General features: G+C 42.4%; 4 protein-coding genes and 2 long non-coding RNA genes across 13 annotated transcripts; 4 read left to right on the top strand and 2 right to left on the bottom strand.

The window, feature by feature from the left end:
* Nucleotides 1-33,850: 33,850 nt before the first annotated feature.
* On the top strand, nt 33,851-71,254 carry slc16a1a (solute carrier family 16 member 1a). Of its 3 annotated transcripts, none has more exons than XM_006628361.3 (5): nt 33,851-34,008; nt 55,854-56,112; nt 63,974-64,117; nt 65,070-65,918; nt 66,757-71,254. In XM_006628361.3, the coding sequence occupies exons 2-5, from the start codon at nt 55,896-55,898 to the stop codon at nt 67,026-67,028; spliced, it is 1,482 nt and encodes a 493-aa protein (XP_006628424.2). In that variant the 5' UTR covers nt 33,851-34,008; nt 55,854-55,895; the 3' UTR covers nt 67,029-71,254. The 3 variants fall into 3 exon arrangements, with proteins under 3 accessions (XP_006628424.2, XP_015197755.2, XP_015197754.2); XM_015342269.2 differs by lacking the exon at nt 33,851-34,008 and adding an exon at nt 48,949-49,036; XM_015342268.2 differs by lacking the exon at nt 33,851-34,008 and adding an exon at nt 49,090-49,351.
* A 3,707-nt stretch (nt 71,255-74,961) lies between these two features.
* Nucleotides 74,962-87,946, top strand: ap4b1 (adaptor related protein complex 4 subunit beta 1). Of its 2 annotated transcripts, none has more exons than XM_069190279.1 (11): nt 74,962-75,059; nt 76,397-76,514; nt 77,112-77,336; nt 78,889-79,019; nt 80,183-80,330; nt 80,606-81,102; nt 81,387-81,470; nt 83,595-83,698; nt 84,211-84,418; nt 85,857-86,132; nt 86,708-87,946. In XM_069190279.1, the coding sequence occupies exons 2-11, from the start codon at nt 76,402-76,404 to the stop codon at nt 87,142-87,144; spliced, it is 2,223 nt and encodes a 740-aa protein (XP_069046380.1). In that variant the 5' UTR covers nt 74,962-75,059; nt 76,397-76,401; the 3' UTR covers nt 87,145-87,946. The 2 variants fall into 2 exon arrangements, with proteins under 2 accessions (XP_069046380.1, XP_069046379.1); XM_069190278.1 differs by having other exon boundaries at nt 76,367-76,514.
* Nucleotides 87,947-88,564: 618 nt separating this feature from the next.
* LOC107076800 (uncharacterized) lies at nt 88,565-102,212 on the bottom strand. 3 transcript variants are annotated; one of them, XR_001477935.2, is made up of 7 exons: nt 101,992-102,212; nt 100,216-100,312; nt 96,630-96,705; nt 93,224-94,269; nt 92,729-92,811; nt 90,976-91,852; nt 88,565-89,179 (listed from the first exon to the last, which is right to left on the bottom strand). It is a non-coding gene; the product is annotated as an uncharacterized lncRNA (long non-coding RNA). The 3 variants fall into 3 exon arrangements; XR_001477936.2 differs by having other exon boundaries at nt 88,565-91,133; nt 91,795-91,852; XR_001477934.2 differs by having other exon boundaries at nt 88,565-91,852.
* Nucleotides 102,213-102,277: 65 nt separating this feature from the next.
* On the top strand, nt 102,278-120,862 carry LOC102684591 (protein FAM107B-like). Of its 3 annotated transcripts, XM_015342382.2 has the most exons (6): nt 102,278-102,378; nt 102,895-103,018; nt 112,193-112,220; nt 113,624-113,768; nt 117,039-117,183; nt 118,538-120,862. In XM_015342382.2, exons 2-6 carry the CDS (start codon nt 102,995-102,997, stop codon nt 118,637-118,639), a joined length of 444 nt encoding a protein of 147 aa, XP_015197868.1. In that variant the 5' UTR covers nt 102,278-102,378; nt 102,895-102,994; the 3' UTR covers nt 118,640-120,862. The 3 variants fall into 3 exon arrangements, with proteins under 3 accessions (XP_015197868.1, XP_015197867.1, XP_069046378.1); XM_015342381.2 differs by lacking the exon at nt 102,278-102,378 and having other exon boundaries at nt 102,818-103,018; XM_069190277.1 differs by lacking the exon at nt 102,278-102,378 and having other exon boundaries at nt 102,822-103,019; nt 112,179-112,220.
* Nucleotides 120,863-121,579: 717 nt separating this feature from the next.
* LOC138239201 (uncharacterized) lies at nt 121,580-131,887 on the bottom strand. The gene is made up of 4 exons (XR_011189652.1): nt 130,923-131,887; nt 127,036-127,403; nt 126,476-126,556; nt 121,580-125,953 (listed from the first exon to the last, which is right to left on the bottom strand). It is a non-coding gene; the product is annotated as an uncharacterized lncRNA (long non-coding RNA).
* A 417-nt stretch (nt 131,888-132,304) lies between these two features.
* Nucleotides 132,305-134,431, top strand: gpr25 (G protein-coupled receptor 25). Its single transcript, XM_015342099.2, has one exon. The coding sequence runs from the start codon at nt 132,332-132,334 to the stop codon at nt 133,460-133,462; it is 1,131 nt and encodes a 376-aa protein (XP_015197585.1). The 5' UTR covers nt 132,305-132,331; the 3' UTR covers nt 133,463-134,431.
* The last annotated feature ends 9,357 nt before the right edge of the window (nt 134,432-143,788 follow it).

Below are 143,788 nucleotides of genomic sequence, written 5' to 3'. Positions count from 1 at the left end.
CAGTTGCTTTCAGGATTTTGAATCGCTAAATCAAATCCCTATGTCGTCTCCTATTTTCAAGACAAAAGAGACTTGGTTCCTTTCATCTGTGTGTGTTATTTGAAATGAAATTAAATCCATTCAGTTTCAGATAGTCCTGCACTCTTCTTTTTTACAGAAATGCTAGGAAGGGAAGGATTAAACTAAATCTGTATTGATGTTTTTTTTCTCATTTTGTGAAAAAGTGAAAAGGTATTTTACCATCAAGGCACACAGCAATATTTATATCCTCTTCAAATGGGGCTTGATTGAAATGAACTTCTTTATTCAAGCAATTCCCGTAGATATTTCTTCTCAGTTGCCTGGTAGCTGCTGGGAAATGGTTTCTGTTCACAGAAGACAAAACCATGATTTTTTTTTTTAAAGAAAGAAATTGGGAGTCAGGTCGCATTAGAGTGTCAGCTGGAAACATTTTCAAGGGATTATCCATTCAAAACGAGCGAAGCAATGCATCAAACGGAAAAAAAATCCAGCCTTCTTTCAATCTGCTTGGCGTACACACCTAGCAGAACTAGGACAGAGTTGCCTAGCTCAACCAGAGATAAAAAGGAAGTAAAGAGAGGATGCCTCCAGAGTAAAAAATCAGACGTTTTCTTCCAAGTCATTGCAGTGCTAAATAAGCAACGAAGCAACAAGTCGGGTTACACGTGTTATATTGGGGTAACTGCTCAAATGCATCTACTAAGCACACTGCATTAGTGAACAAGAAAGAAATGTAAAGACACTTTTAATCAGAGCCTTCTCTTCTTCAGCCTTCTACTCTTGCATTTTTGTAAATGATTTTTGGTAGGACAGGACTGAGAAGTTTTTTTGACAAATTCACACCTCCATCATCCCGCACTGTCTTGACTCTCAGATTTTACTAGCTTTGCTGACAGCTTTTTAGGTCTTGCACTATTTGTTATAGAGTTTATTTTAGTGAAATTAATATTTTGTTGTGCTCGTTTTTGTGTCATCTCTCTCTTTCTCCTTATGTTTTACACCTTTTTGGAAACATTGGGGAGGGATGTGGGAATAGGATTGGAAATTCATTATGTTTTCCTAAGAAACTATTTTCAGATGACACACTGTCCCGGCAATTTACATGTTCTGTCAATACTTTAATATGTTACTTATGCATCATGTATTATGCATAATGTATTTTGTTGGTTTAAACAACAATAAACATACTTGTAAAAAAAACTATGGATCACTTTTGATTTTGAAAGCAGACGTCTGCAGCCAGATGCCTTGAAACAAGGCAGATTTTTAAGAACCAGTGGGCTCTTAAAACTGGTTGTCTTTTAAGAACCAGTTTTTAGAAGAGAAATTATTTGACTAATTTAATTTCTCCATTGGATCATTCACAACAAGTATGAAATTAAAAAAGTTGTCTTTTCTAAAGGAACCAAAAGTACCAATTTAGTCTTTTTGACTATTTTCTAGTCAGAGGCCACAGCAAGCTAATGAATTCGGAGACCGTGTGTATTTCTGTGAATGGTGGACTGTGTTGCCAATTACGATTCCAAGAATCCTGGAGCACAAATCCAAACTGATGTTTTGAGATTTTCAGCCAGACTTCTGGGCAGATTCTGCTCAGAGATCACTGGGCAGTGCAGACTGACGATCTCTGTCAATATGTGCCAGCACAAGTCACATTTAAGATGGTGTAAAATAAAAATACTTATTTTACAGAGAAAAAAAATCTGTATCCTGTTTGTATCATAATTCATTATTATGCATATTATGCAATGGTGTTCACCATTGAATTAGATTGCGGTACTGGCTTTCCTTATTTCTGTAGACATTCTGATATTTTGTTCAGTGTAGTACTGTCTCTATTTATTATTTATATACTGCATTACTGCTAGGGCAGTAAAATGCTGCACAGTGCAATAGCAATAAACAGTGTAGGCAATAAACGCACTCGCACTGAAAGATGGTGCAATAGTTAAGCTTATTGCTTTGTGATAGCTCTGGCTTATTCCACTGAGTATAGTTTTAGTTTATTATGAAGTGCAAGCTCTATTGTGCTTTAAAGTGTCTGATTTTTGGGGAGTGGAACATCCTCCACATGCAGTCCTAAAACACTTTATTCAGGCCTGCGATCAGAATCTAATAATGACAAAACAAGCCGGCAATAATCAAGAGGCAGCGTACTTAACATTTCTGCGTTAAGTTGCCCTGGCTGAGGAAATGACAGTGCTGGCCAAAGATCAATTCTGCCATATCCCCTTTTCACTGGAATGAGCCAGAAGCTTCAGAAAAGTTAACTTTGGAGGGATGAATCTAAAACGATGAGATGGTAAGTATTTATATCAGTAAGAGTGTGAATTAGAATTTGACCTCCAGAATTTCTGTTAAATAACACTGTTACGTCCCAGTGTGTGTTCTGTGTGTGTTTTTTCTGTTATGTCCACACTGCTGACCCTTGATTGTTCTCCCTTCCCCATTGGCCCACCATTACACCACACTTTCAGTATGACATCATCATCAATTAGCTCTCAAACAATCAGAACACATTTTATTCACTATATAACATGGAGGTTTTCAGCAAGGAGAGGCCTTTCATTTGACTTCGGTCCCGTTTGGTTTTGGTTTTCGCTTTGCTTCTGGTTATTGCTTCGGCTTCGTTTGTTGGTTTGTTTTATTTTGTGTGTGTATTTCCGTATAGCTTCGGCTTTGTTGTTTTATTGTTTTTTTGTTAGTTTCTTTGTACTTTCGTTTGTTTGTGTGTTCATCCTTGTTTGCCATTACCTTGCCCTAACTTGCTACATGTTCAACCTTTGTGTTCTTTGTACCCTGCTCCTGTTGATTACTCTTGTTCTCCCTTATTTGTATTCCTGTTTCACTTGTGTTTTTGTGTGAACTTTTGTATATAAAGTTAGTTTAAGTTGTTGGGTACACTTTACACAGTTGACTTTGTATTAGTAACACTAGTTTAGTACGGATGAGTGCCTTCTTGTATGGTTTTGGGTAGTCAGTCCAGGTTAGCCAGGGTGTTGAAGACGCCGAAGACCCTGTGTTTCGGTTTTCTTTTGTAGTCAGATTAGCTTTCCCTCACTGTCCTAGCGAGCTCCATTTTGTTTGTTATTTTCTTTTCTTTGGCACCACTCTAGTTCCTCACCCTTATCACGCTTCCTAGTCCCTCACCAAATCCCCCTGCTTCCAAAAGAATTATCCTAAACGTTACACCCCTTTACCCCTAGACACCTGGGGACGTAACAAACACCATTAATAAGGTTATAAAAATCAACACATTGTTATATTCAATAAATCCCAAACACATAGTATATTAACTGTTAACTGACTCGTTAGAAATTGGTATAAACATTAGTCTTATCATTATCAAGAAAAGTGTGCGTATACAAAAAACATCACACAGCAAAGCTTGAAATCAGGATCATTTTCACATTTGCTCATTCCAGGGTGTGATTTTGTTTACAACTCTTTTATTCTGAGAACTATTTACTCAGAGGATGTTGTGTAATGACACTTCCTAGTGAAAATAAATTGGTTTTGACAAACTTGACAGGCCTGTAAAGGCCTATCGTTCATGGAGAGCTGTGGCCCTGTGAAAACTGTGGAGACTATTCTTGTGGACCGGAGCCTGAGGTGGGCATTATGCCATAGGCTCAATAAGGTGGATTCTGGAATGGATTGGCTTCTCTGTGCCAGAAGCTGTCCCACTGTAATTACTGTTTCTTTTTCTCTAGCTTGTAATTATGCATTTTGCATCTGAGAAAAAAAAAACAGACATGCCTTGCTTAGCCAGCCATGTGGTCTACGGTTCAGCGTACAAGCTCCTGGGACTCCCCCTGTGATCAATTCAGGTTAGATCAAACCAGCTGTGCACTTGAAGAGTCCCTGAGCCGACATCGACTGTCTGTCAAGACTGCTCTTCTGAAAAGTTCTCTGCAATCAGCAGTCAGGTTTTACGCAGATATGTTCTGGGTCCTGATCCAAAAGAGGACTATGAGCCTCTCTGACCAAAGGCGGGCTCTGTGTCCTCCTGATTGGGGTATACAGTAATGTAACATGTACAGTAATATACAGTAATGTAGATCCAGCACATCAGGTGGATGATGTGGGACCCACCCTCTATGTGAAGGGGATCCTTTTCAATGGAACACACTTTATAACTGTCAAGAAATATTATCAGGACTACATGCTAAATGATTTAGGTCATCTGTGTCAAGTCAGGGCCCGATGGGTTCTGTTTTATTTTGCTCACCTGACATCCATCATTTTCGAACTGCTTTTTCCAGTTCCGGGTCACAGCAGATTCAGAGCCTATCTCGGAAAGCAAGGGGAGCAGAGTAGGACACACCCAGGAGAGGACACCAGCCCATTGCAGGGCAGATACCCAAACATGCTCACCAGTTTTCCCAGAAGCCAATTAAGCTTAACTCTTTGGACTGTGGGAGGAATCCAGAACAGAGGGAGGAATCCCATCCAAACACAGAGAGAACATACAAACCCCACACAGATAGAACTCCAGCTCCAGAATTGAACCCAGGGCCGTGAGGCTGCAATGCTAACCACTCTGCCACTGTGCCGCCCTTCACTCTATACAGTGAGTGTAATTATTCCATTAACTACATCGTTTAAATTTCTAACCAGGCTCCAAACTGGTTTTGAGGCAACTGTATTTCTAATGAAGTGAAAGCTTTGAATTATTAACTTTTAAAGCCCTTAGAAAACATCCTATATGTTTCTAAGTAAGAAAATAGTTTAATTGCATCATTAACCACTCAAGTTGAAACAAAAATCAAAGGTGGAATGAACTCTTGGGTTTGACAGTCCCGACCTAGTTGGTAAACCTACAGTTTTGCAGTAACTGTGGTAAGCTATATACCACATACTACCGTATTTCACTATGTGGATAGTTACAGGCCTTCTCCAACAGCGCAGCCCCTGTAAGTAAACCACAAGGAAGAGCCGAATCAAGGAGAAAAGCACTGAACTCAGCTGAGGCCTGCCTTGAGCGGCAGATTTTTCTTTTCTTTCATGAGGGGTCAAAGAGGGCTCCCCTCCGCCCACCCCCCACCCCCCCCATACAAAAAAGAGGTTGTGAATAAATCCATGAGGGAGATGACAGCTGGAGAGGAAAAGAACTGGTGTGAGGAACCGGTCCCCTCGCCAGTGACCCCGGCTCTTCATTACCGAGCTACCGAGCTGGAAGAATTGATTTAATTTCCACACAATTCACTCCAGTTCAAAAGCTGCAGCGGCTGGAGTGCTTTCGCCCGGGCCCTCTTTAGCGAGACATCAAAGCAGGAAAGGGGCATTGAAACAGGGTCAGCAATACTGGGCAAGAAGCACATTAGGGAGGGGAGGCTGCTGCGCTCCAGTCATTTGACCTTTTCCGATGAAGGGCTCCGCAAAGCGGCTTCAGGAAAGTAAAAGCCAGGGAGCTTGCGAGCCAGCTTTCTTTTTTTTTTCAAACACGAAAGGATTTTGGGGGGGATGTTGGAGGGAGGGGGGGAAGGGGGGGAGAAAGCTTATTTGTTGTTTGTGGTGGTGTTTTTTCTTTATTTTCCTCCAATCCCGAGGCTTTTAGCAGCAGGACACATAAGTCTTGTGTGATGAATATTGCATGGGCTCGTATTTGACTGGCCGCCCAGCCCTGGTGGTGTGATGAAATCACTGCGGAACACGGGGTAAATTACCCAAAACAGCACTGGCACCTATTAATAATTCATTAGTGACTTCTTTGGCTTCGACTACATAAATACCTCCACTGACAAACCTGCTCTAGGCTAGCTGGAATTACCATTTAAAGAAAGGGCCTACAGGCAAGGAGAGACATAAATTACAGGCAGCGCTGCTTTGAAATAGATGTACTACATGCAAATTACACTTTCTTTATTCTTCCTTTCTCTTCCCGGGATTGGCAGATATAATCATTTCATACGGCCGCTTGCAAGACTTCTATAACTATATATATGAAAAATCATCCAAACCACCTAAAAATGGGAGGGAGCAGGGGCGTTGTGATATATGGATAGTTCTTTCCCAATCTATTTTAATGGACTGGCTGTTTAGTGTACTTTACTGCCTTCTCCCGATAGTACGCCGTAGTGCAGCGAACAAGTCTATTTTAAACTCAAGGGAGAATGATAAGGATCCCGGCACTTTGTTGTGATGATCCAGAATTGATACATTCGGCAGATTTGCTAAATGAGGATTTCTCATCTGAGCTGTGCCGAGAAGAATACCACTTCACAACCTGCTCACTTCCCTGCTTTGTAGCTAGTCTTTATTTCCAGATGGCCGTCTTTTAACAGTGGCTACAAATTTGGAATGTTTTCGACCTTCCGAATAAACAACCAGAGCTTTTCTGTGGGTGAACGGTGTTAATAAAAATATATATCGCCTTATTCAATATAATTATAGAATTCAATATAAATATAAAATTAACAGTAATTGCTTCAACTTATATAGCCCTCTTCTGGACACTCCACTCAAAGCACTTTACAGGTAATGCGGACTCCCCTCCTTTAGCACCAATGTGGATGATGCAACAACAGCCAATATCAATAAAACAATACAATAATAGTAATATTAACAATGTTTTCGTTCCACTGTTCATGAGTGGAGCACAGTGCTGCAGTAGTTCATTGACGTCTTGCAGTATGGGGGCCCTGGGTTCAATTTCAGACCTGGGGTACTATCTGCATGGAATTGGTATTGTTCTGGATATTGTAAGCGACTACTGAAGTGTCTTTAAGAATCTAGGCACAAAGGTTAAAGGGGAACTGCTGTCACAATATCTGGGTTATTAAATCTTGATAGCAAAATAAATCCATTGATGTTATAGAAAAATAAAATTCCGAATTAAGCACAAAATTGGGAACTTTGTGAAAGTACTGTAAGTCACTGAATTGCCACGACTGGAGATATGAAGCAGCCTACCTGCTCTCTAGTCGCTGTAATGACTAGCGTAATGCGATGTATAAGCAAATAAGTACAGGTTGTGCAGCAGACATTTCACCGCAGAAATGTTGTCTCCTTCTCTGTCCTTCCGGTGTTTTTCTCTCTCTGGGGCTATATATTTCCAGGTCTTTCATTCTGCCTTTGCTCAGCATTGGCGTTCGGATGTCCTGAAACCCGCCTAGCACCAGGTCGCCCCACGTCCGCTACCTGAGGGCATAGGTTTCTATACGGCATTTCCTGAACAGCTGAGCCCGGGCTAACCCCCATCTCGCCGCTACGCAGAGGGTCTTTTAAGCTCTCCTGCCTCTTCGTCCTTTCCAATATCTGTGACAAATGTTCCAGTGTCATCTGCATGTTTACAGGTAGTATTTGTCAGCAAAATGGTCTCAAAATCACATCAGCAGATGTTTTGTTGCCTCCCAGAACATGGCGTTGCACACTTTTTTCTATTTTGTGATGTAAATTGGAGGCTTCACAAGTTACTTTTTACATTTTACTATTACTGTGATTTGAAATCATCATCAGTGATGATTCTTTTCTGCCCCAAAATATAAAAATAGCCTTGCAGTTCCCCTTTAACACCTGGCTACTGTCAACATCTAAAGAGTTGTCAGAGCAGTAAAGCAGGAAAGAACTATGCTGTTTACATAGTTACACTGGGTGTGAGAGGCATTGATCAAAGAAATCGTCTGGTTTACCTTGGTTAATTAAGTTCTGTGAGAACGATTAAATGTCAATCGAGAGTCCTGGAAAACAGCATAAAACATGCAGATACAGAGGGAGCAAACTGAGGATAAGGGGAGAAGACAAGAGAACACAGACAGGAAAAGCAGAAAATAAAGTGTGTGCCAGGCAAGACGTTCTTGTCCACATCACCCTTAAAGACTAGATTCGAGTTAAGTATTTGAACCTTGTTAAGAGAATTTGCCATTCTGTTGTTTTTAGGAAACTCTGATTTCCTGTCTACATAATTGGCTATGTATATAACCTGCCTGTCCTGGTTATTGGATACATCTTTTGAATAGTTTCCCATTTACTTTGTAGCATGCAGATTTATAGCGGAAGAGATTTAACCATAGATTCTTCTGCCGGTTTAGAAGGCAGATTTACCTTAGTTTGTCCTTTGTAGGCATTATGTAAAAGTTGAATACTTGGTAGCAGCATGGTGTTTTTCTGGTTGGCCAGGATATAGGCCTCTGGGATCTCTTGTTTGCAAGATTGTAAATAGTTTACCTTGAAATCTGTTTGTTTAAGTGATGTATTGTTTAGTATTTATTCTTAATTTTAAATTATTAATAAATCTTTGTTTATGCAATATGTCTGATTTACTTAATGTGCCAGAGAATCTTTACTTATTGGGGGTTATGGTTATTTAATTGACTTATTGATACACCTGCTCGGGTATTTCTGATGGTATATATTCTGGTATCCTGTCTTGTCTGTCACTTGCTGAGATAATAGGTGAATGGATGGAATTAGTGGAACAGTCATCACCCTCACCATACCCTAAAGGAAATCAGCTACATTTTGTTTATGCCCACCAAATGCATAGTTCTCAGGCATCCTGCAATCACTGCACAACTGTGCTGCCCCTACACTAATTCCACCTCTTTTTAATTGAGATCTGGCACTTGTTCCAGCCAGGAAAGGTGATGGAAATCTTTGATCACCATGCGTCTGTGTATGTATCTGTGATACTCTGGAAACTTTCTTTGGTGTGGAGGGGAGCAGAGCAGGAAGAGAACTTCAGCACTTCTGTGTTGATCACACCGCAAAATAAAATTCCAACCTCAGAGTCTCTTTCAAGTATTTCTCTTCCTTTGAAGACAGTAAGCGCGGGGGAGGGGAGTGGGCGAGAGGGTAACTTAAGCAGAAAAAGAGACAACACAATATGATGGAAAGAGCTTTTAACAGGATTTTAAACAGGTAATAAATTAAGCATCGTGAGCACTAAGATCCTATAGAGGAGCCCTTCAGAGATGAGTCTGTGTCAGTGATGCCCACAGGAAAGTGCTTCCTTAATTGAAATTGAAGTTGTTTACCTGGCTACTGGCTTGCAGCTTTTATCGCATTAGAGAGTGGTGTGGGCCAGCTTTCAGCGCTGTGAGTGAAATGCTCATTCAGGCAGCCTCTCTTTCCAAAGTGTTGGCCAGAGGAAATTGTCAGTAGCGCTGTGTGTGGTGCAGCAACAGAGCACTCCTGGCCCTCTAATCCACATCAAATACAGACGTTTAGACCCCAAAAGCCAGGTGTGTACTCCTCAAAATTCATGCAATTACTTGGTGCAATAAACTGAGTACACCATGGACAGGATGGCAGTCCACTGCAAGGCAGACACACACAGATGTACACACATAGATAGACCACTTTATTAGCCATATACAATGTCTTGCATTAGGAATTTGTCTTTTCACATACCCCAACTTGCTCTCCATGAGACACACAGACAGGGAGAGAAGCTTGGGGTCAGAGCACAGTGTCAGCCATTTATACAGCGCCCCTGGAGCAGTTGGGGTTAAAGGCCTTGCTCAGAGGCCCAACAGAGTAGGATTCCTCTGCCAGCCGCAGGATATGAACTGGCAACCTCCCATCACAGTTGCAGATCCTTAGCCACAGAGCCACTGCACCAACCCATACTCACACAGGGGGCAAATTTACCCAGAAGCTACTTAAACTACCAGTATGTTTTTGGACCGTGGGTGAATATCTGATCACCTGGAGGAAATCTACGTGAACACATCACCCCAGGCTCAGAATTGAACCCAGGGCCCCACACTGCGAGACAGCAATGCTACGCTCTGCATCACCATGCTGCCCACCATGACATTATTGATTTTCCAGATCGGGTTACACAGGCACAATTGAACATTTCAATGGCGCAACATGAGTGCCTTGCTGACGGATGGCTTGGTAGAGTTTCACCTGACATTTGATCATCACACCCTTCCAGTTATGAGTTCACAGACCTAACATGTGCTCCACAGTGCTGCTCAGACTGGGACATATTGCAGTAAATGATGTCAAGGGATTGCACTTAAAATTCTATATTGTGCTGAATTTCAGATCTGCTGCAGTGACATTTCTTCATCCATTGATCCATTTTCTAACGGGTTTATTCGGTACAGGATTGCGGGGGAGCCAGAGCCTCACCTGTTAAGCAGTGTGGACAAGGCAGGATACACCCTGGACAGGATGCCAGTCTGTCCCAGGGCACAGACAGCCAAGCACACACACTCCCTGCAGGGCCATGCCACCCTAGAGGAATTTATTTAAAGGGCTAATTGTTCCAATTAAGCACTTCCCACAGGCCCTAAGCTGTTGGTGATTCAAAAGGGATTTTGCCCTCGGCACATGCTTTGGGCTTGTGCTGTGCGAGAGAGTTGTCTGTGAGGGTCTCAGCTGCTTCTCATCGTTAGAGCTTATCACAAGACGTTCTGTCTAACTGTAAGTGTCTCGCTGGTTTCAAAGCAGTGTCATATGCAGTCAGGTTAAGGAATCTGTCGTGCCTTGAACAGAGGAAAGAGTGAGGGAGCTCGATTCAAATATTCTAAAGTGTTCTAAACAACTCTCAACAAGGCCGACCCAAGGGACTGCTTGCAGCTCAATAATAATAATAATAATAATTGCTTACACTTAAATAGCGCTTTTCTGGACACTCCACTCAAAGCGCTTTACAGGTAATGGGGACTCCCCTCCACCACCACCAATGTGCAGCCCCACCTGGATGATGCGACGGCAGCCATAGTGCGCCAGAACGCTCACTCAGTTGGCTGCCAGTTGTGAGTTGCAGGGTGATCTGGCTGCTGGCTCAACAACAGACCCAAGTCCCAGGGTCACAAGAGGAATGTTGACCAGTTGCCCTTAGAACTGAGGAGAAATGTCACTTCTTTACGCAAAGAGTAGTGGATGTGACATACAGTACAAACATTTGTAAGCTCTCTCTCACACACAAATCGTATATCTGTGTGTGCCTGCTTGCCCAGCACAGTGTCATCTTTCATTAGCTTATCTGAGATTGAAAATAAATAAGTGCTTATAAATCTGATTCAAAACCACACTGGTTGCTTACGTATTAGCCACGTCTGTGCGCCCTTGCTCAGTATATAACATGGCACCATAAAGAGCTGATGCCTCTTTAAATACAGCTGCTTGTGATTCAGAGTAGTGGGCGGAACTATTGCTATGGTCTCTGCATCGGCGATAAAGGTTTTTAATAGGCATCGTGAGGTAGCAGCCTGCATGTCGCTAAACCTGGCTCTGCGTCCGAGCTTCAACGCCCTTCCCTTTGGGGACAGATTTCTGTAATGTGGAAAACGGAGAAAAAAATGAAAAGGAATTCAGCCTCACGTAACGAAGACTCAATTTTCTTTTCTTTAGTCATCCGGAAAATGAATAATTTACAGATAGGAGAAGAATGCGGAGGTTGGATTCTGCCTTCTTCACGTTGCCGTGTCACAATGAGGGATACCTGTATTATCTGTGTGTAGCGAGTGTCTACATCACATTAAAGGGGTGATTTACCGTCTCTCACTCTAATGCTTTATGGTAGAGTTTTGCCATTATTCATCATCAGAGATGAAATAAGGGAAGCGGCGGGGTGAGGGGCTTATCGCAACAGAAGTTACTATAATTCCATGTCAGACATTGCAGCGGTCTCCGAAAGAATAACTTCGGTGGAAACAAATTATCCGCGATAAAAGGATTGCGAAGAAGGTGCTGCAACCCACACGAGCAGGCAGGATAGAGTGGGGGAGGAGAAATTTGCTAGCTAACCAAGTGCCCCCGGGGTGTAAATAAACTGAGAACCGTCTGAATTTGCATCCTCGGGGCACCAGCCCGTGAGTTCTGAAAACTTACCGAGCTGTCGAGGTGTTTAGGCGGGCAAGTAATTGCCGGAGGCTTGGTTTGTGCAGATTAGAAGGACTCAAGGAATCACGTAGTTTTGAGACAAAAATGCAAAACAATTTTTAGGTTTAGAACAATATACTACTGTAGAATTGCAGGTTTCCTTTGCGGCCCACTTAGTCAGTCGAAGTCCTCAACAGTCTTACGCTACACCCTGTCCATGCCTTCCAGCACAACGTCATTCATAATACTTGCTACAACTGAAGCTAGCCATCAAAGTTTTCATCTTGAAAAGGGTAACCTGTGCAGATTTTTTTTCTCCTGAGAATAAAATTAAATGAAGGGTTTATGTCTCAGGGTTTGACTTTGTGTGTCTGGGGGTCGACTAACATGGCCAGTTCGACACGCTGCTGCTCGGAAAGAGTCAGTGCAGGGAGGGCAAGGTCAAATTCGAGCCTTGAGCCATGAGTTTTGGATTTTTATATTTTGACCCCACTGACCATTTAACAAAAATAGACAGACAGATACGTCACAGGACGAATTTTGAATCTCGACCAGAACCGTGTGCGGGAGATGTACTAGTTTTCTGGTCCTTGAGCTATTTACTAAACATTTGATGGCTTCAGTTCGTGGCGATTAATAAGAATGTGCTTATTCGTTTCTAAAATTAATGTACCTTTTTGAAACTCTAGTAGATCTGTCAAGACTGAAATAAATTGATTCCTTAAATAACCCCCTTTTTTGCTTTCTTTGCAAAATTTGAGTTCTGTGTTTTAATGGGTTTTGAGGGAACTCTGCTGAAATGGCACCCCCCTCTTCCTAGAGCTACAATGTTCCCCCAGTGGCCCAATGCGGCAGGCATTTCTCCAAAACTTTTTCCTGGAAGGGTTTCGTGTGAGCTGTAAAAAACATGCGTCTCCACAGCGATCTGAGTAGGGATCAAGAACCGCAACGACCGGGAATCGTTCCGGTCTTTACGTTACTTCGTAACCTTTTCTGGTCTTATAATAAAATATAGCAGTACTTAGTTGCGTCGACATGATTTCCCCCCTAGGCAATCACAAAGTTTTTTAGATTTGGGGTGACCCACCTAGGAGATAGCTTCCCTACTACATAGTAGATCGGGCACAGAAGTGAGAAATTCCTTCACGACTTGAAATCAAGGGGATTTTAGGTTATTTCGTAACCAGCAAATTCGTAACGACCAATCAGGACCTTGATTTAAAGTCTTATCTGAAAGACGGCTGTAATGACTCGGCGTCTGAAAAGTGCCGCGTCTGATTGAGAGCTCTGTGGGGAACACCGCAAAGAAAAGGGGGGGGGAGCCCAAGAGAACAACAGACACAAAGTAACCCAACACTAAGGGCTGCAGAGCGGTAATTGCAAAGAACAAAGAAACATAATAGAATATAATTAAGCGCGACACCGTAGAGAAAAAGAAAACTGGCGTAAGCAATCTACGAAATAGCAATTCGCGCAATGGCTTAGCTAATGACACAGCCCTGAGCAAAGGGCAAGGGACGTTTTTAAAGAAAATTGGAACTAATAATTAAATAATAAATTAATTAGCCGCCCGCTGGGGAAGTCTACCCGGCGCCGGGAGGTGTGTGTGCGGGACCGATCACCGGCGCTTGCTTGCTCGCTTGACAACGGCAGTTCTACAGCAATGTGTCTTCGATAGCTATTGGCATTGGTTTAGGACTTCCCAGTTCAAGGCAAGAGCGCCACCTACAGGTCCAACACTGCCACACAGCAGCAACCTGGTTCTGGTTGCAGGTAGTCTGACCAGTTTTGCATAGCATCTGGGGTCTGCCAAAATCAGGCTAGATGGAGGTAATGATGTTGTGAAAAAAGCATCGCAGAGCTGGTTTCAGGAGAACCTGATACACTCAGATTTCTTCCTGTGTAAACGAACACATTATAGGTATCAGTCTTCACTCTCTCAGAAGATCAAAACAATGGAGATGAAGCACAGACTATTATTAACAATTGTGATGGTCAGCCACTATGCATAGTGCTGGTGTATCAAATCAAAGTGTATTTATCAAATGCACAACAATACAACGTGCAGCAGTAGTTAATGGCAATGAAATGTCTTTTCTGCGAGCTCACAAAAATCACAAGAATCACAAAACTCACAAAAACACGAAAATCGCAAAATTAAGGTTACGAAAATAACGTTACATAATAATAGATGTAATAGAAATTGAATAAAACTCAATATGAATAGAGCTGCTGTGTCCATAGTGTATGCAATATATACAAGTAGTGCAGTATGCCGAATACAGTGAAAACGGTGTGTCCATGTAGCCATTACAGGTGATTTGCTAAAGGAGCTGCAGGTTGGCTATTTAGCAGTCTTATTGCCTGGAGGAAGAAGCTGTTCCGTAGTCTGTTGGACTTTGACCGAATGCTTCGGTACCGTTTACCGGACGGTAGGAGGGAAAACAGTGTGTGACTGGGATGACTGGGGTCCTTGACAATGGACCTGGCCTTCTTAAAACATCTAGCTGAGTAGATATAATAAAAATGTAATTAACAGCACATCAGTGTTAAAAAGTTGCTACATTTAACTTTGCCTCTATAGAGCTCCAGAATGCTGCCCAAAAATCCACATATCCACCTGACACAAGTCTCTCAGAGTGGCCAGTCTCAGCAAAGAAATATATCTACATAAATGGGAGACGGGCTGCTGTCTATGGGTGTCTATAGTTTTTCTCATAGCTCGTGTTGTTTATCTAGGTTCGCCGCAAGAAACGTCTGGCCCGTCTTCGCTGACGATTTCTATTCCTGCATTTCATATTATGTCCACTGGGTGTCACCCTTTAATCAGAAATGTTAAAGTTGACATCGCTGTTCTGGAGTCGGTGTGTTGCTTACCCAGAAGTACATTTTTACGTTTTTGTAATAGGGGCAAAGCTAAAACTGTTAGTTACCAGTAATATCATATTTAGATATGTATCTTTAAAAGTATTATTTTTTCTATTAACATATGTCATTTCTAGCTTTCAATGTTTCAGCTCTCTTTATCATTACCTGCATTTAGTGCTCCCCTCTCAAACTGATTTAGTACTTGTCTTCTTATTCTGCTGGCAGTCGATTGTTGCATTTTTAATATATTGTTTTAGAAAAAAATACTTTTGTAAAGAGATCAATATTAGGCGTGTTGGGAGGGGACTGAGAGACTAAAATCTGTAAGACTTTGGATTAATGTCCCTCAGAAACACATGTAAGGTTTCAAAAACTACAACTGAATAACACGCCCTCATATGCAATAGAAATACTGACTTTTTTGCTAGGTTTATTGGTTCACCAATCACATTCAGCTGACATTTGCATACAGACACCCACATCTCTCCAAATAAAGTATTGCCTTCCATTTTCAGTCTTACTTTCAGTCCTTAATTCATTTAATCTAATTTCATTTGGGTCTCTGGAGATCATCTTTCCTTACTGAGGGTAATGTAGTCTGCTGGAATGACCTTTCAAGATTTGAATACTAGACTGTGACCCCCTCCATACTGTGGAGTTATTCACAGTTGAGACACTTCAGATATAATTGCAAATCTCCCAGGACAGTCTTGTAACTGAGTTGAGATGGATTTTAACTTTTGACCCCCTGATCTCTACAAAAAGCCCTTTTATCTACAGGGTTGCACCTCTTTCATCTCAAGGACAGATAAAACTGATGGTTTGATTTTTTAAAAGAGCTGTATTGATTTCTGATCACCTGCCTGTGATTTCTAGACACTTCCTCCCGCTTGTAACGAGACATTTTACACAGTTCTCTATTGTGCCTGACACTGTAAATTTAAATAATCCACCTTCTATTTTCTAACCACTTCATCCAATTCAGGGTTGTGGGGAAGGCACAGAACATATCCTAGCAAGCAATTGACTTAAGGCAGGGCACACCCTGGACAGGACACCAGACCATCACAGGGCACACACACTTATACTCATACCAGGGCCTGTTTTCCCAGAAGCCAATTAACCTACCAGCATTTCTTTGGACTGTGGGAGGAAAACTAAGCACCCCAAAACACAGAAAGAACATAAAAACTCCATACAGATTGCACACCAGATCCCGAATTGAACCCAGAGCCCTAGGGCTGTAAGTGCGCCTACTAACCACTGCACCTGTGGTTAAACTGTTTCCATGTTTAAATAATGGACAAAAAATATATATTTCCACATATTGTAAAAAGAAAGGATCTCCAAGCTACTCTGTTTCTTTCCTGCTGCGATTTATTTAAAAATCAAAAGGAAAAGAATAAGTATTTATCTTTTTTCATATATGTGTAATTTTAGATTCTGGGATTTTAAAACCATGGTTTTAGGCATAATGGGAAATCAACTGCTAATATTGTTTTTATAAATAGGTAGAACATAGTGTTGTGAACAAAATATCGAGATCTCTCCTATGGTGTCCCATTTTGTGAAATTGCAAAATTATGCATATACTATATTATTTAAATAATGTTTTATTCAAAACCTGAATGCTAAACTGAAGACTTCAAAGGATAAAAATAATTACAGTAAATGTCAGCAAAAACTAAAGGGAAAAACTGGAATATGTTGTTTGCAAAAGTATTAAAACCTGTGAACTCAATACTTGGTCTAAACACCTTTGGCAGCAATTACAATGTTTAGTCACTGCCAAGATTGCACACTGTCTTGGTACATTCTTTGCCCATTCTTCTTGGCAGATTTGGTCAAGCTCTCTCAAATTGCTAAAGGATTATTTATGGACCGCTGTTTTCAGGTCTTTCTTGACTCCCAATATGATTCCAGGCAGGACTTTGACTGGGCTACCCAAAGACACTCACCATCATATTCTTAAGTCACAGTCCAGTGTAGCTCTGACCTTATGCTTGGGTCATTGTCCAGGTGAAAGGTGAAATTGTGTCCCAGTTTTAGGTCAGAAGCAGGTTTTCCTCTGAGATTTGTCAGTGCTTTGCTCCAACTGTGTTCCCATAAGCCTTGACAAGCCTCCCAGACCCTTCTTATGAGAAGCAGCACTATAACATGATGCCACCACCATGCTTGACAGGAGTGATGGTGTTGACGCATCTAACTGCAAATCTTTCTGCCACATGTTCGCAGTATCATTTCAGCACCAACTCAGTGCGGAATTTGGAGATTTTTTTTTTCAGTTCTATTTAGCCCTGTGACTTGGATTTTGTTGACCTGTGGACATTTTCTCCCATGCCCAGGTACTGGACCCTGTAACTCTTATATAAAAATCCTGACCGAAGCAGCCCTAACCAGTTTCCTCCTTGCCTGGCTGCTCAGTTTGGTGGGACAGCTTGATCTTGGCATTGCCTGGGTGTCTTCCACCCCTCGCCGATCCACTTGTGGATTACACTGAATGCTCAGTGGCTCCCTGCGAGTCACATAAGGGTTACTACGAGGCAGCTGATTTCAAACCCAAATCCTAGTGGCGCAGGGCCAGGTGTGCAATGCACCACATTCCTAGTCACAGTCAACTGATGACATAGGCAGCATCTGATGAGGTGATATCTGTACTGCTGCACTTAGAAAGGTGGCCAATACTACTTGAGTCAATCGGGAACCTCCTTCCAAACAGTGCTTGTTCCAACAAGTGTTTTGTTTCAGGAATTACACCTTGTGGTTGAGCAGGTCAAAGTGGGTGGAGAAAGTTCACCACCTAGTGAAAATAATATGTTCCCTTACTGTTGAGGAGAAGGATTGCAGAGGCTTGAAATGCGAGGGTTGGTACAGTCAGACACTGATCCCGCAGATGCAATGAGAGCTCGCCACCAGCACTGTGAGAGCTCTGCTATCCCCTGACGTGACGACCTCAGCCACTGCGCTCTGGGCCCCTGCCAAGAAACTCAGTTAGGTAACGGCATGTGTCAGGCTCCGTCATTAAAGTCTTTTGCCATCTGGCAGCAATGCCCACACAGAAGTGGATATTGCGCTTTACATGAGAATCAAGGTCAGGCCCAGATCATACAGGCCTGAAAACAGGAAGAGCAAGGCAACACTAAATCATGACATTGACATAAACCTGGTACTGTAAAGGAGGATATTCAGATTCCATTTCCGGTGTTCTTTCATATCTTTTCCCTTTTTAAACCAAATAAATAGGGAATTTAACAATATCCCTAGTTGAGTGATGCTTCCGGATCTGCAGTCTAACGTCTAATGTTGAAAATAATTTTGTTGAAATCACGGCGTGGTGGTCAATCTCTCTGTCAAATCTGCCTTCAAAATGCACACACTCCTGGACATATGACAAGCTTGTGGCACAGGCATGAGGAAACGTGTGAGTATCTGAAACAAGATCTTCAGCAATGGCTTAGATCCGTGGAGCAACTAATTAATTTTAATTAATTAACAACACACTACTAAATGAGGTGGGGAATCTGAATGACCTCTGCAGGATTGTACCTGATTGTTTTTTTCTTATTTCTTATAACAACAAAACAGCTAACACAGCGATGTGACGATGTCACTGGCCACTCTTGTTTCCGAGTGTTTCAAGGCTACAGAAGATTTAGATGACACATCAGGTTTATTTAATTTATTTAAACACAAGAAAACAAAGCTGAGTTCAGAAAAGACAGCCAGCAAGGAACAGCACACTCTTGACAGCATTACATTTCTTGTTCAAGATAGATGCGATACAGATTAACATGAAAGAAAAATGTCTTTGTGGTTTGCGTTTCCCCCCGACTTACCTGACACACGGAGGCAGCTGCCATTCTCTCGGAGTACGTTGTGACGTACAGCCTCGTATTCATATTGAGCGTTTTGCAAGGATCGTTGATATGTAGAAAGCATTGTTTACACAAATAAGCTCAAATCTGACCCCAAATCTCTGCCTGATGGCATTAAATGACTCTTCCCAGCTCACTCTGCTGTTTCATTTGGTATCGCTTCAAAGTTTAAAGGTTACGTACAGGCAGAATGGGCTTGTCTTAATATTAACCTACAGACCACAGGTTAGTGAGGGGCTACACTTCCCAGCCCGTCCTTGGAGAGCCTCACGAATTGCCCTCCTATTCTAACACTTTGCATTGCATCGGTCTATATCTGTGAGTCTTGCAGGATTCCATGCAAGCTTCCAGCACCCTCGCCCCTCCATGAGTAAAGTTTTAATGTTTTGTCAGCTCTAGCTTCTTTTCCCTGCATTTGACTCCCATTACTTTTGTAGACGTCTCTGCACTTTCAGTTCCCATGGTCAGACAGGGCACAGGGATAAAGCAACAGGACCCTTTCAATATACAGAGTCAAATTCAAAAAGCTTTGTTGGCATGAATTATAAATTACAGTGTTACCAAACCTGAAACAATTCACAGTACATTTACAGCACAGTACATATTTGACATTTACAGACATCCCACAAAACCTGATTGTGAAACAGGCTCACATACTGGGCTGCAGATCTAATCAGCTTCCTCCCCCAGTATGACTGGAAGCTGTTCTGATTCCAGCAGGTGTGGGAATTCTAGGGTTTTGATTTGTTATTTCAGGGAAGAATAATTGTCTAATCCCTAAGGCTATCTAACTGCTGCTATGCGGCAGAAAGTGCATCTCTGTCTCTGCTTCTCCCTGCTGGCAGTGGGAGTAGAGCCTGTTCTCTCTCGACAGCCAGGCCTGCCTGTGTCGCCCAGATTCTATGACCAGGCTGTAGTCACTGACCGTATAATCTGTTGCCTTAACCTCTCTTAGCCTGGTCAGATACTCAGCTGGTGTGTATTTTCTGTCGCAATACCTCTCTTGACACCCAGCTCTGTGATGACACACAGATCCACACACACCCCTGTACCCCACCAGACAATGACGAAGGTCCCTTCCACACACACTCCTCCCATAAAATGGGGACAATATGTGATTATTTTCCACGTCTTTTCCAAGTAACATATGTGCGGTTTATAAATATTGCCCTGGAGACAACTGGTGACTTCTCTCACATGGTATATTTTCGGGCTGGCTCAGACCTTTCCTTTTCCAGGAGCATAGCCAATGTCACATGCCAGCGTGCTCTCCCTCTCACACAGTGCAGCCACACTTGAAAACGGTACAGCAAGCACTCATACTTCACATTGTGTGAAAGGGCCAATGTGCTTTATAGTAGATGTTACACGAGACACTGTATCCTTTAATTATCTCGAGGGCTACACATATTCAGTATAGTGGGCGATCCTAACCAATGTACCCCAGCAAAATCTGGCCTATCCCTAGTTTAACTGGCTTGGTGTTTGTTCTCTTCTCCATCTGGTGTATTCTGCAATTCTTATGCAATTTCCCTCATGGGATCAATAAAGTATCTATCTATTCTGTGGCAAAATAGCACAAAATAAGCTGCTTGCTACCCCAAGGGAAATTGAACTCTAGTGGGGAATGAAGGAAGTCTCTTCCTAACTGTAAGGCATCTTGGGGTATTTTAAAATGAGTATCAAACACTACAAAACATACTTAGTATAATTATGTATTGTTCTGAAGGTCCTGCTGTGTAAGTGAATTGACATACTCTGGTTTTCATTTGTGTATTTTCTAGTACCTTTTGTGTGTCTGGATCAAAAGACCATTGGAAACAAGTCAGGTGGTTCCCTTGGAGAAAATGCCGATTAAGTGAAAGACAATAAAGTGAAATTTCAAAAGACATAGTGCTACACATTCCCACATCTTGCTAATCCTGCACTCTTCTGTATTTGTGCTGTTGATTATTTCCATCTAGTTAAGCTTTTAAACTTTGTCAGACTGAAAGTTTTTCGTCCGTCTCTGTCAAGATATCAGTGATTTTACGATCTATCTGACGTCCCTCAGGTTAAAACACAAGGGTGTTACTTTAGCAGCTGTTGGTCATGTACGATAGGCAGCATGCCAAGCAACACAACCCTGCACTGAGTACACCACTGCAATATACACACCCCTGCACTGAGTACACCACTGCACTGAATACACACCTGTGCTGAGCACATCACTGTACTCTACTCTGCACACCACTGCACTGAGCACACCACTGTGCCAAGAACACCATTGCACTCACACAGCACTGTACTGTACTCTGCACACCACTGTGCTGAACACACCTCTGTCCCGAGCACACCACTGTACTCTACTCTGCACATCACTGCACTGAACACACCTCTGTGCCAAGCACACCACTGCACTGAATACGTGCTCTGAGCACACCACTGTGCTCTGCATATCACTGCACTGTACACACCTCTGTGCCGAGCACACCATTGCGCTGAGCACACCACTGTACTCTACTCTGCACACCACTGCGCTGAACACATCATTGTACTCTACTCTGCGCACCACTATGGTGAACACACCACTGCGCTTAACGCAACCCTGTACTGAGTACACCACTGTACTCCACACACCACTGCGCTGAACACACACCTGCTCTGAGCACACCACTGTGGTCTGCACACTACTGTGCTGAACACACCTTTGTATTGATCACACCCCTGTACTGATCCCACTCCTGCACTGAGCAGACCAGCTGAGCACACCACTTCACTGATCACACCCCTGAATTTATCATATCTCTATAATAAGCACTGATCAGATGGTGTTCACACCTGTTGTCTTGCCCATCCTACAGCATGTTGCCAAAATAGGAGTACTATTTGTGCTTTGATGAACTCACACCTCAGGTATTTAAAGAAATGGGCACGTTTGTTTGTTTCCTTTTCCTGTATCTCAGCTGGGGTGACTGCATTTTCGTGTTCCTGATTGGTCTGGTTTGCACTCACAAGTGACTGGAGGTGGTAGGACTTTAGGGATTCAGTCTGAATTACCTTGAATGGGGCCCTAATTTACACAGTTTAAGGTGATACCCTCAACCTACTGACTATTCAGAATGAGGAATGATTCACGAACCAGGGGCTCAAGAGCAAGTAGGTTTAAAACTGAAATCATGAGGCACAGCTTTACAAAAAGGGTTGTGGGAGTACGGAACAAGCCCTGTTGTTGAAACTAATAACCCTGGCTTTTTTCATGAAATGGCAGGATGGGATCCTTGGATCAATCAACTACTAACTACCAAACGGGCTACATGGTGCCAGATGGACTCCTATCATTTGTAATCTTTATGTTCTTACTTACTCCTTTATTGTCCCAGATGGGGAATTTGCTTTGTGGGTAGGTAAACACATAACACAATGTATAATACATTAAACACAACATGAACCCATTAACAAATGAGACACGTACAAGCATACGATGAGAAAAACAAGTTAGCAGCTTTAAGTACTCCTCACAATTAAAAATAAATTGGCTCATCAGCGTGTGAGATACTTAAGAAGCATGCATGATGACAAAATAAAGTAATAAGTAAAGTAATTGGTAAAATATGACGATGAATTGTCCAAGTTGAGATGGTAAATAACTGTGGGAATAGAAGATAACTTGCACACCCTGATGGAAGGAGCTCAGGTTCACCATGAAGGGGTGGTCATGACAGACCATGATTATACTGGCCTTCTGCAGGATTTGTTTGGTCCAATGTCTGTCAGCTGTTGCCATTATGCACTGATAACTTTGGAGTCTACCTGCTCAGTCTATTTTTATTGTGTGTATCAGGTTACCAGACCAGTTTTAATAGGTTTGCTATTCAGGAAACACTCTGGGATTTTTAATGATCACAGAGAGTCGGGACCTTGGTCTTACATCTCATCTGAAGGACAACACCTCTCTATAGTACAGTGTCCCCATCGCTATGCTGGGGCATTAGGATTCACACAGACCACAGGGTGAGCGCCCCCTGCTGGCCCAGCTTACACCTCTTCCAGCAGCAACCTTAGTTTTTCCCAGGAGGTCTCCCATCCAGATACTGACCAAGCTCACACCTGCTGAGCTTCAGTGGGGCTGCCAGTTGTGAGTTATATGGCTGCTGGCTGAAAGCACAGAGAGGTTAACTACAAAAAACGTGTACATCTTGATTCTGTGCTGTTTTTCTCTCACGTAGATTAGCTGAGGGATGGGGAACCAGCACTGCAGGACTTCTGAAAGCTCTCGCTTGAGTTCTTTCAATTAACTGCTGTTGCTGGTGCTGTATGTTTAGCCCCTTTGCCTGCAGACCAGGCTCAGTATGATAACATGTGATTATCTTGCAGTTTAATAAGAATGGCATTATGGTGGTGCCGTGGTTTGAATTGCTGCCCTGAAGCACTGCGGCCCTGGATCCAATTCCAGACCTGGGGTGCTGTCTGTGTGGAGTTTGCATGTTCTCACTTTGCTTATGTGGGTTTCCTCCAGGCTGTTCGAAATTATACTGGTAGGTTAATCGTTTTCTGGGGAAAATTGGCCCTGGTGTGGGTGTGCCTTTCTGCCCTGTGATGGACTGGCATCCCATCCAGGGTGTACCCTGCCTTGTGCTCCTTGCTTCCCCGGATAGGCTGCGGCTACCACGTGACCCTGAATTGGCTTGACGGACTTAAAAATCACTTTAGACCGGTGTACTTTAATAATAATGACACATTGAGGAAGTTAAACACGTTGTTCCGACGAAATAAAAAAAACATACTGTTACACGTATGTAGTAAAACTGTTCAATCAAAACAAGAGAAAAACCAAAAGGCTTTAAAAGCAAGAACGCGCTTTGGTAAAAGGAAAACACTGCAGTGGGCTCTAAATTCCATAGTTCTATTTTTTTTTCCAAAAAGGAGTTACACGCTTGACTAGAGTAGTTCAAGTAAGCACAAAATTCCCAGATTCGAGGAGTCTCTATTACCTGTAAAGCGCTTTGAGTGGAGTGTCCAGAATAGGGTTATATAAATGTAAGAAATTATTATTATTGTTATTATTCTTCAATATTTAAGCGAAGAGCAACAATGTTAACCACTGTGCCTGCCCCCGTGATTAGAAGATACCCCCGGTAAGTACGGCGGTTACATTAGTTTTGATTAAAGGCGTGTATCGTTTTTTTTCATCAGCAGACAGAACAAAGACTTTAATAATATGACGTAGATGCAAAAAATATTTATTAAATTTTGTCTATGACCTTAAAATCGTTTTATTAATCCAACAATAAACTGACGTACTGCCAGTCCGTAACCTGCTGCCCGTCTGTTCTCTTGCAGCGGATAGGAAGTAGGTTTGCATGATTACACAATACAATAATTTAGTTATTTGCTTCCCCTCCCGGCGCACCTTTTGACTCCCTGTTGACTTTTTGATTTGCATTTTATCCTTTGTACCTTGGTAACACTTCTAGTACTCCGAAACATCCCTGAAAGACAAAGGCCTCCGATAGACTCTTTACTGGAGAGTGAGACGCTAAGATGCCAAGCTGCGCACAATAGGACTTCAAAGCTTTGCTCATTGCATTCTTAGCGGTGTGAAGACATCGGCTACCTCCCCAGGCAGTGTCAACCAAAGCTCTTGGAAACACATGACGGATGAATCACCCGCGTTTTAAAATATGCCCATCGTAAATCGTAACCTCACCATCAGATCAGCGATACCAGCGAATTCGGGGCCTGGCTATTTGAAGCTCAAAATGGGTCTTTCTTGGCGCTTGTTCCACTACTGTTCTTTTCCGCTGATTCAGCAAAGTGAACAGCTACGTGCCTCCTGTCAGTACCGCATTCATCTCGTCCATTTCGCCAAGCCGCCCAGCCAAAAGCCCTCTTTCTCCTGCCGGCAGACTGGGGTGTATGCTCGTTGACATGTGAGCTTTATAATTGTGCTAATGAGGGATAGGGAGGACAGAGCGGGAAGAGAGGTTTCCGATGGAGCTCGGAGGACGGGTTTGTGAGCGGCACTGCCCGGCAGCTTACCGGTCAGCAAAAAACAAAAATGACCAATTCTAGTAATATTAATAATAATTATAATAATAATAATTGCTCACACTTATATAGCACTTTTCTGGACACTCCACTAATTTCTGGACACTCCCCATTACCTGTAAAGTGCTTTACCTGTAAAGACTCCCCTCCACCACCAATGTGCAGCATCCACCTAGATAATGTGACAGCAGCCATAGTGCGCCAGAACACTCACCACACATCAGCTATTAGTGGAAAGGAGAGCAGAGTAATGAAACCAATTCAGAGATGGGGATTATTAGGAGGCAATTATTGGTAAGGGTGAATTGGAAATTTGGCCAGGATGCTGGGGTTACACTCCTACTCTTTTTGGGAAATACCCTGGGATTTCTAATGACCAGAGAGAGTCTGGACCCCAGTTTTACAGCTCATCCAACAGATGGTGCCTGTTTACAGTAGTGTCCCCCTCACTATATTGGGGCATTAGAACCCACATGGACTGCAGGTTGAGTGCCCCCTGCTGGCCCCACTAACATCCCTTCCAGCAGCAACCTTAGTTTTTCCCAGGAGGTCTCCCATCCAGGTGCTGACCAGGCTCACACCTGCTGAGCTTCAGTGGGCTGCCAGTTGTGAGTTGCAGAGTGATATGGCTGCTGGCTAGAATAATATTACTATATTATTACAGGTGGATGCCGCACATTGGTGGTGGTGGAGTAGAGTCCCCATTACCTATAAAGCGCTTTGAGTGGAGCGTCCAGAAAAGCGCAAAATAAGTGTAAGCAATTATTATTATTATTATTATTATTATTAATGATAATAATAATAATAATAATAATAATAATTATAATAATAAACACTGAACCCACAAAAGTTAAGTACCACTGGCCTTTTTAAAAAAAAAATTGTAAAGGACATTTTTGGAATGCGTTTTTTTCTGAAAACTAAGCCTCGTTAACATAAGAGTGAGGAACACTGGTCAGAACTTGCAGTTGAGCTATCAACATCAGGGCGGCCATATCACCCAGCAACTCACAACTGACACCCCACTGAAGCTCAGGAGGCGGGAGCCTGGTCAGTACCTGGATGGGAGACGTCCTGGGAAAAACTGAGGTTGCTGCTGGAAGTGGTATTAGAGGGGCCAGTAAGGAGTGCTCACCCTGCGGTCTGTGTGGGTCCTAATGCCCCAGTATAGTGACAGGGACACTGTACTGTAAAAAGTTGTCATCCTTCGGATGAGATGTAAACCCATGTTCCTGACACTCTGTGGTCATTAAAAATCTTAAGGTGTCTCTTGAAAAGAATAGGGGTGTTACCCCAGCATCCTGACCAAATTTCCCCATTGGTCTTTACCAATCATGGCTTTCTAATACTCCCCATCTCTGAACTGGTGTCATCACTCTGTTCTCCTCCCCACTGATAGCTGGTGTGTGGTGAGTGTACTGGTGCATTATGGCTGCTGTCACATCATCCAGGTGGGGCTGCACATTGGTGGTGGTGGAGGGGAGTCCCCATTATCTGTAAAGTGCTTTGAGTGGAGTGTCCAGAAATGCGCCATTTAAATGTAAGGAATTATTATTACACTTATTTGACACTCAGAATTATCGTTCATTGAAAAGTTATTCATAAGAGCAAGTGGTTGTTCCGATTCCTAGTAAATTATCTTAAGGCACGTCGAGTGAATAATTATTGTACAGCTTGTAAATCTTGTAAATCAACATGTACTATTGTTGTGGGCTGCCAATACTTTGTCTGCAGCTGAAAACTATGATTAATTTTCTGAATTTGAGCAAATCTATTTGAAATAAATTATCTGCCTTCTCCTTGGCTCTAATATCCGTTGTTAAATCAATGCTGAGATATTATGTGCCAAAATTTACTATGAAGCAAAACAGCTTTGAAAAAGTCAGTTTATAGACCCTTCTGCTTGTAAAACTTGCATTCAAAAGATTGCAGACTCATCTGTGCGGGCAATATAAGTCAAACCTGTGCCAGACCTCGAAAGTTGTGTCACTCTAAAATCATACTTACGTGAGCTACTATGTCACTTTTATTATACATAATAAACAATAAACATTAAACCGGGTGTATAAAATCCTTATTGGGGCATGTATAAATTTAGCTCATTTAGTTTTAGAAGGTGCAAATTAAATTTCTTGAACATTGTCATGATGCAATCCTGTTAACATGCAATATTGTAACACATGTTTAATGTTTAGCTTATTCCTTCTTTCCGTTTATGGCTACTTGTCCTGTGTAATATGTAAATAAATAATCCTTATACTTCTACAGCACATTTCTGGACACTCCACTCAAAGCACTTTACAGGTAATGGGGAATCCCCTCCGCCACCACCAGTGTGCAGGCCCATCTAGAAAATGCGACAGCAGCCATGGTGCGCCAGTACCCTCACCACACACCAGCTATCAGTGGGGAGGAGAACAGAGTAATGAAGCCAGTTCATAGATGGGGATTATTAGGAGGACATGATTGGTAAAGGTCAAAATTTGGTCAGGACAGTGGGGTAACACTCCTACTCTTTCAAGAAACCCCCTGGGATTTTTAATGATCACAGAGAGTTGGGACTTTGTTTTTATATCTAATCCAGCAGCAACCTCAGCTTTCCCAGGAGGTCTCCCATCCAGGTCATATACTGGCCAGGTTTGCATTACCCACTGCTTAAGTTCAGTAGGTTGCAGTTTATGCAGGGTGATATAGCTGTTGGCCTGTGTAGGGTACACAGTTTAGGGGCCCGGAGACAGCACTGGAACAGGCCCTGCTAGTTTAAGTGTTTCATTCACTGCAGTCTAGTCGGCTGCATAGCTGACATTTCATGGATTCTTAACAAATGAATAAAATACTTCCCCCCGCCCGACTTCTCTCTACCCCTACACTCCACAGAATGCAGGTATATGCCCCAGTTGCCAATCTCACATATTGGATTCAATGTGGCCTCCACTCAGGCCTACTCATATTGTGTTGTCCACTTTCCTTACATTGGTCAGTCTAAAATCATTCAGGATGATGAGAGACCTGTCACTGCTCTCTTCAATCAGGTGCTGTAGGAAGCTGGTCCATGGGGGAGCCGTAGCCTATCCTCGCAAGTAACGTGTGCAGGATATTACCTGGATGGGACCCCAGTCAGAAAGACTCAGGGATTGAACTCAGGCCCCAGTGCTGCAAGGCAGCAATGCTAGCCACTGAACCGCTGTGGCATTGTGACCTCATCGCAAATAACCCCTTTGAACCCCTCCAATCTGGTTTCCGACAACTCACAGAAAAGAAACTGCCCTGATCAAAGTCACTAACAGTCTTCTAATAGCTTCTGATTGGTTCTCTTTCTATCCTCATTCTTCTTGATCTCAGTGCTGCTTTTGACATTGTCAACCATGATATCTTTCTTTCTCAGTTGAGACTGTGCTTGGAGTTCTGACACTGCTCTTAGATGGTTCAAATCATACCTTACTTTGCCACTTTGTCTTTTTGGGGGGTTTTAGCTCTGAAATTAGACACATTAAGTCTGGTGTTCCTAAGGGTTCGACACTGGGCCCCCTACTTTTCAGCATTGACTGTACATGTACATATGGCAAGAAACTACGCTACTATCAAATTTTGTACATATGTAAACAATGAAAAACAACTCTGTCACACCTTATAAAGGGAGTGTCTCAACAGCAGTCGAATGGAAGTTTTTTTCGAAGAAACTCAAATACAAATAAGCCAGAGTCTAACCCCATGAAGAATGTCATCAGGCACATCTTCCCCAGCAAAGTTACTCTATTTGCTCTGTTGTGTGGCCTGTGTGAAGCGAAAAACCTCTTTACACAGGTTCACTGGAGAGTGGCCTTATAAGAAGATACAACTGTGGGAGGGATCCATGACAATTGAAATAATTGCAAGTTACTTATGTAACACTAGTTTGTAATGTGACCGGAAAAACTGACAATTATTTTTTAAGTGCAATAAAAATAATCAGTTTTCTGCTGCTTTGATTTTCTTTAATGCTTCCCTGATGTGTGTGTATTCTTATCTTGAAACCTGTGGTCATCCAGAACTTCTCAAAGTGTTTCAGTTGGAATTGAACATTTTGCTCTTCCTCTCTCAATTCAATTCAATTTTTCAATTCAAGCTGCTTTATTAGCATGACCGATGGGTACAATCAGTGTTGCCAAAGCAAATAAAAATAATAAAATTAACATGGTACAAAACATAAAATAAAAGTAAAATAAAATCTACAGACACATTACAGACATTTACAACAGAGACATGTCATAAAATATTTATATATACTGTAAACATATTGAGCATAAATGGGAGACAGGCTCACTGTTCCTCAGGCTGTAACAGGAGATCACATACTGGGCTGCCAGTTCAACTGAGTTCCCTCCTCCCTCTCCCAGTAGGATTGGGACCCAATGTGATTCTGGCAGGTGTGGGAACTCTGGAACTAGATTTCTGAATTTAGGGGAAGAATGTTTCGCTAATCCCAGAGTATCTGTCACAGTGCAGTAGGAAGTGCACCTCTGTCTCTATTTCTCCCCTCTGGAAGTTGGGGCACAGCCTGTCCTCTCTGGGCAGCCAGGTCTGCCTGTTGCCCAGTTTCTATGGCCAGGCTGTGGTTACTTAGCCTGTACTTCTCAGGGTCTGTTTCTTTTTGTTGTTTCTTATCTTGGTCAAATATTCGGCTAGTGGGTATTGTCTGTTTAGGGTTCTAGCATTCCAGTTTTTGTTGTGTTTGTGTGTGTTTGTCCCAGTATGTGAGATATTGCTGTTTGATCTTTGCTGTGATGTGGTTGAGTCTGAGCTGTGGTGCTCTAGCAGTGCTGTGCTGAGGCTGGTTGGTGTCGGTGTGGCTTGTGTCAGTGAGCCCCAGGACCAGCTGGTTCAGGGGGCTCTGTTTTGGGCTCAGCTCTTGGCTCAGCAGAGCTTTGTGGTGGTATGAATTTTGGTCGCTGTTTTCTAGGTTTAGCCAATACTTTAATACTCTTTTCTGTGGGTACTGGCCTAATTCGGCCCTGCACCTGTTCTGTAGGCGACAGCAGGACCAGGTCATTTCCATAGAGCAGGAACTTGATTTCTGTGTCATGTAGTCTATCTCTCCTGTGTTTTCTCTACCCCACTGGTGGGTGACTTCATTGTGCAGCACATACTATTTCTCAGGGAGGGATGTCTCTTCACTAGCAGAAGGCCAAAATCTGCATTTTCAGGAACAACATACGTGCATGTGAGCAGAGGGAAAAGGCCCAGTTCTGACTGACATCTCTGATCCAGGAGAACACCAAACAGAAGCAAACTCATCTCTCTTCTAGAGGTTCTACAGGTTCATGGCTCAGCTCTGTGTTTTGCATTCAGTTGCTTGTTAACAGTACTTCAATAAGCATAATAATTAAGGACTGTCAGATTTCTAAAGGCACAGGGATTTCACATCCTTTTAACTGGAAGCAAGGGGGCCAAAGGAGCAGAATAATTGCTATAGTATGAAATTTCTTTTTTACAGTAATTGGAAATGGGTGCACTTAAAAGACTTAAGCTGGTTAAATTCCTTGGCTGTTTTCCATGCACTTATTAGTGTTCATTTTCTCCAACATGACTGTCTATTCCTGGTGACGGGATTTATCGCTGTGTCTAATCTCTGCGTTCACAATCTATCAATTCTTACTCAAAAGCGGTCTGGTTTAAGTTTTTGTTTCTAATTTTGTTCCAGCTTGAGCAATCGTTTACATTCTCTCTCCCTCCCCACCAAAAAAAAAGACTTTAAAAAACGGTTTATGTACCAAAGAAACATAAAAGAATGAGCTTTTGTTACTTCCCACAAACTAGCAAGGTGTAATTATACGGTAAAGGGCAGTGCTCAGATTTAAAAGTCCTGAATGCCCTCAAACGTTTGATACAAATGAAACAATCTACTACTGTATTTAGTTGACTGTTGGAACCATGGTGTAAATTCTCAATGATAAAGCATTTGTTCACAATTCACCCTACCTTATCAAGATTAATGAGCACCTCATTTTCAGTCACATCACCAATACAAAGTTTTGCCAGCAAGACTTATCTTTGGAATAACACACATGCAAATGTCCTTAACTTTTAAGTACATATTTCTACTGTTGGCTAGCTTACAATTCCCGGGAAGCTCTTTTAAAAAAAAGAGAGCCCGAAATAACTAGGTGATCTCCATGTGTTTCTTCCATTCTTTCCATTTGTCTACGAAGCTCTATCTGCAATTTATAACGAAGTTTGAGATAAACAGTCAGGAAGAGAATGGGGTGGGAAAAAGTCATTTGGGAGCTTCTCTGACCATTCAAACAATCTGCAATCTGCATTGTATTCAAGCTTAACAGCTCACACAAAGAGGGGCAGATTCAGAGTCATTCATTTCTTTAGGAAAGCTAAGAAACATTGATAATACAGCCTCACACCCCTATCCATTCTGATTTCCCTGAAATAAAGGCCACATCAGTGTCTGCGTTTTTTGTCAAACACAATCGATTGTTCACAGGGATAACAGAAGACCTCCTACTGTGCCCATCCTCCTTCACACACCATAACTACATACCTGCGGAGCCGGACTTTGGCACTGGCACAGGGCAGAAGGTGATGGAAGCAAATGAATGGTACTTGAGTGGCAGACTGATAGAATTTGATCTGCAAATACAGCAACTCCTTCCTTTGACACTTCATTCAGGCTAAAATTATATGCTGGCAGGGACTGTGCTAAAAGTCCCAGCCCTGGCATGGTCTCAGTTTCACGGCTGGAAAGTGTGGTTTGAGCTGAAGGAACTGGAGCCACATGGGGGTCAGAGCCTTACAGCGTCAGACAGGAGGGGGCTAAGTGGTCCAGCAGTTTCAGAAAAGGTCTTGCCACCAGGAGGTTGCTGTGTCAAATCCAGGGTTTATCACTGACTTACTGTGTGCTGCTCTGAGCATGTTACTTTCCCTTTTCTTGGTCTCTTGGTCCAAAATGTAAAAAATAAATCTAGATCAAACAAGACAGGCTCAGGGGTGTCATTTCATGAATCCGTTGGGGGGGGGGGGGGGGGTCAAAGGTCATGTTGACCCCTGCCCTTCTCTACACCTTACACAACAGTGAGCTTTGAGTTCTTCAGTTCAGTTTATTGCCATATGCACAAGTGCAATTAAATGCTTATTTTCATGTATGCTCCAATACAAAGACAACAAGGAAACACCAAAAAACTTGATGTTCTGTGTGATAAACTCTATGACAATACATGTCACCCTTCAATAAATTCTTGGGAGAGGGGCTCCTGCATTAATACGTCTCCATTGTAAGGCCATTGTAGTGTAAATCTGTTCTTATTTAATTTATTATCTTACATAAGAGATTAGATGAACTATTAAAATTCCATTAAACTGGACTGTACCATATTCCATGCAACTCAGTCGTATCCTGTCGGTTTTAACTATTTTGACGTTCTAACTACAAACTCTATAAACCTTGTCGGATAAAAGTGTTATATACTATATTTAGATTGGATACATCAGATACACAAAACCACCATAAGCACAATAACGGCACCCTAAACTCTTTGTAACTGTCGCAAAGAAAAGGCAAATCAGACTTTGCTCTGGCATTGGAACGCGTCTCGAAAAAACAGATTACTTTAGTTTGTGCTATGTGGTAATATAGAGAAGTTGGGAAATCGCCCGCCAGTGCGCGGTTCCGCCTTTATCTGATTATGTGAATTTTAACAAGCTGCACATTTTCCAAAAAAAAAAAAGATTAGCTTGTGAATGCTTCTATATTTTAACTGTTGAGTGTTTCAAAACGCAGTGACAGACTCATCTAATAGGGGCCAGTAGTCACAAAAGTGTCCGACTGCGCTCGTGCGAACCAAATAATAAAAACAACTTTCATACTTATTTATTTTTACTTCTTCTAATATATTTTAATGCAAACGTGAAAATTACCGCTGTTGATCAGAAGCGTTACATCACACAGCACACAGTCAGGGATTACATTGATAAGAGCATCAGTTATTTCCGCTTTCATAACCACGTAAATTGTAGGTGAGACGAAATCAGCGTTATCAGGATATAGAGCTCTTTAGTTTTCAATTTAGCAATCTTTGAAAACGTGATCAGAGCAGCTCAACGTAAATTATATATATATATGAGCAACCCAACATGAAGTACTATAGTAGCTAATCCACATTTACCAAATGTGATTAACTCTTTGTCAGGTTTACCTAATTATTAATATCGTGTGTTCTTTTCTACACATCCAGAAAGCTAAAGGCTACTTTTTGTGCTACAGAAAGCAGACCTACCAGGATTAACCTAGAATAAACAATAATGGCTACTATTTCAGCAAAAGATCACCAAAGTATCGTCTTTCTGCTTAGGAAAAATCCTGCGTCAAAACAGCAGTACAACGCAAAATGGCTTAGACCTTCACCCAGCATTTTTTTAATTAAAAAGAAAAGTGTGTTTTTTACATACAATTTGCCTAGAAATCGTCCCTATTAAAACACAAATTTACAACCTTGTAAGAGAACGGGGAAAACGTCGACTCACCCAAAATTTGCAAACAAATTAGTTTTTAAAAAGTTCTTTTGGATATAAAAACCTAATAGTCAACATAAAATCTAACAAAATCCCTAAAGATTTATCCATTTGAAGAGACCAAAGGTCACAAGCCAATCTATTTGTAGCCAAAGATCTTACCGCAAAGCATGTATATATCTGCCAATTTGTAAAGCGTGTTGCTCTGTCCCAGATAACACAATGCATTGCTAAATCACAATGCCAGTTTAAACGTTAAACTATAGTACTCGCGCAGTTCAGCTTGTTTTACGTTACAAATGATACATTTCACTTAAAACCAGCCTCTTCGTTTCACGTGCGAGCACTGACGGTACAAAGAGTTTATCGGAAGTACTCTTGACACAAAAACATCACTCTGGAATTATAACATACATAAAGTGCCAGAGTATTAACATTAACAACTAGTTTTCGTTAACATGTACGCGTAATCAAAGATTCATTGAAAAGATGAATAAGGCCGTTCCAATTGCGGGTCTATTCATGTATCTGAAGCAGTGGGCTACTTCCTGAACTTTTACGTAGTCGGCGTGCTAAAACCTAGTGGGTTAAATTAAATTATTAAACAATTCGCCTGTTTGTTTTTAACTAAACCTTTAAGCGTTTTAACCTAAAGCATGGACTGACATCACCCCAGACACACACAGATGCCCTTTCATATTTCGCTCTACAGACCCAAAGGCGAGTGTGAGCGGAGGAATCACGCATGCGTCGCGAATTAGGTGGGGGGCGGGGTGTTAATAGGCCATGCCGGGATAGCTAAGAGTGCCTGAAGAAGTTATAAGCAGTCCGATACTCTTGCACGCCCGCAACTCCTAGGTGAGCTCATTTGCCTTGGACCTAGGGAATAAAAAGGAGCAGAAATTCAGGACGTGCTTGATTCAGTTCGAAGGTAAGTCAAATATCTAAGAAAGGTGTGGTGGGAGATGGTGGATGGAGAAATATACTTATTTCAAATTTAGAATTGGTAACCTTGGTGAACATCTTTTTGGATTAAAACAGGACTTCTACTGCTTTAATTCCTTTTAAATAGAAGCCCCGAGTTTTTTAAATACCTACTGATATTTCGCTTTGTGGGGGGAGTTTCTTCTTGTTACATAATGTCTTTGAGCGAGTCAGTGAAAAAGCTGAGCAGCGAACTCGAGCTGATACTCTTGCTACGGACCGGCGCTTTTAAGTCAAAACTGCCTTTGATGTGGACCACGTGGTCAGTTTAAAAAGTTCCTTCAGCTTTCGCCTTTGACTCTGAGCCGCCAACTTTAGGCTTTAATAAAAGACACATGTTATTCGATTTGACAACGTAACACTACATTACACGCCTAGAACACCATCTGATACGTTGGTTACGCTACTATTAAAAAAAAAAATGCCGGAATATAACCCGGTGAATTATATAGGAAAGTTGAGTTTGTAATTTAAAGTTTGTGACCTAATGACTTTTTTAAAGCTTGTTAAAATTAGTGTACTAGCTACGTCGTAACTTCAGGTTCACCGTGTTGCCATTTTAGCCTCTAGTTTTTCGGAAGTGCATGTGACTTAAACTTATTCCATGCCGACAAAAAAAGAAGTTTTTAACACTCAATCAGTTCTGAAGTACTGTCGTTCCTAATTAAACATTTTTGTTCGTTCTTGTCGACTGTCGGCGACATGTTCTGCTGAAGTATTGAGGGGGAAGCCTGAACCGTAAATTACTACACTTAAATTCGCCCTTCTCTTCCAAGCTACGTGCAGTGATGCTTCAGTGTTTCCACGTGTCTTGAAGTGACGCAGTTTTCGTGTGCCTGGCGTGAAACATCCCTTATGTTTAAATAATTTAACATTGGGAAGTGGAAATAACTTTTCTGTTGTTGAGGTGAAGTGCTTTTCATGTCTTTGAAGCCGGTTCGAGCCGAAGCGTTTTTCTTCTCTACTTTTCTACATGTAATTGACCTCTATTTGTTCCTTGCTACCCACTCATCCTTTAACGTAGTGCATTTTGAAAACCTGGTCATTTTAAAACGAGGCGTCTGTCGCGGGGTATTGCTTTTTGTGCCGTACAGTAAGAGTAATGTCGAGTTAAATTTTGCGTTTCAACGTTCTCATTCTTTAAGGTTTTAGTTAACGGTCATCAATCGGCGGTGTTTGGCGCACTTTTCAACCTTCGTTGGTTACCACTGTGTTCTCAACCTGGGGGGAAAAGTGAACTATAACCGAATTTATGCATATGAGCACCGCTTGAATAGACCCCCTCAGTAATGGCGTACACGGAAGATGCTTTGGTATTGAAATGTCTGCGGATGGAAGTAGGCCCTTTGTGCACATTTCTTAATGTGGACCAGGACCGGTACTGTGGTCCTGGGAGACAACCCGTTTTTTTCCCCCGCATGGGTTGAGTCACCAGAGCAAATTAATAAACTTCTTGCTTGTTCAGACTCGGTTTAACAAAAGCGGTTAATCTTTTTATTTTCCTCCAACGGCTTCGGTACACGGGGCATTACTTTGTAGTTCTTACTTATTTCTAACACCCGATCGGTTTTCTGTGAGCGTACCCGGGTGCAGCGGAAACCCCTATAAATGGCTGTCTCTTTCCTTCTTTTTCCAAGGGGGATGCTTATTAACGTAGAGTGGCGTTTTGGAAGTCCCCTAGCTAGTATACTGAATAAGCTTATTCCAACAGTGAGGAGCTCATGTACAGTATTTCTGTAGGTTGTAAAACTTGTTTTCCTCATTTCATCCCCCTGCAGGTTAAGTTCCTTGTCATGTTAGCTTTCCACAGATAGTAGGTCTGTGTATTTGCTTGATTGAGCTTGGCGCATTGTAGCGAAGAAGAAATCTGCCCGTTCCTACTTTTCTGCTTCTTTGAGCCCTCCTTTGCATTAATAGGATAAGTTTCAGTTAACTGCTTTTGGGCAAAAAAGTGAACTGATGCCTTCAAATCAAAGTGATTTGAGTAACTGACCAAACAGTAAGAATTTGCTGTAGGGGCACAAAAATCTATTACTCTTCTACTATGGCCTACTATGGGTAGCTCTGAGACTTTTATCAGAGGTTTTTGACCCAAAACTTAGCTTCAGACAATTTGCTTTATTGTCACCCTTTGCTCTTAAAAATATAAGTGTTGAAACTAAAATCATCCTGGAACAATGCTAATGGGGCAGTGTGGTGACTCTGGCTAAGGATCTGCGCCTGTGGCTAGAAGGTTGCCGGTTTGTATCCTTTGGCTGGCAGAGGAATCCTACTCTGTTGGGGCCCCTGAGCAAGGCCCTTAACCCCAGCTGCTCCAGGGGCGCCATATAAATGGCTGACCCTGCGCTCTGACCCCAAGCTCCTCTCCTTGTCTGTGTGTCTCATGGAGAGCAAGTTGGGGTATGCAAAAAGACAAATTCCTAATACAAGAATTTGTATATGGCCAATAGTGATCTTTTAAGGGGTTTCTCACAGCTTCCAGTGCTGAGCGTGACTCCTTGCAGCCTGTGTGGCCATTGCATTGCTTAGAGCTGTTAATGCCGAGACAATGGGGTGCATCCCAGTGCATGTCCAGCAACCTGGGCGACCACCACCTCAGAGAAAGTCTTTGTCCTTGTGTGACGACACCTAGTGCAGTCTTACTACAAACCATTTTTTTAAAGATGTACAAAAATCCTCTTTGTAGTACTTGCAAATGTCTGTGGGGAGGAGTAGCAGTCTATTGGGTTAACAGTGTTGAAGATTTTGAATAGGTTGAAGTGGGTTTTGCTTTAGTTTTGTGTAAGACTTAGTCTCGCCTTTCTTATATGCTCTTTGATAACCTAATCGAAATAAATTAAAAGCAATTGGTTTATTGCTTCAATTCAGTATATTTGGAAGAAAGTGAGAACTCTCCTTGCTCTACTTGATTTCTTACTAGCACTGTAAGTTTATCTGGGCTGCTCATAGCCTCTCTGTTGCAGTACGTCTGTGGAGCCAGCACTGCAGTTATGATGATCCTCCTGTTCCACAGATTGACTTTAATATGGGCAATTTAATCTGTAAAAGAAAGGAGGCATGAGCAGTTATACTGATCATTTTACTGAAAAATCCGGGCTCCTTCATGTTGACTTGACTGTACCTGCTGCTGCTGCCGTTTTCCATTTTGGCTTTCCCACTTGAACCGAGATGGTGGGAGGTTTTTGGTAGTGTTCTGTGTTAAGCAACCCCCCCCCCCCCCCCCATCAGCATATGAACAGACGAAGGAATTTGTCGTGACCTTGGCAATTTTAATCAATCAAGACCCCCTACAACAGCAATTTATAAGTTTGGCAAAGGGAAATGACTCCCTTCTATTCCTTAATTTCAACCTGCTAGTATAATAGGGCCTTTGTCATTTTAAGTACTAAAAATATTGCTTATCTTGAAACATTCAAAAGCTTGCTTCTTAGGCACATTAAACACTTTTTACTAAAACCATTGCACTGCATCAAGAAGTGATACAATAAAGGAGACCAAACCTCATTCAATAAACTTCTTGTGCATTTTTATTATCCACTTATTATAGGTTATGGCTAGTTACATTGGTAAGATGGCTATTGTCATTGTTGGCTTGAAACCTAAAATAAAATGAAGGTCTTACTGCAAATGCAATGGTTAGTACAACACTGCTTTGGTGTTGAAGAAAGTATAAAAATCATAAATGGAGCCATTTGTTGACCTCGTGTCTCAATTTAAATGTTTACTTTTGAGTATGGATGAAATATAAATATGCCAGCCTGCATTAAGGACAATTCTACTGATCAGGTTTGAGCACTTTTTCTAATATAAAAGAAAATGGATGGCGGAATGAATGCCATTGATCTGTACATCAGTCAAGCATGTGAAACTGCACCAATAGAAATGGTTAGTAGCATTTCATGGCTCCTGACTTTTTTTTTAAAATTAAGATAAAGATCTAGCAGTTTTAAGCAAAAATCAAATGATGCATGTTTAGGTCCTTCAGCATTATCCCCTAAGAAGGACAGGACCTAACCTCTATCTCACCTTAACCCAGCTCAGACTGCAGTACTCGGCTTCATGTGACCAATGCAATTGCACTGTTTAGAACACATCACTTGGTAGGTAGTTTCTGATTGGCTGGCTCTTGACAAGCCTTAGCATGTTGCAAAACAGAATGACATTCAGACATGCTGAAATTCTGAAGGACTTTTTTTCCTGATAGTTATTTAGACCTACGGCTCGGTGGAACTCACAACTTGGCTTTATCAGCATTGTATTTGGTCAGCTCTTGTTTCATAAGGCTGGTTGTTTAGCATTGCTGGTCTGTGTCCTAGTCACATCGGAGCCTTTATCTGCGGAATCTCCGTGTACTGGTCTCATTTGCATAACAAAGGTGTGTCTTTCTTTGCGTGGGTTAACATTAACCTGTTTGTAGGAGTGCATGTAATAAGTCATTGTAAGACTGTTTGAGGAAAGTTTGCCTGCAGCAATCCCTAATGAGATTAATTCTCAAGCTTTCAGGGGCAATGCTCATGCATGGCTAAACAGATGCCTTATTAATGTTAAAATAAGCTGCATCACAAATCTTTGAACATTGAATGAATGCCACTGGGTGATCCAGTCATACCTTGGTAATCTGGCATCTATTCACAAGATTCACTGCTCAAGAAAAATGGCAGAGGCGAGTGGTGTGAACACTTTTAGCAGTACAAATTGTAGTTTAAGGAATTCATTGGTGCCAGCATTCCAAATTTATTTTGTTTTTGCAAGCCCACTTTTATTTAATTTGCTTAGACAATCTGCTCCCCCTGCTACTGGGAGTGCTGGTGTTGTGTGTTAAATGTTTGTGGCTGCTCTAAATGTGCACTGTTTTAATTACTTCCCCCGTTTGGAATTTAAAAGTTTAAAAAGTTCACGTGCCCTAATGTAATTGATCAGACTCTGCTTTCCTGGTTAAACAAGTAGGAGTGCCGTTACACTTGTAGGATTAACATGTCTGTGCGTGGTGCTTTGTGTTTAAATAGTACTGTGTGCAAGTATTACTATTATGAGGACCAAGTGTGGAGTGTTTTTTCAAAGGCAGAAACTCCTAGGCATCGTAAGGGGGCTCTCATGAGGCATGTCTTTTTCTGAAACCAAGAGGGAAAAGTTTTTTAGGTCTTTTTTTTTCAGCAGAGGGCAGAATAAGTCGGTGGGAGGTTCTTATAAGTACAGAAGCATGTCCTGTGTTTCTTTCTCTTCAGGTTCTCTTCCTAATCTCCCTAGGCTTCCTAATCTTTGAAACAGAGGTTCAAGGTGATCTAAAAAAGGAAAGCGTATTGAGGGTCACCAGGGCAAGGGTTGCAAGCCCCATCACACTTACATCGGCATTTGTCCTTACTGCTCTTCCAGGCAGTGCCGTGTAACTATTTGAAGGGCCCTGTGGTGTCAGGCAGCCTGCAGGCTCCGCAGTAGTGATACACCCTGGGCTGGGAAGACACTGATAATGCCCTGCTAATGATAGTGGATACTTTCCTCAGAAACTTTGTCATTTGCGTTTCAGGTTTCCTATTTCTCAGTCGTGAATGTGAAGAATGGTGGCCCTGAAATTTGATTAACAGACTCTTTAACCATACAATGAACTAAATTCTTTAGGCAAACTAATGGACATGCTTTTGTAGTAGTGAAGCAATGCTGCACTGCTAGAGATGGAGGTTGGTGTAAGGTATTCTAGGTTCAGAAAGCAACCCTCGTTAAAATTATCCATAAACTCCTACTGACATTTGCATTTGAAAGTGAAAGCATTTAGATATGCATAGTCGAGCCCTGTATCTTGAAAAGGTTGCAGAGAATCGGCTGGTTCCTTGAGTGCGTGGGAGCTCTTCGACGCATGGCCAGACGTTTCTCTGAAGATGCGATAGTCAAGACGATTCCATTTAAGATTAGGGAGTGTGGAGAATCCTGTAAAACGTGCTGGAATGTTCCTTTCCAGGAACAGGGTAAGTATCCTCTGCTCTCGAGTTTGAAGGTTACGCAGAAGCTGTAAGCGCAGAGTGTGGCAGGGTCCTGCACTTGAGGACCTAGGCGGTCAATGTCCTGTCTGACCAGCTGCGCTACACAAGACGTCCAGCCCCAGCAATCTTGCTTTCCGCTGCTTGTGGAGCGGCAGCTGGGATCTCGGGGGGACTGGAGACTTTTGGAAAGGTCTCAAGATGAACGTCCGCCCTGAGCCGGAGACGTGATCTCCCTGGAATTGTGCTGGCTAGCCTTCAAAGAAGGCTTGGCGTGGGCTCTGGAGTTGTTCGGTGTGACTTTGTGTTTTTTTTGTGGCCCCCCCAGTTGTCTGCGTGCTCCCCTCGTTTTTGAAGTCCACAGCGCCTGCTGTTTCCCTGCCACGCCCGAGAGCAGGACGGGCTTTGTTTTAGGAGTCTTCTGCATTAAGTACAATGGGTAAGGAAACTGGAGTGTAGAGTAAAGGATCTTTAAAAAGGGAAACCTGAAAGTCTTCCTCTGCTTTATTTTTGTCTGTTGTATGTTACATGCAAGGTTGTTTAAGCAGTGTCTCATTTCTCTGGTCCCCTTGTGTTTCCGGTGCATGAGCTGTAACGACTGTGCATATGGTGTCCAGGCACGTATCCTATACCCATGGAAAGTTCTGAACTGGGTTCATGTTAAAATTCGTCTGTTCCAAACTGGATATTTCCTATGGATGAAAAAAGCAATCAAGCCGGATGGTATTTAAGAAAATACTGATTTGTTCCCAAGTGTATAATTATCAAGTGTCTTCTGTCCACATGTTAGGTTTATTGGTCCTAGGCAACAACTTGTAATGGTGCAAGAATTTGAATGTACAATTGTCTGACTGAAGATCAAGAATTAATGTTTTTAAGCAATTCCATTTTTACAATCCATGCGATATCTCCAACAAGCAGTCTGTGGGCTTTAGACAGGATATTTTTCCCCTAAGGTTTGATACACTACAATTCCAGTAGTTATTCACTCTAAAACGGGTAAATGCAGCCTAACTAATGCTACCATCTTTGGAACTATATGAGTATCCTTTCTTCTAAGAGAGGTATTGCAGATTCTGGAACAACTCAGGGCTTAAAGCACTGCTTGTGTTAAGAGTTTTGACCCGTCAGAGGAACAGTGGTGCTTAACTCGGAAGGAGCAATAGGAATAAATGTGGGAGATGTATGCTAAGTACTGGATAATGCTTAGCTTTAACTCCTAAGGAGGACTCTGGGATAGATATTCAGAGCTGTCATTACTAGCAGGAAATAAGGGAGGGAGTTGTAGTATCCTTGTCTAGACATGATTGCAGAGCTGTGGGAGTCAATTTAGCCTCTAACCAGCATTAGAGTTCAGCCTCTCCTAAAATGCAGCAGAACATTCAAAAGTCATGGGGTGCAAGCTTCCCTGCTTGTTTAGAATGAGGAGCACTTTAATGAATGCTGTGCCTATTAAAATCAGGATCATGTTGAAACCCTAGTGGCAAATCTCTGAGCCTGCCAACTATGGCCCAGAGGAAGAAACCGGAGGCATTTTGTATCGGTCCAGCTTTCCCGGAGCCTGGGATAATCAGACATAATCCTGTGGTTAAAACGGGTGCGTTACTGCCACAACCTCTCAGCGTGATTTTGATTGCATCTTTAGTGCCAAAATCTCTAGCCAATTACTGGGGGATAAGCATGTTCTTAAATGTTTTAAACCCTGCTAAAGTAAGATGGGTACTTAGGAACAGAATAGAGTCCACTATGATTTGCTGAACAAATTAGTGCAGAGACCTAAAATGGCAGCAAGGCAGTGCTTGGCAAGCAAGTTGAAAATTCAGCCTGCTCTTTTAGAAAGGAATGACCATATTTGATTCAAATAGCAGCTACAAGAAATTAAATGTTTTTGATCCTTTTCTGCACATTTCCTGATCAAGTTGTATAGTTCTGGAATATGTTAGATGTTCAGCAGCATATCTGTATATCCATATCTAAGCAAGGAACCCTCATTTGCTTTAAAGGGGTGATGTTTAAAAAGCACAGTGGAATGAAAGTGTCACGGTTGATCAGTAACCTGTGCATCCATGCTTAACAGCAGCAGTTGCTTTGGCTCAAACCTTTTTTTTCTATGCTTAAAATTGAGCAAGGATCTACCCGTATGAGATAATAAGTCTGGGTTAATTCACTCAGAAATATGAAATTTTTCCTTTTTTTTGTTCAGTTTTTGGGAATTCTCCAGCACATTTGAACTCTTCCAGCAGCTGCACATATGTAGTCACTACATTGTTGGTAACAAATTTATGCTTTTTCCAAATGACTATATATAAACAGTGCTCAATTCTGTTCATCTTGACTTTTAATGTAATTGTTAGTCAGGCCCTAACCCTTATCGGCTTGTTATAAAGATAATTCTATTTTTCATTTAGTACTGACACATTATGGTTTCCTGTTTGTGTTCATGTACAAACTAATTGTAGGTCCATCAAATGTGGTTTTCCACGGTTTTTCTTAATTAAGATATTGCCGTAATCCTCTGAACAAAACTCATTCTGTTTTTCACTTTTTCCACTTGCACCGTGATGCATTAATAGTAAATTCTGCTGCAACATTCCTAGTTAATGCTGAATGCAGTGTCTGAATAATTAGCCAGTGCAATGAAGAATAAGGGATATGGTGTTGCAGTACTGTTCACCTGGAGTCGCAAGCCCAGGCTTGAATAACAGGACTACATCCTGTAAGAAGCTCACCTTGGGAAAACCTTTCACCTTGGAGAAATGAACATGGTAATCTCGGCTTTTATGAAGACAGAAATGAGGTGTGGCTGTAAGTTCAAAAGTGCCTGGAGCTTTTTAAACTTCAGTACTCATGTGAATAAGAATTGGAAGTAGTTGAGTGGATTGTTTTTGGGCCATCCCTCGTATTAGCCTTCACTCAATCGCAGGTGAAGGTTTATTCAATGCTGAAAAGACATTTCAGCTCTGGAACCAGACGCCCGAAGAAGGCTGCACAGCTGAAATCTCTTTTCGGCATGGAATAAACTTTTACCTGTTCCCTTGTAGCCGAGACAGCTCCCTACTTGTACGTCCCTTAAAATGGCCTCCTGCCTGGTTTGTTGGGTGCGATGCCTATCCGTACAACTGCTTCTTTTTCTTAGGATGTTCATGCCTACAAAGCGGTGTTTTAAGCTGCTTGTGCCAAGCCAGACGGCGTTATCACTCAGGCCAGGGTGCTGCTCTGGCTCTGAAATAGTTATGGTGTTCTGGCTCAGTGAAATATCAGGAGAGGTTTTGTGAATTTGTCTGCTTACTGCCAGTCCAAGAGAATGGCTTAAAGGATTATAAGTTGTTCTGTCCTTGCTTCAGGCTATTCCAACTTTTTAGAAAAACAGATAAACAGTTTGAGGCCTTCAGGCCTAATTTCAGGCTACCAGGATGCCCTGGCTACCCTGTCTTGTCTACATTTCCTCAAGACACGTGTTGGTGTAGTGCTGTGTTTTTTTTTTTAGGTGAACCTATTAACCTAGTTTAGTAATGAGGAGTCCACTTGGCCTCATTCAGCAATTACTCCCACATCCCTTTGTGTAAAGTGCCTTTTGTTCTCAGTTACCCACTCCATTTGGAATCTCTAATGGTTTTAAGAATGGGCTGGCAGTGACCCCTGTCCTGAATGTGACCAACTTGCAAATGTCAAATGGATCACTATTTTCCCAGAGTATCCTGGAAAATGAGTCCTGGTAACCTAATACTGAATCTTCCCCTTATTGGCAGTGTTGTCACTTGGTGAATCCCTTTTCATTTGGCAAGTGTGCCCAAGCCTTCAGGGTCATTGACTTTAGCCTGTGCTCCCTGCCAGCTATCTTTGCTGGGTGAATTACTTGGAAACCTGAATATATGATATTTCTTTTGAATTTAAGTTGACTGAGTCCGATACTGGTTTTGGGAGAATTTGCTTGTGGAAAGCAAATGTGGCTTACGTCGGAGAACAAGTTATAAAGAAACGTCTGTTTAATGCTGTGAATTCCATCGTGTAGGATCTACTGTTTTGTGTTTTGTCTGGCAGGCAGCTCTGCTTCTGTAGTGTTGCCATCTACCCTTGCGAATTTTCCCTTGTACTTGAAATAGCCCCCAGCAAAAGCAATAGAATGTGGTTTATAGACTGTGGTTTTGAGAATCCAACCTAACAGTTTTGATATTTTGCCCACATCCTAAAGGGGAAACCCATGGCATCTAGTCAAACTTTTTTTAGACAGTTTTAGACTTGGGTGCTTTGGAATTTGAGTGGTGCATGGGTTGGCTACCTAGATATAGCAGTATGACGCATGCACACAGTCATTACTTGTGCATCATTTCCTCATTTCTTTACATAATCCAGTTTTCTCCTGTGTTTGTCTTGTGAAGCAGCAGTTTCGCACTAATGCACTTCAAAAGCCTCAGGGTGCCTCATATAGTAGATTAGAGGGAAGTGTGACTTAAATAGTTTTAAGCTGCTCTTCAATTACAAAAGGTTTCAGCCTAATCTATAAAAAAACTCCTGCCAAGTGCATCCAGGCCAGCTTCATACTGGTGGGAATAGTATTGTGGTTGATACTGTATGTCTCCTTGCTGGCACGTTATGCACCTATAACTGTGATCAGACTATTTGCATACAAGAAATCTACCCCCCCCAAGCTCTTTTTTTTTCCCCACTCGGCAGTAATTTCTTTTGAAATGGTCATCCAGAATTTTTGAATCTTTCAATTTGGCAAGGGTGTCTTACTCTTCAGGTGCTTCTGCTTTGCAGTAATGCCTTCAGTCGTTAACTGAGTTAGTCCCACATTTATGGGACTAATTTGTGAGGAGAAAAAGCTATATACAGCAAGACCCCACTTTTTTTTTTGATGTGCCATGTAATTTCTCTACTGCATTGTCCTGCTGGAAGATCTCTTGCATTGCTTCTAAGAACAGGGAAATCTGTTGCCTTAAGGACTTTAACAATATATTCTAGGAGTGGACACAGTCTGGACCAGAATTATTCTGCTGAAGATTTTGCCCCTTATCACAGGGCCTCCCCGTTTGTTTTGCTTGTGCTCATAATGATGGCCCCCAAATCGCCAATTTCTTGACTCCTAAAAGAAACTCCACCTTGGTCTCATGTTCTCCAGCCTATAGAAGCTAGCAGGCAGCCAAAGTGAATGTTTTCTTCCTAGAACTCCTTTGACATCTAGGAGGTGACCTGTCCCCCTCAGAGCAGTGATCTCTGGCTAGTCTGCCGATTGCTCAAGCAGAACATCCTGTTCCCTGGACTGCTTCTCATGCGCTGCTTTTATAATCCATTAGTTTTTGTTAAAAGTAGGGCATGATTGTCTTTTGCTGCTTGCTTATTGTTTTTTTTTAGCAGCAACTTAGGTTTAATGAAACAAGAATGAAATCTTGGATCAGAACTATGGTTTCCCAAAATCTAACTTTTTGTAGTCTATGGCTTTCGTAGCTGAACTTTCTCCTGGGTTACTGACTGAAATGTTTACTCCTAAATTATGGCCCATGTGCTCTTCCAATGGAGAAAAATGATAGACTATTCCAAATCACCCAAGGGGTGTTTGCTATTTAATCATGTGCAGCTGTCTAAATAGTCACACGGTTTCCTGGTGAAGGTTCCTAGCATTAAGACGATCGGTGTGATCAAGCAGAGTAAGTTGTGCTTGTGTGAGAGGGAACATGCTTATTGGTACAGGTTTCAATGAATTGTGTACCCTTGTACTGCTGGTCATGGTGCTGTGGCAGCAGAGCATCAGAAAGGAATTGCCAGATAAGTGAGGTTCTGCTGCAGTGTAGTTTTAGTTTGGTGTGACCTATGGGTGAAGTATTGTGGTCATGGCCAGCCTCTCCTCTAGCCAGTGGGCTTATGCCCAGCAGTGAGCTGCTCTTGACAAGAACATGAAGTAGTCAAGCTGTAGATCCACAAGATAGTGCTTTTCTCTAGTGCCTTGACATGAGTACTAATAACCTCATCTTAGTTGGCAGTATGTGACCAATTAAGAGGTTTGGTTCCCATTCAGCTCAACAAGAGTGGTGGGTACCTGGTAGGTAACAAGCTGTGCTGTGAGGGGTCGTGTTAGGTGTGGTGGACAATGACCCTTCATTTGAATTTCAGAACACTACTAGACATTACTAGGTGACATCCCACCTCTTGTTGCATCGCTTAAATTTTTTTTAATAAACTGCAGCTTGACTTCAGTTCCTGAAAAACAAATCTATAACCTTTAACACTTCAGCTTGTGTTCCGCGTAGGAATTCATTGCAGTTTTAATAGTACTGCATTATATGGCATTTAAAATGTCACGAGCAGGATAGTGGAGTGCTCTTCCTTTGCAAGGACATTTACCTCCCCATGATAGGAGCATAGTTGTAAAAGTTCATATCAAAAGTACCTAGGTGCATTTTTTCTGCATTTATTGCCTACTAAGCTTGGTTTTTATGTTTGAAGATGATTGGTTTAATGTTGCTATTAACATGTTCTGCTTGCGAAACCTTTGGAGGTACTGTTGTACATGTGATTCTGGATAAGCGCAATTAACTTGAAGGCCAAACCAGAAAGCAGTTTGAAGACTTCCAATAAAGTCCCTACCCACAACTGTTAGAGAAGTAAGAAACTGGAGCGATGCCACATTTTAGAGTTCATTGACTAAACATTTTTTGCAGAGCAGTTTGTGGTACATGGCAGTTGTCCAAGCAGGTGAAGTTGATGACCTGTTGAGGGAATGAAAAGGGGATATCAAGTTTGGAGTTGATTGGCCAGATAGCTTCTGAGCTGGAGCATATCACTTTTCCCAAAGTATATGGTCTCACCTGGAGTACAAAAGCAATGTTAAAGATTTTATAAATATTTAGTTGTTGGTAATCTTCCCAGTATCAGTTCAACAGTTTGGTGGTTTTCATGTTCCGTCTTGGATGCTGTTTTGTTCCAGTGCACCTACCCAAGGGTGAGGTTGCTGGGATGCTTGGCCTTTGAACTTAAGCCCTTACAAACACTCATTTTCCATTAAATCTTGAGACTTATCAACTTGACATAACATCTCAGGATATGGACCTAGTCCATTAAGAAAAGACCGTGTTGTGTGCTCTGGGAATTTGTTCACCTGCAAAGTATAAAATGTATAGTTTTTAGGCGTTTAGGGATTGCCTCTGGTGGTTAAATATGCTCTACTGCTAGGCTAAAGGCTTCCTTAAATGGTTCAAGGTATTGATCTTGATTTAACAATTGGAGGTAGAATTTAAAAATCTGTTAAAACTGTTCATGGAAGTTTTTCCTTCTTTATGCAGTGTTTTTTGTTGGAGAAATGTTAAGTGACCTGGTCATTGAAGAGGTGACCTTTTCCCTTTCGTGTTTGTGTTTTTTTTAATAAGTGTACGCGTGTGCAGTTGAAGAGGGGGGCGAGAAAGTGAAAACAGTTCAGAGTACAAAGGGGGTGAAAAAAGGGAAGTTAATAAGCGACTTTCCACGTTCCTGCTACATCGATCAGTTCCAAGTTACAAACGTAAATGGAAGGGGTGGGGGGTGCTTGTTAATCTGGGTTGCAGTGCGTCACAGGGCTGCCCTGCTCACCTAAAAACCTACTGCAAATAAAGTTGACCCAGCTGCCGATATCACTAGGCTGCCAAGTCTGAGCTTTTTTTACATTACCCTTTTCTTTGGGGTTAGGGTGCCCCTTCTGCAAGGGTCACCTACTGTGAGGCGATTGTGTCCCCAAAAGAGATTTTTATTCCCATCAACCAGTTCCCGTAGAAGTGTTATTTCTTCCGTCCTTGATGGTTTTCCAGTGTTCAAGGCTTCCAAACAACATGGTGAGCTAGCTTATCCTCTGGTACTTATGAGGCCATGGTGTCATGTGAAGGGAGAATTGAGTGAAATTGGGGGATGAAAACATTCTGCTGAGCTAGGTCTTTTTCCAGACCTTTTTATCAAAGCCTGGAAGATGCAGCTTCAGGGGCACAATTCTGTACTTTTGACAGACAGTCAGAGGTGCAGAGAGCCCTTCTGACACTTTTACCAATTTGACCCACTCTGCAGGATGTCACACCTGATGAAAATGTTCGTGATCTTGAACCTGAGTTGCTCTAGTCAAGTTACAAACAGAAGTGCACTTCAGGCAACATTTTTTGGTACTCTATCATGATTTATGGTTCTATGATCACTTATTTTTACAAATGGTATGTAGACATATGCTTGCTATGCTAGGGATTTTGTGGTAATGAAAGGAAGAGAAAAGACCTTATACAAAGACCTTTTCCTAAATAATTCTTATAAGCTTTTTTACTTTACATTTATGCTGTCTACTTTTATGATAAACAATGCAGTGGGTGTTTATTGATGAAGCTTATGTTAAGTGTCACTTAATACCTGACATTTTGAATTCTCATTTCTTGTTTTCATTGCCTGGGGTGCGCTTTTCCTGGGCTGCTCTGTGGAGCGTTACAGACAGTAGAAAGTAACTGATTATAATTCAGATTAGATTGGAAGACAAAGGTTTGTTTATTAGCTTGAGAATGTTCCTGGACTTGTGCGTTGCCTCTGTTTATATTCAGAACTCTGAAGTCTCTCCAGTTTCCCCTCTTTAATAGCTTTAGAAACAAACATACATAACTAGTGGCTTTTCTTTCTCAGGGACTGGAAAAAAAGTTAGAATTACAATCGTGAGTTTAAAAGACCTTTGAATGGTGCTCACCACTATTGTAAAGCCTGGTATTAGCTCAGGTCCCGGTGGACAGCAATTCTCAAAGCATGATTCTTTGTTCTGCAGTTGTACAATCTAGGACTCTATCCTGTAATATTCCTGTATGAAGGTAATGGGGGATATCAATAACAAACACAGCCTGTTATCTCTGAACCACAGAAGTCTTCTGTCTCCTTCCAGTCAAAACATCACTAACCTCAGTACATCTGACAGTCACACAGAAAAATAGGCGTATCTTCAGGCTGTACGTGACCAATAAGTACCAGGCAGACTTTTAGTGCTGTACAAGTCTCTGCCGGCTGTTTAAAAAGGTAAGCCGACCCTACTGAACCTTTTGTGTGAATGTGCGTATTTAGTCTCCACAACTGTGTTTGTTTCGAGGTTAGCGTTTGTTTTGGTCTGAGCAAATCTGTTGGACTTTGGTTCGAGAACTTCCTGTACTCTGACCAGTGCTCTTGTGTTGCTCAATAAAGGTGCAGTAACAGGGCACCTGTGCACATCTGCCTGTGGTTTGAATGAATGCTAACATTTTCCCTGTGCCTGACTGACTGACACTTCGGCAAAGACAACTGCCTGCGCTAAGAAATTAGACCTTGTAGGCTCTTCACTTCTGAAATCTTAAGCTGGTAAGTTCAGATCCAAAAATCAGCCTAATTGTGGGGAAAATTGTTAGTGTCCTATGTAGTGTGTTTTATATTTTGTGATGGGCATGATGTATTCTACCAAAACTAGCTTCTGGGATTAATGCTCCCAGATTAATGTGAAATTTTATCTACAAAAGTTTCCACTTCTTAGATGTGCTCTGTGTCACTCTCAAAACAATGTTCACATTTGTACTGCAAAATGGTTATTCTCCACCACTACACAGTCTTAACATTCATTTGCTAGTTAATCTGAAATACTTTGGGCTATAATATGACTGTTTCCTACCACCTGTTTATTAGATGAAAAGGGCTCACAGCTCACTTAACATTACATCTTAACTCGAGAAAATGTAGGAATTGGGAGCCAACTGAAAATAAAACGGCTGTTAGGACAAGCATGCTGCTTATTTGTGGGGGGAAAAGGCTGACTATCAGGTTTAACGTTGGTTCCTTGAGCAACCAAAATATTCCTTTGGTCACAAAGGATATTTTGTGTATGGATTTCTACACCAGACAGCCTGAATGCCCATTCTTGGGCTCAGCTGTGCTCTCGTGACTCGTTTAAGTTCTGTGTCACTAGTCCTCTTATTACAGGTCTACATGAGGATCCATTTCTGGACAAACGTCCCAATCACTTAAGGCACAGGAACAATGCAGGCTCCCAGGGAGCTCTGGAACATGTTGCAAGCCTTTCTAAAACAGGCTCACGTGTGCTAAGGGGAATGGATGTCCTGGATAGCAGGTTAGCTGGTGTTTGCAGGAAAACACTGTGAAGCCTGCAACTAAGAGACGGGGGTTATTTTTCAGCGTGTAAGATCTGCTACGTTAGGCACTGCAGACCGCACATCTCCTTATCTCTGGAAAACGGCCTTTTAGAGAACTTGAGGTTATAAGGTGCATGTTGGGGATAAATGTTTGCATGCTTCACTTAACTAAAGCAAGGCAGCCATTCAGCTGCAACACTGCATTGGATTCCCAAGAAAAGAAGTGACTGTTATAGAGCAGGGTATAGTAGGCAATCCCACTGTTCATGTATATTTATATGGTGATGTAATAATACTGCAACCTTGCGTATAATAGTCATCTTTTGGAGACTTGCCTCTATTGCTTGTCAGGTTTAACCTGTTTTGGGGATTTGTTTTCAGCAGCAACAAATGAATGCCTTTAAAATCACTTATTTACTAAAGTTTTATATTGGTATTTTTATAATTCATCTTTTTGATGGACTACCTCTAAAGACTATTTAGAAATATTTCACATGATGTAGAAAAAGTCATCCATGTATGTGAGCCACGGCACTGTCCCTTGTCCTGTAAAGGCTACATCTTTAAAATGTTGTTCTTGAAGTTGAGGGCCGTGTTTAATTCACTTTAAGAACCTGTCCAGAATATTTGTTGTGACGTCTGTTGTATTCCGCTGTTTGTGCCACGTGTTTCTCTTGTAGAGCTGTGTGCTGGACAAGACTACATGTACAGACTCTTCCGGTAACCCTCATGACCTTGCATACAGTCATTCCTCATTTTGAGGACAGGAGTGCTAAAGATCAGGTGTGGCTACATGCCCTGGTGCAATAGGACATGACCAGGTTTCAGCTGGACTCCTATCACTGTCACTTGGAACAACATTGTCCTGTCCTGTGCCTTTTTGATCGCTATGTATTGAATTTGATGAAAAGTTCACATTGTAACTTGGCTTGCACTAGACCGAACAGGCCAGAAGGATCAAAAACATTGCTGTTCAGGCGTTTTCCTGCCTGGTGCCAGATCATTCGTATAGCACAACATGTGGTCGGGTGAAATGGCAACATCCCCTATATACATCGTTATACTTTTTCATTCTCCTGAAGGGCGAGGCTATATCCGAGCTGAGTTTAAAGAGTAACAACAAGGCATTGTTTGAATTTGTGTGGTGTTAATAAAACATTCTGAATGAAGTGCCACTCCTCTAAAGCCCACAGACTTGGCTTTTGCTTCAAGTGCTCACTTTTCACTGCATAATGTACAGGAGGTTTGCTGATGTTAGTTCAGTAAAGCACAAGGTTTTAGAATCAAAGATTAGATGGCATTCTCTATACAGGCCAAACACCAATTTCTTAAAGTATAATTGGTTACACCTATAGTGCTTTTCTGGACACTCCACTCAGTGCTTTACAGGCAATGGGGATTCCCTCCCCCGCCAATGTGCAGCATCCCCTTGGATCCCAGGGTATTGACTTCAACAGCACAGGTGGGTGGCCTGTTACACACACCCACAACCTGTGTAAAGTAGCGCCTGCTGTTCTTAACTGCAAATGCAACCCTCCATAATTTTTTTTGTTCGGGCACTGCATTGACATGAGTTGGTACTGCTTTTCTTGCCGCAATGTTAAGATAACCTTGGTTGTCTAATGTCCACCCGATCCAGTACCAACAGATGCACAACTACGACCCAGGAAATTGCACAGATTGGTTTAGTCTAAACTTCCAAAAATAAAAGCAGTTAAAATGCACAGTCAGATTTGTCACTCATTATAATGCTCCGTGTTAAGAACAGGGACCAGCCAGTGCTCACTGTGCTCTGTTGAGCCTGTGCTCAGTTGTGTGATGTGATTAATTGCCCTCTTTTAACCCTCCCACCAGGGCCTTCACCTTTGCCAAGACGCTAATCTCTCCATGTTGGCGATTTCTTGCACAACCTTCTCAGCATTTTTAAAGGAGATGAAGCTTAAGCTTGAGGAGAACATTTTGATCTAGCAGTGCGAGATCTTAACACCTCTTTTCATTTGGCAGCTTGCATGTTTTTTGAAAACTGATTGGCACCCTCGGACAAAAGCAAATTGAAACAATCACTTCTAGATTAAATTTCCCTTTTCTGCTTGCTACCGATTTCTAATTTGTGTCCATTTCTATGTCTGGGTCTGAAACAGATGTCCTCCACTGTTGTAGAATTACTGATTCACACAGTAAAACTGGCATGTAACTGTAGTAGCAGTGCTCCACCAAGTGTAGGAAAAAAGTGTAACCTGGTGAGTATTGTTTGTCTTGTATGGAATATTCAGTTTAAGTACCACTGAGCAGTGTTACCAGGGAGTAATACTGTAGTCACTTCATTTGTCCTTGAGGGCAAGATCACCTTGGGAAGGACAGGCTTGCCCTGTGGCTTTGTAGGTCATTGGTATGTGTCCTGTACATGTGCTATTTATGGAGACAGCAGTTCACAATCCATTATTGTGCTCCTCAAAGGATAGAAACCGATCTGTTGCAAAACTTGCACTTTGCATGAGGCATTATAAAGTTATGGGTTGTAAAGATCAATAAACTTTTTATTCATCTAAATTATTCTTTGCCAGTTCTTATTTTATTGCACATTATTCAATGTGAAACAGTTCTGGCCTGCTTCCAAGTTATTCAGCTGTGTAAATGGGCTTCCTTTAGTAAGGTTGGATGATTAATCGTTGTGGAATTAGTCACGGTAAGTCTATTAAGTCTTCCAGTGTAGGTTTGGAGATCAACCCAATTTCCCTTTCTAGGATGAATGAGGGGATACTCAGTTTGCCTATATAATGCACATTTTTCAGAGGTCAAGGTTTCTGAGTTATAGCTGTGTATTGTTGGGGAGAAGTTTCTGAATTGTATTGAGGTATGCATGATCCTTGGACACGGTCTACCCACAGGGCCAGTTCAAATACTATATTTTTGCTTGAGGCAAAGTGGCAATTGATTATTGTTGATACCCCTTATGTTTTTCACTGCTTATGTGTTATTGGTTCTGTAGCCTCAAAGGCACTGACATGCATTTCCGTTAGTGTGCAAACATAACCACATGAGGGCAATTGCATATACTATAGTTTTGTCTGCAATTCACCCCCTAAAGCTTGGATCCAAGTGACACCAGTTCAGATCGGTAACATCACCATACACACAGTAACTTGCAGTACAAAGGCATGTCAGACATTGGAGCCAGGCAATATTGATTTCCTGTGGATCATGCTGGTGCTAAAGCAGGGCAGTTGCTTTTTCCCCCCCGAAAAAGCATGTTTAGTGCAATAGGCATTCATCTGCCTCTTTTGGTCGGCATACTTATCAGATTTAGCTAACCCTTGGTATTCCAGTCCCTACTCTGGAATCAATGTGGTATGGTTACGTTTAGTGGATTTTGCATTTCCAGTTTCTGGTCCAAATGGCAAGTCCTGCAACAAACCAGCATCCTACCAGCATAATGTATTTGATGCACAGTTGCCAAAGACATTGGAGAGAACTGCTTTCTGATGCTGGCTAGACAGTCATGTTGTAAGACCATTGGCCCTTGTGTGCTCTGAGAGGGCTTGTTGGAAGTTCTCACCCTTTCACTTGCAGATAAGACTGCTGCTACTGCTTAGTTTAATTAACCCTGACTTCAGGCGCATGTTTAAATGGTTTATTGTTCCTTGACGCTGTCCTGTTTAAAACTGGCTTTTCTCTTGTCGGGATTCCACAATCCAGATGTGAAGAAGAATTTGGAAATGGTTAAGATGAACACAGCAGATTGCTGCCTGGAAACAAGTTAAACCTGGCAGCAAGGCATAAAATAAACATCTGATGTATTTATAAACCTGTAATGAGCATTAGGTATGAGCAACTGAAAGTCATTACATTCAGAACATCTTGATGGTTTCGCAAGTTTCCCTATGTCATTACTGGTAATTAAAGCATAGCTTCATAGCTTTGCTGAGCAGTAAGGAATTGGGGAAATTAGTGAATTATTTACCAGATTACACCAAGAAGAATGTCGTGTAAATGAGGAGATAGAAAACTCCCACAGGCAAGGAATGCTTCTTTCCTGGAAACTCAGACGGACTGATATCCGCAGTTTGGGAGAATAGTCTCACAAGGGATCAAGCACTGATGCGACAGATCAGAACTTTTAAGGCTAACTGTTCAAGTTGTTTTTAAGCTCGGAGCACGTGCATTACCCACAAATAAGAGGACGGAGGAAGCAGTTCAAAGCTCCCTCTGTGAGGCAGAGTAGTTAAACACTGACTGGAATCATCTGGAGTAATGAACCAGCTCCAAGTGTTTACAGTGCCGCTCTGTGCCAGTTCCTTGCTTCACGGTGGTGCGCTTATCTGAACAAGGGTGGTGTACAAGTGAGGGAGTAGTCAAGAGTTTAGCATTCAGACCCTCAGCTGTTTACACGGCGTCTGTGAAAGCATCAAGCCTTGATGTCCAGCGACTCCAGTGCACACCCTGGTTGTTCATTCCGTGTCGGGAAGAGTAAAAATGACTTCTGCAAAAATCAACTTCTAGCAGGTTTTCTGTTGTCTGTATTCTGCTCGCCTGACTAAACCTTACTTTGGACCAACCTTATTGATTCTCTGAACTATTATGGGAGCATAAATATGTAGGTGAAGGTGTGATTTGTCCAGAGTAGTTTGATCAGTTTCAGCGTGCAGGTTAACTTTCAATTTTTGGGATCAATTTGGATAATACCATGTGATCCCATCTTGGAATCTACATTTTCAAGCATTTTTCCTCAGTTCTATAGTACATCTGAACTTGAAGATGTGAAGTGGTTGCAGCTCCAAGTTTTCTGCCTGTGTAAAGAAAAGATGAGGGACCAGAAGTTATAAAAAGTAAGCGTAAGTTAAGGCATTCTGATTAAGTGATCCAAGATGTAGGGAGCCAGGTTCTACCCGTAGATGAGGGGGAGTTGGAAGTGCTGGTAGAATAGACTTGAACCACTGCAAGAAAGACTTTCACGGTACTTTACATTTAGCGTGCTAATGAGTATCTTGAACTATGGCATGGTAGTGGGGCTTAGACATGTTTTCAAGCACAATTGCAGCATGCCTAGCTCCTCAGATAGTCTGCACCTGGAAGATCACGGTACACCACCACCAACAGGCATGCTGTCGTTCATGCAGGTTGAATTGCACGGCTCCACACTATTTAAAACCAGGTTGTTTGGACTGTCCCAGTAAATTTTAAATGAATGTTTTTTCTAATGCTTGAAAGGCCAGTCCGTTTAGGGGAAACATTCTAGTTATGGAAAAGACTAGGGCTCCACTAAAATTCCATTCCTAGTTTTGTAAAATCATTCCATTTGTAGGACCATAGTCTGACCTAAACAACAATGAAAGATTTAAGCTTGTCCAAGTTTAAACAGGAGTTGTTTACATACTTGAGTTTTGCAGCTGTATTTGATAACAGCTGTTTCTCTTCTGCTTTTGGTGTTCACACCCAGCCTTGCCTATGCTGAAATACAAGAGAAGGCTTCTGAGGAAGATCAGAAGAGGTTTAGTGACTAGTATGCTTGAGGAAAGGAACCAGTTAATGAAAGGCAAGATGCATTGCTGCTGCAGTGGTGTCCCTTCTCTGGGGCTCAACACCCTTGAGTTTCTCGTACACCACAGCACTTCAGAAGCTCTTAGAATGAAGCAGTAGAGGAACTTGCAGGAGACAGGAGTAAAACATCTTGAATAAATTGAATTGTTAAAGGAATTATTTTCCTTTCATCTCCCTCACAGACATCACTTGACGTTCCGTTCTGAAGCCTCTGCCAAGCTGAAATGCCACCTGCAATCGGAGGACCCGTGGGGTACACCCCTCCTGAGGGAGGCTGGGGGTGGGCCGTGGTGGCTGGTGCCTTCATCTCCATCGGCTTCTCCTATGCCTTCCCCAAGTCCATCACTGTCTTCTTCAAAGAGATTGAGGTCATCTTCAATGCCACCAGCAGCCAGGTCTCCTGGATCTCTTCCATCATGCTGGCTGTAATGTACGCTGGAGGTAAGATCCCCAAAAACCCTGTTTAGAGACAAGGAAAGCTCTAAACAAAATACCTGGAGCTGTGTGGTAGTGTGTAGGGTGGTGGTTCTTGAATTTTTCTGCAGCCTGCACCCATTGGGTTCTTGATGTGTTCACACCCCTTGTCAAAGAGGGCAGTCATAACTGGCTCATAACATAACTACAGAACGAAAATTATACTATCAATTTACCTAGTTCTGATAAATCAAGTGATTTGTCCTTGCATGGTTGTGCTTAATTTACCTGCTAAAATCTGGCATGTATCACACCTAGGAGATGTGCGCCCCGGGTTACAAAACACTGGTGTGGAGTACATTGCCAAGTTACATTTGTTTAGCCCTTGTTACATCATAAGGGAAGAAAAGTCTTTTTTTTTTTTCTTAGTGGGACATTGCTAGCACTGGGTTGGGCATCTCCTGTCAACAATCTGATGCCCTTTGATGCTGCTAGAGGGATGTCCTCAACTTCTCTCTAGCCATGGCAAGAGCTTTTGAGACCCCAGCACAATAGCACATCACCTACTTTGCTTTCAAAACGAGGCACCACAAACCTATCCATTTAATTTAATTACATTGGAAGTAAGCCTGTTCTCATGGTTGAAGGCCGAACTCATTCTGTATTCCCTCCTTCTCCTGGGTGTTTTTATTGCCTCTAATTCTTAAAAGGCCCATGAAGCTGGACTCCAGCGAATGTCCACAGTTCCAACTGCAGAGCCCAAGTTCTTATCCACAAGATTCCCTGCTGCATGAGACAGCCCCATCTTGTTCAACTGGAAGCTCAACTCATTTCTTGCTAAATGTAGACTTCCTTATGACATCGCAATTGTTTTTCCTTGTTTCTTTATTTAGAAAAGCTGTAACTGTAGGGGTTTGCTTTCCTGGGTGGTGACGGCATCACAATTCACAAGAATCTGGGCTTTGATTCTGGTTTTCAGTTTTTGGCATGTCATACTGTACTAGAGATCAGGAAATGTTTTGACATTAAATCGTGTGTGTGTGTGGGGTAACAATTAATGAACTGCATCAACAAGTGTTTGCTAGGTTTCCTGGCTGAATTCCATTCTACGCTTTGTCCTCCCTAAAGGTCCCTGTTAATTCAATCTGTGAAGGAATTTCTCCTTTGGGCATGAGTAGTAGTATCCGAATGCAAAATATCCTTTAATGCTCAAGATCTGCCACTAAGAGCTTGGTTTTATGTCCAATCAGTAGTCAAAGGATGGTTGTGCGTTGGTGACGGAGCTGGAGTTTAGAACTGAAACGCCTGCCAGCAAAACTTTTCTCTAGCTAACCACTACCTCACTCCACCTCTTAAAAAAGGAGGACTCAAATACTAGCTACTATGCACAGGAGATTTTAACTGCAGTTATCCAGCATCCTGAACACAGGCTTGGACTGACACCCCTGATTGATCAGCCTGGCAAATAACCAGTTTCCTGATATCATCCTACAACTGCAGCAGATCACATTCCTTGATTTTGATCCTCCCATATGATCCAATCTTTTCTGCAGAATAGCATTACAACATGGATTCGGGGGCAGGTGGGGTGTGTTTATGACCAATTGGCCTCAAAATATGCATGAAGTTAGCAAAGCGGATTGGATTAAATTCCCTGGCAAAGCTGCATTTTCCGGCTAAAGCAATACTAGATTAATCAGCAAATAAAGAAAAGAGCTTGGGGAAAAAATATGCTTACTGTGGTTAGGGTTTGAGTCCCAGGTGAGGCTATTGTGCCCTGAGCAGGGTAATTCACCTGAATAATTGCTCAAGTAAAACTCACAGCAGATGTGAGTTTTTACATGAAAATATCAGCCTAATCAAGTGTATTTCTCTGGAAGCATACTGCTTTAGAGTATTAGTTCCATGTTTTGTGCAGTACTACGCTGATATACTTAAAACTTAAAGAACAATTTCTCTACTGTATGACCAGGCATTTTAGAGGTATACAGAACTTCAGTTATACTCATTAAATGTACTTTTCATTCTGTCTTTCTAGTGGCACCTAACAGGCTTATACACAGGAGTAAGTGTTTCCAGGAATGAATTTACTTCTTTGTTCAAGATCTGCTCACTGAATTCTGTTGGAAGAAGCTCAGACATGAAGTTCCACCAGTCTATTTTAACAGTGGTTAGGAAAGCAGAGGTATGTTTAGGGACTGTGCTTTAACTGTCCTGCTAGAATAAACATCTTATTTCCTAAAAGCCCCTATTGTGGATTTGTAATCCAGTGAAGATGCCTCCATATAAATGCCTTTTCCCTACTCATGCAAGCTGAAAAAGATGACTCATGGTTTCTTGTAAAACATGCTTTCTGTTCTAATGAAGCACTGAGATGGGCGAGGTTAACATTTTGCCAGGGTCACGTGACCAACACGGAAGATTTGGACCGCAAACCTCGCGGGCGTCACATGCCCACACACGCATTCTTTTCTCAACGGCGACAGGGAACTGCGCACGTAGTGAAGAGCCCAGCCTGAGAGAGGACAGCACAATCGACAATGGGACTGCTCTTCCCTGCCTGGGTTTAATCAGGGTTGCTGCACAATCAGAGCACTGCCCTGGATCAAATGCCTCACTAGAGAAAGAACAAAGAGCTTTCAGATGAATGGTCTGAGAAAAGGTTTGGGTCCCAGAGGGCTCTTTTGCACACAGTAACAAATTGTGATGCCACAGGCCTAAACGGTTCTCACCCTGCCCAATCACTCCATTCAGAGCTCAACATGTAGGCACCAGTGTAATACAGCTTGGCCAGGTAATGTTCATAGGTTTTGGATCTTAGAAGGAGTTTGATGGAAAGAGGGATTGCAGTTGGCATTTTTAAGTTTTTAAAAAGTAAAAACTACTGAAAATTGTTGGTTTGCTCTTATTCTGATTTATTTTGTTTAGAGCACAAGCTAGACTTGTTCTTATGTACCCATCACCCAGGTATCCCATCTAAGATGGACCATAGAATAGGTCTTAGAGTAGTTGTACATATTTTCTTAGCTGTATAAGAGTGAAAGTTGAGTGTATAGGGATATGGGCACTCGGGCAAGAGAACCCTCCAGTGATTCCTGCCCCCTGTGATGATTGAATTATTCAATACTCATCGTGCTGCCTGTGGTCTTCTGTAATTGGTATAATTAGTCCATCTGACAGATGCTGACCTATCTCGCATTTCTCACAACAAAGCAGACTGTAATTTGAAAATATCTTCCAAATTTTGGTGAGTGGTTGCTGGCAAGCACCATATTCAAAAGGTTGTACATGGTTTATTGGTGCATAACATTTCATTTTTGTGCCAGCTCTGAAGCAACCAAGTAAACCAACACAAGGTGCTCAGTCTGTCCTTCCTGGCCTTTCCACTGAGTAAAGCCCTTTCAATCTTTATTCCCGTCTGTCCTGCCCTGGAATTCCATGGAGTGCCAGGTCAAGTAAAGATCGCAAAGATGGGGAAAACTGTTCTTGAACAGGTATGTGATGTTCAGAACTGTGTAAGCAGACTAGCTGTTTTTCAGCTCCGCTTCCCCCTGAAGACCACTCTGGGTCTTCTGTCATCTGAGATTAGTGAATTGTTCCCCTTAGCTGGCTTTGCTTTAAACAGTGTAAGATGTTGAAAAGTGCAAATTAGGTTTTGGATGGACTGAACTGTGGTCTAGACTGTGTGCAGAAGTGAGGTTGTTTAAAACAGGATGTGAATTGACTGGTAGCAATTGTTCACTTGCCTCTTTCATGTTTTGGCTGTGCACCCAAGGCCGTGCAGCCTACTTCATTGTGGAAGACTGTCTTCCTCTGACCTGGCCTGCTTGTTAGCTTCTTCCTTTTTTCACAGGCAAGGGAAACTGCTCATTTTATCTCTTGTACATATCCGTTTGTTTCTCTTAATAAACAACTTTTGATTCCTTCAGGCCTGTCAAGGAAGGTTGTGTAACTTCAGTTCAGTAGAAGGTCAGTCATGTTTGCTGGTTTCGTGCTGTTCTGAATGTGACAGGGACAGTTCTATGGCACATGGCTCTCTGTACAATCTCAGGGTGGCCTTGCTGTTGAAAGCAGAGGCCGTGAACCGGCCTGTTTGGCCACTGACTGGATTACTGCTGTGGTGCCAAGGTCTGACCTGAATGGCCCGGTGTTTTGAGACTCAAAGCCCTTTACAGGTAATGGGGACTCCCCTCCCACCACCACCAGTGTGCAGCCCTACCTGGATGGCAGCCATAGTACACCTGTACACTGATCACACAGACTACACCAGCTATCAGGAGGAGAACCATAATGAAGCCAACTCGTAGAGGGGGATTATTAGGAGGCCATGATTGGTAAAGGTTATACCCCTACTTTTTTTGAGAAATGCCTTAGGATTTTTAATGACCACAGAGACATGAAACTGAGGTCCTGACCCATCTGAAGGATGGCACCTTTTTATGGTAGTTGTCCCTGCCGCTACTGGGGCATTAGAAAGAACACAGACTGCAGTGTGAGCGCCCCCTGCTGGCCCTACTTACCTTCAGCAGCAACCTTGGTTTTCCCAGGAGGTCTCCCATCCAGGGACTGACCAGGCTCTCACCTGCTGAGCTTCAGTGGACTGCCAGTTGTGAGCTGCAGGGTGATATGGCTGCTGGATTTATGGTGCAAACTTAAATAGCTCTTGAAGGTCTGGTTACCAAAGTAATGATTAGTTAGAGCTTCACCAAAATTAACAAAACTGTAATGCAAGGTTACTGCATGGCTTTCCAAGGACAAGACTTTCGGTTTTCTAGCTTGTTTGGTTTATAGGCTCTAACTGGTCAGTCTCTTCCAGCTCTTCTCCTACAACAAGACCATTGAGTTGGCTGTCACTGTAGGCCTTTTGTGGATTAAGAATTCAGTATCCTTATTTTTCATAGAGCAACATTGGCGGTCAAGCACACACTGAATAGAAATGACTAAAGGGAACCCCAATTAAACATTCCTTGGAGCCTAACAGCGCTTACATGGGTAATTTCTTTTGTGGGCAAAAGGTTTAAGTTTATCAATGTGACTTAGGGTTGCAATACTGCAAGGGAGGGGCCGACATGTTTCAGAATGAGTGTGGTGTTTGTTGCTGCAGCACTGGAACAGACTAGGAACTACAGGTGTGGTTTATGAAGAGGTGGTAGTGAGAGATGGCACTACATACTGACGAGCTCACCAGCTGAAGGGTTGTGGTGTTTCACTGGAGCTGGAGGAGCTCTCCATTCTGCCAGTATGAGCTTCCCTACCCCCTTTCCTGTGCAGATAAGAGAATTAAACCTGCCTCCACTCTTCCTAAATTAAGGAAGATGTATTATCAGAAACTGGACAGGCTTCCTGTTTGCTCTGTCTCTAGCAGTGCAAGTAGAGAGAGGAGCCACAGAACAGCTGAGAGAAGGCCTTCGTGTGTAGTCTACAGAGCCTGAGACACTAGGTCACTATGAGCTTCTCTGTCCATTCTCTAGCTCTTTGCCTTCACAGCAGGCGGGTGGCTAGGGCCTCTCGGAGCCCCCAGGCCCTTCGTTTTAATGGTTGAACAGCGATCTCCAAAACCTCTACTTGGGCATCGCCTAATTAAGCTAAAATACCCTGAAAACGCTCAGGGGAGAGGTAGCACAAGTAGCCTTGCATTAAGCTCATTAACATCAATTAGGCTCTACAGTTCCTCATTAGCTTTGTGTTGGCTTGTGCCCAGGCATTTTTTCCACCTCCTTTTCTCTAGCTGCATGATAGAAGCGAACAGTTTGCTCAGTGTAGTAATGCTGGGACGTGCCGACACACACGGCCTCCTTGTCACCCTGCTCAAATCTAGCTGAACTTGTTTAACCATTGGGATTCTGGAAGAGCAGAGGGCGGACCTGTGTTGGGAAACTTGAATGTCAGTTGCCATTTCCAATGGAGAATAATTTTTGGGAGACCTGCAAGCTTGCAGGCAGCTGGTGCACTGTAGTGGACACTAAGATATAGATATCCATGAGAATGGCAGCTCTGAGCTGGTTATGCAAAACCCCTTGGGTAGTCTGAGTGATGACAGGACCTCTGCACAGATGTCTTTGGCTCTTGAGCCACTTAATGACTCTCCTCAGTTTTGTTATTGCAGTGAAATATTTGTATCTTACCCATGGTACTAGTTAAAGCTTTTTGAGGTTAGTGTCTGTATTGAAAGCCCCAGTTTTGTGGAGGTAAAGTAGTATTCCAGGCTGTATTCTGATACTAGATGAAGTTTCCCTGTACTCTCGGCTTTCACCTGATTGCTTGACCAGGTTTGTGGAAGGTCTAAAAGGAAGCAGTCATTCAGATTACTGCTTTGGTGTTTTGTATATTTTCTGCCTACCTGTAGAAAACCAAATGAGCGTCGGGTGGGAAAACCCAGGCTCTGAGGTGCTTCTGCCGTGGTTTTGTAGTCTTATAACGCTCATCATGGCATAAGGGGGGAGCAGCCGAGTGGCTGGACGTGTAGGTCCACTTGTCCCAGGGGTGGATCGTGGCTTTTACAGGGATGCAGCTCCTGCCTTTTACTTTGCCTGGTTGCTCTTTCTGGTGACCTTTCCCACTGAACAGACCAGTTTTTCCTCAGTCCCTCTATAAAAGTGCTATTTCACTTTAAAACCTACACCCCCTCCCAGCTAAATAAATTATCCCACTTTAGTGAATCTGCTTAGACTACAGGACCATAATTATGAGAAATGGAGGACCAGACAGAAGTATTCAACCCCTTTAGTGGAATAAGCAACCAGTAAATTAATGAACACCATAAACTACATTTCTCTCTTATTTACACTCTTCAGCAGAAGGAAAGATTATAGTAGTATTGACAAATTTCAAGCAGGTACAGTAATACTTTGTAAAATGTAAACTCAGCTGAAACAGATCTTTTGTCTCCAGTGCCGTCATATTGCACACTGGGCTGTGAAGATCTGAAATGCTTGCAGCAGGGAAGGGGAGGAGGTTCTTGTATAAAAGAGGTTCTAAGCACTAAACATTTTTATATTAGAAGCATACTTTTTCTGTACTCGTGCCTTACTGGCCTTACTTTGGGGGGGGAGAGATCTGTTACGCTACTTGAACATTTGAACTGTGCTGTGAAGTGCTATTTGAGGCACTCACAATAAGACGGTAGTGTATTTTCTCCATCTTTTAATGCCCTAAAATTTGCTAATTAACACTTGTTCTGCCATTCTCTTTTCTAATAACAACGGGCTGTTAGATTTTCCATGCTTGGTTGCTTACTTGATGGATGGGAGATATGAGCTGATCACCATGTGTATAACTGCGGAGACCCAAGAAGTCTAAACAGCTCTGCTGCCCCCTAGCTGTGGTCTGAATTATGCAGACTTTTGCATTTCTGATCCTTTGCTGCCGAGTTCTCTAAACTTTGATTGCCAACTGTCAGTTAAACTGACGGGCCACACCTAATAGGTGTATTGACAATAAGATGATAATAAGGTAGGAGAGGTACCCTAAGGTGGACATTGTGAAATATTTTCTGCTGTAATGCTCAAAAGCACTACTTACCTCCTTCTACACTATCAAGTTGTACATTCACAAGGGGAAATGGTGTTAATCTGCTAGCTTTGATGTTTTCTCTAAGCAGTCCTGTAAGGTAAGCCCCCAGGAATGGCATCTATAACATCATGAGGAGCAGCAGGTATGTTCAGCTATATGTTCAGGTGAAAAGGTAGAAAGACAAAGTGAATCTGAAGTTTAATTTCCATAATAAAATGGAAGCCAGTAGAACTTCGTTAAAAGACAAGTTTCCGATCTTTGCCTGGAAACGTAACCAAGTTCACAGGGCCAAGACGTGAGCCCTGTTGGAGTCGGAAGTGAAGCGTGCCCGTGTCTCCTGTCAGCTGGCTCAGTTTCTCTGTCCCCCTGCCCCCAGGTCCCATCAGCAGTATCCTGGTGAACAAGTATGGCAGCCGTCCCATCATGATCGCTGGTGGCTGCCTGTCGGGCTGTGGGCTGGTGGCGGCCTCCTTCTGCAACACCGTGGGGCAGCTCTATTTCTGCGTGGGAGTGGTGGGAGGTAAGCACCTGCAGTGACCGCCCCTGGGGGTTTTAGCTGAGGAGTGCTAGACCTCTGGAGCATGACTTGAGCACCAGGACCAAGGCAATCAGGCAGGGTTGGGGAGGGTCAGTACCCGAATCAGTTTCCTGTTTTGCTTCATGAAATTGACCTTGGGATTTGTTTTTGAATCACATTGGGTTTTTTTCTTTTGTCAACTTTCAAGAGCAGCTGAGCCCTGTTGGGAAAATTTAAGCAGATGCACGTTTTCTTATAAATAGTGTTATGATGTACTGGCACAAGAATGAGGTTTTCCTGGAGCTCATCCATGCTGTTAATTAGGCTTGTCCATATTTAATGCATCTCTGCACTTCCTGTCTTCTAAAAAGGAAGTTTTCACATTTCTAAGTGAATGACGGCCTATAGTCTGAATAAATCAGAAAAGGACAAGTAGAGCAAAAATCGGCTGTGACCTGATCCATGAACAGCTGGATATGATCCTTTTGTCAGTTAGATACTTGCAATCAAGCAAGCCTAGGTAAGCTTAAATTCTTATTCTGGTGTCAGATTTCGTCTAAAGCGACATCCTCCATTACAGATGTCGCTTACAGAGAAGTTATTGACCTAGCCCATGCCCTTGTACTTTTTCACCCTCCGCTCAGTCCCATTTTGCATTAATTCTTACTCTTGGCTAGAACATAACTTTGCTGGCGATTCAAAATGCATGATTTTTCACAATGTCAGTTTTCTAATTTAGGACAGATTTAAGTTAGGATCATAAGTCCATTGTTAGACTTTTGAAATGTTGCCAATAAGTTCAAATCTGTGACTGGAAAAGAGAGGTCAATACAGGGCCACTAGAATCAATTATTTTTTCCTTTAAAAACAGCAGCTGTTTTATCCAAATGCAAGGTTTAAAAAACATATTTCAAAGGCTGCAAAAGTTCCTAATCTTTTTTTGTTCTACTTCTAGGTTTGGGATTGGCCTTCAACCTCAACCCTGCCCTGACCATGATTGGCAAATATTTCTACAAGAAACGCCCTATTGCCAACGGCATTGCTATGGCTGGCAGCCCGGTCTTCCTGTCCACTCTGGCCCCTCTCAACAGCTGGTTCTTTGACCATTTTGGCTGGAGAGGCAGCTTCCTGATCCTGGGCGGCTTGCTGCTCAACTGCTGTGTGGCTGGGTCCCTCATGAGGCCAATCGGGCCCAAGCCACAGGTCGCCAAGAAGGTGCCCAGCGATGCCCTGCAGGAAACTGGGAAGGCAGGCGATGCAGGAGTCGCCACTGACCTCCTGGCGGGCAAGCCCAAGGAGAAGAAAACGGTCTGGCAGAAGGTCAACACCTTCATTGACCTCAGCCTGTTCACACACCGGGGCTTCCTGCTGTACCTGCTGGGCAATGTTGTCATGTTTTTCGGCCTCTTCTCTCCTCTGGTCTTCCTCAGCAACTACGCCAAGAGCAAGGACATTGCCAAGGAGAAGGCCGCCTTCCTGCTCTCCATCCTGGCCTTTGTGGACATGGTGGCCCGGCCCTCCATGGGTTTCGTGGCCAGCACCAAGTGGGTGAGGCCCAGGATCCAGTACTTCTTTGCAGCTTCCATCCTGTACAACGGGGTGTGCCATATGCTGGCCCCCCAGTCTGAAGGCTACACTGGCTTTGTCATCTACTCCATCTTCTTTGGGTTCGCCTTCGGCTGGCTGAGCTCCGTCCTGTTCGAGACGCTGATGGACCTGGTCGGGGCGCAGCGGTTCTCCAGCGCTGTGGGCCTGGTGACAATTGTGGAGTGCGGCCCTGTGTTGCTGGGGCCTCCTCTGCTGGGTGAGTGGGGGTTTTGTAACTGCAGTGATTAGGAATTCAGATTCACCCAGGTCTCGGGTATCAAACCTTAAAGACTTAGTAGCAATTTTGTTTTTGCTTAAGCTATTAGTAGTTAATTAGTAGCTTAAGCTATTGTTTCTCAGGTGAAGGTTAGATATCTGGGGGAGGGTTCAAATCTCTTACAGTTGATTATTCAAATGTACTTCATAAAAGCAGTGTTTTCTGGATAATAGTGTTTGGGAATGCAGTGATAAACAGTACAGCAGATGTTATGGTAAAAGTCAGTATTTGGAGTTGAAGACTTGATATTTTTAATGTGGGGGCAAGTGTTGTACAAATTCTTTACCTTCCAGTAATCTGAATTTAAATGACTGAAGTCAGCAGTGACCCAGTACCCCGGGACATTAAGCTCGTTGGACCCAGCCTCTCAACTTTCAAATTTGCAAACATTAAATGTCTTCAGAATTGCAAGGAGCAGCAGTCTGGCTCTTGCTTTGTTCTGCTGCCGCTGTCAGATGAAGTGGATTTGGCCTTCTTGGCAGTCTGTTCAGTGTGCAGCATGCTGAGAAGTGGTAGATTACTGCAAGTGATTTCAGATGCCTTTTTTTAGTCATCTTAATTCCAAGCCACATTGTCACAGCAAACCTCAAGATTTGTTAATTTCTAGATCAGAACATTTAATCTGAGTAACTGTAAACTTCAGCTAAGGAAGAGACTTTGCTTCTGTTACTTTCCGATGGTTTGTTTCCCTTTCATTGTTTTGAGACTGGTTAGGCAGATTAATAAGATGTGATTAATTATTGACCTTCTAAACCCCCTCCCCCCTTGATCTCAACAGGCAGTTTGAACGACATTTACCACGACTACAAGTACACCTACTATGGCTGTGGCATCATCATGATCATCGGTAGCATCTTCCTCTCTGTGGGGATGGGCATTAACTACAGGCTCCTGGAGAAGGAGCAGAAGGCCGAGGAGCGCAGGGAAAAACAGGAGGCCAGGGAGGAGGACACGAACATTGACGGAGCCATCAAGGAGAAGGAGGCCAGCAATGACGCGACCCCGCAGAAAGTGGATGAGGAGTTGAAAGCAGCAGAGGAGAAGGTGTAATGCCCTGTTTTGGGGACTGGGGTGTGGGGAACCAGCCCCTTAGTCTTCCATTGGTATCCGTCCTGAGCTGAAAACGTGCATCTAGTGCCTTTTTTAAAAAACAAAGTATTCCACTTGGTCCAGGTGCCAGCAGTATTTATAAAGCAAATATTCTAGTTCCTGTCAACCCTGGAAGTACTGTAAATGATTCCCCTCTGCTCCTGTTTCATCAGTTTGGAAAAATCCTTCTGGAGAAGGTTTTTATAAATACTGCTGCAAGCTTAGACTGAGTTGTTGCAAACCATATGGGTATGTTGATAGTTGTGCTTTAAAAATCTCAATGGCTGCATTCCACATGTATCAGGTCTATTGAGATGGAGAGCAAAAAAAATAGCGATCACTGTGATATTGGGTAGCACAGGTTGTAGATGGTCCCTTCTTTGACAGGAACACTTCCATGTTGACGCCATTTTGGTATGCTGGTGACTTTAGTGCAATGCTAGTTTTTAAGAATCTTGTCCGGATTGAACTTCGCACATTTTGTATTGTGCCTCTTTTGAGCTGTCCTGCATTTCCGTACAAATGAGCACATGTCAAAGGGTTTGAACACCGCAAGTCAGAAGACTGACCTTTCCATGGTAAATTCCAGCCTTGATGCTTTAATGCTGGGCAAAAGCAAGGAATGTGCCATCAGAGTGCTGGGATTGAAATTTGCATGTCACAGATTTGATTAAGTTTGGGTCAGTGTTCCTGTTCTTGCGTGTATGTAGGTTTGGAGATTGTGTATGGTGACTTCAGGTTGAAACCCACCTTCTCGGGAGATGAAACATTTCTGTGGAGCTCTTGGATTCCTGAGATAACCACAAAGTGTGTGTGTGTGTATATATATATAAGGTGATCCTATTAAGATGCCTATTGCTCCACTGTTTGCCTTACCAAGACCTCTTTAGCCTTCCTAAGGTTTTTTTAATTGCAATCACAAATTCGGTAATAGTACACCCCTGGCTATTTTGGTCTACAGTCTTCCACAGTGCCTCTTGGGTGGAAGTTGGTATCCATCAGCCTCAAAAGTCCTTTGTTAATTTCCTTCACCACCTCTTCCACTCACCAGTGTAATTCTGAATCCGGGATCATTCCTCAGATATGGCTCTGGCCCTCTGTTTCTATGCATCTATCAGGAAGGGACTAAACCTAAACGTCTGTGCAGTATGAAGACTTTTTAATGTTTTTATTCATTGATGTACAATAAATTGCTTTTTATGTAGATTTTTTTGAACTGATAAGGTTGATACCAGCTATGATACCTGTTAAGCACCAGCATAGTGATTGACATTTGTCTTGTCATACAGTTTATGCAACAGAAGCCAATTGCTGACCCCTCCTTTGTCAGGAAATATCTGGCTTAGTGGTACACTAATGGCATTCCGTAGACGGACAGTGTGAAACTTTTTGATTTTATTTGAACACTGTGCCTTGATGCCTGGAAGCAGGGAGTTTAGTGAATACTAAAACATGAAAGTGTTAACCATGTGTTCTTAGCAGTGCTATAGGTTAGACATCTTGAAAACTAATTTACGTGAATTCTAAGCTTTTGTGTGTAGACTGATCATCTAAGGGTCAGTCTCCTGGGTTTGTACATCTGCCTCTAGTTCCCGGACAAGCTTCGTGGACAACAAAAGGGGGGAGTGTAGTGGGAGGGCAAGATGTCAAAACCCCGGGAGTGGTTTACTGGTCTGTCCCTCATTCCAAATTGTGTGAAGCACAAGGAATCGGATATGGAAAGGCTTCTGTTCAAAGTCTGGGCCTACCTAGATTTAGTCTGAATCCTAATGTAGTGCTTCAGGCTGGGCAGTGTGCAGTTAGCCAAGAGATGCCAGTATTGTCATTGTCAGATGTTTTTGTCCCTCTGCCTGTGCTCCATTTACACTCCAAGCTGGGGGCAAATTGTGCTAATATAAGGGGTGTAATGGTAATCCAAGCTGACTAATGACAAGCAATTCCATCTTGGACTCTAAAGCTAGAATTGGAAATGCATTAAATTGAATAAGTCAATGTAAAAGTATTTAGGTAGCAGATAGTCAAATTGTGTACTCACGCTTGGGGGGGTTGCTAAAGGGAATTTAAATCACCTCCTGGATCCAATCAAAGACTGGATTTAGTCTTTTTGGTGTGTCAAGCAGCCATTTAGTGTGGGAATAGTAACTGGCCAGAAATGCCATGCACTAATGTTTTCAATGTAGACTGCAAGTTACGTTTCACAGCATATCAGACTTGGCAGGATAATTGAACTGTCTGGCAGATTCAGTATATAAATTTTGACAGGAACTATAAATTTAGCACATGTCCTCTGTGTGTAGTAACATTTCTTAAAATCCATCCAGCTAAGTCTACAACTGAAAAATTCACTTCATAGTATTGCAATCTTTACAGTTTTTACAAAGATGCTTGGTATTGTTAGCATAATATCAGGCTTTGTAGTATGTGCACGATTAATTCAAAAGTAAGGTACCTCTTTTGGATTAGACAAGATTCTTCAGGAGCATTTTATAGGACCATGGATTATCCTATAATCCCGTTTCACAGGCTGAGAGACCTTTAGGGTTTTGTTCATCACTTGCTGTCCATTTATGCCGTCAGATTAATTGATTTTTGCTTAATTTTTCTACAGGCCAATAGTCCTCTTAAATACCCAAGAGGGACCATAAAAGAGCATCAGGCTTCTCATTCCCTGTTATGAAATGATCCGTTCTTAGAATCTGTAGAAAGACATCTTGTTGTTGAGGAATGATTGTGATTGCTGGAAAGCCCTGCATGTTTAGATTATAAGTTTCCCGGGGAGGTTTGGAAACAGATGGCCTCATCCCTGTCCTACAGACAATGTCCCCATTGTCCCAGTTTGCACTGTGCCTGTACATTTGCTGATCTTTTCCATTGTGCACTGTTGAAGTAGTTTGTTGTGCCTACATTCATATCCTCTAATAACTGACAGCACAGGTCTGTGGGTTCGTGCTTCCTCTGGCCATGTTGGCAAAACATTGAACTTGGACTTCAGCCTGCTCACTTCAGCCTTTGACTAAATCATTGGCATCACGGGTCTAATGAGGACACCAGCAGAGATGAATTTATAAAACCTTCATTGCTGCATGTGTCCACATTCATCGCCTGAGCAGGCAGCCACCAGAGCCTGCATCTTTCTTGATCTTCAGTGACTGGTGATGGGGTTTGGGTTAAAATGAGCTGTGAATAGAACTGACCTTATTTGAATGAGTGGTGTTGAACCACATCCTAAAACTTGCCTTTACCATAGGTGAAATGGCTGAAATGAGAGGGTGGACACAAAGAAGGCTGGTCAATGCCGAGTTGGCACCTTCTGTATATTCAGGAATTTCTCTTGTCTTCCACCTTTGATAGTAGTTGAAGAGAAATGCATTGAGTGGCTAGGAAGGAATATTTAATCTCCATATTAAAACCGCTGAGCTTGTGGAAATATTAGGTTTTGGAATGGTGACCGAATTTTTTTTTTGTGAAAGATGGGTGCCATGTATGATGTTACACATGCTGGGTGATAATTGTCAAGGCAAAGGATCATTTTTGACAAAAGCTACCATTTACTCCAGGAATAGGTCTCGTCATTCCCAATGGGCCAAAGTTCCAGTTTTTTAGTGTTTTTATCTGCAAGAAAATCATAGCAACGAACCTTTTTATATTGTACATTTGAGATCGAAGTTTTTATGTAATGGAAATTGGTCGTCTTAGTTTTTGTATAGAACCTTTAGAATTCGAAATATGCAGTGTTACTTTTTCACTTTTCTGTTTCCTGAATTTTAGTCAGGAAATGGTTCATTCATGGCAATTAGTGTCCTGGCCATCAAAACAATATGCTGCAATTAAATATTCTAGGGATCAAATGTGGAGGGAAAGCAGGTATTTTACTTTTTTAGGATTACATCTCATCTCTACATTCTTGTTCTTTCATTTGAAATCGGGGTATTAAATTATAATAGCAGCATTCCTTTGTGGTCACAAAGCCCTAGTGTTTGGAACGGAACGCCAGAGATGTGCCACTTCCTCTGGGGTGTGGAGGTTTTCTGAATGGCAGCGGTCTCTCCCTGCAGAGCAGCTGTCAGATCTGTAGCGCCCAGCTAAACGAATGACAATGATCTGTGGATGTTTGTATGTTATTGTATCTGAGGTATTATGGTATCAAGAAGTTCTTTTTTGAATGAATAAAAAGTTTAAAAAACTGATTTTGTCCTTTTTTTGCTTTTATGAAAATTCCCAACCTTTCCTTTTCCGTCTATGAAAAGTCTCTTCTGCAGATGAGCAAATTGCAAGACTTTTTAGCAGCAGTTAGCTTTGAAAAGTGCTTTTTTACCAGGGTAAGGTTTATAAACACAGCTCACCCATTTGTTCTGGCTGTTTTTTTTTACCTTAAGCACAGCTCAGTGGCTCATTTCAGTTATCACCTTTGGTGCCTTGAAGGGACCTAAGGTTGTAGCCATATGGCTCTTTCCAGGCAATGCAGCAGGTTATTTCCTGAACTAACGAGTCCTTTATAGAACATTTTAAAGGCCCTGACCCTCTGTGCTTTACAGTATTAATGCCCTCAACCCACAAGATCAACACTTGCTGACCAAGGAGCAGAAGTGGAAATATAAGACTGGGGCAACTTGAGACTGAAATTGAAAGGCTCCAGTAGAGATGTTCGTGTATATGTATGATCAAAACTCTCCAGCCATGTTTTCTGTTATGGGCTGGAAAGCACCTTTGAAAGCGGTTAGCTGTTGAATGGAGCATGATGGGGGTTGCAGCACCAGCAGGTGTGAAAAGGAAGAATCCAGAGGTAAGAGGCCACTGGCTTTTAAACTGCCTGGAAAGTTGAAAACCAGCCTCTATTCCACATGAAGGGAATGAGTGTGTAACCCCCACCCAGAGACTCGAGAGCTTTCCAGTATCCTCAGATAGGAAAACATTTAATACATTTGCTGTTTGGCATGGTCTCCACAGGAAGAGCCACACCATAGTGGTGGAACAAACTTGAAAATGGCAGTAAAACGGTAACATTGAAGTCAAACATTCCCGATTTTTGGTTAGTAGAAACCCAGTTTTAGAACTTCTATGGATCACATTAGTACTACATTTCTCCTGTTTGTTTTGATTTTCAGTACCATGAAAAGTACAGTTTACTGCAACAGGTTACTGCTGTGTCATCGCATCTACTTGGCTTTGTGTTTGGGGTATTTTAAGGATGAGGAGCCATCTTTTGGTGCTAAATCTTAATAACCCTGATAGTTTAAACAAGCCATACTTGGCATGGTGTGGTAAAACCATCAGTTTAAGGTGATTTGTACAAGTCACCCTAATCAGGTTGTCCACGAGCGTTTCCTAGGCACTCCTTTTTATAGGGAGGTGAAAAGATCATGTGGGGAGTGTTTGAGTAGTAGCTGGATGTCAGAAGTCTCACTGACAGAAAATGGAAATCACTGTCAATGTAATGCACTCAGATGCAGGGCTCTAGGCTGGTGCCCATGACCGCTGCATATTTTGAAAATGAAACACCTCTAATTATGTTTTGTACTAATGCATGTCATGTTAAATGCTAATTTCTACATCTTATCTCAAGTATCCAAATACATTTCACATGAAGTTAAGTTGAGTCTCCACTTATAAGCACTGAAGTGCACCCACCTGTCAGAGACAGAAAAGCTCTGGTTTAATTTTACTCTCACCTATGTCTGTTCCTGGTGAATTAATCAGCTATTAATAAATAGCTGCTCAGTCTGGAAGAAGAGTAAACGCTCAGGAGAGACGTCTTACAGTTCTGCATGCTACAGGTGTCAGAAGAATTTTGAAGAGTATTTCTGAAAGTCTAAGCAAGTAAGTGAGCAGCATGGTGGTGCTGTGTTTAGCGTAGTGCTGGAACCCTAGGTTTCAGTTGGTTTAATAGCCCTGGGAAGTTTTTATGTTCTCCCTACGTTTGGGTGGGTTTCCTCAAGGTGCTCCTGTTTCCTCCCACAATCTAAAGACCCACTAGTAGGTAATCAGCCCTCGTGTTAATGTGTGTAACTGTGCTTGTCTGCCTTACCATAGAGTGGCATCCTATCCAGGTTTTACCCTGCCTTGCACCCCTACCTTGCCAAGATAGTCTTCTGCTCCCCCACAACCCTGAATTGGAAGCGGTTAGAAAATGACTGTATGGATAAACAATTGATCAATTTAAACTCTAGTTGTTATTAAACTTCTTAGCAACCCTGCAACTGTTTAAAAATGTTTACTAAGAAGTTTGTCTGTCTGTCTTCCATAATGGCAAACAAGGAAAAAAACTAAAATATAGCCTATAAACTTTAACATCTGAGGAAAAAATGAAGACATCATAACTTAGAAGTCCTCGTTGGTTGCAAAAATGATCAATTTTAACGAAACATTTTGAAATATAATGAAACAAGATGTTATTTCTCATGTCCATAAAAACGGCCACACACACACACACAAAACGTCCGCTATGTGTAAGTTCAAAACATCTACGGGTAATGCATGGAACGAACGAAAATATGTAGGCCTATGTTTGTTTATACAGTCTGAGTAACGAGACAAACAAAATCCCAAACAATTTTTGGAATTTTATAAATCCCTGTGGGACCGATATTGCAGCACGGCACTGCGAGTGTCGTCAACAAGGGTCTCAAGGAAAGGGAATTGGCTGAAAAGGTGACGTTCTACAACACAAGAACTGATTTCATTTAGAGGGAAATCAAAAATATCTGCATGCTACAAAGTAAAGGTAGACAGTTAAATGTGTATTTTGTCCTGCAGATTTTGTGAAAGTGTAGTGTCACACACATCCCCATCGAGGACCAGGCATCATTTTGGTTACATGTCTGGAATAGGCAGAGCCCTACAGAGGACATACTTATCAGTATTTTATGCACATTTTCAAGTTTTTGCTCCACATTTCGGTAAGGGTTCTGCAACCCAGCCCTTATTGGAGATGCTCGGAAAAGAATATCAAAATGATCATATTAATGATCATCACACCTCTGACTCAAATAGACAACTTGTGCCTCCCGTGCAACACCCTCCCTGCCATTTCTAGATTATGAGAAGGTAAACCGCAACATGGTCATCAACCTACAGTCGGCACAAATTCACTAACAGGCGACCAGTTCTGACTGACTACCAGCCCTACACAATGCTGGTTGCTTTGGATCTACTGGGGAAAGTATGACATTGCTCAGTAAAAGCAGCTGACGAAGTCTTCAGCACAGCACTGCCACTGGGATCCCATGGACCTGCCTGCTGGGCTGAGATTGATGAATCTTCTTTTAGATTTCAGCGTCACAGTAGAGTCCTTCTGGCCCCAGCATCTGTGCGGTGTCACAGCATTTGTATATATCTGTACATACCTTCCTGTGGCCTTGTATTTATGAATGTGGTCTCAAAAGGAGGACGTCTGGTCACCCTCATTAAAACCATCAGTTACTACTGGTGATTTGGAGGTCTAGTGCAACGAATATCAGCAGACACAAGGACTCCCAATACATAGTGCGCTGTGTCCACCCCCCGATACTGGGGTATTGGTTTGCAAATTTTGTTCCAGGGGGAAGAGCACCGTCTGTGTGTGCAACAACAACAATTACCGGGCAATATTTAGAAATCTCTCTTTTTATTAGTCAAGGTCGGACAACAAGGTAGGAATTCGTGCACAAACAACTATTAGAAACCTATTGCTTGTGCACACTTTTTTCTTCATACTTTTGTTCCTAGAGTGCAAGTGTATAAACTGAACATAAAAGATAAGACGTGAAAACATGAAACATATATGGGAAAAGCAGTAGTGTGTACAGTATTGAATTAAAATAAAGAAGCGTGAAATTCGCGGAACTATTGTTTCGGACAGGGGAATTCGGCTGGGAACATTGTTTGTGCCGCACCGCTTTCCACCAATAGGTGAGCACGCCAGATCTAACAGGAGGAAGTCATCGGCGTTTGTATTAAAGTTATGGATCTGTGTGTTTTTGGACACGGGCAGCGTTACCTCTTTCTGTGAAGAAGGTAAGTTCGTTTTACTGAATGACAACTTTGTAATTAAAATGAAATACAAATAATTTCAGTCCGCACACTGTTTTTTTTTAATTTTCATTATTGAAGTATCTTTAGAAATTGAGTGATTATGCGGATTTTTTGGCTTTATATGTATTTTTATGTTTTTACAAAGGTGAAATATGAGCGTCCAAATCGTACTCATAAGATCAGTAGGGCTCAGTTAATGGAAGAATTTCGTGGGAAGGTCCCTATAAAGTCGCTTTAAAACATAAAAATTGGACAGTAGGTTAGACTGACATTAGACAGTTAATGACTGATCCGACAGCGGAATATCAAACACAAAAGTCTTTCTCGTCTTTAAAAAACCCTAGATGTGTATGTTTTAATCTAGACCAGCTTTTAGATTCTGGTCTTTTGGTATCCCTTTATTAGGGCTATTGGTTTGAGTTCGCTCTTAATCATTGAGGCTGATTAACCTTTAATAATTATTATTATAAAATGGTTGTCATTGGAATCAGCCTTCAGTCAATTTCTGTTTTACATCTCCAGTCATGCTGGTGTGTGGAATGTCAGTTACAAAATTCCACCTTTTGTGGGGATGTGGAATATACAGATTCTTTCCTTCCTGTGTCTGGACATTTTGAATTAGTTGAGCTGTTTAGACAAAAATAAGGCTGTGATCACTTAATAGAAAAGCTCAGGAAAGAATGGGTGCTATGCTACCTGCAGTTGACTGTTTTTGAAGCCAAAGACTATGTGCAAAAAAGAGTAATCAAGTGAGGAATACAAGAGTAATCAAGTGAGTAATTCAATTGTAGATAATCAAACTCAGAGGTTAAAGTGCTCAAATGCAGTGAAATCCAAAAGATTCGTGGACCCCCAATAACAGGCTTGAGAACTGAAATTTAGACTGAATCAGGGGTCTCACTCCTGGAGGGCTTATTGTTCTATTTTTTTAGGCATTTTTGTTCTAACCAAGATCTCAATTACACAGCTGGTGTAAGTATTTATTTAGCTGTGTAACTGTAAGTCTTCTAACCAAGATCTGAGGTTATTAATAGATTACTATACCTGAAGTGAATGTCTTGTTTAACTGTAAAACACTTTAAGAAAAATCCTATACATGTCTAATTTAGAAAAATAATTAGGCTAAATGTTTAAATGACTACTGCATAAGGAGGAAAAGACAAAAAGAGAACCAGAAAATATGAGGTCCTCCAGGAACTGAGTTTAAAACTACTGCACTAAGTACTTATTTAATAGGACTTTCTTAGAACATCTGTCAGCCAGAGAAAGAAAGTGTTGTTTCCCTAAAGTAACAGCTCTTCCTGAATGGTGTTGCCCAGTGAGGATGCCATACCTGGGCTCAGAAGACACCGTGAAGGAGCTGAAGAGAGCTCTCTCCAACCCCAACATCCAGACAGACCGCCTCCGCTACAGGAATGTCATCTTCAGAGTCATCCGGTGAGTCCCGCCGGTACAATACACGTCTCGATAGGCAGAGGGGTTTCCCTAGAGCCAGCAGTGACTGCTCCTGCTTCCAAGGAGGGCTCACACTGTGGCAGGCCTTTTCCGTTGGAAAAACGTTCCAATGAGAAAATCCTTTATTGTCTGGTTTCCCGAAATTTTGCTGGACTCGCACTGAGGCATACCAAAAGCATAAAACCATCCATTTACACATCATGTAAAGAATAAATATGACATAAAAGAGCAGGGCAACACAGTGGCACAGTGGTTAGCACTCCATGTCCAGAATTAAACCCAGGGCACCTGTTCTGTGCCAACCACTGCTCCACTGTGCCACCCAGGGTGATTTGTGTGTAGTGCTAATGTTGCCTGGACATATAAATGTGAAGGAGCAGTATGTGTTTAAGAGGCTTAAGGGAAAGTAACAGGTAAGGTGGAGCTTCCAAATAAAAGGCAGTTTTATCGCTCGGATTGGCTGGGGACTTCTCTGTCAAGACTCAGGAGAGGAGGATGCTCTGGATCCTGAGCCTGTTTATGGTTCTTACTCTGTTCCGGCTGAAGGAGATCTGCGGCTGAAACGTCTTGCTCCCGCAGGCACATGACGCAGGGCCTGGACGTGTCTTCTCTGTTCACGGACATGGTGAAGGCCAGCGCCACGGTGGACGTCGTCCAGAAGAAGCTGGTCTACCTGTACATGTGCACCTACGCTGCCCTGAAACCCGACCTGGCGCTGCTGGCCATTAACACCCTGCGCAAGGACTGTGCCGACCCCAACCCCATGGTGCGAGGCCTGGCGCTGCGCAACATGTGCAACCTGAGGTCAGCCCCCTTCAGAAAGATTCACACTGACAGGCCTAGAGCTCCGATACAGAGCTCGCCTTCTGTATGGCTTTATTGGAGTACAAGTGCAGACATAAGTATCAGATCCCATCTGAAACATGATTGTTCAGGGGTCTGGTAATTGATTGCATGGCACAGTGGCACAGTACTGGTGCACTGGGGTCATTTCCAGGGGGTACTATCTGTGTGGAGTTTGTATGATCTCCCCGATTTTGCTTTGAGTGCTTTGGTTTTACTCCACGGTCCAAAGACGTACTGGTAGGTTAATTGGCTTCTGGGAGAACTGACTCTGATGTGTGTTAGTGTCTGAGAGTTCCCCGCAAAGGACTGGCATTCCATCTAGGGTGTACCCCACCTTATGCCCATTGCTTGCAGGGGACAAGCTCCAGCTCTCTGCAACCTTGAATAGGATGAAGCGGTAAGAAAATGGATTGATTTTTGCAGATATACTGGTAAGTTAATTGGCTTCTGGGAACATTTGCCCTGGTGTGAGTGTGTGTCTCTGTGTGTCCTGCCTTGGCCCTGTCCCTTGACAGGATAGGCTCCAGCTCTCCATGACCCTGAATTGGATGAGGTAGTTAGAAAACGGATGGGTGGATGATTGAGTATTAAATAGAATTAGATGACTGTCACTGATATGTCATTGATATTGAGATATATATATATAGATGATTTCTCTTAGAACGTGGTGGGTGCAGTGGTTGGAGATGCAGTTAATTGTTTACCTCAGCAGTTGTATGGGGAACAAGCTAGTCTAGCATGTAGAGAAGGGATTTTTCTTCTCCACTTAAGACCAGTTTTGCAAAACAAATGACATGGGAGGTTACAAAACCTAAGAGCAAAAAAAAAGACTTTCAAAGTCATTCTTTGCATCCAGAGCAGGAAAATATTGCTGATTTCATCTTTATCTAGCATACAGTGCCAGCGTTTGTGAGACGGTTGTTTGCTGTGTTCATCCATCTCTGGTCTTCAGGTGATTTGAATTCAGTTATCTTTTGAAAGTATTAAATGACAAGGTTGGTATATGTGAGACTAGGGTTTTCTAAGTCTTATTTTCAAAAGGCAGTGTATTAAATAACTACCCTCAGTTAGGTCCAGAACACACAAAGGATGATACCAGCCAGTTATATTGGGCTCCCTAAGCACAAAAGCAAAAGAAGAAGCAAAGTGTTCTTAGTCTTATTGTACTGTTCTACTGACATTCCTGAGTTGTTAAAAACAATTAAACCAGCTAGACAGACACTCACTCTACTTAAATGCTGTCAACATTCCAGCTTCATCAGGACACATTGTCCTCATCTTTTTTTTTCCTTGTTTTTGACAGAAATCTAGCTCCTCAACAATTCGTGCGTTCTTTTTCCTTTTTTGAAACATTTCAGAATTTTTCTGAATTTCCTTTGTTTTCTGTATTTTCTGTATTTTCCATATTTGTTCCTTCCTTTTTTATAGGACAGTGTTTTTAAAGCACACTGATCCCCCGGGGGTGTTGCTTGGTTGTTCTTATATCTGTGACTCTCCGTCTTTTTCCCAGAATGCCTGGCATCTGCGAGTATGTCCAGCAGCCCCTTCTCCTCGGACTGAGGGACAAAGCTTCCTACGTGAGGCGGGTGGCAGTGCTGGGCTATGCCAAGATGCGGAAGATGACACCGGACACTGAGATCGGTGAAACAGGTTTTCTTGATTCTTGCTGTGCCCCGGAGGCAGTATCGATTTCAAGTCCGCCCTCAACACAAAACATCTTGAGCACTTCTCTGTGCTGTAGGAATTAATTTGGCAGCAAAAAACAGGGCCAAGGCTGCATTCTCAGACTGTACTCTGCAGGGCAGTATATATCCAGCAGCCCCACACTGGACTTTTTTGAACGTTACTCGTAATATGTGGATTTATGTTGGATTAAACAGGAAATCAAACAGATTTTTAGCTATTGGAATCAAATTCATTATAGATTTTTTTAGATATTTGATATAAATAATGCAGCTTTTTTATAAATTCATCCAATTACTTTTGCGTTTCCTACCTCCATTAACATTTTCAGGCAGTATGTTGGCACAGTGATTAGCACTGCTGCCATGCAGCGTTGGGTTCAATTCTTGGGCTGCTATATGCATGGAGTTTGTATGTTCTTCTCATGTTCATGTGGGTTTGCTCCGGGTTTTCCAGTTTTTTTCCCCACAATTGAAGAAGATACTGGTACTGTAGGTTAACTGGCTTGTGGGAAACTTAGCCCCGGTATGTGTGTGCCTGTGTATGTACCCAGAGATCGACTGGCATCCTTCCCAATGTGTATCCTGCCTTGTGCCTGTGGCTTGCCAGGATAGGCTCCGGGTCCCCTGCGACCCTGAATTGAATAAAGTGCTTGGAAAATGAATGGATTAAAAATGGGAGGTCTTTAGCACAGACATATCACTACACCTGTTTCAGTTTCTTGCATGACAGGACAGAAGAGTACTCTAAGTAAATTAGTTTACACAGAATATAGCAATCCTCCAGGGTTGACAACTCTAACCAACTGTCATCAAATCAGAGCTGACACCTCATATCTACTGCGATGATGATCACTACAAAAGTGCTAATGGAAAAAAGTGAATGATTATTAAGGACAAAATGGTGGGTGTCTGGTAAACAGCATTGCACCACAGCAGGAGAGTTTACATTGTTAAATCCTAAATAAGGCAACAAGTCTAGAGCTTATTTTTTCCAGATTTTTTATTAAGAGATTGTCAGTTTTATTATTTGTGTATTAAAAGGCAGATCACCAGGTTCCCAAAAGCCGAGCGTAGCACAGCACTACTGATGGAGATGCAGTAACATGTCTTTTCCTGCAGATGGCGCTGTGGTGAATGAGCTGTACGGGCTGCTCCGGGACCCTGACCCAGTGGTCATGGTGAACTGCCTGAGGGCCCTAGAGGAGATATTGAAAGAGGAGGGAGGTGTCGTCATCAACAAACCCATCGCTCACCACCTTCTGAACAGGTGCACCTAACAGGCCACGTCCCAGTGTGGAAGAGTTGTTCTAGAGCAGCAATTAGCAGTTACTTGTAGGTAGAAGACAAACGACAACTGTACTTCTGCAGTGGCTGTTTAAGCATGTGTTTGACCTGTCCAACTGGACCACAGGACAGTGACAGTTGAAAAGCTATCCAGATGGACACAGGACAGTGGCCAGTTGAAACTGCCCGCCATGAACATCTTTACTGATCTGTTGACATCTGTTTGAATCACGGCCGGATGTCTGTTCTTCTCTTCAGGATGAAGGACCTGGACACGTGGGGTCAGAGCGATGTGCTGACCTTCCTGTTGCGGTACGAGCCCCGCAGCGAGGAGGAGCTCTTTGACATCCTCAACCTGCTGGACGACCTCCTGCGCAGCAGCCACAGCGGCGTGATGGCCGCCGCCGCCCGCCTCTTCCTGCGCCTGGCCGCCAGGCACCCGGGCGTGCAGGCCGACACCCTGGAGCGCGCCCGCGGCCCGCTGCTGGCCGCCTGCGCCTCCCAGTGCCGCGAGCTGCGCTTCGCCGCCCTGTGCCACGTGCGGCAGGTCCTGCGCAGCCTGCCCGGCCACTTCAGCGCCCACTTCAAGAAGTTCTTCTGCAGCTACTCGGAGCCAAGCTACATCAAGTTCCGCAAGATGGAGATCCTGACCGAGCTCGCCAACGACGAGAACGTGGACATGATCCTGGAGGAGCTGCGGGCGTACTGCACGGACGTGTCCCCTGAGCTGGCGCAGGCTGCCATCTTTGCCTTGGGTAAGCAGCTCCCCACCCCAGCTGATGTTCAGGGACGGGGGTTTGAAATCGCTGCTCTGTACGACAGCGGGAGGAAACGGTTGAACAAGGCTGTGCTCCTGGCTTTTCTTCTGGTGATGAGACACAGCTCGATTGTCACAGACCCTCTTGCTACCGTCTGTCACTTGTCACTCATGGGAGCTGCGGAAACACCAAAGCGCTTTGTGATTATTTTTCCGCATTCTGCTTTGTTCGTCTTTCAATTATTATTCTGCTCTTTAAAAACTCAATTTCTTTCCTTTCAGGGCGCATTGGTCGAACTTACAGCGAGAAATGCCTCAACGTTTTAACCGGCCTGCAGGGACTCCGACAGGAGCACATTACTTCTGGTGAGGAAGGTTAAAACTAATCTGAAGGCTCCTTTTGGTCTGATATCTTGAATTGCGTGTGTTATTACTACAGACTCTGAGTTATTGCTAGGTGGGGAAGTACAGTGCCTTGCGAAAGTATTCGGCCCCCTTGAACTTTTCAACCTTTTGCCACATTTCAGGCTTCAAACATAAAGATATAAATTTTTTATTTTATGTGAAGAATCACCAACAAGTGGGACACAATTGTGAAGTGGAACGAAATCTATTGGATTTTTGAAACTTTTTTAACTAATAAAAAAATGAAAAGTGGGGCGTGCAAAATTATTCGGCCCCTTTACTTTCAGTGCAGCAAACTCACTCCAGAAGTTCAGCGAGGATCTCTGAATGATCCAATGTTGTCCTAAATGACTGATGGTGATAAATAGAATCCACCTGTGTGTAATCAAGTCTCTGTATAAATGCACCTGCTCTGTGATAGTCTCAAGGTTCTGTTGAAAGCGCAGAGAGCATCATGAAGACCAAGGAACACACCAGGCAGGTCCGTAATACTGTTGTGGAGAAGTTTAAAGCCGGATTTGGATACAAAAAGATTTCCCAAGCTTCAAACATCCCAAGGAGCACTGTGCAAGCGATCATCTTGAAATGGAAGGAGTATCAGACCACTGCAAATCTACCAAGACCTGGCCGTCCCTCTAAACTTTCAGCTCAGACAAGGAGAAGACTGATCAGAGATGCAGCCAAGAGGCCCATGATCACTCTGGATGAACTGCAGAGAACTACAGCTGAGGTGGGAGAGTCTGTCCATAGGACAACAATCAGTCTTACACTGCACAAATCTGGCCTTTATGGAAGAGTGGCAAGAAGAAAGCCATTTCTCAAAGATATCCATAAAAAGTCTCGTCTAAAGTTTGCCACAAGCCACCTGGGAGACACCCCAAACATGTGGAAGAAGGTGCTCTGGTCAGATGAAACCAAAATCGAACTTTTTGGCCACAATGCAAAACGATATGTTTGGCGTAAAAGCAACACAGCTCATCACCCTCAACACACCATCCCCACTGTCAAACATGGTGGTGGCAGCATCATGGTTTGGGCCTGCTTTTCTTCAGCAGGGACAGGGAGGATGGTTAAAATTGAGGGGAAGATGGATGCAGCCAAATACAGGACCATTCTGGATGAAAACCTGTTGGAGTCTGCAAAAGACCTGAAACTGGGACGGAGATTTATCTTCCAACAAGACAATGATCCCAAACATACAGCAAAATCTACAAAGGAATGGTTCACAAATAAACGTATCCAGGTGTTTGAATGGCCAAGTCAAAGTCCAGACCTGAATCCAATCAAGAATCTGTGGAAAGAGCTGAAAACTGCTGTTCACAAACGCTCTCCATCCAACCTCACTGAGCTCGAGCTGTTTTGCAAGGAAGAATGGGCAAGAATTTCAGTCTCTCGATGTGCAAAACTGATAGAGACATACCCCAAGCGACTTGCAGCTGTAATCGCAGCAAAAGGTGGCTCTACAAAGTATTAACGCAAGGGGGCCGAATAATTTTGCACGCCCCACTTTTCATTTTTTTATTAGTTAAAAAAGTTTCAAAAATCCAATAGATTTCGTTCCACTTCACAATTGTGTCCCACTTGTTGGTGATTCTTCACATAAAATAAAAAATTTATATCTTTATGTTTGAAGCCTGAAATGTGGCAAAAGGTTGAAAAGTTCAAGGGGGCCGAATACTTTCGCAAGGCACTGTATGTACATTCTGTAGGACAGTATTATAAGGCTCAGTTTTCACCATTTGTCTCTTTACTGTTCTAAGTGTCACTTACCACATGTGCAAGATTTCTTGGAATGGAACTTGAGCTTTCTTTTGGGAAAAAATGTAGATAGTTTCTAGGGCAGCAACTGGGATATTGTCACAGAGCTTGGTGCCGTGAAGTTTGTTCACTAAATAATCATTGTGCTTAATCTATACACGAGATGTGGATAACAAAGTGCAAGAAACGCGTGGCAGTGAGACACAAGAAAGACATCTTTGAAACTGGATGCCCTTGAATAGAAACTTATTTTATTTGACATGGGCAATAAGCATGCTCTGGCGTAGCGGGCGTGACGTCAGCTCCTCCTGCCTGTTACTCCCACAGCTGTTGTCCAGACGTTCCGCGACCTGGTGTGGCTGTGTCCCCAGTGCGTGCCGGCGGTGTGCCAGGCCATCGCGGGCTGTGAGGAGCACATCCAGGACAGCGAGGTAGGGGGCGCCAACATCGCAGAACAAGCTCACTCTGTACAGTCTCCAAAAAATCAGATTTCTCCAATTTCCAGCAGTACTCCCATGCCTGTGCAATGCACGTCGGCCATCTACAAGGCCCAGCACAATCTACAAACCAGGCTGCGTGATTCATATTTGTTTCTCCTTTCAGTGTATTTTTTGTCTCAATTGCATTTTCTCTCCATTATGAAGCCCTGACAGCTGTGCATTTTGCTTTGGCTGTGTTCTTGGTATACGGCTACAGTCCAAGTATTGTCGTCCTCCATCTCCAGCAATGCAGTTAATGTTTATTGGGTGCATTAAGTACATTTTGTTCAGCTTTAATTGACAATGATTTCTCTTCTAAAATAATTGAAGATGCATGCATTCTACTAAGTTATGGTAGTATTTTTATGAGTAGTTTTTAAATGAAGACAATATATTCATTTCTGAATGTTGAGAAAAGCTCGGTAGGTTTTGTGTGGTGAAGACGTTTAACTGTTGCTGCACAGGGTAAGCAGGCTCTGATTTGGCTGCTGGGAATCCAGGGTGAGCAGATTCCTGGCGCCCCCTATGTGCTGGAGGAATACATTGACAGCCTGAAGACAGAGGTGTCTCCAGCCGTCAAGCTGGAGCTGCTCACTGCAACCATGCGGCTCTTTCTGTCCCGTCCTGCTGAGACCCAGGACATGCTGGGCCGCCTGCTCTACCACTGCATAGGTACAGCTTGCCTGCCTACCTCTCACCCCTCTTCTGCTTTATCCACCACAGGATCACAGGGGAGCCAGAGCTTCTCCCAGCAAGAAAGGGGCACAAGGCAGGATACACTCTGGGCAGGACGCTAATCCAAGGCAGACAGACACACACTCACACACGGGCCAGTTTTTCCAGAAGCCAATTAACCTTTTAGCATGTCTTTGGACTGTGGGGGGAGATGGGAGCACCCCGAGGAAACCTGTGTGAACATGAGGAGAACATTACAAACTCCACTTAGACAGTACACCAGGAATTAAACCCAGTGCTGTGTGAGGCTGCAATACTAACCTAACCGGTGTGCCATCATGCCTCCCACCCCCACTTAAAGATAAGCTCCCAAAAAGACTGTCAGCAGGAGAGGATTCTGAATAACTGCCTGGACGTTTAATTGCTGGTCCAAGAAGCTCTGGCTAAGTGGACAAGCCTTGGGAAGAAGGCAATGTGTTCTCCAGTGCAGTTCTGACTGCTGAACATGGGATGCAGCATAGACACAATAGGAACAAACATGTTCCAAATATGTAATAGCTTAGATCATTATGGAAGGGCATCTTGAATAGGAAGTGAACAAGATGGCGAATGTAAAAGGAAGCAGAATTGTCAGTATTTGTTTAGCAGACCCTTATCCAGGGTGATCTAGTAATAAAGTAAATCTAAAATTCAAATGGAGAGGAAAAAAACCCAATGACAAAGACACTGAGGCAGCACATGTTAGAAGTCCCCGCGCGGAGCTGGCTGAATGAGCAGTAAAGAACATGAAGGGTGGGATTTGTTGATTACGGTAAAGAAGGGCACCAGTGCACAGGCTGCAGTATTAGTCGATGGTAAAAGTTCACGACTGTGAGAGAGTGACACAAAGTAATAAGAAAAATAATTTCAATGAACTTAATTCTTCCAAAAAAACTTCCTCATGTGGCATCATAGAAGCTTTATTTTTATCTTTTTCTTTTTGGTAGCTGCATGTGGGTATAATACAAGATGACCTAAAAGCAAATATGTGCCAAAAATGCTGGAAATATTTCCTTGTGCAGGCGTGGAGGAACTAAGCAATCAAGTACCAGAGGAAACTAGGATACCATCCATCCATTTTCTAACCATGTCTTCCAATTCAGTGTTGCAGGGGAGCCAGAGCCTATCCCTGCAAGCAACGGGAACAGGTCAGGGTACAGATACAGGCACACACTCACGCCAGGGCCAGTTTTCCCAGAAGACAATTAGCCTACCAGTATGTCTTACATAAACAGTGGGAGAGCATGCAAACTCCACATAGATAGCACCCCAGCAATTGAGCCCAGAGGGGCTGCAATGGTACGAGGACTCAGATACCCCCTCCCCCAGAAAAAACAGATTTTTAGCGTTATGAAAAAAATTATTACCCATGGAGCTCCTTCCTGTTTTTCTTTAGAGGAGGAGAGCAACATGGCTGTGCGCGACCGAGCTTTGCTCTGCTACCGCCTGCTGCGCTGCGGGGTGGAAGAGACCAGGCGGGTTCTGGAGGGCCCTAAGTCCGACCCCTGCCTGGGCGTGATCACCGGTCGGCCTGAGGAGCCCATCAACAGCTGGGCTTCCGACTTTAACTCCCTAGTGCCGGTTTATGGGCAAGAGCGCTGGGCAGCCCAGGCCACCACCAGGGGGAGCCCTGAGCCTCCTTCCCGTGGTACTGCAGAACCAGCTGAATCAGGTAGGTTGAGTCTTTGAGAGTTCAAGCGCCTGAAGTAACTGGTCTGTGTGTTTATATGCTGAATAATAATAATAATAATAATAATAATTGCTTACACTTATATGGCACTTTTCTGGACACTCCACTCAAAGCGCTTTACAGGTAATGGGAAATGGTCCATAAAGTCTTGCTTCTGGAGTTGATAGAGTGGGCTCTGAAGTCTTGAAGCTTGGAAGCAGCCTGATCTATGTTTGAGACTGGCAAGATATTTTCAATCTGATGCATACAATTCAACGCAGTATTTCATTCAAGTTCAGTTTTGCACATTCTAGTCTTGACATTATATTATTTCTCTATTCTGTTGATTGGAATGGGGGTCCTTCAAACAAAGAATACTTCCAATCATACTCTTTGTACAGACTAAGCAGAAAAACTACATTTTATTAACAACAAATATTCATATTAATGTACTCAAAAAGCATTTAACTATCTTCAACTACCTGTACCTAGTACAGTGTACAGTAGCCCAAACTGCAGTTATATCAGAAGTCTGATCCGTTCTCTTGCTATCACTTGTTGACTTTGTCTCTCCACAGCCAAAGAGAAAGGTGAGGAGGCAGCGTCCTGCCCTTCCAATAATGGGGATGGTTTCCGCCTGAACACAGTGCCAGCCCTGTCCCCCGAGCTTTTTGAGAAGCGTTGGTTAGAGCTGGAGTCGGCGCATATCCAGACCCTTGCCTGCCGACAGCCAGGTTCATCCCCGGAAACCCTGCAGGCCGCCTTGCAGCTGGTCAAAATTCAGACCCTGGCTTTCAGCAGGCCCAGCGCTCGCCCGTGGAAGGCCTACCTGTACACCTTCAGCTCCGACACTCTGGTTCTGGCTGAACTGACGTGGGACGCGGACCCAGGGGCGGCTGACCTTAGTGTGACCTTAAAGCAAGATCCGAAAGATGAGGAGGCTTTGAATGGTGTTGTGTTGGTGCTGCAGACAGTGTTGAACACTTTAACCAAGACTCGTGCGTCTGTCCCCTGAGACTCCCACAGGTACCAGTCCAGTAGCCTGGAAGGTTTACACTGGACACGAAGCTGCGGAGAGAGCTCTGTCAACCCAGTGACACTTAGAAGCTGAGATCGGCCACTGGGTCGCGCTTTTTATTTTATCAGCTTAGAACCAGGGTCTGGCTACATCTGCTGAGCACAGGAGCTCATGTCACGCGTGCTTTACTCTGTGAGCATAGACGCAGTGTTTTCTGATCTGAACACCTCAGTGCTAAACCATCTGAATCCCCCAAAAAACACTTTTTGGAGTTGTTTTACCACCCAGTTCGCTTACACAGCACTTGATGTATAAATGAATCCAGCTTCTCTAGCCTTTGCCGGCCATAGAAATTTTAAAGAAGAATGCCTGACCGTGTGAAGGACAGTTGTGGGAAGAGGTTATTTCATGATTCAAAGGGCCCTGGGACAGTGGGGGGATTGGAAACTATTTGGTTTGTAATCATAGTCAAGGAGTCAGCCCTAAAGTGATTTCCACTGCCCTGCAACACCAGGGTCTTGAAACAGCACCTGAAGGAGTAGAGCTTTTATCATATTAAGAAAATTAGAAAGCACTGGGGCTCCTGGGTACCAGTTTCAACTGGCCTATTGACCACAGCTTACTGTTCCAGAAGAAGTCAGCCACCTCAATGAAATTTAAGTCAAGAGTGCCTTTTTTTAAAACTGTAACAGAGTGACGTTCTGCTGTTATGCATTCGACAGCATGGAATAAGAGAAATGTTTTTTTTTTATATATGCAGAACTAATATATGTGAAAATAAAAGTGAATGAGTATTTCATCTTCATGTGGTGCTTGAAAAGGGGTATGGGTTTTGAAATTTAGGAAACGGCTAGATAGTGTACTGCCCTTTTTTAAAATTCTGAACTAGCGAAGGTTTTCTTTTTAATGCCCTTCCAGTTTGGGAGCTGCTACTCCTTAATCACCTCCACTCACCCACATGACCTATGTACCTGTAAGGGACTGGCATTCCATCTAGGGTGTACCCCACCTTATGCCCATTGCTTGCAAGGGACAAGCTCCAGCTATCTGCAACCTTGAATAGGATGAATGAAAATGGACTGATTTTTGCAGACTCTTCTTTAATCAAATAAATAAAACTGAGCATCAGTTCACATGGTCTGAGTGATGAGGAAGGTCTGAATAATCTTCTTTGTCAAAGACAAATGTAATGAACTATTTATATGTTCCCAAATATACAATGACTCTAGTAACAAGACAAGTTTCTGAAATGCTTTAAAGCATTCCACACTTATGGGGGTAGCCAATAACACTATCTGTGCTGGGCTGTAGTTGTGTCTTGCTGCAGTGGGTTAAGGTTTTGATTTTCATTTTGCACTGACATTCTTTTTCAAACTTAGATGCAACTTTAATAATAATAATAATAATAATAAAAAACTTTATTTTATATAGCGCCTTTAAAGGTGGCTTCTCAAAGCGCTTTACAGGATGACAATAACAATAAATAAGAAGACTACAACAATAAATAAGAAAATTTCACAAGACAGGACACAATTATAATTACAACAATACAACAATAACAATAGAGGAGACCGTGGAAGATGGTATTAAGAAGAGCAGAGGGGTGAAGAATGGAACCAGTTAAGTAAAGGCTTTTCTGAAAAGGAGGGTTTTGAGTCTGGATTTGAAGGAGTTTAGAGAAGGTGACTCTAATATCCTTGGGCAAGGAGTTCCAGAGCTTGGGGGCATAGCAGGAGAAGGCCCTGTCGCCCATACAATGTAGACGGGCTTGGGGGACAGTAAGGAGGGCAGAATTTGAAGAGCGGAGGTTGCGAGGTGGGGAGTAGGGCGATAAAAGTTGAGGGTACGGAACCTTGTGGAGCTTGCCCGAAAGTGCAGTCTTCAGCAAACTTGAGCTGCAGAGAAGGCTGGAGAGTGACCTTTACCATGAACAGGTACTACATCCAAGACAGGTGATCAGGAATCTTGGCAAAGTCCCCAATCATCAGGATGGAAAGGATTGTAAAAATGGAGGTGATGGAGCCAATCCAGTCTGGTGTCAGGAAAAGTATGCTAATTAGGAGGCTTGCGGACTGAGGGGAAGTTCAAACTTCAGTGTCTAAAAATGACCTCATTCTACTTATTTTTCCATTTTTAATTTCCTCATCTGTGACCACAGCCTATTAGATTGCCAGGTCCGATTTGTGGAAACAATGACTCAAGTTTTTGTAGTTATGCAATTAGGGTAATTCAATGTGCTTTCCATCTGTCACTAGTGAGAAATAAGTCACATGGTCTATATGAGTTTGCAGTGTACATTGGGTTGTTATAAAGTCATACAACTCTCACCTCATTCTAAAAACAAATATTTAAATATAAACTTTATTTTTGACACAGTAGTGACAGGATTTGTGGTTGGTTGCTAGTGCTGCTGAAATCAAATGAATAGATGTGATTCTTTTCAGGATGAATGATCCTGGGTAGAGTCACTGTGCTCTTGAATATTTTCCATTGGTTCACTGTATGACAGTGGATGGAGCCCAAGATGTTTAGAAATGATTTTGTAACCCTCTTGAGTAATCAGCATCAACTCTTTTTTTTTATCTGAGGTCTTGTGAAATCTCTTTTAATCACCCAAATTCAGTCCTTGTTTAGTGGTTACCAAATTATTTAACCACCTGATTTTAATTACCCCCTTAATTGCACTTTTAATACATTTAATTCCAACCATACATCCATTTCTGACCACTTTATCAAGTTCAGGGTCATGGGGGAGCCAGTACCTATCCCAGCAAGCAACAGGTGCAAGGAAGGACACAACCAGGACATGACAGCAATCTGTCACAGAGCGCATACAAACACAGACACTCCACAATTATGGGGCTGGCCGATAACTCTAGTTATGCTGTATTATGTATTGATGTTCATTTTGTACTGACTTTTTCAGCCAGTATGTTTTTCCACCAATATGAACTGTGGGAGAACAGTAGGGAAGACAGCAGGAAGAAACCCATGTAAACACAGAGAGAACATGCAAAGTCCATGCAGACAGCACCTCAGGAAATTAACCCAGAGCCCCAGCGCTGTGAGGTAGCAATGCTAACCACTGTGCCACTGTGCTTCCTACACCTCATTCTTCAGTCTTATTTTCTTCTACTTCATACTGCGTGCATCTCAAACATTGAATTGATAAATACAAGCCATTATGCTTGTTTACGCAAAGACCAGATTCAATCAAACAAGCGTTAAACATGTTAAACAATTGTCATTTCCATAATTATATTTAAACTCTGGCACTGTGATGTCTTTATTTGTGAAACAATTTCCAAGACCGACCACATCCAGACTGCGGCACACCAGTGGTTCCTGACCATGTACCTGGAGGAGCAGTCTGCTGGTTTTCATTCCACACCTCTAGTGCTCTAGTTCTAATTGAGGACTTAAATAGAAGTTGAAAAAAGCACACCGATCAATTAACTTTGATCTTCGATTAGTCCTGAGTATCAAAAGTACCCTACTTCAGCACACAGAATATTACTCAGCCTCTCCTCAACTTGCCATTATTTATGAAGAACCAGCTCTTACTAGTTGGCCAATTGCTAATGAACAGGCATAGGTGGGAATAACATCAGACACTCGCAAAATGGGCATTTTTGTCCAGTTGAATCCATTTAAAGCAGCACCGCCTAAGGAGGGGTTCAGAAACTTGGCACAGGGGTTGATATCAATAACACACCCTTTGTTTCATTTGACCTTTTAACTGCAGATATTTCCCAGAACTCTTCTGAAGGTACGTGCTGCTTTATGTTCGGTAGGTGAACAAAGCAAAGCGACAGTTCAGAGCTGTACCTGAGCAGCGAAGCAGGATAGGGCACTGACACCCAGAAGAGCAGCGGCACTCCCAGTCTGCTCCTCCAGAAGGCGATGGAGAGGTGGCCCACCAGGCGAGGCAGGATGAAGGCCAGCTCCATCAGCACCTTGGCCAGGAAGTAGGCCGGGGGGTGGTACTGTAATGGAAAGTTACTGAAGAAAAGTGTTTTATCCTAAAAATGTAGTTTACGGGCAGAGCTGTGTTGTAAAAGCAGCCGGATTCTTTGAGCAAAGTGTGATCGTACCCAGCGAGTCAAGGGCACGGGATGTTCTAAGAATATGTTTATCTCTGCCCCAGCAAAAAAGGCAGATACAAAACTGCACGTAGCCGTCTTCTCTGTCCTTCAAGGCTAAGACCTCTAAGGACTGGAAAATTACTGTCTTGCCTGTCTTTGTATTACTAACCAACCATAATGAAGTAAACAAGTTGAGGTGCTGCATCAGCTAAGTGTATAAAATAAGGGACTTTTCTCTATTTTACTTTGGAAATCAGCTCCCACTTGCTGCACAGAGTGGCGGTTGCGGTCTTTCCCTATTGTGCAATATGAATAAATGCCTTTTATGGATCACTGCCCCCATGCTACTAAAACCAGAAAAAAATCATTTTCAATACATGAAAAGAGAGATTGCCACTCATGAAACACACTAGAGTGCTTGTATCTGTGCGTTCTGCACCTCTCATAGTAAAGCAGAATGATTAATTCTTACTGTTCGGCAGTTTGATGTGAACACACTGTATTCTGAAGCCTTTCTGCAGGTCTTCAGTACATGAAGAAACAGTGTTAGAGTCATACTCACGTGATCCCACTGAGCAGTAGACAGGGGTGAGGAACCAGCACAGCATCAGAATAAACACCTGAAATGAAAAGAGAATGGAAAAAAAATGTTTTACTTATCCTGTTGAAGAAGGGAGCGATTCACCTGCTGCAAGTCTGCATGACTGTCTTTTAAAGTTTTCTTGTGAATTTGTGAAGCAGAGGTTTGCTGTTTTTGCACATTTGGCTCTTATATGTATGTTTTACACTATCCATTCCAAAAACTTTGCAAGCTTTTACAGTTTTAATATAACACAACAGATGATGAAAGAAATATTATCTGCCATGTTACACTAAGTGTGCTTGGCTCTGCCCTAATATTAGCATTAAGTCTCAGAATTAGCAAAGTTGTTTGTAGTGAAATGTGAAACTGTAATAAGGCAAGGCAGTGTAAAAAGTAAAGGACAGATGCAACTAAAGGCTCCAGAGCTTTTTTTTTACCATGGTAAGCTCTCCAGAGCAGTTATCTCCTTGACATGCTGCTCTCTCCACAGTTTTCTTCTCTTTCCTTCCTCTTATCTCTGTGGGAGTCTCCCCTCTTTTGACTTTTTTACACAAGACAGGCTGTGTCAGATATTTTACCCGAGTCAGTAACTTTGCTTCCTTAATCTCCTGTCTTCAAATGAGAAACTGGAGACCTGGGCTTTCCTGCACCACTCATTCCCAGTCTGTATCTGTGATTTAAGTTACACACTGTATGACCTGTTTCTGGGAGCTCTCGCATTTGTGACCTCATTTGGACTTTTTCAGAATTCTCATTATCGTTCACCTTGCCCCAGCATTCCAAGAGCAATCTTCCTTTAAGATGTAAAACTTCAAAAAAGACATGATGCACAGCACTTTAAACAGAGTTCCACCCCTACAGAGCAAACCCATCTCCCTCCTGTCAAACTACTGTATGTAACGTAAAGTCATACCTTGACGTGCCCTGTGGAAGCTTCCAGAAGGCCACTGGGGACCATAAAAATAAGGTTCAGAAAGGTCCCTGTGTTCTATTGTGCTGTATAGAAACAAAACAAAAACTGTCCAAACTTAGCAAAAAACAGTACACAGACATACAAAGCATGGAGGCTACCAGCATATTCATGCAAGTAGTCTACTGACTTGCAATGAGAAAACCACACCCACCAACCCCCATGTGAATATTCAGACATACCACACAATTCAGGCACATTAAGAAATAAGCTTTAATATCTGTCTCTGCCGGAATCATTTAGCCAGCCCAGTCATAACAATCCACCAAGTGGAAATCTGAACATCTGAATGTGCGTTCTCTGGTATTCTGGCATTTTATCATTTTTTCCCTATTTAAAACTGAGCTCAAGAAAAAAGCTCAAGTTGAACAACATTTTGCTCCATTTCACACACCCCTATCCCCTGCTCCCCACATTCACTCCTCTCCTCCTGCCCACCTCTTGACTATGATCTTTCACTTGCTCCTCCTCTTGTTGAAGCTGGTGCCAGATGAGTCCGGTGATCACTGCCAAAATGAGGGTCCTGGCTACGTGGAGCCCAGTCAGATACAGCTTGAACTGTCACACCGCCAGAAAGACGTAGGCCAACCCAAGCTGTTAGGAGTCCTCTTCTTACAGCTTCCTTAAGGCAAAAGCATGGGACACCAAAGAAACAGGGCACACCACTACAGCCATTTCATGCTCAAAGAAGGCCTTGGAGTTCGGGCCACAGTCGGGAAGAAGTGAAGAATGGATCTGAACTTGGTCTCCCAGGCTGCAAGATGTTTCTTCAGAGCAATGAGGAGCTAAGACAGTCAACATAGGTTCCTTTACAGCACTCCTGGCTCTGGAGGACCCCTGTGTCTGCTGGATCATGTTCTAACTGGGCCCTTGATCACTATTGTTAATTGTTGCCAGTAACTGTTCTGCTGACTGGTTTAGACATTTTTCTTCACTCTGTAGTGGTTTAAAAAAACCACAGAACTCTATGAGGTGCCTGCCTACTCATTAAGAATCAGCCCCCTTATTACTCATGATACTTTGAATAAGTGATCAATTAGTGAACAGAAGGTGTAAAAAATGTACCAGACCCACCCACAGCGAGTCAGTTTTTCCTTCTGCTCAAGTCTAATATTTCAACAGGCACACCTAAATGAGAGCAGTCCCAAAACCCTCAAATAAGCACAGGGTTCATACAAATTACAAACATAATTTGTTTTTTTAAAGAAAAGAAAGCACATTTATTTTAAAAAGGCCTTACAGAATCCAAATACATTTGCCTGGGATTAAGAACTCTGCTGGATCAAAAAAAAACAGCCGACACACTGCTTCAGAACAGGACTTACTGTACCACAGACCAGGACTGAGAACCACTGCATTAGAGCTTTGAACAAGGAGGGGACTTTCCTAAAATAAGGTACAAAAACAAGATCACTCACCTGCCTTGTAGTCCGAGTAAATCCCATTTTTCCTGTCAAGATTCACAGGGTATCTTGAGGCAAGATCTCAAGGAGAGAGAGAGAGCTGAAAGGTGGGGTGTTGTAACTTGCTGGCAAAAATGTCATGTCTTTAACTGTAGAAGTGCTATGTTTAGAATTAAGCCTGCTTCAAATCCTAAAGATTTAAAACGATACAGAGATCTACAGTGACTATCAAAAGTATTCACCCGCCTTCAACCTTCTTCTATTTTGTGTTACAAAATGGAATCATATTTAACTGGGAGTTTTTGCCATTGACGAAAAATTCTTTATAATGTCAAAATGAAAACATAATTCTACAGATCCTCCTAAATTTATTATAAATATAAAGCAGAAAATGAATGACTACATACATATTGAGTCAATATTTGGTAGAGCCATGGTTGGCAGAAATTACAGCTATGAGTCTTCTTAGATGCGTTTCTACTCATTTCTTGAAAAGAGTAAGAGTGTTACCCTGGCGTCCTGGCCAAATTTCCCACTGGCCTTTACCAGTCATGGCCTCCTAATAATCCCCCTCTCTGAACTGGCTTCATCACTCTGCTCTCCTCCCCACTGATAGCTGATGTGTGGTGAGTGTTCTGGCGCACTATGGCTGCCGTCGCATCATCCAGGTGGGGCTGCACACTGGTGGTGGTGGAGGGGAGTCCCCAATACCTGTAAAGCGCTTTGAGTTGAGTGTCCAGAAGAGCGCTATATAAGTGTAAGCAATTATTATTATTACCAGCTTTGCACATTTTGACACTGCACATTCTTTGCCCAGTCTTGCTCAATCTTCCTCAGGTTGGATCAGAAATTTTGATGAACAGCAATTTTCAACTCTGGGCACAGATTCTTGATTGGATTGAGGTCAGGTCCAGGCTTTGACTGGGCCACTCCAGAACATTTTTTTTTCTTTTTAATCCACTCCAGTGTGGCTATGACTGTATGAATCTTCTCCAAAGTCTGATGTCTTGTGCAGACTGCAGCAATTTCTCAGTTATTTGCTGCATCCAGTTTGTCTTCTATATTCACTAGTCTTACAGGCCCTGATGCCGTGAAGCATCCCCATACCATGATACTGCCAACACCGAGCTTTACAGCAGGGATGGTGTTCACTGCTACACTGGCACAAAACATAATGCTTACTATTAAGGCCAAAAAGGTCAATTTTGGTCTCACCAGACCATAGAATCTTCTTCCACTAGGTCTCATAGTCTCCCACATTTGTCCAAATTTGTGAAGCACCCAAGCAATTGTCATATACACAGTTTCTCCCATCTCAGCTGTGGAAGACTTAAATTCCTTTAGAGTTGTCACAGGCTTTCGCCTGCTCTTCTCCTGGGGTTATGCAATGCCTTTCTTATACCATTCCCCTGACTGGTGCTTTTCAAAAACCCAATCCCAAATTTTCTTTGAAAGTTCCTTTGTCTTTGTAATTTTTGTTGGCACCTGTACTGATCAGCTGTGGGACCTCCTAGAGATAGGTATATTTATCCTGAACTCATGTGAAACACCCTAATTGCACACAGGTAGATTTCTTTCAACAATGTGACTTCCAAAGACATTTGGTTGCACCAGAGCCTATTTAGGTGTGTCATAGTAAAGGGGTGAATACTTATGCAACCACTCTCTGTTTTATATTTATAATGTAGGAAGATCTGTAGAATTGTGTTTTCACTTTGACATTATGGAGTGTTTTGTGTTGATCTATGGCAAGATATTCCAGAAAAATACTTTGTGATTCTATATGGTAATACAGTTAAATGTGAAGAATTCCAAGGGCGGTGAACACCTTTGATAGCTACTGTATGCTATACAATCAAACAATAAAATGTTGATAACATACAAAACTCTAAATTAATCATAATTCTTTACCCTGAATTTAAAAATAATCTAAAGCATTTTATCTACTGCAATTTAGAAGTGCAGTTTCTCTTATGGAACCTTAGTACTAGATATCACAATGAGATATGAAGTCAAACCTATGGACATATACTTTTTCACTTATCGGAGCCTCTTGCTCTAGCCCACAATGCTTTGCATGGCCTCTGGGGACTCCACCATCTTATCCACTGAAAACAGATAATGATACCTTACACAGGAGACATTGTTCCTATCCATGTAGTAGTAGGCTGTTTAGGACAGTAAACAGGTTGTTACAGGTGTAGTGACGCATTCCCACTGGATTTGTACTGTCTGAAGCCACTCAGGGCTCTGGGAGAGAACCCTGAACCTGCCCTGGCATTCTAGTTACGCAACATGTCAAGGTCTGACTGCTGTGGAATTTAAACAGTTGAATTGCAGTGAATGCATCCCTGTTTATTTAAAACCCTGGTAGGTCATGGAAAGGACAAGTACAAGACAGAGGGACAAGGAGGGAAAGATGAGTGCTTTTCCTCACTCACAGATGAAGTCTGCTGGGTTACTCTCTGGAGGACACTGCATTCCCAGGTCTCCAAGGAAGTCTGTGACCTTCGATACCTGCCCAGAATACACAGCTTTAAACAAAAGTAAGGAGTTCAGACTCTCTCTCACTCAGGAAGAAATTGAATGACCCTGTATTTAACATTGATGTCCAAATTTAGGACAAATTGACAACTATAAAGTGCTGGTCTCTGTAACTTCTCCATTCTTCTCTTTCAGTTTCCCTCCAATTCAGGGACACAGAGGAGCCAGAGCCTACAAGCATGGGCGCAAGTCATATAAACACCCTAGATGGGACGCCAGTCTATCGCAGGGTAGGCATACACACACACTCACACCAGGACCAATTTTCACAGAAGCCAATTAACCTACCAGCATGCCTTTGGACTGTGGGAGGAAAGTAGATCACAGTGCTGTGAGACAGCAGTGTTAACCACTATGGCACAACGCAGCCCTTAAGCAGACCTGAGTGTTTGAAAACAACATGAGGTGAATTGTATCTACAATTACCCTGAGCTGAACTAATGAGCTACATCAAATGAATTCCTAGATATCTGAAGACCCTTCACAGTGCATGCAGAATGAATTGGAATCTGTCTTTAAATAAGATGAAAAGAGTAATAATTCATTTACTACATATTACATTCACTACACTGTCTTAGTTAAAATGAGAGCATGCTTTGTTATTATATTTCAGCAAATTAGCTTAAATTATACCAATTTGTTAGATGAAAACACTTCAATAGTATTACAATTGTAGAGAAAACCGGTTCAGGGACGCCAAATAATGTAAGAAAAGTGGCTCTCTGAAGGCACCAGTTCTGTAGGGTTTGGGCATTTACTGAGACAATTATTAATTGTAGCAGTAAATCACAAAGTTGATTCTTTTGGTGGCTTTAGAATCCAACCATGCGACATAACTCAAACAACGCGCACACACAGGTACTAATACACGAGGATACATTTATTAATACATAGAATATGCATATAAACCTAACAGATCTTATCGAGAGGGTTATCAGAATACAAAAGATATATATTCAATCAGTTACAAAGTGTTACACATATCAAGAGGACATACGTTCAGTATATCATTCATTAAGACCGTTTTGTAAAGTGAACTTGGTTACAACTTCTACATTAGATACTCAAACAAGTACATAACTCTTAGGAATTAAATTGATATCAACTGGTTGGGATAACAATTGAATTCTCGAGCTGTAATGCATTGAAGTTGAATACTCATCCAATCTCTGGGGATTCAGATCTCCTGCGGGCACAAAGAAACAGTTGCAGGCTGTTGCTGTCCAATCCGCGCTCTCTGGCTCCGTGCCAGGCTGTGCTGTGCGGCTTGCGACGGTGCGCTGCTGATGCTCACTGTTGGCATTAACTAGCAAAGTTTGTGCACAGGAGAAAAGATGACTGTGGGTCCCAGCAAGTCAGGAAGAGGACCAGTTCGTTTATGATGAAGAGCTAGTTCTGAATAGTGATTCAGCTGTCCACAGTTCCGACCTGTTCACGAGGCCTGCTGCTGGTTACTCTCTGGCAACCTCCACTCTAGACTCTTAGAACAAAGGAAAGTTCTGGCACTCGGACACACTGGCTGTTCCGTGGTTGTCCGGGCTGAGTCTCAGGATGGTAAGGAGGCGCGCTGCGAGAATGTCCTGCCCTTGGGATTCTCCTTTGAATTCCCTTTAGAATTGTTGAATCTGAATCTGAATCTGAATCTGAATCTCTGTGTTGCCTGTTTTTACCTGGAGGAACTTCAGCTCATTGATTGGCTGAAAGTTCCATGGGCATCAGAGTCCCACGTGGGTTACTCGGCCCTACCAGTCCCTGATTGGTTGATCAAGGTGAGATATGAGTCACTTAGTCCTGACACTTAGTAATGCAGTCCAGATGTCCAACTGGCACTCCCTAGACAGATAGGCGCCAATGGGTGACCATTGATCATGATAGCCAGGCTTAGCTAAGTGCATCCCCCTTTGGGAGCTGTCCTTGGACCTTAAATCACCTTGCATGAATGGTTTCTCTGTGGCTGCACCACAGAGATGAACAGAGAAATGAGGCCTAATTTGGGAAAGCTCAGAAACACTTAATTCTGTCTTATTATTAAGCCTCGCCGCTACACAATAAAATAATTAGCAATACCTCTGAGGCACTAAATCCATATAATTGTCAAGCTTTGACTGTCATACCCACGACAATCAGTCAAGCCTGACAAACAGCCTGCTGTCATGACGACTTGATCTGAAAGGAGACTGACTACCTATAAGCAATTAATCCATCACTTACCTTTAACCAACAGGATATTCAAGACTAGCCTCAACCATATCTCTGTGCTCAGTCTTAGAGGTTCATCTCTGCTCTCGGCATTCAGTTTTCTCATGCTTGCTTGTTTCTCACAGCTTTGTTCTACACTTGTGCTGCTGACTAGGTCTCTTTCCCACCCCTGGGCTTTGCCTGTATTGGCCGGGTCCGTCTCGATCTGGCCTTGGACTCCCTCCTGTGCTATGAATTTGGCTTCCTTCAACTCTCTCTTGCCTGTGTCTTCCCTACTTGTAAATCTACTTCATTTTCGACCACGGCTTTGGACTGTGTTTCTCTGACTGTTTTCTTTGCTCATCCACATCTCTGCTTTCATCAGCCTGCTCCCTTGTCTCAGCCTGCAACTGGGATTCAGCCCACTGCCTCTGACCACTGCTCGCAGTCAGTTTAGCACATTAGTTCATGCAGCAACATTACATTCATAATGCGGCCCTTATTTCAATGTACTGGAGCTTTGCCATTCTTTTGTTAGCGGGAGGGCACTTGCGTTCAGTTTTAACCCCAATGAAAATTCACTTGCCTGCCCATGTGCCAAAATGAGCAGTTTGTCAAAGGAGCCGAGAATGTCTGATTTACAGAGCACAAGATGGTCTTCCTGTTTCTTGGCCAAGCACCTCAAGGTGGAGAGGAGACACCATGAGGTGCCGGAGTCTAGACCAGTCATTGGTTCCTAAAATGATGAAGGAGAGCGGTTCTAAAATGAAATACCTTGATAGTTTGAAAAGACTCTCACACATCATGTTGGAGAACTGCAGCTTGAGAACGTTTCCCTTATCGAGGGGAACTGCAGTCTTCACTAAGTGTTTCAGGAACAAACGGGACTGCATACAACTGTTTGTTCAGAAGAATTACTTACAAAGCTTCAGTTAGCCTGCATGATTAAGAGGTTAATTACATAAAAACTCTGATATAAGGAAATGACTCACAGAGCTGTGTGGTGGTTCTGTAGTCAGCTAGCCTATTCAAGAAACAGCAACATTAAGACCATGCACATGACATGTGCTACATACATTATCCAGACAGCGCTCAGGTCAGGTTATTCTCCACAGAAATGGGTTTTACTCACTACAGGCCATTAAGACCACTGGCATCCATCACCAAAGCATTCCTAAGATATACAATCTGATGCATCAAATGTTCATGACCCATTTTGTCCAGTTTGTGCACCAGATTTTCACAGCTCCAACGATGGAGAACTGCAGGAACTCTCAAACATCTTTACTCCGAGGGTCTACTTACATCCTGGATCAGCACAAAAGGGTCGCTCAGCAGTTTGCAAGCCATCTGCACTCGCCTTTGCTCTCTCCTCCGGACAGGGCCCTCAGAGGAGCGCCCCCTGCAGCCATGGGAGAAAAGGCTTTAGGGGTCAGGCTGTGCGATTCAAAGTGCAAGAAGGGCTACAGACATAAAAAAGATCACTTTATTAGCCATATACAATTTCTTGCATTAGGAATTCATCTTTTCACATACCCCAGCTTGCTATCCATGAGACACAGACAGGGAGAGAAGCTTGGGGTCAGAGCGCAGGGTCAGCCATTGTACAGCACCCCTGGAGCAGTTGGGGTTAAGGGCCTTGCTCAGGGGCCCAATGGAGTAGGATTCCTCTGCCAGCCACAGGATTTGAACCAGCAACCTTCCAGCCACAGGCGCAGATCCTTAGCCACAGTGCCACTGCTCCGCCCATGACATATCAAGCTCACTTGGATGAATTTGGAAAGCCTGCAACTATAGAAGGCCAAACAGCTGGTGCAGGGCATGCAACTTTTCCACAACGCACACCAGGTGACTTTGCAGGGCAAACAGCAATGTGCAAGAGAGGATGGCGTAGGCACGCCTACGGCCCTTCCACCTTGGAGCAGAAACAACATTTCAAAACACTTTGCATTTTGCCTTCTCCGCTGAAGGTTGAGAGGATGTGACGCTTTATCCCCGCAGGATGTGTCGATACACAAACGTCTCCCATCAGAGGGAACCAGCCCTCTTTCAGGTGTGCTACGTGTCTTGTTCAGCTGAAATATAACACAATCCCAAACTTAAAAATATTATCCAAGTGATCTTTTTGTCATCTTCTTTTCAAAAGGGCCTATTGGCCTCCTCTCATTTATAACCTCTCTTAAATTCTTCACTTGGTGTCTTATATTCTTCAGAGATTTATTCTTTCACACCAAGAAAGCAGATTTGACAAGGTGAAACTGACATTCTTGAAATCTTTGAAGGTGGGATATTCCTTTGGGTTCTTATGGGATGAAACTGAAATGAGAAATGTCATCAACCATCAGTCATCAGGGGGCCTTTTTCTTGGCAAAGGATGTGACGAACCCTTGGAAACAGAGGACACAAATCTGGACTACACTCTAAACAGCACACCAGTACATCGCAGGACAATACAAACACAGAGACCAGTTTTGAGACACCAGCTAACCAATCAGTGTGTCTTTGGAAGGTAGGAACCAAATTGCCAGGAGAAAACCCATGTGATCACAGAGGAACATACAGACTCCATGTAGAAGGTGCCCAATTCTAGAATCACTGTGATGTACAGCTGTGATGTAGCACCATGCCACCCAGAAGAATCATCCATGTCTCCGAGTTCCATAACTTCAGCTCAACTGTCTTCTTCAAGGAGAGTTTAATACAGCGGCTCTTCAGCATGTACTGTATGGTGTTTTACATCTCAGCATGCAAAATACTGTGGCCCCAACACACATGTCCTACTTTCATAATGGGATCTCACAGAACGTTTTCCTTCCACAAACCTGGGGTTTTCTATGAGTTCTGTCATGCTGAACTTTATTTTAATTACCTTCATAACTGCGGCACAGCTGCTGAATGTGTGAGAAGGAGATGTCCCTGTCCCGGTTTACAAAACTGCGAAATATTTAGTCCAGTTGTTACATTTAGTTACGACATTCTCGACTCTTTAAAGAAAGCATTTTGTTTTTTACAATTCTCTCGAAATAACAAAAAGAGCTTATTAATTCCAAATGTCGACAAGCGTCTTCTACTCAGGCTCACCTTTTTTGGAAACACCTGCGCGGCTCTCCTACAGAAAGATGCAGCACTTTTCACTTTACTATAAACAGGTATCGACGTAGGCTGGAAGTGATATCGAATCTGTGAAGTACATTGTCTTTTGTAAAGGCAAACTGCACAAATGCATAAGTACGCAATTCCATTTTGTCACCGAGGAGGAATCTTCAAACCTTTGTAGAAGCGCAGTGAAAATACTGTGTGCATGGGTGCAGTAGACATCTCTAGCAGAGAAAACTACCAGCGAGCCGGAGTCCAAATTGTTTTATTGTAAACGCACGTTTATGCGTTAAATAAAGATTAAATATGCGTTTATACTGACTTGATGACTTCAGTTCCATCTTGGACTCTCAGAGAAAAATAATCATTGAAGTGAGTTCTATGAGGAAAACATCCGAAAAAAAAACTACAGTCGTGCGATACATTCCCAAATGTATTTCCCTTCGCTTCCAGTGCATAGTTTGGAATTGATTTTGTTTAGAAAAGACTTTCAATGCGTCCTGGTGTATCAGTACTGGTGGAGCATACGTATTGTTTGGTTTAAAGGCCTCCAGTTCTGTTTACTAATATTTTCGGCATGTACCAGGTACGGGTAAGTACTCAAGATACATGTGTACAAGTATCAGACTCAAAAGACGTAGACAGAAAGTGTAGCTCTCATTATTTTACTTAATAGAACCAACAATGTCGGCGACAATTAGCGTAAATCCCTTTTTGTGCAGCAGGAGGACGGCCCCGGAGGTTTAGCCTGGTTGTTGTAATGGGATTTCAGAGCTCTCTGACGGCACGACTTAAAACTGGTTTGAAAAATCCGTCTAGAAACAGCTGAAAAGAATTCACGGAAAACCACCTGCGCTTCACGTAACAGGGCTGTCTCCATTTCTCAAGATCTCTGTATATCTGGAAAGAAGGATTTATCGAACTGATGGACTGAAAATCCAAACTGGAATTGCATCGCTCTACGTCGGAAGTCGGACGTCTCCCCGTCATGGGAGGGTCGCACGCAAAAAAAGTGAGTTTTTATAACACTCGCAGATGTTCTAAGAGGTTTTTTTCTGCAATCTTTTATGTCTTGCAAACTGATATTTAAAACTCTTTCTCAGCGCTTTAGGTGCTGCACTTGCGCATTATTTCTGTGGGATAGTAACGTGTAAATTCGCAAAAACGTTTTTAAAAATGAGGTCCTATGGTCCTCAATAGTTTTCATTTAGTGATTGAGTAGAATGTGGCTTCGGGCCGTGCAGTATTTCCGACATGTCCAATGATGTTGCAGTAGTTTGACATACTGGTGGATATTCGAATTATTCAGTACACCTGCATAAAATGACGATTTCTGTTATCGCGCTGAGATTCAATACTGCAGTATTGCAACATTTGTGTGGCGTATAGAACATGTAGGGGTTATGAGTGTTATGGGCGCAGCTACACCAGACTAAGAACATCGGTCTTGCTGACAGACTACTTTGACATAAAAGATGTAGATTCAGTGGTTCATCGCTGTTTTTCCGATAGCCAAGTTCTTAATCACAAGCTAATTAATGTAAATTTTCTATTCCGTTCATAGTTTTTAATTTGCTTCAATATCTTATGTCGTTGAATGCAATTTGAAATGGATATCAGTCCTCTGATAATTTCGGAATTTTAACTTTTATCTGTGTTGCCCGAAAGGTAACCAGCTGGAACTCTGCAGATGTTCTCTGTGAGGGTGTCTGATACATTGTCTTTCCATCTGTCTGTTACACTATCTTACAAATTTGGGTGCGGAATTTGTCGGACACAATATGCTTGAAGTGGGTTACCTGTGAAACTCAAGACAGAGCGCGGAAACAAGCAAGCACATCAAGTAAAGGCAACAGTTACTGTAGCTCTGGTGATTCATAGCTCAACTGGTCCCCCAAGAAAATGTTTTAGAACCACTTGAGTTCGGGGTCCCCAGCTCTGTTCCTGGGGGGCTGGTGTAAGTGTTTAAAATAGCAGCACCTGAAGAGCTGGGAGAAGATGAGAAATTGGTCTAATGAATCCATTTGGAGCTGATTCAAATCATTAAGAGCCCAGCTGGACTGAAACCTTTGTAGACCTGAGACACCCCTGGTCTTGTCTGCTCACATAATTAACTGGGAAAAAAAGACTTGTAGTCCAGACATAGGTTTTATATTTACAGTACTTAAAACCATGTGCATCTTGGTCCAAATAAGACAATATTTACTTTGTGGGTTAGAGAGTTTAAACCAGTGGACTTTGCAGCTTAGAGGTGATGCCAATCTGTAATAACAGGTGACCTATTAGACTGACTGGACTGGGGCTCTCCAGGACCAGGGCTGGAGACTCTGTGATTCAGACTGATTGGAGCTCTCTGGGGCCAGGGCTTGAGTCCCCTGCTTTATGTCCTCCGCAACATACTTGTTCCAGCGTGTGCAGGAAAAATTAAGTCAAAGCTGAAGAAAGAAGGACTCTCTTCACACAGGGATAAGTCGGTGATGCTGTTCTTCTCGTTTTTCTTCCTAAGAGTGGCCTTTAGTAAAGAAAAGGAAATATTGCTATGCAGAAAAGTAAGAGTAGAAAGATAAACTCTTAAATCATATGTACAACATATGGAGACTTGACACGATTGTTCAAATTATATAAATAAATACAATAAATATGTTGGTCTCAAAACGTGAGACACAATAAAAATTGCAGATTTGTTTGTTTAAAAAGCCAATGTATTCTGACCTGGAGAAGCACATCTTTACACAGAGAGTGGTGGGTGTCTGTTGCAAACTGCCCAGCCACATTGCTGATGCCAGTTCCTAGGCATCTTTTGTGAAAGTATGAGATGCTTTGATTAATAATTAATAAGTCATAGCTTTTCAGTGTAACAGTGGGGACAACAATAGTGATATAATTAGATCAAACTGTTAGACCTAAACATATCTCAAAATAATTTGTTAAATTTGTGGATCATTCCGCCCCCCTCAGTAATATTGTTCTTATATTGAAAAATATTATGAAACAGTGCATGACATTACCATTGTATTACCCAACTCTGATGAACGATGTACCATCTGGTTCCCTGAAAACCAGTGCATGTCCTTTCACCTGAGGGGGGAGGCAGGTGATTAGCTGTTTAATCTGATTTAATTTTGGAGTTAATCATTTCAGAGGCATCTGCTGGGATTTTGTCATGCTGGCTGTCGGAAAATCCCTTTGCACAGGCCGGACACTGAGAGCCACCCTGTTCGTGCTGGAAAACAGCAGCATATTGTTGCATCCAAAAGGTTCCTTTATCTAATCAGTCACATGATCATATATATATTCTCCAGTTTTGGGGCAGCGTGATGGAATGGTGGTTGGCTTTGCTGGGTCCTTGGGTTCAGTTCTTGGGGTGCCATCTGCCTGGAGTGTGTATGTTCTCCCCTTGTTCCAATTTCTTCCCACTGTCCCACTATTGGTAGGTTTTTGTCTGTGTGTGCCCTGCGATAGACTGGTTCCCATTACTTGCCAGGACGGCTCTTATTGCACTGCAACCCTGAATTGGATGAAGTGGCTAAAAATGAATGGATGGATGGATTATCCAGCTTTGTTATAAGTGTTAGCTGTGCCACAAGTGCATCTTATTGGATTTCATTTTATTTCAAATAAAATAATAGACATGACAATAAATGAGTCCTCGAGTACTCGCGTGGTACCAATGTCCCTCAGAACTGCTGCAGTTACCCCCATGCCAAAAAAAACAAAATATGTCTCTGGGAAAGCTAAACAATTTTCACCCTGTATCTAACCTAACCCTTTTGGAATTTTGGAACATGCTGAACAATTCAGGTAAACATCTGTCTCATTCCAAATAATCTCTTTGAACCCTTCCAATCTGGTTTTAGACAACTACACAGCACAGGAACTGCCCTGGTTTAAGATCATATGGTCTAAATGAACATTTCTATGCTGATAATACTCAAATCTATGTGCGTACTAACCTTGGCACCGATGTGGCTGTCTCTAATGCTTCTCGGCACCTTCCAACAACTATTTAAAGCCAAAGCAGTAACCCTATCCGTGGCTGGTACTGAGCTTGAGTTTCAATCTAAATTAAATTACTTTGGGGTGATATTGGATCCAGGCTTGATGATCTAAATTCACATTGAACAAGCTACATTATGTCCAGAATACAGCAGCTGACTCCTGACAAGGTCATATTCAAGTGATCACTTTACTCCTGTGCTGGAGTCCTTGCACTGGCTTTCTATTAGGTTTTGTCAACTTTGTCGACTCCTCATGCTCACTTATAAGACTCTACATGGCTTGGCACCTCAGAACCTGTCTGACTTCTCTTCCTGCTCCCCACCTCATAATCTTTGTTCATCTAATTCTGGTTCCCTGTTGCTTCCCCAAACTGTCTTACACTCTATGGGTGACAGGGCCTTCTCTTGCTCTGCCCTGGAACTCTGGAATTCTCTCCCTATGGATACCAGAGAGCCTTCCCTGAATTCTTTCAAATCTATAATAATAATAATAATAATAAACTTTATTTTATATAGCGCCTTTAAAGGTGGCTTCTCAAAGCGCTTTACAGGATGACAATAACAATAAATAAGAAGACTACAACAATAAATAAGAAAATTTCACAAGACAGGACACAATTATAATTACAACAATACAACAATAACAATAGAGGAGACCGTGGAAGATGGTATTAAGAAGAGCAGAGGGGTGAAGAATGGAAGCAGTTAAGTAAAGGCTTTTCTGAAAAGGAGGGTTTTGAGTCTGGATTTGAAGGAGTTTAGAGAAGGTGACTCTCTAATATCCTTGGGCAAGGAGTTCCAGAGCTTGGGGGCATAGCAGGAGAAGGCCCTGTCGCCCATACAATGTAGACAGGCTTGGGGGACAGTAAGGAGGGCAGAATTTGAAGAGCGGAGGTTGCGAGGTGGGGAGTAGGGCGATAAAAGTTCAGACAGGTATTGAGGTGCCAAGCCATGTAAAGCCTTGTAGGTGAGCATGAGGATTTTAAAGTCTACGCGGAATTTGACCGGAAGCCAGTGCAAGGACTCCAGGATAGGAGTAATGTGAACACTTGCACTAGATCTGGTCAGGATTCTGGCTGCTGAATTTTGGACATACTGCAGCTTGTTCAGAGTAGATTTAGATACCCCAGGGAGCAGAGCATTGCAGTAGTCAATTCGAGAGAATACAAATATGTTGATCAGCTTTTCAGCCACAGTTAATGATAGCATAGGGCGTAGTCTTGCGATATTTCTAAGGTGAAAAAAAGATGTTTTGACAGTATGCTGTACATGTGGGTCGAATGTTAAGCCAGAATCGAATATAACCCCAAGGTTTTTCAATTTTGATTGGAGCTCAAGTACAGAGCCATCTACAGACAGGGTTACAGGACTGGCTTTACGAAGTTGATGGGGGGTACCAATAATCATGAATTCAGTCTTGTCACAGTTAAGATGAAGGAAGTTTTGAGTCATCCAAATTTTTATGTCAGAGATGCAATTAGATAGAATAGAGACAGCCACATCAGTGTCGGGTTTGGTATGGATGTATATTTGAGTATCGTCAGCGTAAAAATGAAAGCTGAGGCCATGTGATCTTAAAAGCTGACCAAGTGGGAACATGTAAATGCTGAAGAGCAAGGGGCCCAGTATTGAGCCCTGAGGGACACCAGACTTGACAAGACCAATTTCAGACCTGTACCCATTGAGAGAGACAAAGTGACAGCGATCAGTGAGGTAAGACTTAAACCATTTGAGGGCAGTGTCAGAGACTCCAAACACAGTCTCGAGACGAGAAAGCAAGATGTTATGGTCAACAGTGTCAAAGGCAGCACTGAGATCAAGAAGGATGAGTATGGAAAGAGAACCAGAATCAGAAGCTATTTGGAGATCGTTGGTGACTTTGACTAGGGCGGTTTCTGTGCTGTGAAGTTGACGGAAGCCAGATTGGAGGGGTTCGAAAAGGTTGTTTGTCATGAGGTGGTTATGTAACTGAAGTGTGACAGCACGTTCTAGAATTTTAGAGAGAAAGGGTAAGTTGGAGATGGGGCGAAAGTTGTTAAGATTGTCGAGAGCCATGTTAGGCTTCTTTGGCACTGGGGTAATAGCAGCAGTTTTGAGGACCGTTGGTACAATGCCGGTGCTCAAGGATTCATGTATTATATTGAGGACAATGGGACAGAGAGAAGAGAAACAGGACTGGAATAAAGTGGTGGGAATGGGATCTAAAATAGATGTGGTGGGTTTCATGCGCGTAACTAGTTTGTTTAGGGATGCTGAGTCAAGAAGAGAGAAGCTGGAGAGACGGGAACCAGAGAAGTTGGATGAGGAGGGAGGAGGTGTGGAAATTATATCCGTAGTGGAGAGAATGTGATGCCGGATGTTGTCAATCTTAGAACTAAAGAAATCTAAGAATGTGTTGCAAAGTTGTGATGAGGCAGGTAATGTGGTGGGGCAGTTTGGCTTGAGCAGTCTGTTGATGGTGGAGAAAAGATGTCTGGGATTGTTTTGGTGATTTTCAATGATGTGAGAGAAGTAGGTGGATCTAGCAGACTCTATAGTAACCTTATAATCAGATAAGTAATCTCTCCAGGCCTGATAATGTACATTTAGCCCGGAAAGACGCCACCTACGCTCAAGTTTGCGAGAGGCTGCCTTCATGAAGCGCAGATGGTCATTGTACCAGGGGGCAGGGCGAGAGAAGGAGATGGTTCGAGTTTTTAAAGGAGCAAAGGTGTCGAGGGTAGATAAAAGAGCATTGTCAAGTAACTGTATTTTGTCCTCTAGAGGGTCAGAGGAAGAGAAACAGGATAAGGAGGACAGAACAGAATTTGCAAACCTTGGGTGATCAATTGATCGCCAGTTGCGGAAATTTACAGAGCGTGAGGGGGAAGTGTTAGAAACAGGTAATTCCAGATTGAAGAGAATGGCTAAGTGGTCAGAGAGGCCTAGATCAAGGGGGGAGCAGTGGGAGACAAAGGAGTCATTTGCAATAATTAGATCTAAGGTGTGTCCTTTGTTATGTGTAGGGGTACAAACAAACTGAGCAAGGTCAAAGCATCCCAAAAGAGAAAGGAAGTCTTTAGCCAGACTGGAAGAGGTTGAATCAATGTGTATATTAAAGTCCCCTAGAATAAGGATCCTTTTAAATTTAAATCTAGACACAAAAATCTTCTATTCAAACCAGGCTTGCTTTCTTTCTGTATTACAAACAGAAACTATTATTCTATATTGCTGTCCCTAGCACAGTATCACCCATAAATTGGAGTATTTACCTGTAATATTTTTATGACCAGCTGTCTGGACTTTAAGGAACAGGACACTATGAGAACTTTTGTTGAATGTTTGTGATGTGAGTGTTTATTGTAAAGTAATTCCCCACTGTATGTGTACATCATTGTAACTGTTTAATTCTGCTTTCTCCTTGTGTATTTTTTTCTCGTTCTATAAAGTGACACTCTGAGAAGCCACTTTTAAAGGTGTTATATAAAATAGCTTATTATTATTTCATATCTCTCAGTTTACTTTCTCCAAGTCGAGATCTTATGGCCAACTATTGTTAATGTTCCCTTATTGCATTATTTGTACCCAGTGTGTGAAATAGTATGCAGCTTCCAGGTCATTGCCCTTTCATTGGGTAGATGAGTGAGAGAAACTTGTGACTTTGATACATGAATCAACCGTGGGTAACAAGCATATCTGCGAGTTGTACCTTCTCAGAGAAAACTTGTCCCCACCCATTCACTCTAATGATGCTCAGTGGGCACTCACTCACCATCAGTGGATCTCAAGGTGGAAATGATGACTGACATTCTGCTGGTATCGCCAAGTAGTGACTGCGTTGTAATTCACATAATGGTGCATCCTTCAATATTGCTACTTAACACTAAAAACCCCAGTTTTTTGGAACATGGGATCTAACATTTTTCTCTAACATTTTGCATTTGGCCTTCCACATCTTAAAGGTCAAGGCTGTTATTCAAGCACTGTTGTGATGTGCACCTTACAGATCTCCAATAAACTATCCAGCAGAGAGCAGACTTGACTAATTTGCTTATTTTTCAGTTTGCAAAGAGGACCTGTTCTCGCAGTCTTCTATTTTTATTGATGGTTTATATTAGTTTCTTGGGTGATGCATTCAGAAGTGAGTTTCCTCCAGAGCACATAAATATATTTAGTAAGGGACATTGACTTTAATCAGGGTGTGCAACTCTGTCTTCCGTTTCCATTTTTGCCTTTAGTCAGTTGATATGATTAATTGTAACAAAAAAAGAATATTGAAATTCTGAAGCAATTTCTCATTGTGTTTTAAGACTCTACTGTTTCTTAGTCATCTGGGCTCAAACTGACATATATTGAATCCTCAACATAATTGTCTTCACAATCTCTTCAGCTTTTAATAGGCCACCAGCTAATGATGTACACATACAGTGGGGAATTACTCTACAATAAACACTCACATCACAAACATTCAACAAAAGTTCTCATAGTGTCCTGTTCCTTAAAGTCCAGACAGCTGGTCATAAAAATATTACAGGTAAATACTCCAATTTATGGGTGATACTGTGCTAGGGACAGCAATATAGAATAATAGTCAGGGCTCTCCACTCCTTGGAGGATTCCCGATTCAGATCCTGTGTGCAGCACAGCTGTTGTACCCTCATGCAAGGTACTTCACTTGAGTTTGTCCATTAAAAACCAGGCTGTATAAGTGGGTACAAATGTAAGTCACTTATCCAGGTTAATAATTAATATCAAATGAGAGGGGTTCAAATAATGTAATCCAATTATTTATACAACCCTATGGAAATAAATACACAGCCCTATTTACCGTTATTGATGTTGCGACACTGAGAGACTCCTGTGCATTACTGTGTCCAAATGTGGTTTTGTCTACTCTGTATAGCACATTGGTGGTTCAAAACTGTATACCTCTGTACGTCACTATGTGCTTATTTTTATGTTAGATGTAACCACATGTCCCACTAAATTTATTTTTTCTCTTTTTTGACTGTGCAGTTTAATATAAAAGATTAAGGGATTGCAAATATAGTCTGCTTAAACATAAAACTTGTCTATCCTGAAACCATTACCTCATCCTCAGAAGACCAAGAGAAGCTTTAACTGAAGTAGAGGTTTACTGATGCCAAAGCTAAACTTTTTTAAAGCTGAGAGGAGATTGATGTGAACATTTAACCTGTAAATGGGCCACGCGTTTTCTGGGATTTTTTGGTCTTCAAATTGCACACATTGCTTTGAGTAGAGTTTCTTTGGGAATAAATCATGCTGGGTGCTTAAGGATGAATAAGAATCCCACTGTTCAGTAGCTTGATCCAGGGTGATAACACCAGTGTCCTGGCTAAACTCCACTCTCGTTGAGCACAATCTGGCCTCCATGAAGTTATCTCTTAATGCAACTGGTGAAGGACTTGTTTACCTCTGCACCTGTTCTTCCTGTTGTGGGACTGAAGAATGTGCAGAATGGTCATGCTTTACCCAGGTAGTTTGCTTCTCTCAAGGAGCAGATGAAGTATAATGATGTCTTGGTTTTTTCCATCATGGACAACACTCTCTTCATCTGGGTTAATGTCTTCTAACTCTAGAGGCTGACCCGAAAAGTCATTCACAGCTCTTCTATGTTATCACAAATATTGCAACATAGAAAACCTGAGCAGTTATTTGGGCAATAGCCATTCATTTGTCTCAATACTCATTCTGACCTTAAACTGGGAGAGGGATTGAACACAAAAACATTTTTAACCATAACGAGGTTAAACACGAATGCACAAAAATATCCAGTAAAAGCTGACACTATCTTCTTTTGTCTCATTTGTATGTTTTGATCTGAAATGTGTGTTATTTTAGTGCACAGCAAAAATCACGTTTCACTTCATTGTACCAATACTTAATTTTCACTGTGCAAAGGGCTTGGCAATGCTTCTGGATAAAAAGCACTACATCAATGCAAATAATTATTTAATCTACTTTTTACAAGCTGTTGCATAAGCCACCATTTGGTGCATAATACTATATGGTCTGTTTGCATATTTAGAGTGTATTTCCTGTTCTCTTGTGGATTGCACAGGGGCCTGCTAGTCAAGTGCTCTGCAAGGGGAACCTGATTTTTATCCTTTAAAATAACAAATAACCATTTCCTCAAATTAATCATTTTCTTTCTGTTGTTTTTTTTCCTAACGGGGTGAATTCTGCAGAAGCCGGGGTTCAGAAACCCAAGGAAAGGTACAGTAAGATTTTGAGAATTCAGTGTTTGCAGTCTGGTGTTGGTGTTCTATATACTGTCTCGTGTCTGTGCATGAAAGCTGACTTATGCTATATGTTTTGGCTCATATTTGGCATTTATTTTTAAGATGCCAAGACAATTTATTCTTCATAGTCTTGGTGTGGCTAGGTGCAAGATATCTTATGTGTTTTTAATTGATAACTTTCAAGTTATCTGTATTTATCGTTATTTAAATGATTTTAACCCTTAACATCCAATAGCCTTGGATTTCTTTATGAATTCTAGGCATTAAAACGATGCATAACAGTTGCAGTTTGGAAACATCCTGATACATTAGTACAGATGAATGCTGATTATTAAATTTAACAGTTGCATTTTCTGAATATACTCTAGTCTAAATAGCAATGAGCAGAGCGGACACATATTTCAACTAAAAAGCTCAGATGTTCTTGATGATAAGCAGGTTGAAATGAACAATTTAAGAGATCCTCTTTACAGAGCAAATCTAAAGCATAAATGTCAAAAAGCTTATGTGAATCTGAATATTGAAGCAATTTTTGAGTTTATGCCATATTTTTAAGATTAATCTTTATGCTAAGCCCTCTTGTAAAAACGTATTGGCTGGTGACTATAATGTCTTACTAATAAAACTGAAATCCAGCTCTGCTTTTGGTAAGAGTTTAAAAGTGGAGACAAGGTACCCTTTATTTCTTTAAACAGAGGATGAGAGGTCTGTTATATTTCCTTGAAGTAGAGGAAGTAAACATTGGAGAGAAACTTGATGAAGCAACTTATGTAACCCTCTTACATAAAATCTTACACCCATTTACCCATAATCCTTTCTAACATTAGCATCTATTTCCAGGCTTTTGCTGTTAATCCTGTTCAGTCTTACTTTCCTTCCTGTATATGTTTGTGACAGCTACAGGAATATCCATCTCTGTGTGAAAGATTTTCTGAGCAACACTCTGTTCAAGAATATTTTTACTAATTTGTTTGGTTTTAAAAGAAAAGTGACAGATTTGTATGGGCAGACAATCTAAGCAAAAAATACCCCAAATTAAACCAAGGTTGTCAGAAACCCTCATCATCAAGGGTCACACAGATGTCTCTTTGCCACTCCAGCTTAGACCTCTTAATTACTCTTGCCACAGGTTGGGATTCTACCAAAAATAGGAATGTGAACAGACAAATTCCTAATACAATTAATTGTATATGGCCAATAAAGTGATCTTAACTTATCTAAATGCAAATTGTCATTCCAACAGGTTTTAGTCATCTCTTTAAATCAACTACAGCTGAAGACCTTTGAAGCACCTTTTGGGCCCTACTGCCCCAGTCTTCTGTTGCATTCACCTGTAGGGAAGCCCCACTGATCGGCATCCGTGCTTCTTCATTCCAGAGAACTACGTCTGTCGGATGTCTCCCACGCACCAGGCTGTGAACAGGCCCCCTGATGTCATCCGGCCGAGAAAGCTGACCAACCCCATCCTGGATTCGCCCAGCCATCAGGATCTGCACCGCGAGCTGCTGCTTGCTCACAAAACGTAAGCAGAGAGCTCTGCGTGACTTTGCATTGAGTAATCGCCCCATCCCCATCATCAGCCAGTCCCTACTCCCAGTGAGGGTCGCCGCAGGCTGAAGTCTGTTACCGGAGCATGGGCCACAGCGCTGGACTGATGCCAGTGTATTACAGGAACTAGAGCACCATCACCAGCAATGACTTATAGGAGTCATTGCTAGTGGATGCACAGGTTTAGATCTAGTAAGCAATACTGTTGGTATAAAAACACAATAGAGGCATTTAAGAGTATATCTATGAATTGGCTTCATTACTCTGCTCTTCTCCCCACTGATAGCTGGTGTGTGGTGAGCATTCTGGCGCACTATGGCTGCCGTTGCATCATCCAGGTAGATGCTGCACATTGGGGGTGATGGAGGGGAGACCCCATTACCTGTAAAGCGGTTTGAGTGGAATGTCCAGAAAAGCGCTATATAAGTGTAAGCAATTATTATTATATTATCAATTTAACCTATCTTGCTTGATCTGGGTTCATCTTGTCTAATCTTCAAGGGCGACAGTCCTAGTAAGTTTAAACCATAGCGATTGTGAATTCATGGTTTTTTTTCCTCAGTTGGACAGATGTAAGCCTCCTGCACAGGTCTGAGGCAGCTGATGTTTTAAGACCAGTCAGAATCTGCCCGACTGTTACCAGATTTGGAGATCCTTGACATAAAAACCCTGTTTCTGGTTTTAATTTCAATGAAGGCCAAAGAGGGGGGAAAACTGCATGATTTTGAACTGTCATCAAAATTGTCAACAGTATTACCAAAACTACATGGACAAGTGTCGCTTATATCTGTGCAGATGTTGCCTATTGCAGGTGTAGAAGGTGCAGTGGGATCTTGTTTTAAACAACAGTAGTGTCCATTTTTCCATTATTTAACCAATGCCGTTGCCAAATTGTACCAAAGTATGAATGCTTTTTTGTGCCAAGCAATTATCTGAACAACTTAACACTTTGGCAATAAAAATAGAAAACTTAGTGTAACTGAAAAGCACAGTAAAGATCTCCACACATTACCTCAAAACTGAACTTTTTCCACCATTTCAGGTCTAACAGAGTATTTACCTGTCACACCGAACCACATCTAGCAAGAAGAAAAATAGAATGAACTAGATGAAGCTAAAAGCCACAGCCTCTTAACAGCCTGGGGTGACTCAGGCTTGTCTGCAGACCAGGACAGTAGGATAAACAGACTCTTTATATTGAGGACACAACTTTCCACTGCCTATTTCAAGAAAGCACATCTCAGTCTTTCTCATCCACTTAACTCCAGGATTAATGGTCTGGTAGCATGATGGCTTTGTTTGAAAACAAACAAATGGGCTTTGAAGAACTTTGATGTATTCTGAGGTCTACAAACGTGCATATTTGTCTCCTCATTACTGCTGCAACACTGATTGTGAATTGTGAATACAGTCAATATATTTCATTCCTGATCATACCCTTTTCTATTTTTACTGTAATGACCACGTTTAATCAGCTTTAATCGGTGGATTTAAGACCAGGGCCCACTGCTTAAAAATACACAGGATATGAAGGGTGAACAACTGTGATTCTGAAAATCACTGTTTGCTGATGCTGTTGAAGCAACGTTCTTGTAGTTTATTTTTCTTTTCTTAGTTGTTAGTTGCCAGGGTCTAGTCAGTCCAGATCCATGACGCTCATGCCCATCATGTGATTGGCATCGCACGTGACCCGTGTGGTGAGCCCACACAGTGGTTCAATGTAGCCCTTTAAAACTGAGACATCAGTGCCCAGGCTACCAGGCACTGGCCAGCGAACACCACTGCCAGGCCTGGCTCCCAGTCTCCCTGATCGGGCAGGGTTCTCCAAGCTCTCCGAGTGCGGAATGGAACCATCATGGGAGTCTAGTTTGACTTGTTCTTTAATAATAATAATAATAATAATAATAATAATAATAATAATAATAATAATTGCTCAAAGCGCTTTACAGGTAATGGGGTCTCCCCTCCTCCACCACCAGTGTACAGCCCCACCTGGATGATGTGAAAGCAGCCATAGTGACCAGTACCCTCAGCACACACCATCTATCAGTGGGGAGGAGAGCAGAGTAATGAAGCCAGGTCAGAGATGGGGATTATTAGGAGGCCATGACTGGTAAAGGCCAATGGGAAATTCGGCCAGTAAGTCCACAGCACTTGCCTTCACAGGCTGAGCTTGAATTCCGCAGGATACCCCCTCAAGGCAAAGTTTCACCACTCGCTGCCAGAGAACTGAGAAGCCATGTTAATAATGACTTTTTAAGATTCTGATGTGCACAGCAATGACAGAAGCAAAAGAGCAGGTCTGTGCAATGATTTTGTTATGCAACACATGCAGGCTTACAGCTTCCCTTGGCAGGAGACTGACTAGATTAGTTGGTGCGTCTGAATTGTCCGTGTGTGCATGAATGTGTGCACACATGCCCAGTGACAGGCTGGAATCCCGGCCAGAGTTCAGTCCTGTCTTGCACCCTGTGCTTCCTGGGTACAAGGTGCAGTTTGGAAAGCTTTCCTGATGGACAAGCACCCTTTGAGCAGAGGACCTGACCACCCTGAAAACTATTTGTTTAGCAGAGGATGTCTGTTGAAAAGGAGTGGCAGATGTTTCTTTTTTCCAGGTTAAAGGCTAAGCCTGCTTTCCATGTCCCCTTTGAAGTCATGAGCTTTTCCGATGATGTGGTTAGAATTTTAAATTTGAATTTTGAATTTTGTACCATTCTGTTTTGAAGAGAATGTGCAGCAAAGAAACACAGAACTGACATAAAACACAGTGCTCTGGCTCAAACAGCTGTGGGCTATGAACAGTGCATTGTCTGTAACTATGCTCTTGCTTCACAATGGAGCTGCATGTAAGTGTCCTGCCCTGCTCTATAGGAGGGATGGTGCTGCAGTTTCCTGTTCTACCCCTGTGTGAGTCGATGCTGCCCTCTCCTGCCCTGTGCTATGGGGGGGGGGGGCAGTCTGTCCTTTCCTGCCACCCGCTATGGGGTGTGGGGGTTGGGACAGTCGGCCCTCTCCTGCCTAACGCTATGGGGGGTGGGGGTGGGGGCAGTCTGCCCTTTCCTGCCCTACGCTATGGGGGGGTGAGGCAGTCTGCCCTTTCCTGCCCTGCGCTATGGGGGGAGGCAGTCTGCCCTTTCCTGCCCTGCGCTATGGGGGGGGCAGTCTGCCTTTTCCTGCCCTGAGCTTTGGAGGGGCAGTCTGTCTCACCTCGACCTGCAGATGACTGAGCTTTCTGGTGCTGCAGGGGCCTGTTGCCAGGGGAGAAGCCGGAGCTGCAGCGAGTCCTGGAGCAGAGGAGACTGGAGCAGCACCGCGAGCAGGAACAGGCCCTCCAGCCGCCCTCCGACCTCGAGCAGGAGCTCCGCAAAAGACAGCAGAAACTGCAGGAGGTACGACATCATCAAACAGCACACTGGCCTTGTTCAGCAATGCAGGCCCTTTAACCTGGGGCCCTGCCTGTCAACTCATAATGAACTGTGACAACAAGCTTGAAACGATAATAAACGGGATCATTGCATCAGTTAAGTTGCTGATTATTTAAAACAAGTCACACAGGGGAGTGGAAGGCCCACAGCCTTGGACTAAAGCAATGCTAAAATGAAAAACCCGTACAGCACATGACCATGAGCTACAGGGCAAAATTACAAACAAAAGTATGTGTAAACTGGTTTATGTTAACATTAAAAGAACCAATGGTTCCCTGATTGGTTTAACCAGTCAAGTGCTGGTTCCAGTGTGTGCTGTGTGCTAACTTCCTGTTAGTGAGGCCCAGTTCACCTTGATTCTTCAGGGTGTGGGGGATTGAAGTAACTGGCCATGAAATCACTAACTTCCCCCCATGGCTCTTGGGACAGCAGTGAGAGCTGCCCCTTCCACCCCCACCTCAGCTGGGTGAAAGGAGTGGACAGACTGACAGCAGATACTTCGACACTGATTAGAAATTCAAAGAGGTAAAAGGAAAATAAATGCCTGGCAACATACAATTTTTTCAAAAATGCCAGCAGCCATGTAACCCTGCAACTCACACCTGGCAGCCCACTGAAGCTCAGCAGGTGTGAGCCTGCTCAGTACCTGGATGGGAGACCTCCTGGGAAAAACTAAGGTTGTGGCTGGAAGTGATGTTAGTGAGGCCAGCAGGGGGCACTCACCCTGCAGTCTCTGTGGGTCCTAATGCCCCAGTATAGTTATGGGGACACTATACTGTAAAAAGGCGCCATCCTTTGGATGAGATATAAAACCGAGGTCCTGACTCTCTGTGGTTATTAAAAATCCCAGGATGTTTCTCGAAAAGAGTAGGGGTGTTACCCTGGCATCCTGGCCAAATTTCCCTTTGGCCCTTACCAATCGTGGCCTCCTAATAACCCCCTTCTTTGAGCTGTCTTCATCACTCTGTTCTCATCCCCACATACCCTGATAGCTGATGTGTGGTGAGTGTACTGGTCACTATGGCTGCTGTCGCATCATCCAGGTGGGGCTGCACATTGGTGGTGGTGGGGGAGAGTCCCCATTACCTGTAAAGAATTTTAAGTGTCCAGAAAAGTGCTATATAAGTCTAAGCAATTATTAATTATTTTCATCATCATCATCCAAGAAGTTATTATTATAAAAAAACTAAATCTATTTGCTGCTGTCCATTTAATGTTTTCAGACATGCCTGTGCAGGGCTTCCTATCCCTAATGACTCCCAGCCTTCCTGCGTCTCTGAGCTGTGTCCGGTAACCACGCTGATATCTTTTTTCGCAGTACGAGCGGGAGGAGAGGAAGCGCAGAGAGGACCAGGAGAACATTCCCGAGTTTGTTCGAGTGAAGGAGAGCCTTCGGCACATCCAGGCGACGGGGCAGTGAGAAGCCCAGAGTGCTCATCTCCCTCAATCCTCCCTATAGCCCGAATCAGTCTCCTTCGGAGTTCAGGGAAACTAATCGCACTAAAGCATATTGAGCCTTTTCCAGTTTTACAATCTTCACACTGTTACAGCCCGTAAGAAATTTGAGTTTGAACACAGATGTGGATTTGGTACATTAAATATATTGCTGTTTTGTCTTGCTATGCTGTACAACCTACTTTGTGTGGACAAGGGGTGTTTTCAAACACCTCTCTCTAAAACGAATTACTCAACTACAATTCCAAGATCTTTCAAAACTTTCAGTATTTAATCTGAACCCAAAAATTTACACCAAAAGACTGATGAAATAAAATCTCTTCTAAATGTTTTGCAAAGCTTTTGTCCCATCTAAAACTGCATTTCTTTCTCAAATCTTAGATTAGGCAGTTTTTATTCTTTACTCTTGTGTTCACAGTAGTGTATACATCCTGGTGTGAGTGTAAAAGGAACGGGTTTGCCACCACAATCTTCAATCATGGCTGTTAGGTGGGGCTGACTTCATGTTATTTGTAACTTTAAAGTGAGTGTGCAAAGGCAGGAAAGGGGCAAGCAGATACAGGAGAAAACTGCACACTTTTTCCCAAATAACCACTGTTTACGTGTGATTTATCAACCAGTTAACCAATTCCACAATATTCAGTTTTAACTGGAATAAAAAAAGGCATGATGGCACAGTGATTAGCATTGCTGCCTCGCAATGGGGAGGCCCTGGGTTCAATTTCTGGGGTGCTACTGTATCTGCATGGAGTTTTAAATGTTCTCCCTGTGTTTTCATGGGTTTGCTTCCATAGTCCAAAATCATACTAGTAAGTTAATTGGCTCCTGGGAAATTGGCCGTAGTGTGTGTATCTGTGTGCTCCCCTGTGTAGGACTTGCTTCCCCTCTGGGGTGTACCCTGACTTGTGCCTGTTGCTTGCCGGGTAAGGCTCTGGCTCCCCTTTGACCCTGAATTGGAAGAATCATTTAGAAAATGGATGGATCAGCCATGGTTATATAGACGAAACACGTCAAGACATTAACATGTTACCATGGGACATGATACCCTTGATGCCACAGAAAGAGAAGATCAAAAGAAGTCGCACAAAACAAATGCTGGTGATATCCCTGTGCTACTCTCCCGTCTGTCCCAAGATATTTGTTGTCAATCCGTTAGCCTACTAACAACACAGCTCGTTGTAGAGGATCCAGAGAGCCAGACAGATAACAGCACATGCAGTCTTAATGTTCAAGTGAAATTAACACTTGGGAAAAACTCTTGGGAAACTTCCTGGAAAGACCTCCTGGGAAAAACTAAGGCTGCTGTTGGAAGAGATGTTAGTGGGGCCAGCAGGGGGCGTTCACCCTGGGCTCCATGTGGGTCCTAATGCCCCAGTATAGTGGTGGAGACACTATACTGTAAACAGGCGGCGTCCTTTGGATGAGACGTAAAACCGAGGTCCTGATTCTCTGTGGTCATTAAAAATCCCAGGGCGTTTCTCGTAAAGAGTAGGGGTGTAACCCTGGCGTCCTGGCCAAATTTCCCATTGGCCCTTACCAATCATGGCCTCCTAATAATCCCCATCTATGAATTGAGTTCATTACTCTGCTCTCCTCCCCACTGATAGCTGATGTGTGGTGAGACTACTGGTCACTATGGCTGCTGTCACATCATCCAGGTGGGGCTGCACATTGGTGGTGGTGGAGGGGGGTCCCCATTACCTGTAAAGCGCTTTAAGTGGAGTGTCCAGAAAAGCACTATATAAGTGTAAGCAATTATTATTATTAATTATAAATAAGAAACATAATGCAAGGTTAGGCACTGCAGTGACTGGGTGACACCCACGTCTTAGTTATCTCAAGGGCACAATGGCAATGTCCATAAAATGTCACCAACACAATAATTTCAAAATACAATTTCTTGCAGAGCATAAGGTTAAAGCTTGTTTTTAACAAAAAAAAACTCAATGTGTTTGTTATCTCAAGATCCAGTATGACTGGTGTTGCAGTCATTTTTCCTAGTGTTCTGTGAATTCAGGAAGGGGCTGGAGCTGTTTGTAGCTCCAAATCCTCACCTTCAGGCTGTTGGAAGTGTACTTTCCATGGACAGAAAACAGAGAAAGCCTCTATGAAGGCCACAGTCATCAGTAGATGCGATGTTTGAATTCTGCTGTTCAGTGGATGGTGGTATAATGTTCATGCAATAAAGTTATTTAAAAAATATTAGCTAAAATATGAAGTGCTACATGGCTCGTTGCAACATAATTTAAATGATGTTTTAATCATTTCTAGACTATTTTATTTTACATATGGTTAAAATAGGGAAAAATATGGTTATGAATGGTGAAAACAGGCTAGTACTAGTGGTTGCTTATTTTCTAATAGTATTATAAATCAGGAGATTGCAGCTGTGGATGTTCTGTTGTGGTGTGTTCATCACTCTGGGGTTCTGTTCATCAGAAAAGACAATGTGGGCATTCAATAGGATACTGTACCTCTGCCGTCAACTAATCTGCTGTTACATAAAGAAATGGCATAAGAGGAAAAATATTAAAAGGTAGGATATTTCCTGCCTTGTCTTTTGACCTCCTGTGTAAGTGAACATTTATCTTGAATGTCTCTGGGGCTCTCAATTTCAACCACATACAGACCTTTGCCTAACCTTTCTAACAAATTTGTCACAGCGTGTGTAAATAACCTTTCCGGAAAAACTGGCCCTGGAGTGATCAGGTTAAAAAAGTTGGCAGTTTATGTCATCCCAAAATAAGATATGAAAATATTTTCACAGTGTTTCTGGTCGCCTCTGGGATACCGAATTACAAAAAAGAGTACAGAGATCTGACAGTAAAGATTAGACAAAACTAAGCACACATTTACCAGTTCCAAATCACCCATAGAACATTTTTTTTTAAGTATTTTATTTTTTTGCACAGACACCTGTAGGGACACAACAGTTAAGACCATTTCGGTACTGATTTGCACTTAGAATCTTTCTGTTAAAAATACTGTGAAATGTGAAAGAGGCAGTTGACACAGCCACAGAATTTCTATTCCTTTCCCCTTGTGGGGTTGGATTCCAGAGGGTTGTTTAAATAGTGTCGGATGTTAGTATACGAGAAAAAAACCTGCCCTAGTAGGCATCTGACAGTGGTGCAGTCCTACTGTATATGTCAGACATATTCAAACAAAAAGATAAATGTGACTGGCAATCATTTCTTTGGTCTCTAGACAGCAGAGAACTCCAGCTCACTAAAACACCAGCTCCTCTGTGGCAGGAGAACTCTAGACCATCCAGGAGTCTTTAACTCACTCAGTGCACTGAGCCCAGTTACACATAATATTGTCTAACCATGAAATCCAGCCTAAAATCTGGGATGTGTGTTGCTCCACAACCACTACCCATGAAAATGGGTGTTTCAAAGCCTCCACTCGCAGGATCTCTCACACATTGACACAAAGCATTTCTGTTCCTAAAGAGCTTGCTCACACTAAAATCACTAGCAAGCTTACAGAAATCTGAGATTCCAACAGCGTACTGCTGCTAAACACACAGCGTGCACAGAGATGGTCCTGTTCCTGGCCCACAGTCCACCAGTTAAGGTGGCACAGGCTGCATGCTGACAGTTTGGCAATTGATTAACAACACAGTTGAATTGTCAACCTTACAGCTGAGGTTTAGCCTAAAGTGCACTGGTACAGTTATCAGTCATTGATCAGTCGTAAAATTGTTGTTGGAAGAGTTCTGTTATCAGGAAATTGCTACTTTGAAGGGACACTAGATAATGTGCAGTGAGGACACAGGAAGACAGGAAACCAGTCCTTCAGACAGACACACACTCACACCAGGGCCTTTTTTTTCCCAGAAGCCAATTGACCTACCAGCATGTCTCTGGGGTGTGGGAGGAAACCAGTGCTCCCAGAGAAAAATCCTGGACATAAAAACTCCACATAGATAACACCCCAGGAATTAAACTCAAGATCCCAGTGCTGCAGAGCAGCGATGCTTGCCACTGTGCCACTGTGTCAGTCAAGACAAATCCCTAAGATCACAGATGGAATCAAACCCAGTGGATGACTGATGCTACATACTGGTCACCTGCATCTCCCCCAGACAAGGCCACACAGGTCACCCATGCCTCCCTGTCCATCCTGGGCATGGCAGTGCTGGTCTCCAGGACCTCTCCACCTCGACAATCATTTGACATGTATTACATTCAATCTAGGCTTAGGCAGAGAGAGGTCAGAGTGACAGACAGCTGCTATACTGCAGGAAATAAATAGAGAATAGAGATCTTCCTCAGAATAACAAGTCAAATCCCAGAATTCCCACACCTGCCAGAATCAAAACAGCTTCCAGTCCTACTGTTGGAGGAAACAGAACTGAGAGTTGCAGCCCAGTATGTGAACTCCTGTCACAGCCTGAGGAAGAGAGAGTCCATCAAACAATATTATGTTATTGATTCAAGTATTTGTAAATGTTTGCTAATTGTTATTGCTTTGGTCACAGTGTAATTCACCAGCCATGTCAATAAACCTCTTTGAATTTAACAGACATGGGTTCATAACTTGTGTTCTGAGGGGTTAGTACATGGACAGAGGGTTGGGAAAAAGATTTGACAGTTTTCTAGTTAAGCAAGAGGTAAAACATAGGCTGGTTCCAGATCCAATAATTCTCCCTCCTTGCTGTGCACTTTCAAACTACAGCCACCTGTGAGCCTGTGTGTAAACTATCCAAACAGTTTCGTCTCACAATCATGCCATTAAAGGTTTTTGCGCAGAAACCTGTAAGAATCTACAATAAGGTTGCTTTAGAAATAAGTTCAAGAAGGATTTAAAGCAGGAATCACTATAGAAGGATTCCATCGGTTTCTTAAAATGTATGCATTAAAGCTGACCATAAAAGATTCCTTATTTTGAACTTTCATGGATTAACAAGTGAACAAATGAAATGCAAGTGTGCGTGAACACCTTTTAAACACCACCATCTGGCATAGCTGTCTTCAGCATGGCAGTGGTGTGCAGCTCCAGGACTGGAGTGGGTTAGAACCTGCGAGTTCGTGCTCCATCTCTGAAGTGAATGACCTGACTGGGATGGTCATTACCTTAACCATTTGAACACTTTCAAAGCATTTTATCTTTCAATGATTGAAAGAGAACTCCTTGTAACCTCTGGCTACACTGGTGCGGTCCATCAGGAAGGGGATTGTATGTAGTTGTAACGAACAGTTCTTTCCGGACCCTATGCGGACGACACAGTCCGACGGAGTGGGGAAACACTGGGGAAACGTCATGCAGGAATACGGGGCAGAAGACAGGGGGGCGTGTCCAAGGTGCACTGGTGCACGGGGGAGGTGTGGCCGAGGCGAACAATCCAAAAGAGAAGTCCTAGGGAATATCCAAGAACACACGAGAAAGTCCAAAACCAGAAGATCCATCAGAACAAGTTAAAAACCATGAAGGCCAGGTCGGAACCGGCGGACGGGGAACAGGAACGGGAACAGAGGTTAAAACCTTAACGGGACCAGGCGCTTCCAGGTCCCGGACTCGGACGATATGGAAATCAGTTGCAGAGCCCGGATGAGAGTCAGTGCCTGGCTTTTAAGGTGGGCTGGGAATAGGGAGCAGGTGCATAGAATAGAGTCTAAAGTGAAAGGGCTGGAGCACCCTTAAGGAGGGGGGACTATAATCGTGACAGTAGTGTGGTATAGCTATTACCGTGCACAATCGATCAGGTAGTTATGACTGTAAAAGAATAATGGTGCTCATGAGTGGCTCAGGTCTTAGGGGCAGGCTCAAGCCTGAGAAGCAATCATTGACCAAAGGGTAGTTTTTGTGTCAAGACTCCATTACTAGAAGGCCAAGTGTCTTCTGTTTTTTTCCCACTCATGTTCTAAGTAATAGCATGCTCTCTAATTATCTGCAGAATTGCAGTATTTGGCATTGTACAATTGTAATGTTTTCTCATGAACTGTACATTTAATGAAGTGAATGTTGTGAGTAATCAGTAAAAGAAGACCTTAATAATCATCCTGTGAGTGTCCAAGAAAATAACCTGGTTAATTGCTTAATTGACAAACCTGAACGCACTAGACCATCCAGGAACTGAGTAAGAACTCTGATATCAATGGAAGGTATTCTCTTAAGAGTGAAGAAATGCCTGCAGAAAATCGAAAATGGAACATCTGCTTTCATCCTTAAGACCTAATTAGATTTTACAGCTGTGACACTTCGAGCTGAAACTCAGAGCTTGATCTTGATTTCAGATCCGGCTTTGATCTTGTTTCTCTGTTCCTCTGTGTCTTATCTGATCTCCTGGGTGTCTGGCAGGTAGCTGCAGGTGTGTCTGCCTGCGAGCCTCCAGCACTGGAGTGACTTCATATTAGCTAACCGCCCTGTGAAGCAGTATGTCAACAGCACCCCAGAGGGGACCTGTGGCAGCTCCTGAAAAGCACGCCAGGAAACCACAGCACAAATCTGAGGTGCCTGACAGCATTTCTGCAAATCTATATTTTTTTAATATAAAAGAAATTACACTCCTTGACACAAAAAAAGATTGAAAAACAAGACAAAAAAAAACCCAATCCGAATGGTTTCAACAGGAAACTGTCTCCTTGATGTGCAAATTAACCTCCTACCTAAACATGTGCATTTGAAATCACTGCCTTTAAATCTCAACAGGACATGAGCAGGATGCACCTGGTAAGAGTTACTACTGCCCACCTTGTCCCTCACCTAGAACTATGGCTGCACAGAGCTGTCAGCTGCCCAGTCTCTGACTGATGCCTTTCCATGCCAACTGAGAAGACGTCCACTGAAGACAGAATTGCTACTAATGTATTATGTTCAGTACTTGGATGGGAGACCTCCTAGGAAAGCTAAGGTCGCTGCTGGAAGGGGTGTTAGGGGAGCCAGTAGGGGGCGCTCACCCTTTGAGTCTTTGAGTGCAGTTGAACACTTAGGTTCCCTCTCTCTCCATGACTACACTGTTTTTGGTCTTACTTGTTTCACCAACTCATATTATCACTGGAGTGACACCTCTATGGTCCTTGATGTTTTGGAGAGAGGATTCCTGGGAGCTGTCGGAAACACTGGAACACTGGAGCTGTATGGTCGGGTTCTCTGGATCTGCTTTAGGTGTTGGAGAGCCGGCTCACAGCACTGGTCCAGATGGTCCCAGACAGGATGTAAGAGGTGATGTCAGTAGAAGATAGTTGGTCATTCTCTTAGCCCTCTCAGAACTGAAACATGCCCGGGGGTCTACCATTCAGGAGAGAAGCAGGTTGAAACTTGAAGTACATCTCTGCAAGCAAAACAGAAAAACAGGAATCATTTCTCCCATGCACAACCTTTTTGCAAACTGAGCTACTTGGATGCAGACTGGGATACACATGATTCTGCTGCTCAGCTTAGCCATTTTGCATAATAGATGTTATCCATTATATTATTTTCAATGAGATATGTGATAGTCACAGTTCCGCACGGGGTCGTACTCCTACCACCCGTTCCGTCCCGTCCCCCACACCCGAGGCAGGAACCCAGGTCACCGGCGTAATGCAACAGGGCACCAACCGCATGAGCTAAAGGGGACCTCCCTCAGCCCAGGCAGCTGAGGACCCTGCTACGCCCAGTGAGGGTGCTGACGTTACCACACTAGCGCCGCTACAGATACAACAATTCAAATTAACTTAAAATGTTATTGATGATGTTATGGTTACCAATAATCCTCCTGGCCCCACAACTGTGTCTTTTGATTGCATTGGAAATACTTGAAAACAGTCCAACTATTTCATTTGTCTATTTGGGCTCTCTTTTTCCTTCTCACGTCTTGTGTCATTTTCTGCCGTCTTTTCATTGAGTAGTTGTAGACGATCAAGGCACCTGCTGTGGTCTTTATCTTCCTTATCTGCAACAGCATAGAAAGTAGGCCAGAGAAACTGACTGAAAACACAGCGCATGATGTCTTGAAATGAAAAAAACTTGATTTCAGCCTTTTACAGAAAAAAAGGTGCCATGATACTCATACAAGGATCACGAATACTGTATGTTAAGTAAACAAATCTAGCAAGAAGTGAGGAATTATAATTTTTCCACTGATCTACAAATCAGGCATCTTTATTAATACTGATGTTCAAGCCCAAAACTGCAATATTCCATAGTAAGAGGACATTTCTCACTTTAGGACTGGAGACATTATTTTGGCTCACTTGTATTAATGATTGAATCTGTAATAGGCCTTTGTTACACAGTACTACTAACAACCATAGTCATTATTTACAATGGCTTTCTTTTCTCCAGGTTCTCCGGTGTCCTCTGACTTTTTAAAGATATGTTTTTATACTTTACTTTTTATACTTTTAAAGATATTGCTTTAACTGCCGTTACCAAATTGTCTCTGTATCTTTGTGTGTGTCTTGGTGTGATGGACTGGTGTACTGTCCAAGATAAAGTCCTGTCTTGTGCCTTCTGCTTCTAAGATAGAAGAAAAAGTAGTTTTCTGATCATGAATGATTTTTCATAAGCATCCAGTACTGTATCTCAAAAGGCAGTCCAACTGAAATTCTAAATGAAATTTTAAAACAAAGCAAAGCCAGACACATTAAACAAAACAAAGTTAGAAAAGACACTTGCTAGTAGAAACCCCTTTGGGGAGAGAGTTCCCTCATCTCAATGTGATTCTGGCTGTGTGGAGTCTGCGTGTTCTGTCTGAGCATGTGTGGTTTTTCATCAGGTGCTCTGGTTTCCTCCAGTCTCTGAAAAACATGCAGGTTATGGTGACTTGCATCTCTAAATTGTCCCTTCTTGGAGGGCAGGGGCTCAGGTTTTAGTATGTTCATATAGTGTTTTCATACTTGGGTATGGGAGGGTGTTCCCAGTACACCCAATTCTGGTTGTGAGATTACTGACAAACAGGCTGGTTTTCTGATGATCTGTGCATCAAACAAGTACACACATAAAGTGAAAACGGTCTGGCTCACCACTGCACTGCCTACATGATGCACATGATGATGCCTACTGATGATGCACCTAAAAGGAAACACCCCATCGCCCAGAATAGCCCCTAATGCGCACAAATGATTGCATTTGTTATTGATTTCTCTCTCCCTTACAGGTATTTATAGTACGTCTCAAAGCGAGATGTATTTACCAGTTTCCTGGCCTTGCTGTTGTCCTTACCAGGAAAATATAAGATGGGCATCGAAACCAACTGCTGAGTCAAAAAAAAACAACCACCACCAACTCCTGTAGCAAATAACAGGATGTTTTACTGTGGTACTCATCAGAAAGGCGAAAAATTTGCTCACTGTCGTTTTGCAAGAGGGGTTTAATAATGCCTCAACATCTTGTCCTTTTCTAATTACAATTATTCACACCTCTCAAAGGTGTCTGTGTGCTGCCTTATAAACATCTGCCGTGGTAAAGTTAAGGGCTTGGTAAGGTACAGAAAAGAATAGTGAGATCATGGTAATAGTTAAAAATGCACAGCCTTAGGTGGTGAGGCACCAGGCCGAATGTGCCAGGCTGTGGCGAAGCGATACAAAGCAAGGTATAGGCATGGGAGAATGTAACGATTGTGCAGATTTAGCATGTCAAGGTTTCAGAAGGTTTCAGAAGGACAGGTGCAATATTTTTCATAGGGCCCCACAAAGAGGCTTTCAAACCTTTCTTGCTCCGCTGTAAAACTGAATGCAACTGATTTCTCAAAATGGAAAAAGTGGGTATAGAAAAACAAATTAATTAGCTTCTCTTCCGTGAGCTTCCCTTAACCTCGCAGCACCCAGGTTAAATGAAATCGTCAGAGCGGTGGCACTGTGGCTAAGGATCTGTGTCTGTGGCTGAAAGGTTGCCGTTCAAATCCTGTGGCCGTTGGGCTCCTGAACAAGGCCCTTAACCCCAACTGCTCTAGGAGTGCTGTACAATGGCAGACCCTGTGCTCTGACCCCAAGCTTCTCTCTGTCTGTGTGTCTCATGGAGAGCAAGTTGGGGTATGCGAAAAGACAATTTCCTAATGCAAGAAATTGTATATGGCCAAAAAAGTTATCTTATCTTTATCTTAATAGCACAAGTGACATGTCACAGATACGTTACAAGTTACGTTTCTGCAGGACCGATTCCAAACCCAAAGCCCTGGCTGTAGATTGTGCATTTTCTGCTCTGCCTTCTTGTTTGCCTATATGGTTGCAGCTTTGAACTTGCTCACTGTCAGAAAATGGGGAGAAATAATCTAATTACAACTAACACTTGGAGAACGAGCTTGCTATCGGCATTGAATCAATAAAATCAATTTTATTTGACTGCTTAAAATATACTGCCAAGACCAGTACGTAATAACTTCTTAATATAACTATGCTACATACTCAAATATCATTTTTGTTCACTCTGTCAAAATCTTTTCTGATGGTTATAAGAGCGTGCCATAACTAAATTCTGTAGTTACCAATAATAAGCAAATATCAGAAGTGTGATTGCTAGCAGGTTGATAGTTATGTTAGATGGTTTTGAAGCCATTCCACTGATTCACAGTGCAGTATCCTGACCTGTTTATGCTCTGTATGCCTGACTATTAACAGAAAGGCTCTTACAGTATTCCTGGTCAGGGACATCCTGTATCAGAGATTTTAAAACACCTGATAGTAAATTCACAGCTCACTTCCAAGTCTCTATTAAGTCACTTTGGACAAAATGGTAATGGACCCATTATTTAAATTATTAATTAAAGGACATTGCTCCTCTCTTTAATTAAAAGTAATATATATATTAATAAATCTAATTTCTGTAAGACTCACAAGACTTTGAGATCAGGTTGTGAAATATTTCATTTTTATGGTTGTTTTCGGGAAATCGTAAATGTGGTTTATTTATGTTAGTTCAACTTCTACACTCACAGCCTCTGTAAAGAATAACTGGTTAAATTGCCCTCCATCATTTATGAAAGCGCTGTCGTTCAATGTCAGTGAACGACATTGAAATTATCTTGTGTTTATGAAGAACAATTTTGCTTTAAAAATAATCACATCATTAAACACGGCATTTTTCAATTTGCCGAGTAAAATAGCACTAAAACGTTAAATATTAGTCCTGTCAACAATAACCACCTTCTGAGGGGGAAAGGGTTATTTAAATCATTATTGTTCTACTGCTTCATTTTTGAGGCAGACTTATGCAATGAACACAATCTCAAAAATCGGAGCAAGACCTTTTCAGCTAGCTGTTTTCTTGCCAGTGGTTTTCGGGATTTAAAATGTTAAAACCACGAAGTCGACCACGAAAGGAGACGAACACTGAAACCATTAAAAAGATCAGCTGAGACTGACTACACTTTGATTCTAACTCTGAAAGACCGTGGTATTAAACACTAACATTAATTTTAATTTCCCGACTACCAGCAACACGAGAGCGTCAATTGTGTTTCCCCTTGTTCAGGCACTTGAAATAAAGTATTTTGATTTTCTACGTGTATTTTTACTCTGGGGACATTCATGACTGGCACTGGAAACTCTAAATACAGATATTTAAAAGTTTAAAAAAGTATTTTAAACATGCTCTCTGCAAAACACTTCATCACCAGATTACAAAGACTTTTGTTAGAAGCGTCCCGAAATATTTTTTAATAATTTAACATTGGTACAACATAAAAACAATTTTTTCTGTCATTTTCTTTCAACACCGCACATGTTCAAAGCATTCTAAAAACCTTTAGATATTTTTAAACTATACACAGTAAAACTACATATTTCAACGATGCATAATTTTTTCTCCACTTTCGACCGCGATGTCCTTAAACGCTTAAAATAATCTCTATTATTTAATTGTGTTGAAAATGCATTTCCATCATAAAATTCAAATTAACAAAAATGAACATCCGACCACAAATTGTGCTCAATAAGCGAAATAAACATATTACCGAAAAATTAAAACAATAGATTTCTGAAAAAGTTCAGGTGGGCGGCTGCGTCAGCATGCGTAGGCTACAAAGGAACAAGTAAAGGTTTATTCCCTGCTGAAAAGAGAAGAAAAAACACAACATTTAGGCTGTGGAGCCCTTTTCGGGTGTCACACCCGAAACGTTGTGATTTCTTTCTTCTCTTTTCAGCGTGGAATAAACCTATTACTGATTTCTGAAAAATACTGTTTAACCATATAAACTAATCCCGAAACGAGAGAAGCCGTTCGAAATTAAAGAAGATTTAATATTATTTAAAAAAACATTCGAAAATCCTTCTTAATTGTGCTAATTATGAGCTATTTAACTCAGTTGAAGTTAACCTTACCTTTGTGAGAAATGTTCTCGCGTGGAAAAAGTCTTCTTGGAATCCACTCATTTTTGATAAGACAACTCAATGCGTGAAACCGCAAAATTATAATTAGTTTGCTTGAGGCGAGTTAAAAAATTAGGCTTTGGATTCCTGTTGCTGCGCTGTGTCTTTTTTAATAATGAAAATATGCTGGTAAAAACTGTCATGTTGAGACGGAGCAACTTGAGTTCCGTTTGTGGGATTAACATTGTTTGAAGTTACTGCAAGAGCCCAGGCGCAAAGTCGAGTCACAAACTACTATAGAAAAACTATACAAACTATAATTTCATCCTCACGGTTAGAGGTGCCTGCACAGGTTTTTTTTTATCTCCAAAACAATTGTATGTCAATGGCTTTCGTCTAATCAATATCCGTTTATTTTTGTTACGAGACGTAAAACTTTTTTTTTTTATTTAGTCATTATATTTTCTATAGCGCCTTGGAAATCAGTCATCTTAAAAAAAATCTGTTTTGTTTAGTTCAGCTTCACAAAGTTCAAGTACGATTTAAAAAAACCGTGTTTGACACACGAGAAAATGTGTCTCGGGACCCTCGTAAACGATTCTTTAGTTAACAGAGTCTCAGTTTATTCTACACATGACAGAGTGACGGTGCTCTGAGCGGCTGTTAATCTTGCAGTTTTTACCCTGCACTGTAAACACCGGCTCTCACGTTCTTCTTTTATTCTGGGCGCTCTCGTTTGGTCCGGTGGCGGTTTGCCCCACTGTCTCTTTCGGGTTTAATTTAACTGGTTTTAATGCTCAAATTCACTTTCTGGTCTATAAATGTTGACTGGAATGTATCAGACATCTTTTTTAGCCCCCTGCCAGTCCCAGACGTCCAGAACTCCCGTCATTTAAGTGCGTTACCCAAAATGCAAGCCCATGGACAGCTGCACAGTATATGAAACACCCCTACAATGGACAGTGAATCACCTTTTATGTAATGCCTATTTAGCCAGATTGCTTACCGTTTTGTACACTGAAGTTGTTCGAAAGTACGTTTGAAGTCGGATATTTAAAACCTAAAAACGCAGAAACAATCCTTGTTGATTATTATTATTATTATTATTATTATTATTATTATTATTATTATTATTATTATTATGTGCTCTTAATTTTCACCACTAAACCACTCTCCCATAACATTTGTTTGTTTTGTTTTCTAGTCCAGTATAATTCCTGGGACATTCATTTCTATTCAGTTAAAACTTTTGCAGTTTTGTCTACCTCGGTGTGACACAAACAACAAAAGTGAAACTGGCTGGCAAAGATAAAAAAACGTCGTGTGTGCGCGCACGTGACCCAACCACTTGGCATATTAAACGCCCTGCAGTGCTATCAGTACCGCACAGTGCGCTCACCAGGGTCCCCACACTGCGCGACATGGCGGCGAATACCATGGACACGACGGACTACGAGTACTCTGAAGATGACTTCAACGGAAGCGAGAACTACACATACCTGTATCCTGACTGGCATGAGTTATTGGATTGTCCCCAGAAATCCTTGCCCTGGCAGTCCGTCATTATACCTACCCTCTACTTTCTCATCTTCTTCACTGGCTTCATTGGGAATCTGTGCGTCATCGTCATCATGGCCTCCAAGCACAAGAACAGGAGGCTGGTGGACACCTTTGTCATTAACCTGGCCGTGGCGGACTTGGTCTTCGTGTGCACTTTACCGTTCTGGGGGATTTCGGCGGCGAAGGAAAACCAATGGGACTTCGGCGATTTCCTCTGCAAGTTTAGCAGCTACGTCATCGCCGTGAACCGCTTCTCCAACATTTTTTTCCTCACCTGCATGAGCGTGGACAGGTACTTGGCCGTCGTGCGGATGCTGGACTCCAGATACCTTCGCAGCAACCAATGCGTACGCTTGACCTGTTGCGTCATCTGGTTGGCGTCCATCGCGCTAGGAGTGCCCTCTCTTATCTACCGGAGGGTGGAGGAAAATGGCGCGGCCCGTTTGTGCACCGAAATCGCCGACTCAGCTGTTTTCAACGGGATCAGCCTTGTCGCCCTCTTCCTTGCCTTCGTGCTCCCAGTGGTGATAATAGTTGCCTGCTACTGTTCCATTCTGGTGAAGCTGCGTAACCCACCCGGCCTTCAAAACCCCAAAACCGAACAGCGCCGCAGACACTCGCTCAAGATTGTGCTGGTCATCATCGTGGCCTTCGTCGTCTCCTGGCTGCCGTTCAACGTCTTCAAAACCATCCTCATCGCCTGCCAGCTCCAGTTCGCGTCGCTGTCCTGCGCCTCTCAAACGACCCTGGCGAGGGGCCTGACCCTGTCCTCTTGCTTTGCCTTCCTAAACAGCTGCGCTAACCCCGCCATTTACATCTTCCTGGACCACCACTTCAGGCATCGCGCTCTGCGCTTCTGTCTCGGCTGGTTCGGCCCACAGATCAAGCGGCGGAGTGGAGCTCCAGCCGCGTCCTCTTCCGGGCTCACCATTGACAGTTACTCGGTGTCCAGTTACCCTCGCTGCCGCATGTCTTCAGTTCACTTGCAGTGAAGGACCTACTCTCGGAGACGGCGTTGCAGTAAGAGGTGGCAGCGGTTCGCGAGGTTTGCAGAGTTCGGATTTGGGGTGTCCTGGTATTTGGGGTTCAGTTTCCCAGCTTTTTTCTCCCCAGTGTCAGAACATTGACAAGATAAAAACCGATCTTGTCAGGCAATTAAAAAACAAATTCTGCACGCTTAAAACTGCGTCTGTGGATTGTGAGGAACTTTTTAGTATTTTTATATCATTCGGCATCATGTTGAGAGATTACTCGTGATTACTTCGTAGGTCATAAACCTGATTAATTGGGAATGTTTACATTTGTCTAAAACGCCACCTCGTTTTAATATGTTGTATGAAAACAGGAAAGCCCTGGGTATGACAATGAAAAAACGAAAGGTTCTGATTTTCAGCGCTCGCCACTCTGCACCACACCAGTTATCGTAACAGCAGAGAACTTGTTAAAGTCGCTTTCCAGTGAGCTGTACAACTTTCTCCGAATTCACTTTTGTTTCAATGCCATTTTGCATAAAAAATGCAATTTTGTATCAATATCATTACTTATTTGTTTTGCACAATCAATTATGGGAACATATACGCACAGTGCAAGAGGGAAATAGGCTAATAGACGAACGTTTCAGCGATATCATCTTACTGTCGCAGCCTACATGAAATTATTTTCTGCCATGAAAGGAGACCTCAGTTCGGGCTGCTCTTCACATGCAGATGCAATAAGAAGTGTTAACCGCTGTCAGTTTCGCTTCAGAGGCTGAGAACTTCAAAAGCCCTCAGCTTTTTTGACTGAAGAAGTGAGATCATGCTCGTGTTTTGAAAATGCTTTCGCTATAGAATGTATTAGTTCACTGGGTACGTTTTTACTGTTCTTTCCGTTTTAACACAAATAATAAGTAGTGGCTTATACAGTATGTATAAAATGTGTATACGAAATAAAGATCAGTAGACGCTTTTCTAAATATGAAATGGACTGAAAATATTGGAGAAACCTTTTTAATTGTGGAAAAAACGGAAAAATATTTAAAAACAAATTACAATTTTAAACGTGCTGCATGAGTGGTTTTACTGTAGGTGCGAGATTGAGAAGAATTGTGCTGGAGTCTCGGACTTTTTTTTACAGTTAGTGCGGATGACTTAAAGGAGCTAAAAATGACGTACATTTTATTGCAACATATTGAAACATTTTTATATTCACCTTCTAGGTTATAACTACGCATTAAGATTGAAATATTTTAGTAACTTCTGTTCAGTTCAACTGGTACTTCGTTATATTATCGTTATGTTTATTCGTGGCATTAGTTGATCTTCGCAATAAAACTGATCGCTCTTTGTATTATATTGTTTAACACATTTACAAAATGTGAAATTTGAAATCTCGTTACAAAAAAAGATCTAAAACTTTTGTAAACATTGGACATTTACTTCTAGACTGTCATTGTAATATAAGCTCTTTCAAAAAATGTTTTACGCAATTTTTTTACATTTTAAAATAAACGATCACGTGTGTTTTATTATGGTCTACCTATCAATAAGCAGCAAAACAACAAACCTCAGTATTTGTACAATACATATTTAAACTATCCATTCCCTTGTCCCGTCAGCTGTATGTTAATGTAGTACGTTTAATATAGCCCTAGCATCAGAAAAACACCGTACGGTTTTACGTACAGTACTTCCATAGGCACCTTTACTTATGCTATCATGAACAAAAGAATGGTAATCTTCCTCCATAGGTAAGGACAGAATCTCCTTCGAAGTGTTAAGTCTAATATATCTGTCATATATACGCCGCACACGTTGTGTTTTTAAAAGATATGTCTGAATGACTATTGTAAATATCACTGTGAAACTCCGTTTAGGCGATTTGTTCAGTCCTGAAACTAGAGGGTTTCTACAGCACTATTTCACGTTTACACCACACGGTGTGGTGGAATTATTTTCATCCCAGCCAGTACTGCACAGAACATTACCACATATTTGGAAACAATTTCTTAGTCGCCAATCGCGACTGATCTTTTTACAGTCATTGAACTCGCTCCATGCTGGACTCGTGTGAACTGGAGATGACCATTCGTCCAGAAAATCAAACATTCTGATTTCACCTCCTATTTAGAGAAAAAAAAATGTTCAAACTCTTTTAAACCACAAACGCAATTATTGTATAAATCTAACACGGACTAATAAGTGTTAATAAAAGGGAACCTTGAGGAATATGCCTTAAACCTAAAAATATTCCACATCTTAATTATGCATTAAGATGAAATGGCCGATAGTCGTACTTTGCCTGGGAATCTCTATATTTCGTGCTTCTTCCGTTGTTTATGCAACCGATAGAAAGGAAACATGATCTTACAGGTCTTAAATGAACTAGGATAACATTTTTCTATTGTAGGCAATAGCAATTTAACCTTTTTTTTTTAATATGACACCAAAATGACTCAAAGAGCCAAAGATCGCTTTTGAACTCCAGGATTTAGTATTTTAAACAAAATTCTAAAAAAATTCTCCATATATAACGCATACATAAAAAAACGTTATTATTCATTCGATTATTTTAAGAAATATGCATTCCAGCAGCAATGTGCCGCAATGGTCACGTCTGATTGGGTGTAGGCTGCAGCCAGGGATGTGGGTTCAAATCCCAGATGCTGTACCCCCGAGCAAGGCACCACAGGACTCGTCTTTCAGACTGCCTCAGTAAATGCCCTGTTGTGTAAACAGGTCTCCAAATTGGTGCAGTAAAAGAGAACGTGTTCTCAATTGACTTACTTGGTTAAGTAAAGTAATAAAAAGTTTAGTCACACATGAAGAGTTGTCACATCGCTGTAAAACATGCATCAAAGGAATCTTCAAAAAACAAAATGACTTTTTAATCTACTCATCATTGGGCCATTACCTTCTTCCATTTGACATTTTCAGTACTTGAGCAAACTTGGTCACGCTGGTCAAGGCCGTGTGGATATTGGGATGTATATTAGATATTAGAGGCCTTGGCGAAGCTCGCAAGGTTCTTGCTGAGAACAGAAACGACACTCACCGCTTCATGTAGGACCTCACAGGACAGAACCGCTCAAAGAACGCTGGCAGACAGCAGTCTTCTAGTCCCCTATTTATTGAAGAGAACAGGTCTTTTTCACGTGAGAAAATGCGTTGGAAGCTTACAAATTTTAGAGTTCAAGGGTTCATCTGTCGTCTCAAAATCCCCCACTTCAGGAGTGAAATGAATCATCTACTTTCAAACAACCCTGAGAAACTTGGATGGCAGCTTGGTCTGTGAGAAACTAGCAAGTGTGACATTCATGCTCATATTGTTTCCACTTTCTGTGGATGGAAGGAGGAGGAGGGTTGTGTAACAGGACTACTTTAGCAGTCTTGACATCTGTAGTTAAACATTTAGTGGGCATCCTTAGTTTCATATCAGTAGAAACACATGCGAGGGCAGCAGGATAAGTTGGTGAAGTGTTTAATACACGGACTTCTTCAGAAAGAGCTGTGTGACTACAGCAGATGTGTCTGCTATGCTTTTTCCGATGGTGCAATAATTTACTTTTGGCAGCGTGATCCGGAGGTTAATCTAGTACCACTGCATTTCCCCCAGATTTAGGCAGTAAGTGCCCCAGCCCTGATAGGAGCAGCTTCCTGCTGTATTCCAACTCCTCTAGGGTACTACAGAAAATAAAATTGTGTCAAAACAGCTGATAAGATTTAATAAGAATTTGCCGTGTAACAAATGCATTTTGTGCTTGCATGCATTGTGTTCTCAGCCCTTATTCTGGTTTGTGCGCTTGTGTGTGGTTTGTTTGTGTCTTATGGTTTATTTCAGTTCAAAATGTTGTCCATCCATTTTCTTCTTCCAATTCTGGGCTGCTGGGGAACAGGCAAGCAACAGGGACAATGCAGAATACAACCTGGAGGGGAGTTGCCATTCCATCACAGGGCAGACACAAATGCATACACTCCCTCCAGAGCAATTTTCCCCAGAAGCCAATTAGTATATCTGTGGACTGTTGGAGGAAGCTGGAACACCCAGAGGAAACCCACACAAACACAGGAGAACATACAAACTCCAGTTCAAAAATACACTTTATAAAACTGTTGTATTGGAACTATGTTTAACTCATAAATGTTTGACACATGTATCTGTCACATGTGAAAGCCACAGTACACAGTATAGCTTTGAGTCCACAGTAACCCCCAATTTCTTTGTCAAAGGTTGTGAAGGGAAAGTCAGAGAAATACTGTGCTTGTTGCTGGTTATGGGGCGGTAAAGACTGTTTTGGAAGATCCTAAAGATGGTGTGAACAAATACTGTATCAGCGCCCTCACATTGAGAGTGAAAAGCAACTGCAAAGAATCCCGTCTATAGAGGTACGTAAGTGTCTGTAAGGTATCCCTCATGTGGATCCTGTGCAGACGCAGGAGTAGGTAGATGACAAGGAAGGCAAACAATCCAATGCGAAAGGCGAGTTTGTGGTCCAAAGGAAAAAGTTGATTCCGAATCCAGGAAGTACGATTGAAGCAAACAATCCGAAATAAGAGGCGAGGTCGTGGTCAAAAGGAGTAAGGTAGGTCGAAATCCGGGAAGTACACTGGTGGCAAACAATCCGAGACAAGAGGCGAGGTCCGAAGTTGAAAGGCTAAAGGGAAGTCCAGAGTCCAGAATAGTACGAGGTACAGTAATCGCCAGGTAGTGCTCTCAACGAGTAGACTCAATAACAGCGGGAAGCACGTTGGAGAGGCTTAAATACTGCAGCCCGCCGCACAGTAGGGCGTCTGGTGCCGAGTTAACACGTGCAGTGGCGCTTGTAATTATCTCCCCGCTGCTGGCCCTGATTAGCTCTCTTGGGGTTTGGTCTGGGCAGGGTGGCGGTCGTGACAGTGTCACTGTATCTTGTACATCTTATCTCATTCTGTGTGAAACTGAACCCTGCAACTTCACTTCCTTGAGTTTTAATTCACTTGAAAAAATAGTTCAAGATTCATTTGCCTCTTCTTACTCACTTCTGATATTTTATGTCTGGTCTGAAGATTTTACAGGGTAATATTTACTCATGTTTGATCAACTACTCTCTCACTCCCTGTCACCCAGAGTACAAGCTATAAGAATGTGGTGTCTGAATCTGAACTCTCTTGCTTCAGTTAGTTCAGCTCCTGAAAGCTGGGTTTACTCACGTGTGTGGGGTAAAGTGGATACAATTTATACACAATTCAAAATGTAGCATTTAAATCAAGGAATGTCACGTTGAAGTAGTTCGACGTACTAGTAAGATCTTTTTTAGATCACCGTGTGAAATTTTGGTCACCACATTTTAGAAAATATATTGCTGCTCTGGAATCAGCTCGGAGCAGAGATACCAGATACATTCCTAGTCTTGAAGGAAGATACTGTAGTACTCTGATGTAATCTGACATTGTCATCCCTGTCCTAAAAGAACTGAATCTTCTTTGGGCCGAACAGAGAAGAAAAGAGACTTAATTCAAAATCCTCAGAGGCTTCGACAAACTTGACCCAATGGGCATCTACAGAATTAGTAGCAAAGCCAAAGGACACATGTGGAAACTAAATAAGAGAGCACTTAAAACAGAGAACAGAAAACTCATTTTTCACAAAGTGTGGTGGGAGTATGAAACAAGCTACTCCACCATGTAGCTAAAGTTACTTCCCTGGTTTCTTTCACAAAATGTCATGGTGAGATTCTCATTTCAATTGGATTTCACCAACCAAATGGCTTAGATGGACCAAATGGCTACCTCTTTGTAATAGTCTGTCATAGGTTCTAATGTGTTCCTTGCTGTGAAGGTGAACCATAAGGATGGAATGTTACCAGATGGTCTCTTTGCTTCCTTCCTTTGCACATTCTAAATTTAACAACAAGCAACCATTTCACTGAGCTATAGTTAAAAATAGTGTATTAAAAGCATTTTTTCCACACTCCAGAGCAATGACCTTGCTATGTACAGTATGTGCAAAACAGTCTCTTTCATTTCTTCACATGTTTATTTTTTGCATGTGGAGCTGTGTGAAAGCAGTTTATCTGGTTTTCACAGCAAAGCAAACGTGACTAATAGCTTTCTGAAAGACTGTTCCTTCTTATTATATTCAGGAGGGGTGTGGCTGTATTGGATTGCCCCTTTATTAAGCTAGTCTGCCATCTTTATGGACAAAAATGACTTTTACCTCATGTGTTTTACTGGTTCAGTGTATTGTTCCTCACATTCAGTCTTCAGAATGGGGCTTTGAGGACACTGAAGGAGCTGTGCAGCCTATCTTGGAGCAGAGATAAAAAAAATAAATTCCATTTCACCTGCAAAATCACTTTTAATTAATTGAAGGAGACAGGAATTGCCTCAGTCTTAAGGGACAACTCCAACAATTTAAAGACAGTTCAGGATTAGGATCTTATGCTCTGATTTGCAGGAAGTTGCCCATAGTTACAGTGTGTCAAAGGTTACCACGATCAGGTGATGCACAGGCAGTGACTCACTAGTAGAGAGATACACCCCCTGGGAAGGTAAGGTTTAATGTGTGTGTATGTGTTCCTAGGAACACTTTCAGAGTTTGCATTTGCCTTGGAGAGCAAAAAGGCACAAGACATTTTGGGAATTAATCTCAATTAACAAGGTTTCGCAAGAACCATCTACAAAGACTTCTAAAATAGATCTGAATATATACAGTTACAGACAGAAAGTGTCTTCATCCTTATTTTGATGCTTCTGCTTTTTTGATTTGTGAAATTGTGACAGCTAATTAATATTCATTCTCATAAGAGTATGCTTGCTCTGAAGTCATGCCATAATCCTAAAGGGGTTCCAAGTCAGATACACATATGTATATGAATTTCACTGATTGAAGTGAAACTCCTGTCCATGACAGCTAACATCTGACTATGTATGTGCAAAGAGAACTTAATACATTGCCGTCATTACACTAAAACTAAAATGAACAAAATATATCCTTCAGTCTCTCTTTATGTGACAGGTGCAGGTCTTCTGAAGGCATTCTCACACAGCTCCTCTGGTTCTGTAATAGAAATTGTGGGTAGTATTGCAGTGGTACACAAACGTGTTTGGGAACAATGTATCCCCAGATCCTGCACTAGCACTCTGGCTATTCAGAGTCAGTGCTCAAACTAACTAAGGAAAAACAATCAGCACTGATCAGATTTCAAGAGCTAATCATTTTAGTTTCTTAAAATACTTAAAAATACAAATCAAATTAAATATTTCTGCTTTTCAGTGCAGTGCAACGGCAAGATCTATTTAGTATTAGTACATCCGTATTAATCTACAATGTTGTACATTGTATTCCTTTGTACATTTGAGGGTATTTATATACATTTATAAAATATTGCTTTATCCTAAAAAATTCAATTAAATCAATTAAAGCACTGGAAGGATCTCTCATCAACACATAAAACAGAACATGAAAACAATGCTCATTCCAATTTCTCATACCTCTCTTGTTTTTTGGTGGATGTAACCCAAAAGCAAGTTACGTACTGTTGCATGAATATTGTATAATATTTAACCACTCCTGCGGGTTGCCTTCAATGGAGATTCGATCCGTCTTAAAAGGCAAAGATGATCAGAAAACTGCAGAACAAAAGAACCACGTAGCGCCTAAAGATAGGAAAAGTGCTTGTGCCGCAAAAAAAACATTGACTGTGAACACTTGTGGTTGTTCAGTTTGGAGACAGAAAAACGGCACTCAGCGTCTCTCGAGACTCAAAAAGGTGTCTGTTTGCAAGACTGTCTCTCCCGTGCATCTGTTTCCTCCTGTTTGACACAGCACTGGTTTTAAGAGGTAGCAATGATCATACCTACAACAGATCAACACAATTTCAACAGGAAATTTCATGGTATGGGTTCTTTCGACTTAAAATACCACCATCAGTTTCAGCACAATTAAGTTTTGACCGCTGATAACACAGAATGGTACTGTTTCCCTTCTATTTATTTGTGTTCAAGGTCTCTGTGGAAAAGTTGGATGCACAGATGACATTCAACACAATGGGAAACACTAACATGTCATCAAGTGATTTCAAGTTCTTTGCTCTGGGTGACCATCTCTGATCCTGGATAGTGCACGTCCACCAGGTCTTATTGGTCATCAATAAATCATCAGTATAACATACAGTAAGAACATATGAAGGGTTAGAAATGAGAGGAGGCCATTCATCCCATCTCGCCCATTTGGAAATTAGTAGTGAATTGATCAAAGGGCCTCATCCAGCCATTTCTTGAAAGAAGCCAGGGTATCAGCTTCAACAACTTAGCTGGCTAACTTGTTTCACACTTCCACCAGAAGTAGAGCCGCCTGTCCTCAGTTTGAAATGCACACTAAAAGAACAGAACACTGGAGACTCAATGCACATGGGAGTTCTGATCAAGTGAGGACGTTCATTGGTTCTATTCAGTCAGCCATGGCCACTTGCGGGCCTTGAACTTTAAAGTTCCCATTTCTATTGATCAATTGATCTCTAAATGTCTTGAAGAAATCACCCGCTTCAGGGGTCAAAAGAAAATTGGTCCAAGGTTTGAAAATTGATGAGTTAATTGTGACTGATCAAATGTGCTGGACTTCAGGAGGTTTCATGCCACGTTTCAGCACAACTGAAGTGTGAGACAATCTGCACTGAAAGGTGAGCAGAGCTGTTAAAAGAAAGTTCAGAAGTTCAGGGCTGTGATTCAAAGCGAGAAATCACCTAACTGTCTCCACATACCAGACTTTCAGACGATGAGAACATTAATTTTGACTCATCGTGATCAGAGACAGCAGATTTGATTTCTTTGAACACCACAAAAATGAAAATTGAGATTTCTTTGCACACACAGCAGACATCACCTTCTAAAATTCACCTCCAAAGAAGCTTTCAAATGTGACTTTAATTAAGAGAAGACAGTGTCACGAATCGCACTCGCGCATGCGAGCGCTCCCGCATTCCCATGAGCTCTTCTTTTCCCAAACGTGCACACACCAATCTTCTTTTCTCTATTTAAACCCTCACCAGTCTTCCTTTCCTTGCTCATGATTGAGATCACCTCCCTGAGCTCCGTACTTGTACGTTCATCCTGCGATAAATTGTGTTAGATTCCTGGATTTTTGACCCTGGCATTCTTCTTTGACTACGCCTTCGCCTCCCGACTCTGTACCGACGCTCCTACTATGCCCTCCTGGATTTTGGACTCTGCTTACTTCCCCGACTACACCTTCGCCTATCGATCCCCTTCCGAAAAGCCCCGCATCGGATCCCAATCCTCTGCAGTCAGACCATCCCTGACAGAAGGTAGCTGATCTGGAAGCGTGACTTCAGTTTCCCCCTCCTCTGGCATCTAGTTTAGGTGTTGTTCTTTATATCCATCCATCTTCTAACCCAGTGGTTCCCAATCCTGGTCATGGTGACCAACACACACGTGCTGGTGTTCATTCCATCCCACCTTCATTAGATAACGGAAGCCTTACTTGATCTAAGAAGTTGCTTCAGTTGAATATTTGCATTTTGTTTTTAGTTACAAGTTTGAGTTTTATTTCACTTATGAAATACAAGGGTTAAAGTGCTGGGACCAAACAGTTCAAATTAACCTTATTATCATTAAGTCAATAAAGGGTTTAACTGTGTCACTGAGGGCTCAGCTGGAACAAAAACAATCAGGTTTTTCCACCAGGACCAGGTTTGGGAACTTCTGATTCTCCTAATTCAGGGTCTTGGGGACACTGGAGCCTATCCCGACAAGCAAAAGGCACAAGACAGAGTCACCCTGGACAGGAAGCCGTTCCATTAGAGAGGAGACACAGACACACACATACACACACACTCACACCAGGGCCAATTTTCCCAGAAGCCAATTAACCTACAGTATGTCTTTGGACTATGGAGGGTGAAAAGAGAGCACCTGGAGGAACCCCACATGAACCAGGGGAGAACACACAAACTCCACATGAATATCACACCAGGTCCAGAACTGAACCCAGGGCCCCAGCGCTGCGAGGCAGCAATGCGAACCAGTGCACCACCAGCATCAGCAGCAGTGGTAACACAACTATCCGTAGCATCAGCAGAAACAGTAATGGCTTCAGTAGCAATAGCAGTAACACCAGCTGGAGCAGTATTGTTTCAACAGTAGTAATAGAAGTAATGCTAGCAGTAGCAGTGACACCAGTGGCACCAGTAGACAGATGCTTTATTGTCCACTACTGTGGAAATTTGCCTTTGATGTCTCCCATAGAAATACAAAACACACAAAACATAAGAGTCACATAAAATCACATGAACAGTCTGTGATACATAAATAAATGGGTGACTGTATTTCCATACCTTCACG

The sequence above is a fragment of the Lepisosteus oculatus genome, chromosome 5 (genome assembly GCF_040954835.1).
Source record: "Lepisosteus oculatus isolate fLepOcu1 chromosome 5, fLepOcu1.hap2, whole genome shotgun sequence".
Classification (NCBI taxonomy): domain Eukaryota; kingdom Metazoa; phylum Chordata; class Actinopteri; order Semionotiformes; family Lepisosteidae; genus Lepisosteus; species Lepisosteus oculatus.
Note: the sequence above shows the minus strand (reverse complement) of the source record. Positions and strands in the feature narration are given on the sequence as shown.

Excerpts from the sequence above, each read along its gene's own strand:
- gpr25 (XM_015342099.2), top strand. The coding sequence starts at position 132,332 with ATGGCGGCGAATACCATGGACACGACGGACTACGAGTACTCTGAAGAT.
- LOC102684591 (XM_015342382.2), top strand. The coding sequence starts at position 102,995 with ATGGGAGGGTCGCACGCAAAAAAA. Across the intron at positions 112,221-113,623 it reads GTTCAGAAACCCAAGGAAAG|AGAACTACGTCTGTCGGATG; the intron begins GTACAGTAAGAT and ends TCTTCATTCCAG. Across the intron at positions 117,184-118,537 it reads GACAGCAGAAACTGCAGGAG|TACGAGCGGGAGGAGAGGAA; the intron begins GTACGACATCAT and ends CTTTTTTCGCAG.
- slc16a1a (XM_006628361.3), top strand. The coding sequence starts at position 55,896 with ATGCCACCTGCAATCGGAGGACCCGTGGGGTACACCCCTCCTGAGGGA. Across the intron at positions 56,113-63,973 it reads GGCTGTAATGTACGCTGGAG|GTCCCATCAGCAGTATCCTG; the intron begins GTAAGATCCCCA and ends CCCTGCCCCCAG. Across the intron at positions 64,118-65,069 it reads CTGCGTGGGAGTGGTGGGAG|GTTTGGGATTGGCCTTCAAC; the intron begins GTAAGCACCTGC and ends TTCTACTTCTAG.
- ap4b1 (XM_069190279.1), top strand. The coding sequence starts at position 76,402 with ATGCCATACCTGGGCTCAGAAGACACCGTGAAGGAGCTGAAGAGAGCT. Across the intron at positions 79,020-80,182 it reads GACACCGGACACTGAGATCG|ATGGCGCTGTGGTGAATGAG; the intron begins GTGAAACAGGTT and ends CTTTTCCTGCAG. Across the intron at positions 84,419-85,856 it reads CCTGCTCTACCACTGCATAG|AGGAGGAGAGCAACATGGCT; the intron begins GTACAGCTTGCC and ends GTTTTTCTTTAG.